General features: G+C 39.8%; 2 protein-coding genes and 2 pseudogenes across 7 annotated transcripts; 1 reads left to right on the forward strand and 3 right to left on the reverse strand.

Moving 5' to 3' along the window:
- Positions 1–26,226: 26,226 nt before the first annotated feature.
- Zfp712 (zinc finger protein 712) lies at positions 26,227–74,327 on the reverse strand. Of its 3 annotated transcripts, none has more exons than XM_039103565.1 (4): positions 74,204–74,327; positions 59,389–59,515; positions 33,150–33,245; positions 26,227–29,840 (listed from the first exon to the last, which is right to left on the reverse strand). In XM_039103565.1, the coding sequence occupies exons 2-4, from the start codon at positions 59,420–59,422 to the stop codon at positions 27,952–27,954; spliced, it is 2,019 nt and encodes a 672-aa protein (XP_038959493.1). In that variant the 5' UTR covers positions 59,423–59,515; positions 74,204–74,327; the 3' UTR covers positions 26,227–27,951. The 3 variants fall into 3 exon arrangements, with proteins under 3 accessions (XP_038959493.1, XP_038959494.1, XP_038959492.1); XM_039103566.1 differs by lacking the exon at positions 74,204–74,327 and adding an exon at positions 73,478–73,573; XM_039103564.2 differs by lacking the exon at positions 74,204–74,327 and adding an exon at positions 62,314–62,455.
- Zfp708 (zinc finger protein 708) lies at positions 68,593–120,217 on the reverse strand. 4 transcript variants are annotated; one of them, XM_063282852.1, is made up of 5 exons: positions 120,126–120,217; positions 118,608–119,216; positions 74,204–74,330; positions 73,478–73,573; positions 68,593–71,383 (listed from the first exon to the last, which is right to left on the reverse strand). In XM_063282852.1, exons 2-5 carry the CDS (start codon positions 118,647–118,649, stop codon positions 70,023–70,025), a joined length of 1,626 nt encoding a protein of 541 aa, XP_063138922.1. In that variant the 5' UTR covers positions 118,650–119,216; positions 120,126–120,217; the 3' UTR covers positions 68,593–70,022. The 4 variants fall into 4 exon arrangements, with proteins under 4 accessions (XP_063138922.1, XP_017446703.2, XP_038959496.1 ...); XM_017591214.3 differs by lacking the exons at positions 118,608–119,216; positions 120,126–120,217 and adding an exon at positions 94,963–95,055; XM_039103568.2 differs by lacking the exon at positions 73,478–73,573 and having other exon boundaries at positions 118,608–120,212.
- Phaf1l-ps1 (phagosome assembly factor 1 like, pseudogene 1) lies at positions 88,453–95,047 on the forward strand (annotated as a pseudogene).
- Positions 107,110–118,613, reverse strand: LOC134485872 (60 kDa heat shock protein, mitochondrial-like; annotated as a pseudogene).
- Positions 120,218–144,179: the final 23,962 nt, after the last annotated feature.

Consider the following 144,179-nt stretch of genomic DNA (forward strand, 5'->3'; position numbering starts at 1 on the left):
AGCATTGAGACTAATGTCAGAATAGTTGAAACTTATCCCTGAGAAAAGCAAACTCACCAAGAAGACAGGGTTTGTCTCATTCTTTTTGTGTTTATTCTTGCAGAATACATGCAAAACATTGTTTTCCAATGCCTTCCTACCCTTTCTCAGTGTAAAACTATACCATGAAACCATAACGCAGTTCACTCATTTCTCAAAATCCACACCACATGGCTCTTCCTAACGCCCTGGCTGACTTGTGTGTTTTATGTTGAGTTCCACACCTGGCATTTGACACTATCATTTGTAAGCTAGAACATCATGGGTCATTCACCACAGCTACATATGGAGAGGTTCTGGCAAGTAAAGAATTTGTCCACATCTCCCCTTCTCCCACTCAACTTCTGGAAAGCACTGGTCTGTCCCTTCTTCCTGCAGTTCAGCTTCTTCCACAAGGAAATGTGAGTTGATAGATGTGCTGCATTTAAAGGTGACTTTGATCTAGCAAATTGCATTTAAGAGACATAAGAACATCCATGAATAGTTCTCTTCCATTTCTTTCATGTGCTTAAAGTATCCACAAGTTCAGAAATTTAGGCAATTATTACAAAGCTACTCTAAAAATCCAGTATATTATGCTTACTTAATTCCATGGTTCTCCACCCTTTCATGCAGTTCCTCATGTAGTAACCCCACCACCACCACCACCGCCATAAAATGTTTTTTGTTGCTACTTCATAACTGTAATTTTGCTACTGTTGTGACTCAATGTCAATATCTGATATGCAGGCTATCTGATATTTGACCCATGTCAAAGGATCATTTGACCATGAGAGTGGTCACAACCTGTAGGTGGAGAAGCACTAACTTGAAATTCCAATGCACTTCGGTACACACTTTACATAGAATTGAGAATCAACTGTGATTTTCACACTTTACATAGAATACAGAGCAATGCATGTCTAACAGCAGAGAGCTGCCAAACCATACTTCAAATTAGTGATGGGAATTTCGTATTTACATTTCATAAATATGAGTTCTTAGTCCATATCATATCTACCAGTTACTTATTCTTTCTTTCTCTCTCTCTCATCATAATCATTCTGTATGGAATTTTATAAAATATATTCCATTACTTCAAAACAAAAAATTATTTTGATTAATATGTGATATTTCAATAGACTTGTAAAATTCAGCCTTTTGTTCTGATTCATGTATACATTAAGCAGTCACCAGCTCAGGGAATTCAGCATGTTCATTGCCTTAGAAAGGATTTTCAAATTCCTCTCTGGTTTGAAACATATAATGTATGTTATTAATCAGTATATTCACTGTAATGTACAGAAGATAACTAACTTCTCTTTTTATTTTGTTTTATCTATTATATACTTATTTATTTGGGAATTTTTCAAGCCAGGGTTTCTCCGTGTAATAGTGCTGCCTGTCCTGGACTTGCTTTGTAAACCATGCTGCCCTGGAACTTACAGAGATCCTCCTACCTCTGCCTCCTGCGTGCTGGGATAAAAGGCATGCCTACTGAAAATATTCTTGTCTTAATCAGTCACAGTTGATTCTCAATTGCCCTCCTAACCATCCATTATTCCACCCAGCTTCTGGAAATCACCATGCCTCTATCAACTTCTTTAAGAGCTACTGCTCCAATTCTAATTATGAGTGGAAAACATTGGTATTTGTGCTTCTGACTTATTTCCTTTACTACAATATTTTCTGGGGCCATCATATTGTCACAAGTGACAGAATTTCATACTATCTTTACCCAAATAACATTTTATTCTCTCTCTCTCTCTCTCTCTCTCTCTCTCTCTCTCTCTCTCTCTCTCTCTCTGTGTGTGTGTGTGTGTGTGTGTGTGTGTGTGTGTGTGTGTGTGTGTGTCTACAATTCTCTGGATAGCTCATCTTCTGCAGAACACAGGTCCAATCTTTTATTTTATATATCAGTCCAGTCACTTACTCCTGTATTTAGAGCTCTTTCCCATAATTTCGAGGGCTGTCCTGACGGTCTCGGTGTTTACCATTTTGCTGAAACTTAGCCGCACCCTCAACTCCTGGACTCACACTATTTCTAATTATCATGGAGTCATTACCTTTATCAGGGAGGACATTCCTCGGAAGGAAAGAGTTCTCCACTGCTAGTGGGTCCAGGCAACCTAAGAATGGGAGAAAGTGTCTACCAACTATACTTCCTAGAAGATGTCAACTTCCAGACCAAAGACTAATAATTCAGGAGCCTGGGAACAGATAAGCCAATAAAATTGAACAAATGCTCTAATAAAATAAAAAATTGGGTAGATGTTTTTCACAAGACAAAAGTTACCCAATAGCTATGTGAAAAATGTTCAGAATTATTAATCATTAGGAAAATGCAAGTGGAAGCCACTTTAAGATATTATTTTAACTCAGCGAAAATAGCTATCAAAGAGAAAACAATCAGTCACAGGCTAGATATAGAGACAGAGGAAGGTTTATGTGGAAAGTAAATTATCATAAACACAGAGAATTGTATAGATGTTTCTGAATAAAATCAGAACCATCACCATATTATCCAGATATTCTCCTGGATGGATACTTAATGAAATTAAAGAGATATTTGTGCCTACAGCTGATAATGGCACACTACTCATAATAGCCATGGATGTGGAGTCAAGCTAGATGTCCATCTACAGGTGAACAGATTAAAAAATGAGGTGCGTATACAGAATGAAATTTTATTCAGCAGCTAAAAATAATATTATGACTTTTGCATGAAAAGTCACTGTTAAGGAAATAATACAGACATAGAAATGATATATTTTCTCTCACATAGAATTTAGTTTTATATAAAAAATATTCATGGTGCAGAGAAGCCTTCATGGTCCTGGTGGGGACAGAGTGACATGGTTTCTACTCCTGGGACAAAGCACTGGTGTGAGCCTCTACGAGTGTCAATAGCTGCTGTGGGTGTAAGACATGTTTGTGTAATAATGCACACACACATACATATATATATGTAAATGCATGCATTAAAATAAAATATAAAAAGCATAAAAATATAGATTATAAGAATGAAGTGAACAGTTAAATATTGTCAGTGGAAGTATAAATTCAAATGGCATTGTAGAAAACCACTGAGAGTTTTCTAAAATGAAAATAACAAAGGACTATCATACAAGCCAGAAAAATCTACTCTTGACTTTACACCTGAAGAAATAAGATTATTGTCCTTCCCCCCCCAAAAAAGTCTACATTTCCATTTTTACTAAAACGAACAGAAATAGCCTGAATCTTCATCAGTAATTTAATGGAGAAACTAGTGTGTGTGTGTCTGTGTGTGTGTGTGTGTGTGTGTGTCTGCTGTCTGTCTGTGTGCATTCACATGTGCATGCAGAATAGAATATTACTCTGTCTTTAAAAGAAGAGAACACAGACATTGCATGTTTTTGTGTCACTCTTTTCTCTGAAGCACTCCTTTCTGGAGAGAGGATGGAGGGTCATCATTCTTGAGAAGTGAAGCTTGCATGACTCAGAAAGCTTGTAAAGTTATGAATTTTACAAGGTCCCTCTCCGTGGTAATAAAAGCACTGACAGAAATCTGTGTGGATGATGCTGTATGTAAACTGGGCAGATGGTCCCATAGTTTTGTGACGTGTGCTACGGTGGCTTTTGCAGTCATACAGCTAACTTCAAGTTAGCCATGCCTCTATAAGTAACCCCCAAAACTGCATGCATGACTTGGATAGAATATTTTCTTTAATCTTATATTAATGTCCTATATGTGGTAAATAGACATTTATTTGCCTTTCTTCAGGAAAAGACAAAACTCATTTATGAGCCTAGATAATAAAAATCATGACCTCTCCCTTCTTTTGTGTTTTAGACACACACAAAAAAGATAAAATACCACATCGTGTCATTTATATGTGGGCTTTAAAAGGGCTGAACTCACAGAAAAGGAGAGTAGACCAGAGACAGAGAAAAGGCTGGAGAGTGATAGCAAGATTTTGATCAAATGTTTTGTGGCTGAATCTTCAGCCCAGCTTACATGACATCCAACAGCAACTACCCAGGAGGCAAATGCTCAGCTCCTATCACACTCTGAAGTTGTGTTCCTCTAGATTCAATATTGTTTGCCCCATGTGCTCAGTCTGCTAATAGTTATGGAAAGGCATTAATTTACATTTTGTCTACATATTTTTCTACACACACACACACACACACACACACACACACACACGTGACTTCTATATTTTTTACTACAGGTGCCCTCAATGATCAAAGGTCTATATAGTAAAGGCCTGGTCTTTACCATAGCAATATTGCGAGGTTATTGAAAGCCAAACAGCTCATTGGGAGATCTTTGGGTTTCTCAGACTATATCCATAAAGCAGGTAAGGGAACTGAACCCTCTCCCCTCCGTGGCCATGTGGTGAGTCGTTTCAGTGATATCCATTCTCACTACAGGAGGGCACCTCTGCACAGGCTACAAAGCAATGGGAACAGGTGAGTATAAACTGGAAACTGCCAGTCACTCCCCCTTTATAGTTATGAACTGTCTCAGGAACTTCTTATAGTAACATTAATTCTCTTCCTACCTGCCCAAGTTGAAAACTGAAGTCTACAGTAAAATTTTAAATTATTACAATTATTATAAACATTCTTCATGAAAAAAAGAATGACTAAATAAACTTGGTTCCCTTCCTGAGCTAGGGAGTCTGTAAATGTGATCCCCTTTTCTGAGTACCTTGTAAAATAAGGATTGTGCTGCATGGCTAATTAACATTTATTAGAAGGCAGTAATACCTGACAATATAATGAATAGTGCATGCTGGGATGTGTCACGGGTTCTTGAAAGACATTTCCTGACCTAATATTGTTTACTTGGGAAGAATGGTTTTCTTTTTAATCACATATCTTATAAATAGGTTTTCTTCATGGTAGAGCTTTTACTAATCACCCCCCCAAAATGAGCAGATTATAAAAATTCACTAATATTCATCAAGACAAAAAACAAATAAAATTTTTGATTAAGATTATATACATGAAAATACTTACTTTAATCAAAATGCATCACCATCTGGGTTCTCTGGAAACATATTCTTTTCTTTGTTACATTTTTTGTTACTTTTTATTTTTTTTATTTGTGGAAACATATTCTTATCTTTCCAGTTATGGTCACAAAACTCATTACATGGGGATGGAGAAATAGATGGCTCAGTGGTTTGGAGCACTACCTGCTCTTTCAAAGGAAATTAAGCCCAAATCCCAACACCCATATGGCAGTTTACAAACACCTACAAGGCAAGAACCCCATACAAAGAAACATGAATCTTAAAGAAAATTTAAAAGTTAATTTAAAAAAAACAGAAACTAATATTGATGGACAAATGTTTTCCAAGTCACAAAACCAGAACCAGGGCAAGGAGATCTTAGTCAGGGTTTCACAAAACATCATGACCAAGAAGCAAGTTGGGGAGGAAAGGTTTTATGTAGCTTATATTTCCACATTGCAAGTCATGGCTGGAACTCAAGCAGGTCAGGAAGCAGGAGCTGATGCAGAAGCCATGGAGAGATGTTACTTACTGCCTTGCTACCCCTGGCTTGCTCAGCTTGCTGGACTACCAGCCCAGAAATGGCACCAGCCACAATGGATCCTCCCATACTTGATCACTAATTGAAAAAATGCCTTACAGCTGTATCTCATGGAAACATTTCTTCAAGGGAGGCTCATCTCTGTGATAACTACAGCTTGTGTCAAGTTGAAACACAAAACCAGCCAGTATAGGGGTTATGTTGAAGTAAGCAAGAGTATGAGTAAGACAAGTATCCTTGGAGTGACCATGTCAGCCACTCCATCATGAGCTGCAGCCTCACCCTTTTCTCTGCTCATATAATGACTAAATGAACCTTCCTCATCCCCTACCAAAAGAAACTTCCTTGTGATTTCTGTCTGCCTGAAATGAGAAAGGATCTTGCCTAGACTCAGGGGGATGGCTTACTTGTTCTTTGAAATAATTGTCTTTCTTCTCACAAACCTGAGAAGTCAGGGCTCCCAAAACAATTGGTTTTATGTCCCTGAATAGTTGAAAGTTAGAAGTATTCAGAAAGATGACCTCATGTTGTAACCAGAAAGTAATCTTTTTTTTTTTTTTTCGGAGCTGGGGACCGAACCCAGGGCCTTGCGCTTCCTAGATAAGCGCTCTACCACTGAGCTAAATCCCCAGCCCCGAAAGTAATCTTTTAAATAAATTTGTACCAAAACATTTTTCAACTCTCTGTGATATCAAGCTGCACCTTTATGAGGCGTCATTCCATAGTTTTGGTTTCTCTGTGGGTAACTCAAGTGTCCTGGAAGGAATTGAAGCCTAAGGAAGACATGAACGTCTTCCTTTTATTTCTTCCCCCCCTCCTTTTTTCTCCTCCTCCTCTCTTTTTGAGAAAAGGTCTCAATATGTACATCTTGTTGGTATTGAATTCATAGGGAATTGACTGCCTCTTCTATGGAAGAATCTATTACTGTTATTCCACCAATTGGAAATGTAGTTAAATAGTTTTCAAAATATTCATGTTTGTACTCACAGATTAATATAGGTCTCATTCTTGGTCAGAAAAACATTTTCCCCCTGCAATGTGTAATGGTTAAAACAGGGACTCATTAACTGACAAGAAAAATTCTGGGAAAAGTGACTGCCAAATATTAATCCCTAAACAGGACATCACACCTTCTAAGGTCCCTGGGACATCAAGAAAAGGGGAAAGAGGATTCTGGGAGTTAAAAAATTGGAGATTTAGAGTCAGACACTGAAATCTGGATATGACATGACCCACCAATCACCCATACTCATGACTGTAACTGCCTACAGGAATTCTACAAAAAAAGAGGGGGTGGAGCGAGGTGGTGCAGGCCTTTGATACCAGCACTTAGAAGGAAGAGGCAGTCAATTCCCTATGAATTCAACACCAACTAGATGTACATATTGAGACCTTTTCTCGAAAAAGGAGGAGGAGGAGAAAAAGGAGGGGGGAAGAAATGAAAGGAAGGAAGGAAAAGAGGAAGTCAAGGGTAGGGAAGGAACTTCTTATAACTTGATAAGAAGGGGGTCAGTACGGAGCGTGTGGGGACTGGAAAACAGTAGTGGCAGTTAGTGTTGTTACAGTGAATTGCATGCATGTATGATACTATCAACAACTTTTAAATTCAAGCTAAGTTCCATGCTCTGGAAAAAATGGGCAACCTAAATTGGACTCCATGGACTTAGTGACTTCTTATTTTGCTTTTTTTCTTTTTGAACAGAGAAAGAAAATGAAGTTGGGTGGGTAGAGAAGGAATAAGAAATTGGGAGAAGTTAGGAGATGAAAAAGAACATAATTTAAAAATATACATATGAAATTTCAAAGAAATTTTTAAGAGAAAAATTTTAAATTAATAAATAGGAAACCAAACATTTTTATAAGTGCCATGCATAAATATATTAGGAATTATAATATCCTGCCTATTTGAAACATTATTAACATTGAAGATACAAATAATACAGTGAACTAAGCACCAGAAGCTGACATTTAGGAAATCATATATAAGAAACTAGTCAGGGTTTCTCTTCAGCCCTGAAACAAAACAGGCTGCAGGGACTTAGATCAGACTTCCCGTACATTTGAAAGCTCGGTGAACCCTGTGTAAGGAGATAGCATTTAATTATGAGGGAAATATTGAGGAAAATTTAAACTGAAATGAAGATAGAAATGAAACTGAAAAGTAAGTGGGAAACTCTGCAGAACGTCTGACCAACAGAATGCACCATATGGAGAAGAGACTATTAGAGCCTGGAGACAAGGAAGAAGAATTAGATAATTTAGTCACAGAGAATAATAATCTTTACATGAAGACACCATGAGAAGACCAAATCTATAAATTACAGGTATTGAAGAAAGGGAGGAATATCCTCTCGAGACACAGAAAATATTTTTCTTATGAAAGGCACACAAGAAAGTTTTCAAAATCTAACAAAAGGCACATCCAGGTAGAAGAGGTCTATAGAACACCCAGTGGACAGGACCACATCATATTACAGTTGAGTCACCATCCGCGGAACAAAGAAAGTGCTGAAACTGGAGGAAAGAAGGATGGGATCACATAAAGGCAGTGGCGTTCCATGAACAGTTTCTATCTGCAATGGTAAGAGCCCGAGGGCGTGGGAAGATGTATCTCACGTTCTGAAAGTCTACAACCACCGGCAACCAGATTATGGGGTCCATAATCATCTGTCAAAATTTAAGGAAAAATAATAACATTTCATGATTTAAAAAAACATACTGAAGAAATTTATGACCACCAAGTGAGTTCTACAGATTAACAATGCAAAGGGATCCTGTACATTGAAGAGAAAAATGAACACAAGCATGGGCTACAGGGAAATTGTATGCATGAGAACTGCTGTGAAGCAGTCGATGACTTAGAACACGAAGCATTGCCGAAAGACTGACAAGAACTGAAGCACACAATAACACCTCTGAATATGAGTGGTCTCTGAAGCACACAGTAACACCTCTGGATGTGAATGGTCTCAGGTCCTCAATCAAACATCACAGCCTTGAAGGATGAATTAGAGAACAAGACTTCTATTTTGCTGCCTAGAGAAAACACACCTTATCATCAAAATATATATTATTGTAAAATGGAGGGGAAAAAATGAACAAAAGTATTCCAAGTTCATGAGTCAGGAAATAATAAAGAGGCACCACTATTCTAATGTCTCACAAAAACAGACATGAAAGTAAAATTTCTGAGAAGAAATAAAGAAGGCATTTAACACTAAGGAAAGATAAATGAGGAGGACATTATAATTCTAAACACACACATACTGAACACAGAGGCTCTCAACTTCATAAAACAAATACTACTGGATATAAAGTCACATACAAAGTAAAATTAGGTACTTCAATAGTCTACTCTTAATGGAGACAGTTCAGGCTGGAGAGATGGCTCAGCGGTTAAGAGCACTGACTGCTCTTCCAGAGGTCCTGAGTTCAATTCCCAGCAACCACATGGTGGCTCACAACCATTTGTAATGGGATTCGATGGCTTCTTCTGGTGTGTCTGAAGACAGTGACAGTGTACTCATACACATACAATAAATAAATAATTCTTTAAAAAGTGAAGACAGGCCATCTAGACAAAAAAAGAGAGATATCAGAGTCAAATTACATCATAGATCAAATGAATTTAACAGACATCTACAAAATATTCACTGAAATGCTACACAATACATACTAAAAAGCAGTCCATAAGACCATCTTAGTTACTTTTCCTGTTGCTGCTATAAATTATTCTAATAAAATCAGTTTAAAAGGAAAAAGACTTATTCTGGCTCACAATTTGAGAGTATGCCTCGGATGGATGGTAGAGATGTCATAGACGCAAGCAATTGAGGAGCTGCCCACAATACTGTTGCATAGTAACATTTCTGAGATAGAATTGTCCATCTTGAAGGATACTGATGTTCTACAGGGAAGTGAAACATTCCATCCTGCAGAGAAATTGATTAAGCTCAGGAAATAACAACTCAAAGGCTGCAAGAATTCCCTAAAACTGAGAGATAAAATAGTCTCTCCCTCCCCAAGGATATAAAAGCAACACCACCTGCCTAGAGCCACTCTCGGACAAGACAAGCTTCCTGGAAGAGCTCAGACTCCCACACATGGGCCTCCAACAAAAGAAACTTTCCCACCTACTGAGCTGCCCGCAGGTTGTTCAGTACACTCTAGGTTTCCATATTTCAAGAGCTGTTGTTATGTGAGTTGGACTGGGCTTTGATGATGCATCTGTGTTTGAGTTGTTTCTACTCCTCTTAGTAACCTCTCTCCCAGATTCCTGTTGATAACACCAAAGAAATTCAGTGATTCACAAAGTTGGACTCTGGGAGTACCCTTGCTTTGATCTGTCATGCATGATTTCTTTTATCTGGGATGAGTAGACCCGCGCTTGCATATCTCCAGAAATATTGTTACCCAATAGTCCAACAATAGAAAACAATGAATACCAGTGACCAGCTCATTTTCTCCACTTATATAATCCAATCTCATCTCAGGGACTGCTGGCATCCATGTGAAGGTTGGGTCTTCCCAAACAAATTAATGAAGAAAATTCATCACAGGCCTGACCACAGGGTAGCATAATTTACATTATCCCTTATAGAGGCTCTTTTTCCCAGGTGATTACAGATCCTATCAAGTTAAAAACTCAATACTAATCATCGCAGTAACTTACTCTAAAATGGCTCCCAAATGAAAGAAAAATTAAATTTCAACACATATAAGAAAATTGAAAAGCCTTCCTGCATTCTGACTTATCACAATGGAATAAGATTAGACATTAACACAAAATGAAACTACAGAAACTACAGGAACTCACCAAGACAAAGCAATATGCTACTGAGTGAAAAATAAGTCATCAGAAAAAAATCAAGAAGGAAATAAAAATCTTTGAAAACAGAATGAAAGTCAGAATGCAACATATCAAAAGCTATGGGATACAGTGAAGGCAGCCCTGAGAAGGAATCTCATAGGTTTATGTGTCCGTATTGCAAACTCAGTGAGATTACATAAATAAATAACTTAATGACACACCAATAAAGCAACACAGCAATAAAGCAAAAGAGCAAACCATATCCGAGTATGGTAGCTGAAAAGAAATAATCAAAATCTGGGCAGAATTCAACAAATAGAAACACACAATAATAGAAACTAACCAAAAGCAATGAAATAAAAGAGTTGGCTCCTCAAAAATACTGAAAAACCCTTAGCCAAATTAATCAAAGTAGATATAAAGTTCTAAATGATATGAATAAAAAAGTGAAGCATTGCAGTACTTATCAGAGGATCATAACAGCACATCTTTTATGAAACAACCTGCTGTCTCAGCTACTTTTCCTATTACTGAATAAAGTACACAACAAGAAAACTAAAGAGAGAAAACCTTTACTTTAGTGAGTGAAATCATAGCAGCAGGCACTAGTCCCCTTTGCATCTATAGGAAAGAAGGGAGTTACAAATGTTTATGCTCAGACCTCCTTCTCCTTTTGTATTCAGCTTTGCATCCTATCTGTCCCACCCACAGCTGTGGCCTATCCACAGATGTGTTCTCCTCACATCATGATCAAAATAATCCCTGGCACATTCTCCAAGGCTAGGCTCAGTCTAGATAGCTGCTCACAAGTATTTCTGGAGGCTTGTCACATTGTTGAATCCAGAGCCTGTAAATCAACGATTGATGTTATCACACCTACATTTCACCAGGACATCATTGTGTCCATAGGCAGAATGCAATGCCCAGATCATCTGCCTTTTTCAGTTTAGTGTTCTTTGCACCAAAGGTGAGTTTTCCCACTTCAAATACCATAACCTAGATAATGCTTCACAGGCACATCAAGAGGCTTTTCTGTGATATTCTAATCTAGACCCTATCAGTTTGACATTAACCACCATAGGCAAGTAATGCAGACCGAGATTCATCAAAGGCTTGTGGCATTATTTATATTTGTAGGATTTCTCCACAACAACAACAAAATGCTTTCTTCGCTTAAAGTATAAACAGAAAATATCCAGTGAAGCTTCCGTGTTATTCAAGTGTAAAGGGTTTCTCTCACATGAATGTTTGGGTGTTTCATAATTTTAAGACCTTTAGGAAATTGTCACATACTTGTCTTTGCAAGGTTTCTTTTCAGAGTGATCTTTTTGGTATAGGGTAATGCTTGAATAATCATTTAAGGTTTTGCCAAAATCCTTTCTTTCCAAGGCTTCTTTCAATAATTAATTCTTTGATGTCAAATAAGAATTGAACAACTGCCAAGGGCATTGCCACAGTCTTTACCTTTGTACAGTTTCACTCTAGCATCAAATTTTTATGTCTAATTAAGGCTGAATAATTAGTAAAGTTTTACAACATTCTTTATAATTGTAAAGTTCTATTCCAATATGAATTCTCAGATGTCATTTATAAAATCTAATGGCTTTGCTACGTTCCTAGTATGAGTAGGGTTCTCACAAGTATTATGTCTCTGTTGACATTTAAGGCATGTTGAACATCTGAAGGCCTGGACTCTTTTGCTATAGAGTTTTTTCTGGTGTGGATTCTTTGATGTTGAATGAACCATAAAGAATTATTAAAGGCTATACTATATTTTTCACACAGGTAAGATTTCTTTCTGATACAATTTTTATATTTAATGGGGTCTGAATAATTTGCAATGTCTTTACCACAGCTTTTTCAGTTAAAGGGTATTTTTCCAGTATGAATTCTCTGGTGTTCAATAAAGGCTGAAGAAATGCTGAAGATATTGCCACATCCTAACATTAACTTTCCAATACTTTGGGATAAGAGAGAGAGAGATGAAGAAAAGTTAAAGGCTTTACCTCAGACTGTATTGGAAGGGTTTCTAACCAATGTGAATTCTTCGGAGTGGGATAAGGCTTGAAGAATTGAGAAAAGTTTTGCCACTTTTGTGAAAGTGTATGACTTCTCTCTAATATGAAGTCTCAGAAGTAATTTATGAACAGTTAAATTCCTTGTCACCTTCTTCGCACTGGGAAGGCCTATCACAGGAATGAATTCTCTGATGATTATATAGGCCTGAGAAATAACTAAACACATAGCAAGATTCTTTCCATCTTCCACTGTAAATTATTTGGTGTAATTTAAGGCTCGAATAATGGTTTTTAAAAAAAACCTTTACCCCATTCTTCACAGTTATACAGTTGCTCCGAGTATGAATTCTCTTGTGTGTTGTTATTGTCGCTATTCTTAGACAGGATTTTTCTTTTTAATTTTTCTTTCTTTGGAAATAGTTTTCCCTATAATATATAAATTATTGTCTTGAGGGTATAAAACACACACATACCTTGTTCTCCTGTGTGACACACCTGGTATAGCTGTGGGGGGGGGGATGCACGTGTTGTATCAGTATGTGTACTTGAAGCCTGAAGAAGAGATTAAGAGCTTTCTTTTATTACTTTCTGTCTTAATTTTTTGAAAGAGGATACCTTGGTCAAGCTGGCCATCAGATTGCTGGCTAGGCTGGCTGACTAACATGCCCCATAAATCTGCATGTTTTGACTTCAGCCAGATTCATCTTCATGCCTCAGTGCTAGAGAGATCTGTACTCAAGTCATTATTCTGCAGCAAGTGTTCTTATCTTCTGAGACATCTTCCCACTTGTCCACATTTATAATCATGTGGAGAGTAACACTTTATTGGTTTATCAGATACTCACTCTCTTGTTTCTTCAGAACTCTCCAGGACTACCCCAGCCAGCAGAGTAAGAATTTATAGGAAGCAAGAAGGTAGTTCAGTTCAATATGACTCAGTAGCTGCTGTTGGTTCAAACTTCAGAAGTCTGCTTTCAAGCAGGTTTTTCTGTTTGGTTGGTTGATTGTTTGGTTGGGATTTTTGGGCACAACTTGGTAAAAATTAGCCCAATCTTGTGTGCACGATAAAACATAATGTTTCAATGTCTACATTGAAACTCATTGTAAAGTCCATGTGACACCTCCCATAAAAATGGATTCTATAGACAGACAATCTCACAATAAAAGTCTGGGAAAGGATCCAATATGATCTCAGCCACAAAGGTAGTATGCAAAGGTCTGTTAACTACAGCCACCCGCAGCCTTCTGAACAGAAAACAGGCTAAGCATTCCTCCCTTGGAAGGAACAATCTTGTGTGTTTAACATTCCTGGCTCCCCAGGTGCTTACCTGTGAACACAAGGACCTCCAGACTTCCAACATATGACTTCTTCATTCTGACAATAAAACACTATTTCACACCAGAAGTCTTAGTCTGCAAGTTTTCCAATCAAAATCTCACAATCATTTCACATGTGGCATTATCAAAAATAGCATATATGCAGTTTGTCTCTGCTCCCAAACCCCGTGGGAGAGAGACCTCACCGCCTGATCAGGTGGGCACTCCTGAGGCTGCAGAGTGGAGGAAACCACCAACACTGCCCACCCCTGCCCACATCCCTGGCCCAAGAGGCAACTGTATAAGGCCTCTGGGTTCCCGTAGGGGAGGGCCCGGGAGCGGCAGAATCCCTGCGCCTGAGACACCGCCGGAACCTGAAGGAAACAGACTGGATAAACAGTTCTCTGCACCCAAATCCCATGGGAGGGAGAGCTAAACCTTCAGAGAGGCAGACACGCCTGGGAAACCAGAAGAGACTGCACTCTGTGCACATCCAGACGCCAGAGGAAAACACCAAACGTCATCTGGAACCCTGGTGCATGGAGGCTCCCGGAAAGAGCGGCACAGATCTTCCCGGTTGCTGCCGCCGCAGAGAGGACTTAGGCAGTACCCCACGAGCAAACTTGAACCTTGGAACCACAGGTAGGACCAACTTTTCCCCTGCAAGAAACCTGCCTGGTGAACTCAAGACACAGGCCCACAGGAACAGCTGAAGACCTGTAGAGAGGAAAAACTACACGCCCGAAAGCAGAACACTCTGTCCCCATAACTGGCTGAAAGAAAACAGGAAAACAGGTCTATAGCACTCCTGACACACAGGCTTATAGGACAGTCTAGCCACGGTCAGAAATAGCAGAACAAAGTAACACTAGAGATAATCTGATGGCGAGAGGCAAGCGCAGGAACCCAAGCAACAGAAACCAAGACTACATGGCATCATCGGAGCCCAATTCTCCCACCAAAGCAAACACAGAATCTCCAAACACACCAGAAAAGCAAGATCTAGTTTCAAAATCATATTTGATCATGATGCTGGAGGACTTCAAGAAAGACATAAAGAACTGCCTTAGAGAACAAGTAGAAGCCTACAGAGAGGAATTGCAAAAATCCCTGAAAGAATTCCAGGAAAACACAATCAAACAGTTGAAGGAATTAAAAATGGAAATAGAAGCAATCAAGAAAGAACACATGGAAACAACCCTGGACATAGAAAATCAAAAGAAAGGACAAGGAGCTGTAGATACAAGCTTCACCAACAGAATACAAGAGATGGAAGAGAGAATCTCGGGAGCAGAAGATTCCATAGAAATCATTGACTCAACTGTCAAAGATAATGTAAAGCAGAAAAAGCTACTGGTCCAAAACATACAGGAAATCCAGGACTCAATGAGAAGATCAAACCTAAGGATAATAGGTATAGAAGAGAGTGAAGACTCCCAGCTCAAAGGACCAGTAAATATCTTCAACAAAATCATAGAAGAAAACTTCCCTAACCTAAAAAAAGAGATACCCATAGGCATACAAGAAGCCTACAGAACTCCAAATAGATTGGACCAGAAAAGAAACACCTCCCGTCACATAACTGTCAAAACACCAAACGCACAAAATAAAGAAAGAATATTAAAAGCAGTAAGGGAAAAAGGTCAAGTAACATATAAAGGCAGACCTATCAGAATCACACCAGACTTCTCGCCAGAAACTATGAAGGCCAGAAGATCCTGGACAGATGTCATACAGACCCTAAGAGAACACAAATGCCAGCCCAGGTTACTGTATCCTGCAAAACTCTCAATTAACATAGATGGAGAAACCAAGATATTCCATGTCAAAACCAAATTTACACAATATCTTTCTACAAATCCAGCACTACAAAGGATAATAAAGGGTAAAGCCCAACATAAGGAGGCAAGCTATACCCTAGAAGAAGCAAGAAACTAATCGTCTTGGCAACAAAACAAAGAGAATGAAAGCACACAAACATAACCTCACATCCAAATATGAATATAACAGGAAGCAATAATCACTATTCCTTAATATCTCTCAACATCAATGGCCTCAACTCCCCAATAAAAAGACATAGATTAACAAACTGGATACGCAACGAGGACCCTGCATTCTGCTGCCTACAGGAAACACACCTCAGAGACAAAGACAGACACTACCTCAGAGTGAAAGGCTGGAAAACAACTTTCCAAGCAAATGGTCAGAAGAAGCAAGCTGGAGTAGCCATTCTAATATCAAATAAAATCAATTTTCAATTAAAAGTCATCAAAAAAGATAAGGAAGGACACTTCATGTTCATCAAAGGAAAAATCCACCAAGTTGAACTCTCAATCCTCATCTTCGATTGGTTTATATACAAGTGTGCAATTTCTAGGCTTGAAAGTAAAATGATGCTATCTGGTGCTGGATAGAGGAGCCTTATTTTTTATTATGGCAGCTTGCTATTTTTGTAACATGGTGATTTGGTTGAACACAATAAAGTACAGTAGTAACTGATCTCCCCCTCTTCCTGGATGAGTGAGGAGATGATTAAATGTTGATGTCAGCATCCATGAGCATATTCAGATGAGCTTCTGCTTCTGTTGAAAAGGATGCTGTGTTTGATTGTGGTCCGAAGCTTTGAAGCACTACTTGGCATCTCCTTCCTTGGAGGTCTCACTGTTTAAACATAACAGATTTGATAGCTTGTTGGTAAGGTGAGGTCCAGCTTGTCTCCACTAGGTCATCTTCATGTGAATCCGGTGGTTATACGGTTTTGTTTTCGGGATATTTCATTTTTTTAATAACGGTTTTAGCTGACATTCATGGAGAGAATGAATCCTTAGAACTGTGCCACTAGTGAAAGGAAATCCTGTCTAGAGTATGTTTCTTTACAAAGCTGTGTCACACCATCCTTTGGGCCCTCTGCTGGAAAAGTAGAAACAAGTCTCAAATAATGCCTTTTAAATTGTATCCTCTAGTATTATAGATGTAGGACAGTACTGTATCATACCTCTGTGGATGTAAAATAGCTTGTACCTGCTTTATGATACGTAGTAGTGACCGTGCTTTATCAGAGCTGTTTTTAATGATGTTGCTCAGAATGTTTTCTTTCCAGATGATGATTGAGAAGCTAATTTTAAAAAAAAAAATGGTGCCAGGTACCACAAGAGTAACAGAACTGTGCTGTTTTCTCGGGTTTTGTTTTTTTACTTTTTTTTTTTAATGGAGTGTGCTGGATGTCTCTACAGTTTTGTTCAGATGACTGCAGAACCTAGAAAAGCTGTTGCTGCTGTTGATGCATAACACACTGCTATTATTAGTCTTTTTATATAAATATAAATATATATATATATACAGATATATAATTTGAATTTTTTGAAACTTTACCTGTGCTGTCAACTTTCGAAAAAAGTATCCCCGTTTACTGTGTTGAGTTGGCAATGTACAGAAATTAACAGCCATATTGGTCTAGAAATGTTGAACTTAAGTTTTTTCCATTTGTACAGGGGTAACACACTGTATTAAATATGTAAGGTCTTATATACGTGGGTTTGATTACAAAAACTAATAAAGTATTCTCTAAATTAAAAAAAATAGCATATATGAAGTTGTTGGAGAAAATAATTTGTTCAGTTACATTTTTCACTGTACCTGGAAATTAACTTTGCTTGAACTAACCTGCATGGCCAGAGACCCTAACTACAGCATGAAACACAGTCCTCATACTGAATTTTGAGGAAGACACAAGTGTGGAGGAATATGTACCAGGAAATAAAGCTGAAGCTCAGTTTCTAGAATCCATGTTTGTGATGTCATAGTGTGCCAGACTACATTTCCCATAATGCTGTGCTAGTTTCTAGAAGTCCTGGGGTGAGCAAAGTAAAGAAGGGGAGAAGGGGGAATGATAATTACCATAAAAAACTTTTGAAAAAGTCACATGGAAGCCTACTCCCATAAAAGCTTCCTAAAGTATGTCCACTCACTATGGAGTTTAAGTGAGGTGACGCTACCTCAATATTACAGGTAAAATGACAAAAGCTCAGGGCCAGGAATGTGCTTCTTTTGGAGTTCTCTTACTTATAGACACCCCCCCTCATTGCAAATTACTGTCAATACTCCTGGTTACTCTTCAAAACCTGATGGTAAGATCCTGATGCTGAAGACACCATATACACGGCGCTATCAAGCAGGTACTAACCTGAATACACCATCTCTTCTGGCTAGCTTCGTTGGACGATGCCATGCATACTAGAAGGAGAAAAGTCATCATGAGTCTTATTCAGCTGTGAGCTTAGCCTGCTACAATGGCTGACTTGGGAATTGCCCACCGGTGCAATAGTAGCATGAACATCACAAGAATAACCAGATACCTTCTTCAGCTTTTTAAATTCCAGGTTGATAGTACGAGTTGACATGTTTAATATGAATGGAGCCTTTGACAGTACTAGCCATTAAATTCATGCAGCAGATTCGGTTGTTCTTTGTAAGTTAAAGCTTCATATCTGGAGCTAGAGAGATGGTTCTGCAGTTAAGAGCATGCACTGCTCTACGAGAAAACCCAACTTCATTTCTCAGTACCCAGGCCAGATGGATTACAAATACCCGTAACTCCAGAGCCAAGGGATTCCACTCCCTCTCCTGACCTCTGTGAGTACCTTCGCTCATACACACTTAAGACATCCCTCTCCAACACACACACACACACACACACACACACACACACACACACATACACACACACGCCTCAAAAAAAGTTTTTAAACTCTATTTACTATAGAATCTTATTGTAGCATGGAAAATTCACATTGACTCAATGTAACTTAAAAGTACTTACACAAAAAAGCAAATTTGTCACTATTTAAGATGAATTTTGAAGCTAAGTTTCATGATGCCTGGCTGGTTTTCCCAGCTACTTAGTAACCTTAGGCGGGAAGACCGCCTTTGCCCATGGGACTATGTAAGAAAGCTTCAGAATAATTTGAAGTCCAGGTAGATAATTTAGAACTTTTCTCAAAATAAGTAGCACAAAAAGAAGTAAAGAGGCAGGATAGTTGCTGAGAATGTCCAGTCTTTCTGTTCCTACACATTCAGTGTTTGGATTGTACGTGAGTGCAACCATACAGGCTTATGATTTTCTTGTACTACTTACATTTCCTGTTACTCTGATGTTACAAAATAACCCGACAAGCCTCTTGCAGGTGAACAGTTTACTTTCGCTTACACTTTGAACACATAGATCACTATGGCCAAGAAGGCATGGCAACCTAGGCTTGAGACAGTGGTCAGTCTGTGTCTACACTCAGAGAACAGAGACAGATGAGTGCTAATCCTCAGCTGACACTTTCATTTTATGAAGTTTCTGTCCTTCATGAATATGTGTGTGTGTGTGTGTGTGTGTGTGTGTACATGTGTTCATGTATGTGAGTGCAGGCTTATGTGTGCTCTGGTACACAAATGGAGGTCATGAGGGACTATGTAGGTCAAAGAAAGGAGATAATGAATAGAAAGCAAAGAAACCAGTATATTTTACTACTCAGTAATGACCAGTCAGTAAATACATCCTGCTGCTATCTTGTTAGCGACAGTTTGGATATATAAATAAATATCCGATATAAGTATATATATGATAAATACACACAAATATAGCTGAGACTATATATATATATATATATATATATATATATATATATATATATATATAGTCTGATGTTGGGAGAGAGAGCTCCTCTAGAGAGATGGTGTTTTGTTTCATTACCAACTCTAATCCAAAACAATATGAAACACACAGAAAGTTGCTTTGTGACAAGAGTAGTAATATAAATAGTTTTATTTTACTTTGATATACTGCAAACCATGAGTATAGCAGAGTAAAGCTTCTCAATTATACTATTCTACAGTATGGCTAAAAATACCCTACAGTGAAAGGGAGCTTAAGATGTAACTTCCTTGAATTACAGGCAGATTTTAGATTTTACTTAATAAAAAAAAAGATCATGGTTTAAATGTACCAAATGAAATTTCTGTATTATTACAATATATTCAATAAATATTTAACAAAATTTTACTGTATTTGTGAATTGGACTTCCCCTAAGATTAAAATTTTATACTGAATACCAGTAATTATGTATTGTTGTGTTAATCAGCAATGACACAATTCTGATTGCTGATTACAACATGAAACCTTCAACGTGTGTGTGTGTGTGTGTGTGTGTGTGTGCGCGCGCGCGCACATGTGCACGTGCATGCATGTGCATGTGAGTGGGTGGTGGAATATACAATCCTGTATAAGTAGAATGGCTTTCTGGAGCTCTAGCAGTTTACTGTTCTCCAGTGGCAGCAAAGCCTCGGCCCCCAGATGTTCTTAATGTCTTCCATTTATTGTGTCTTCCTTCTTCTCCTTGGAACATGTCCTTATGATTAAATACCCAATACAAGTTCTTAGTTCCTGGAGAGTTGAAGAAAGTAATCAGAGTGAGAAAATCTTGGAGAATATAAATCTTGTTTTGTAGTCACTAAATTAAACCATTCTCTTTACAGTATAACTCCATCCTTGGCGTAATATTTTTTTAAAAAGATTCATTTATTTATTTCATATATGTGAGTACAATGTTGCTGTCTTCAGACACACCAGAAGAGGATATCAGATCCCCATTATGGATGGCTGTGAGCCACCATGTGGTTGCTGGGAATTGAACTCAAGACCTCTGGAAGAGCAGTCAAGTGCTCTTAACTGCTGAGCCATCTCTCCAACCCTTTATAATTTTTTAAAACTGATTTAATTAAACTGAAATGTGTCAGCCAATATTGAATATATTGACAAAAAATATATTTGAAGGAGAGTTAACAGAACATATGTAGTAAGGGAAAATGGAAGTCAGCTCCCAGAGATAGTAGCTTCTTGTTCCAGAAGACATTTCAAGGAAACATGATAGGAAGACATGACCCTAGGTACCTAAACAGGACCAACATGGGAACAGAAAAAACCCAAACTTACTATAAAGGGTCCAAACCAGTGACTGATTTTTGTGTTCCCCCCACCCCCATGACCAGAGACAACACTCACTTTTGATGTGTTTATGACTGGATCTTCTTTCTTTACCAAATGCTCAATTCTTGGTCCATTCCAAGCAATGAGTCTTGCAGTCCCCCAGGTAATCCTCAGCATCCTCATTCCATTCTGGTTTAATAGACCTCAAACTGTATGTAGCTATTTCTTTTAAAATAATTGGCACAACTTTGAATATAGTCACCTTTCATGAACATAGGCACAAACGTCTTTAATGAAACACTGCACTATTAGACCATATTCAAAAATATCTCAAACACATTACACAGCATGTCAGGAAGGGGACATTTCCCTGGCATAAAAGGTTAATTTATCTTAACTCAGTTATTTGTTATTAGTAGAATCAAGGCAAAAACCAAATGGCCCCACAGATAAGTGCGAGGAAAAGCACTGACAAAGTTGAACACAATTTCTTGAGCAATCCTATCAGAAAAAAATATGTACAGATGAAAATTTTCCAATATTTTGTGGCCACTCACATATTTAAAACCTGCAACTAAGATCGCAATTAGTAGTCAGAGACTCCGTCTTTTTGACAATAATTCCATATAAGATGGGAATGGCCACTCTGAAGAACTATATTACCTATTTCCAGATGAAATGACCCCAAAGACTCACCCACTCCTCCCCAATTTAACTCAATGAATGCTCAAGACATAGAATCAGCATTTAAACTGGTAAGATTCGGGGTCTGGTTAGCAAGCTCAGAGTTAGAGAACCAGTCATGATCATGCAGAAGAGCCAAGCGTGGTTTCCAGACTTCAGCGGCTCACATCACTTCCAACTCCAGCTCTACAGGAACCCCGTGTCTCTAGGCTGAGTACCTCCACTCACATGCACATGCCCACATACAGACACATACGCACAATTAAAAATAAAGAACTACTTAAACATGTGAAATTCAACTGCACTTCTTTACAGAAATTGTAATCTATCTCAATAAGAAATCATGGAAATAATCTAATTTATAACCGTATCAGGAAAAATAACAGGAATAAACTAAACCAAGAAAATGACTAGGGCTGGATGAAAATTTAAAATGTCAATAAAAGAAATCAAAGAGAAATTAAGGAATTGCAAGGTATTCTTTGTTCCTAAACTGAAATAAGATAGTGTTGAAATTCTCAGTTCAAAAAAGCAATCTACAGCCACAATGCAATATCTATCAAAATGCCAATGGCATCATCCATGAAGTAAGATTTGTTCAAAACGAGGCGAAAAATTGGCCCATTCTATTTGGAGATCATGGAAGATGTTGTCTACGGCATAGCTGGAACATGAACATGCAAGAGTTGGGTGAGGAAAGATCAACATGGTTTAGCAAATCCTTCTAGAAGGCTTGTCTGTGCTGCTAGGTTACATAGAGCAAAAGATACAGGGTTATCAAGGATGCATATAGATGTATGCATTACTGCCACAGGGACATGAAGTCCCAAATAGTTAGCTATTTATCAAATTTTGCAATATAATATAATATAATATATATATGATATACATGTATTCTATGTATCTCCATCCCAACTTCTGACCTAAAAACTGACTTAAATTTTAATAGCATTACAATGTCTGAAATATCATTACCATAAATTAAGCAAGCTTTAGAAATTAGGAGAACTTCAGAAGCATCATGTGTATGATGTACCTCTTGTAAACTTCATTTTGTCTGTCTAGCATCACATCTAACTCAAGCTTTGGAGAACAGCCTTTAAAAAAGAATCAAACAGTATGAAAGTCTAGTCCCTTTAAGACATCCAAAGTCTCTTTCAAAGTTCTAAGCATCTCTAAAATAAGCAGTCAGCCTTAAATTCTAAAGTCTCAAAAATTATTCAAAGTGTCTCAGCTGAGAGTTCCGGTAAAAGTAAAAAATAAATTTAGTATTTTCTGATATCTAGATGCGAAAGAATCAAGACATGGTCACAATCATATCTAAGCAAAGCCCAGATTCAGCAGTGCAAAATAACAATGTTTGATGTTCTAGACTGACAATCTTCGGAGCTCCAGTCTGGCCAGTTCTACTTTCCCTGACTCTACCATACATAGCAAACGTAGCCAAAAAGAATTGTCTCGTAATCTCTGAGTGACTCCTGTTCCCCAGTTGCTTACTGCTCATCTCTCGGTACAGGCATCCACAAAATGCATGAGTCTGTACAGCCCCTACTGAACGTTTACCAATATCCTCTCTTGACTCTCTTCACGGACAAAAGCACTACTACACAGTGCCAAGCCTCCACTTTTATGACCCCCTTCAAACCTGTGGTTTCTAGTACAACTGAGGCTGCAACTCCACAAATGACCTCGTCTATCTCCTCACAAGCCAAGGCTCAGCTCTTCTCCATGTGTCTTTCATTCCTTCAAAACCAGTACCACCTGGGAAACTCGCACACTAACAAAGTCAGTTACCAATATAAGGTACAACTTTAGCCACCTGTACTACAGAGCTTTTGTGTGTTCAATCTGCAGATTTTACTTCAGTGATGGTGCTCTCCTCTGAATCACTGCGGATTCTTGAGCCCCTAATTGAATAGTATTGATTATTGTAACAAAATGCAGGTTTAACTTTACTGGATCTTGCCTCTTATTAACTACAAGCAATTCTTCAACCTCAGCTAACCAGAAATACTGAATCTTAATTCAAACAAATCAAATGGTCCCAATAGTGTCTTTAAGTGACTCTCAAAACTTCCCTCTTAAATCTCACAAGCTAGACTTCCATTACCCACTCTGATCTCAACATTACTTTCTAAGTTCCAAAAATAGCTTATTAAGCTCTCAACAATGGATGATTTTTCTAGTTAGAAGCCCAGAAGTCCTTCCATAATCCTCCCAAATACATGGGCAAGTTTGTCAGATAAATACTCTACTCATGGTACCAATTTCTTAGTTAGGGCTTCTATTGTTGTGATAAAGCACCATGATCAAAATTAACCTGGGGAGGAAGAGGTTTATTTTGCTCACATCTCCATATCATAGTTCATCAAGGAACTCAAACATAGCAGGAATGTGGAGGCAGGAACTGAAGCACAGGCCATAGAAGAATACTGCTTACTGACTTGTTCCCATAGCTTGCTCAATGTGCCTATCTATATACCCATGGACCACCTGGCCATAGGTGGCACCACCCAAAGTGGGCTGAGTTCTTCCACATTAACTTTTTTTTTCCCCTTTTTTTTTTATTAACTTGAGTATTTCTTATATACACCACATTAACTTTAACCAAGAAAATACCCCCACAGACTTGCCTCCAAATCAATCTCATAGAGGCATAGTTGACAAAACAATAACAAAAACAAGCAGAACAGCCATGATTCTGACACAGAAACCAGTAAGGAGAAAGGCAAATGATAAGGATGAGAGGAAGAAAAGAAAGGATGAGGTAAAGAATAACTATAATGTACTATATACTTGTATGAAATTGGTAAGAACTAAAGGAAGTCCTCAAGTATTGCTTTAAGGGCAGTCTGGTTTAAGGTACCAGATGTGTTTGGATCTAGAGTGGAACTAAGGTTTCATATCCAGAGACCAAGAAATTTCTCTGCATGAGGCTACATGACTCAAGCACAAGTTGGTGTTTTGCAATTTTATTGTTTTTACTAGATATATTTCTTGATTTACATTTGAAATATTATTCCCTTTCCTGGTTTCCTGTCCATAAGCCCCCATCTCCTCCCCCTCCCCCATATGGATGTTTCCCCCCATCCACCCCCTTACCCTCTCCCCGACATTCCCCTGCACTAGGGGTTCAACCTTGGTGGGACCAAGGGCTTCCCCTTCCACTGGTGCCCTAACAAGGCTATTCTCTACTACATATGCAGTTGGAGCCCTGGGTCAGTCCATGTGTAGTCTTTTGGTAGTGGTTTAGTCCCTGGGAGCTCTGGTTGGTTGGCATTGTTGTTCTTATGGGGTTGCATGCCCCTTCAGCTATTTCAATCCTTCCTCCAATTCCCCCAAAGGGGGTCCTGTTCTCAGTTCAGTTCTTTACTGCTAGCATTCACCTCTGTATTTGACATGCTTTGGATGTATCTCTCAGGAGGGATCTATATCCGGTCCCTTTCAGCATGCACTTTTTAGCTTCATCAATCTTATCTAGTTTTGGTGGCTATATATATATGGGCCACATGTGGGGCAGGCTCTGAATGACTGTTCCTTCAGTCTCTGCTCTAAACTTTGCCTCCGTATGAAAGTATTTGCCCTCTCTGAAGCTCTAACTCAGGACCTTCAGATTATGAGACTGACACACTGCCTACTGCACTAAGAAGGCGGATATATTCTTTTTTAAAAAGATGGTTTAAATTTGGCACTCAGACTCTCAAAAAGAAATCGCTAGATAACCAATCCCATTTTCCTTTGAAGCAAAACTTCACCTTTTTAACCCAGCTGTGTCCTACACTTAGATGTCATTTTTCATACCTCAGAAAATAATGCAGAAATTCCTTACATTCAGTCACACGTGTTCAGCTACTAGCGAGATGTGCCTTACTGGGTCCTCTCACAATGATTCTCTCCTAAGATCCTAAGATCAGCTAGAAGAAGCAATCTTCTGTGCACACGAGTGTCCCTGGCCAGGCTTAAGCTTCATCACAGTTGACCGTGCCTCAGCTTCTCATGATATTCCCACTTTCCCTGGTGTGATCTCTCCACCCTTCCTGTCTTCAGTGTCCGTGGAGCTTTCTAAACCTGTCCACCCTTCCCTACTTTATACCTCTACTTCACGTCTTCCATACATGTTTCCCAGAAACCCATGACCTACGAAGCCTTCTGTTTTCACCTGTGTAAACTGATTCAGTAAACTTATTGAAAATAAGATGCACCTTATCAAACAGATGGGAACAACTAAAAAAAAAAAGACTTATATTGTGTTGAAAAGATATGATGCAAGACAATGTATATGCATATAGAAACCCTGAGATTAAACTTTCAAAGTAATTTCTGAAAACCATTAAATATCATTAAGATATTCTTAAAAGCACACAGCTGTCCAAATGACATTTTGTGGACTTTGACAACGTGAAATATTAGGTGATGCATGATTTCCCATGTAAGATAGGAGAATCAGCATCAAGAGACTTAAAGCCAGTATCCATGCCATTTTGCAGAAATTTCCATATAGTCATGTGTGTCTGTGTGTGTGTAATGTGTATGTGTGTGTGTGTGTTTGTATGTGTGTCTGTATCTGTGTGGTGTGGTGTGTATGAGTGTGTGTGTGTGTGTGTGTGCATGTCTGTGTCTGTGTGGTGTGTCTGTGTGGTGTGTCTGTGTGTATGTGTGTGTGTGTGTGTTTTGTATCTTTTTCAGGAAATGCTGTGGTTGTTTCCTATGGGGTGTCAACTATTTCAAAATTAACTTTTACTTCAACAATTACTCTTTCTTCTTACAACCTGTGCCTCAACTAGCCAGTTTTCACCACCCATCACTGATCAGCCAAGTAACAACCAAATTAAGAGTGAAAAGCAAAAATAAAAAAAAATTATTAAAAAACAGATTTATTCAATGTAACCACACTGGAAAAAGGGAAAAGGAGATACAATAACTTGCCAGTCCATCTTTAGAATCCTCAAACAATGTCAGGGCATTAGATAAATAAATAATATACTTACATGTAATATATATAATAAATATAAAAATAAATATAATACAATAAATAGAAGGTAAAAGAAAAACACAACTAAGCAGTCTAATCCAACCAAGCATGGTCTACTGCCCACCACAGTCACAGCCCCACATCTTTCCTTCAAGATTAGTCTTTCCAGTAAAGCTATTATATAAACTAAGTCTTTCTCCAAAAGGTACGGACCTCCTATGGATGCCCCAGGACTTTTGTTTCTCCCAGCAGGATCTCAGAGAAATTCTAATTTCTTGAGAATCACTGTAGCAATAGCTTGAAGGAAACAGAGGAGGACAGGGTTTCTGTGAAAATATATCAAATCCCGCCAGTCAGACCAGGTACAGGTACAAGCAAGAACATACACATGGTGCTCCAAATGTTCTCTTAATTCCTAATGTTTATTTGATTGTAAAAGTAGGAATATTTCAGTCAATGTAGTAAATATCAAAATTTGAGTGGGTTTTATATGTCAAAGGATGGCATGTATACTACATAATGTCTATATAGTCAGTAGCCATGCCACCATTCTCAAATATGTATATATGCATTTAGTAAAAACTGACTAATAGTAATACAATTCAAGATTCAGAAAGCTAAGGCATAATTACCCACTTAATTAACACAGTTACCACAAGAAGGGGATGAACAAATATGTAACATATTGAAATAATATCCTCCAAATACTTTGAAAGACACTGACTGGCATCTGGAATAGAATGATCACTTACACGAATAATTTTCAGCCGTATATATCTGAAACCTGTCACCTACCACCTTTAGTAAGGTGGAATATTTTAACCTCTCTTATAGAATAATGTTACCCAATAAAAACATATACACTACATTATGAACCATTCAAATTTGTTTATTTAAAGATGTAAGTTTCACGCACAACCTCTATTTTGTACCTATTCTATTGTCTCTGAGGAAAAAGAACTATACTAAAATCAATTAGGAACTAGTCTTGTTTTTTTGACTGTCTGAGAATTGTGCTAACTTCTCTTTTCAAACATGAATATGTAAATTTACATAGCAACTAAGGTTTTATTACTAAATTCATATCCTTACTGAGTTGTGATGTCTATGATTTATTCTACCACATTAAATAATGTCCCATGACTTATAAACAATATTTACTTCATTTTTACATCAGTCCATATATTTACAAGATTTGTCACTTACAGTAACTCTCATATCCATTAAGATCTGAGGTATGAGTTAATTTACTACATTCTATGTTTACATAATGTCTTCCAGAATAACTATTTTGCTTATACATCCTGGACAGAGTTCCTTCCAAAGTCAATAAATGAATAAGATTTCTATGAGTTCACTGATGAGGAGTGAACAATCAGTAAAAGCCTTGACACATTATTTACATGTGTAGGCTTCCTCAGTACAAATTCTCTGCTATCAATAAAACATGAAGAAGAGTTACAAGAGGTGCAACACTATTTGAACTTGTAGGCTTTCTTTCATGCATGATTTTTTTACATTGTATTTATATACAGAACACTTTGTAGTCACCTTTTTTCATTTCTAGTTTCTTACTAGTATGAGTTTTTGGAGCTAGGTGTTAAACTATTACTAAAGGCCTTGCCAAATTCCTTGAATTTCTAGGGTTTCAATTCCAATATGAATTCGTTGATGTCGAATAAGGCTCGAGCTATTATTAAAAGCTTTACTACATTCTTTGCATGCATAGGGTTTCTCTCCAGTATGAATTCTTTGATGTTTAATTAGAGCTGAATGATTATTAAATGCTTTATTACATTCCTTGCATTTATATGGTTTTTCTCCAGTATGAATTCTCTGGTGTTGAGCGAAGGTTGAATAAATGCTAAAAGCTTTGCCACATTCTTCACATGTGTACGGTTTCTCACCAGTATGGATTCTCTGATGCTTCCTCAGATATGAAGAACAGATAAATGCCTGGCCACACTCCGCACATTTGTAGGGTTTTTCTCCAGTATGAATTCTTTGGTGTAGAATAAGACACGAAGATTTAGCAAAGGCTTTCCCACATTCTTTGCATGTGTAGGGTTTCTCTCCAGTATGAAGTCTCTGATGATACTTAAAATATGATGAACACCTAAAGGCCTTGCCACATTCTTTGCATTTGTATGGTTTCTCTCCAGTGTGAATTCTTTGGTGTACAAGAAGGCTTGAAGAATTAACAAAGGCTTTGCCACATTCTTTGCACGTGTAAGGTTTCTCTCCAGTATGAAATCTCTGATGATTCCTAAGGTATGAAGATGACCTAAAGGTTTTGTCACATTCTTTGCACGTGTAGGATTTTCCTCCAGTATGAAATCTCTGGTGATACTTAAGGTATGAAGAGCAGCTGAAGGCTTTACCACAGTCTTTGCACTCATAGAGTTTCTCAATAGCATGAATCTTCTGATGCTTATGTAGGTATGAAGAACAGATGAACGTCTGGCCACACTCTTCACATTTATAAGGTTTCTCTCCACTGTGAATTCTTCCATGCTGGTTAAGGTGAGAAGAACAGTTAAAGGCCTTGCCACATTCTTTGCATTTGTAGGGTTTCTCTCCTGTATGAATTCTCTGGTGTTGAGAGAGTGATGACCGAAAAATAAAAGCTTTGCCACAATCTGCACATTTATATGGTTTTTCTCCGGTATGAATTTTCTGGTGCCGAGAAAGGGCTGAGCAATTATAAAAGGCTTTGCCACATTCTTCACATTTATAGGGTTTCTCTCCACTATGAATTCTTTGGTGTTGGGTAAGAGCTGAACAGTTATTAAAGGCTTTGCCACATTCCTCACATATGTAGCGTTTCTCCCCAGTGTGAATTCTACGGTGTTGGTTAAGACTCGAAGAACAGTTAAAAGCTTTGCTACATTCTTTACATTTGTAGGGTTTCTTTCCAGTATGAATAATTCGGTGCTGTTTAAGATGTGAAGAACAGTTAAAGGCCTTACCACATTCTTCACATTTGTAGGGTTTTTCTCCAGTATGAATTCTCTGGTGCTGAGAAAGTGATGTGGGAAAATTAAACGTCTTGCCACATTGTGCACACTTGTAGGGTCTTTCTCCAGTATGGATTCTTTGGTGTCGAGTACGTGCTGAGCAATTGTTAAACGCCTTGCCACATTCGTCACACTTGTATGGTCTCTCTCCAGTATGGATTCTTTGGTGCTGAGTAAGAGCTGAAGAATTATTAAAGGCTTTGCCACATTCACATTTATAGGGTTTCTCCCCAGTGTGAATTCTATGGTGTTGGTTAAGGCTTGAAGAACATGTAAAAGCTTTGCCACATTCTTTACATTTGTAGGGTTTCTCCCCAGTATGAGTTCTATGGTGTTTATACAGTGTTGATCGAACATTAAAGGACTTGCCACATTCATCACACGTGTAAAGTTTTGCTCCAGGATGAATTTTATGGTGTTGAATAAGAAGTGAGTTCCAAGGAAAGGTCTTACCACACTCTTTAAATATATAAGGTTTACTTCCTGTTGAGTAAAGATGGACATATCAGTAAAAGATTAATCACATAGCTATAATTATAGTGTATCTTTCATATGAATACTTATACCCCAAGATACAGTTCTGATACAGTTCTAAATGCAATTTACTCTCATATTAGTGGGAAAATAGACAAAAAAACAGATAATAACACAAACTTCCACTGACAACAGTGGAACATTACTCAAAAATTTAAAAGTACTTTAAAGCCAGGAAAATGGCTCTGAGGATAAAGGCATCTGATTCCAAAAGGCCCATATGGTAGAAGAAGCAAACTAATTCCTACAAGTTGTTTTCTGTACTTCATATATAAACTGGAAACCCTTAGTAGTCCCATATGCGAGTGCAAGCATGTGGACACACACATTTTAGATAAACAGTAATGGAATATTTATGAAAAGGACAATTCTGAAGGGCAATATGCTAAATGAAATAAACCCATTATAAAAGGCAAATATCTGATTAAAAATACATGAAAAATTCTAAAATAGAAAACTTTGTTGAACATAGATTTCAACTGCTACTAACTGAGATGGCCCCAAAATAATTAATTAATTTTCCTAAGAATATGTTTATTTTGAAGGCTGAACTGTTTCTGAAAGATTTGTGGCATATAATTTGAATGGGCAGAACAATGTCCAAATACTGAAGACAGTAAATTTCATGTTATATGTTTTTTATTGTTACTTAAAAAAAAAAAAAACTGGACGCTGTTGAATGGTTTTTAAAATTTCAAGTTTAATTTTAAATCACAGAAGTTTCAGTAGAGGCAACATATTTATCAATTGTTTATGAAATGATAATAACTTCAGAAATATTAGCAGTATAAAATAACTATTAACCAATGAGGAATACATACACCATGAAAACAGAACTAATATTCAATAAATAAAAGTGAGATCAATTTAATTGGAACTGGTCATTCCAATTAAAAACTGGACATTTTATTATCTTACACTGTCTTAAAGAGCCACAACTAAAGACTGTCATTCTAATCATAATGTAAAAGTTACATCTAACAATATTAGCAACAGACATGAGGGAGGTCTATACAAAAATAAAACACAGAAAATGGAATTGCAAATTAAGATAAATTCTCAACAAATATTGGTGGGCTACTAAAAATACTCTTGTATCTGTACATAAGTTTTTTCTATCACATATAAAACAATGTATCATAAGTCATTGGCAATCAGTGTGTGGCAGAAAAATTCACAGAAATACATTATAATTCATAAGAGGAGTCTGCTGAGACAACTTTAAATACTGAGCTTGTAAATGTAATTACAAAAACTTATTTATAGTGATACTGTTCTATGAAGCCTTGACAAATAGGTCATTATAACTGTGTACAAGTTTCTGAGAGATAGGGAACAATGGTAAGTCCATAATGATGTCTACTCTAACCTACTAAAGGACACTCTAGTCACTGTACATGCATTCAGACATCACTGGAGAGCAAGGAGAGATTTGAGGAAATAAAAGCATTATAAAAATTGATCAGAAAGTGACCTATAGTTTAAGAGATAATTGTTGAGGTTTGGTCTATTACTATGTATTACAATGCTAAATTTTATACCCAAAGTTCTAGACCATCCAAGGAGTCTCATATTTACAAGCTTTTGTTTTGCAAACCTGGTTCCTTGATTTAAAACTATTGGTTAAATGAAATTGGCTATAGTCAGTTACTGGAGGGATTTGAGACAGGTGGGTTTGCAGTGACCTGGTGAGAGGAGAGATTGGGGAGAGGGAGAAGGAGGAAGGAGAGATAAAGGAAGCCGCCATGATGGAAGATAGACCATGAGCATATGGACAGGAGAAATAGCAAGTATCTGGTAAGGTAGCCAGAGCAGCAGTTACATGAGTAGATTAAGGGGTACCCACCGGTAATTGAGGATAAGCTTAAACTGGTGGTGCAGTTTTGGTACGCATGGTAAATTAGATAAGAAAAAAGAGTGGGGGATTGTTGAGGTTCAGTCTATTGTTATGTATCACAATGGTAAATTATATACCTACCAGTGACTTCTCATGTTTACAAGCTTCGGTTGTGCAAATCTTGTTCCTTGATTTAAAACTACTGGTTAAATAAAATTGGCTACAGCCACTTATTGGAGGGATTAGAGGTAGGCAGGTTTGGAGTGACCTGTTTGGAGGAGAAACCTGGAAAACCTTGAGGAAAATAAGGTTGGAGAAGGGAGAGAAAGAAAGTCCCTCCTTTTCCTTATATACACAATGTGGCCCTATTGGCTGGCCAACTGGGTTGAGAGCAGCCAAAATAAAACACAGTAAGTAATAACTCAGGGTTATTAATAGGAAGGTAGATTCTAATATCCTGGAGTGTAGATAGATATCTACCAGCTTTTGTGCTGTTTAAGGCTTACTATAAATATAAAAGTTTTATGTGTCTTTTATCTGGGAACTGAATGATCAAGGCCAGGCAGAAATCCCTCATCAGGATTAAAATTTCTACAAAGATAATAAATGAAGCTTTTTTTTTTGTTTGTTTGTTTGCTTCAGTTTCTGTTTGACACTCAGGTGGGGACTATAGCAACAGGCCTGAAGAAACTGCAGAATACAAGGTGGAGAGTGGAGTGTCTGCAGTGACAGCAGTGGAGTGCACAAGGGGGGGCGGGGGTGGGGGAGGCCAAAGCCGTTGGGAAAGCACATCAGGGCCAGGGCCAAAAGTCATCCACACTGGAATCCTGGACCCCACGCCCTCAGCCCCTGCTCTTGCTGTCTCCTGGCTCCAGGCTAGGGCTGGGAATTCTGTGGACAACTTTCTACAGGCGCAAAGAGCACAAGAGATGCTGCTGCCCTTCTGTGATAAAGTTAGAGGTTCTCCAATCCTATATTCTTCCTTCACCCCTGGATCAGGTAGGGCCATGAAAGACAGCTGGGCTCTATTGCATGTTTCAGAGGCATTATTTTTCCCTGGTGTTCCAGCCCATCAGCTCCTCACTATGGCCCAGAGTGAGCACTACAAGAATTGCTGGCCTAATGGATAGGCTAGGGGAAGGGACAGGACAGGGGCTAGAAGAGGGGTTCCACTATACGCACAGTGTTGGTGAAGCCAGAGCCGGGGCACCACCTAGTCAGGCCAATGGCCACATCTCCCTTCTTGAAGAAGTCTTGGGCCTTGCCAACATCCATGGCCAAGTTTACATGAAGGTCAACATCCTCAGCCCAGCATCCTGTACAGCATCCATTTTCCCCTGACTCCCTAATCTATCCAGTCTTTCATGCCTGACTCTCTGGATCTCTCAGTTTTGTGCTCTGATTTACTCATTCCCACATACCTGGGTACACAGCTACTGTTGCTGGTTCCTTCACATTCCAGGGTTCTTTTCTCTGCTCGAGGCATGTGACCAAGTACGGCTTAGAGAAAGCAAGACCTGTTAGAAGGAAAGGCAAATATGATGGTTGTATATTGTTCTCTAGGACTGACATATATTATAACTATTGTGTTTATAAGGAAAAAGAAAATAGACGAAAAGGTGGCAGGATGTAACTTTTTAAAATGTTTCCTTATAGGTCTATCTCATACTTGGAGCTTTACCTCAAGAGAAAAAGAAATCAAAGCTGAAGGGTAAACTATTTTGCTTTAAGATGTATTCTCCACACTTGATGTCTCAATTTCTAAAATTCCAAACAGAAGGAAGAGTCATACTATCAAAACAATAAAGCTAAAAACACAGTGAGAACTGTGACTAATTCATCCACCCACCACAGCTATGACTCCCACTAAATTTTCCTTAAGAGCGGGAATCTGACTATGTGAAAGGAGTTGGGAGGATTTCCTTTTGTACTTTATGGAATAATTTAAGAAATATTACTCTTAGTTCCTCTTAAGTTTGCTAAAAATATTAAGTAATCCATCTGCACATGGGGTTTCTGAAACTGAAAAACTGATTTGTTCTCTTTTAATTACTACTTCAATTTTATTGTTTGTGGGAGATCTGCTTAAATTCTCTCTCTCACGTTGCCTTAGTTTTGTTAGCGTATATTATCTGAATATCAAAACCTGAGAAAGGCACACGCAAAAAATAAATAAATAAAAGGAAGAAAATAATAGCCCACTATCTCTGATGAACATAGATGAAAAATGTCTTAATACTTGTAAGAACACATCACAATGATCATCATCATCTGGATATCACCCCTCACATGTAGTCATAGGTAAATGAACATATATAATTTACTACATAAACAGAGTCAAGGGCAGAAAATATATAATTATCCCAATAAACACTGCTGTTCACAGAGAATTTTACTCTAAATATAAAAGGCCTTAAGGACTCTACCAGAAAACAAGTAAAGTTGAAAACCGCTTTCAGCAAAATGACAGGATATCAGTGTCTTTCTATGTACTAAAAACAAACACACTGAGAAAGAGAAATTGGATATCTACATGTGCAAGAATGAACCATAATCCAAATAGACTAAAGATATCATTGCAAGGCCAGAAACTCTGAAAGTGCCTGAGAAAAACGGGAGGGCTCTTCAGTACAGGAATAAATAAGGTCTCTCTGAACAGGGCTCTAGTCACTGTAGAAGGTCAACAACTACAGAATTAAATTTAAAAAAATCCTTCTGAACAGCAAAGAAAACGGAAATTATATTAAAAGGTAGGCTAAGGGATGACAAAAGATATCCAGATGCTATACATCTGGCATGAAATATCATGAGTAACATACATCAAAAAAGTAAACACCAAGAAAACAACATGAGCAAATAATGGTCTCTGAAACGGAGCAGATCTCAGAAGATAAATAAGTGCCTGGGTTTTTGGTTGTTTGGTTTTTGTTTTTTCAGGGTTTTGTTTTGTTTTGTTTGAGATTTGAAAACTCCTTGGCTCTTTTATTTCTTTATAATTAATTTTCCTGAGTTCTAATTTTTTTCTTTTATTGGATATTTAAATGTTATTCCCTTCTCCAGAAAGCGGCTATTCTATCCCAACCCCTGTTTCTATGAGGGTGCTCGCTCACCTACTCACCCACTCCCTCCTACCTCCCCCCCCCCCGTGACATTCCCTACACTGGGGCATAGAGCCTTGACAGGACCAAGGGCCTCTCTCTCCACTGATGCCTGACAAGGTCATCCTCTGTTACATATACGGATGGAGCCATAGGCCCATCCCTGTGTTCTCTTGGGATGGTGGTTTAGTCCCTGAGAGCTCTGGGAGGTCTGGCTGGTTGATATTGCTGTTCTTCTCATGGGGTTGCAAACCGTTTCAGTTACTTCAGGTCCCCATTCTCAGTTCAATGGTTGACTGAAAGCATCCACCTCTGTATTTGTAAGGTTTTGGCAGAGCCTCTCAGGAGACAGCAATATCAGGCTCCTGTCAGCCTGCACTTCTTGGCATCAACAATATTGTCTGGGTTTGGTGGCTGTATGTATATGGGATGGATCCCCAGGCAGGGCAGTCTCTGGATGGCCTTTCCTTCAGTCTCTGTTCCACATGTTGTCTCCATATTTCCTATGAGTATTTTTGTTTCCCCTTCTAAAAAGGATTGAAGCATCTACACTTTGGTCTTCCTTCTTCTTGAGCTTCATGTAGTTTGTGAATTGTATCATGTGTATTCTGAGCTTTGGCTAATATCCACTTATCAGTGAGTACATACCATGTGCGTTCTTTTGTGATGTTTTCAAGTTCCATCCATTTGCCTAAGAATTTCATGAAGTCATTATTTTTGATAGCTGAGTAGTACTCCACTGTGTAAATGTACCATATTTTCTGTATCCATTCCTCTGTTGAGGGACATCTGGGTTCTTTCCAGCTTCTGGGTATTATAAATAAGGCTGCTATGAACATGTGTCTTTGTTTTATGTTGGGGCATCTTTTGGGTATATGCCCAGGAGTGTTATAGCTGGGTCCTCAGGTAGTTCAATGTCCAATTTTCTGAGGAACCGCCAGACTGATTTCCAGAGTGGTTTTACCAGCTTGCAATCCAACCAACAATGGAGAAGTGTTCCTCTTTCTCCACATCCTTGCCAGCATCTGTTGTCACCTGAGTTTTTTATCTTAGCCATTCTGAGGTGGAATCTCAGGGTTGTTTTGATTTGCATTTCCCTGGCTGTTTTTTTAAAGTGTTTGTTATCATCAATTATCAGAAGAAACAGTAGATTAAAGCTACTGTGAGATGGCATCTCAGTCTAATTGAGAAGTCTATCAACAGGAGATCAAATGACAAATTTCGGCAGGTATGTACAGAAAGAACACACTGGATAATAAAATGGATAATAAAAACATGTTAAATATACACACACAATGGAATTTTATTCGGATAAAAAGAAAAATGAAATTGTGTAATTTTCAGGTAAATGGATGAGTAAGGTAAATGAAAGTGAGAAAGAAAAATGTCTAACATTCCTCTCATGTGTGGATCTTAGAGAGGACTGAAGGGTAGAGAGGGGCCATTGGAAAAGCAATACCTGACCAAAAGATACTGAATGGTACAATACAGATAATATTACAGCCAGGCAATACAGGGAGTTGAAAGACTTAAGTGAAGATGGATGGGAGCAAGACCTGGGAGACCAGATTAGCAAAAAATAAGGATAAAAAAGCTGTACAGAATCCTATTGCTTTGTAAACTAATTTAAATTAGAATTTGAAGGTTTAATGGAATATATCCTGCATGTGTAGATACTACTCTTCTCAAACGATATAGGGTATTTGTTTGTTTGTTTTTGTTTTTAAATTCCAGCACGATAGTAGAATATGGATTTTGCTCAGGGAATGCCAGAAACTACCAAAGCAATGTAAACTTTTTCCATTCCTTTTGGTAGCCCAAAAGACTATACCATAAAGACCCCATAGCTGAAGACATTGTCCTCCTCTAGGACAATGAGGCATCAAGTTTTAACAGAGCTGGAAGATTTCTTCTGGCTGGCCAGCTTTTACAGGCTGGGAGGTTATGTGGAAGCTGCTTGGTTAGAAAAGTCAGCATCTATGAGCCCTGGACACTCTAATACCAACCTACCAGGCAAGACATGTCCACTGTGCACCCTGGACACTCTAATACCAACCTACCAGGCAAGACACGCCCACTGTGCACCCTGGACACTCTAATACCAACCTACTAGGCAAGGCATGCCCACTGGCAGAAATGTGCCATGACCATTATGTGATAAGCAGTCACTCATGCATGGTACTGGAAAACTGCCTAAAAGTCTATGTTGGGGGTTCATAGGCCCTCCAGAAATTGCTGTACAATATGCACATGATGTCAAACTGACCTCTAAATATTTGTGTTTATACACATACATTTGTGTTGTTCTCAGTGTTAACTGGAGCAACTGTGGCTTATAGTTGGTAATAGCGAATATAGAGACATGATCATAACTGGTCAAAGTACTATGAATAGGTGACTACTGAGTGATCAACCCTCAATGAGCATCTGCAACAATCCTAAGGCTCAGTAAACATCATGGCGGAGGAACTGGTTAAAAAAAAAATCTAAGAGTTGGAAGATTGTACTATTGAAAACTCTCTTTTAGATAGTGCATGTTTATGGGACACATACATTCAAATCAACAAAGATCACTCACACAGGACTTTCACTATCAACATCCCATCATGAGTTGGGGAGAGGCTCAAAATTCTCTCTCCACTCCCCAAGGAGGTCAAGATTGTTAGTGTTTGTGAGGAGGAAGGAGACATATTTCTGTGTGGTTTAGTCAACTGGCAAATTGCCATGCTTAAGTAAGCAACCCCCTACACATTTTCAGGTGGCCAACCTTAAACAAATGCAGTGGACCAGAAAAAAATACACCAGAGGATAAGACTGATTATAGTCAATGTATATTACATAAATGTGTAAAATTGTGAATAATTATTATAACACAAGAATCTGAAATATAGTGTTAGAAAATGCTAACTTCCCAGAGTCCTTTCTAGTCTACAAATGGAGGAAGGTGCCATGTTTATAGTAAATTAAGAACTCACAATGGGACCAACCACCTCCTCTGAAAGCATACTCAATAGTATAAATTGTATACCAAACCCTGTGTTACATTTCCTGCTCCACAACTCTATTTGCTTTCCTGAAAGCCTGTAGTCATCAGGATCCCCAGGTAAGCCCATCCCTCCCCCAACTCCTCTGAAAGCACACCCAGCAGCAGCATTATCTGCACCCCATGCCCTGTACTGCACAACTCTGCTTTCATTCTTGGAGGCCAAGCAGGTATGACCCTTCCCCAAGCCCTTGCTAGTCTACCATATCCCCTTAAAACACACCAAACTGCCTTAAACTGTACCCCAAACCCCTGGACTCAATTTTCCAGGCCACAACTCTACCTTTATCCCAGACACTGAATACAGAAGGGACTCTAGGACACATTGGTGCTATGAACCTCAGAGGCAAGATTAGCACCCCAAACTGCAGAAGTCATGAGGTCACAAAATCCCCAGGAAAGACACTCTACTAGACCTGAAGACTTGCTAGTCAACCGAAACCCCAGGCCACTCAGGCCAGAAGACAGAGAGAAAACAGAAACCAAGGGAAAAACACATTAAAAAATCTACCCATCCAACAAAGGTTGAGCTCAGAAATTAATAGCTAACCTATAATAACCACGAAACCCAGAGGGCTAAAGGCCAGCATAAGGACAGAATCAACAACAGCCATGGCAATGTGGCAACACCAGAGCCCAGCTATCCACTTATATCATATATCCTGGATATTCTAATACTGCTGAACTACAAGAAAATGACCTTAAATCCAACTTGATAAAGATGATACAGGCATTTAAAGAGGAAATGAACAACTCCCTTAAAAAAATGAAACTTCAAAAATGTGAGGGAGCCCTCAATTGGCAGGTTCCCTGCGGTCCAGACACCACCCAGATCTGAAGGGACCCAATCAAAAGCTCCCTGCACCCAAATCCCCTGGGAGGGAAAGCTAAACCTACAGAGGGGCAGACACGCCTGGGAAGTCAGAAGAGACTACACTCTGCCCACATTTCTGACTCTGGAGGAAAACACCTAACACCATCTGGGACCCCGGTACATAGGGCCCCAGGAAAAGGCAGCACAGGCCCTCCTAGATGGCACAATCGCAGAGAGCTCAAAAGCAACCCACCACAAGCAACTTCAGCTGCGGGACCACAGTAAGACTAACATTTCTGCGCCTAGCGGACTCATGACACAGGCCCAAAGGAACAGCTGAAGTCCAGTAGACAGGAAAGACTACACGCCCGAAAGCAGAACACTATATTCCCATAACTGGCTGAAAAAAAAAACAGGAAAACAGGTCTACAGCACTCCTGACACACAGGTCTATAGGACGGTCTAGCCACTGTCAGAAATAGCAGAACAAGGTAAAACCAGAGACAACACGATGGCAAGAAGCAAGCGCAGGAACCCAAGCAACAGAAACCAAGAATACATGGCATCATCAGAGCACAATTCTCCCACCAAAGCAAACATTAAATATCCAAACACACTAGAAAATCAAGATCTAGATTTAAAATCAAATTTGATCATGATGCTGGAGAACTTCAAGAAAGACATGAAGAACTCCCTTAGAGAAATGGAGGAAAACATACATAAACAAGTAGAAGCCTATAGAGAGGAATCACAAAAAGCCCTAAAAGAATTCCAGGAAAAAACAATCAAACAGGTGAAGGAATTAAAAATGGAAATAGAAGCAATAAAGAAAGCACAAAAGGAGACAACCCTGGATATAGAAAACCAAAGGAAGAAACAAGGATCCGGAGATACAAGCATCACCAACAGAATACAAGAGATAGAAGAGAGAATCTCAGGAGCAGAAGATTCCATAGAAATCATTGACACAACGGTCAAAGATAATGTAAAATGGAAAAAGATACTGGTCCAAAACATACAAGAAATCTAGGACTCAATGAGAAGATCAAACCTAAGGATAATAGGTATAGAAGAGAGTGAAGACTCCCAGCTCAAAGGCCCAGTAAATATCTTCAACACATCATAGAAGAAAACTTCCCTAATCTAAAGAAAGAGATGCCCATAAACATACAAGAAGCCTAGAGAACTCCAAATAGATTGGACCAGAAAAGAAACTCCTCCCGTCACATACAGTCAAAACACCAAATGCACAAAACAAAAAAAGAATATTAAAAGCAGTAAGGGAAAAAGGTCAAGTAACATAAGAAGGCACACTTATCAGAATCACACCAGACTTCTCGCCAGAGACTATGAAGGCCAGAAGTTCCTGGACAGATGTCAAACAGACCCTAAGAGAACACAAATGCCAGCCCAGGCTACTGTATCCTGCAAAACTCTCAATTAACATAGATGGAGAAACCAAGATATTCCATGACAAAACCAAATTTACACAGTATCTTTCTACAAATCCAGCCCTACAAAGGATAATAAATTGTAAAGCCCAACATAAGGAGGCAAGCTAAACCCTAGAAAAAGCAAGAAACTAATTGTCTTGGCAACAAAACAAAAAGAAGAAAAACACACAAACATAATCTCACATCCAAATACAAATATAACAGGAAACATCAATCACTATTCCTTAATATCTCTCAACATCAATGGACTCAACTCCCCAATAAAAAGACATAAATTAACAAACTAGATATACAATGAGGACCCTGCATTCTGCTGCCTACAGGAAACACACCTCAGAGATAAAGACAGACACTACCTCAGAGTAAAAGGCTGGAAAACAACTTTCCAAGGAAATGGTCAGAAGAAGCAAGCTGGAGTAGCCATTCTAATATCGAATAAAATCGATTTTTAACTAAAAGTCATCAAAAAAGATAAGGAAGGACACTTCATATTCATCAAAGGAAAAATCCACCAAGATGAACTCTCAATCCTAAATATCTATGCTCCAAATACAAGGGCACCTACATACGTAAAAGAAACCTTACTAAAGCTCAAAACACACATTGCACCTCACACAATAATAGTAGGAGATTTCAACACCCCACTCTCATCAGTGGACAGATTATGGAAACAGAAATTAAACAGAGACATAGACAGACTAAGAGAAGTCATGAACCAAATGGACTGAACAGATATTTATAGAACATTCTATCCTAAAACAAAAGGATATACCTTCTTCTCACCACCTCATGGTACTTTCTCCAAAACTGACCATATAATTGGTCATAAAACAGGCCCCAATAGATACACAAAGATAGAAATAGTGCACGCGTGCTATTAGACCATCACGGGCTAAAACTGGTCTTCAACAAAAATAAGTGAAGAATGCCCACATATACATGAAAGTTGAACAATGCTCTACTCAATGATAACCTGGTCAAGGAAGAAATAAAGAAAGAAATTAAAGACTTCTTAGAATTTAATGAAAATGAAGGTTCAACATACCCAAACTTATGGGACACAATGAAAGCTGTGCTAAGAGGAAAATTCGCAGCGCTGAGTGCCTGCAGAAAGAAACAGGAGAGGGCATATATCAGCAACTTGACAGCACACCTAAAAGCTCTAGAATAAAAAGAAGCAAATACACCCTGGAGGAGTAGAAGGCAGGAAATAATCAAACTCAGAGGTAAAATCAAACAAGTAGAAACAAAAAGGACCGTACGAAGAATCAACAGAACCAAAAGTTGAGAAAATGAGAAGTTCTTTGAGAAAATCAACAAGATAGATACACCCTTAGCCAGACTAACGAGAGGACACAGAGAGTGTGTAAAAATTAACAAAATCAGAAATGAAAAGGGAGACATAACTACAGAATCAGAGGAAATTAAAAAAATCATCGGATCCTACTACAAAAGCCTATATTCAACAAAACTTGAAAATCTGCAGGAAATGGACAATTTCCTAGAGAGATACCAGGTACCAAAGTTGAATCAGGAACAGGTAAACCATTTAAACAACCCCATAACCCCTAAAGAAATAGAAGCAGTCATTAAAGGTCTCCCAACCAAAAAGAGCCCAGGTCCAGAATTCTATCAGACCTTCATAGAAGACCTCATACCAATACTATCCAAACTATTCCACAAAATTAAAACAGATGGAGAGCTACCGAATTCCTTCTATGAAGCCAGAGTTACTCTTATACCTAAACCACACAAAAATGCAACAAAGAAAGAGAACTTCAGACCAATTTCCCTTATGAATATCGACGCAAAAATACTCAATAAAATTCTGGCAAACCGAATCCAAGAGCACATCAAAACAGTGATCCACCATGATCAAGTAGGCTTCATCCCAGGCATGCAGGGATGGTTTAATATACGGAAAACCATCAACATAATGCATTATTATAAAGAAACTGAAAGATAAAAACCCCATGATCATTTCATTAGATGCTGAGAAAGCATTTGACACAATTCAACATCCCTTCATTATAAAAGTCCTGGAAAGAACAAGAATTCAAGGCCCATACCTAAACATAGTAAAAGCCATATACAGCAAACCAGTGGTTACCATTAAATTAAATGGAGAGAAACTTGAAGCAATCCCACTAAAATCAGGGACTAGACAACGCTGTCCACTCTCTCCCTACTTATTCAGTATAGTTCTTGAAGTTCTAGCCAGAGCAATCAGACAACAAAAGGAGATCAAATGGATACATATTGGAAAAGAAGAAGTCAAAATATCACTATTTGCAGATGATATAATAGTCCCAAATAATATAATATACCTCGGTGTGACTTTAACCAAGGAGGTAAAAGATTTGTATGATAAGAACTTCAAGCCTCTGAAGAAAGAAATCAAAGAAGATGTCAGAAGATAGAAAGATCTCCCATGCTCATGATTGGCAGGATTAATATAGTAAAAATGGCCATTTTACCAAAAGCGATCTACAGATTTAATGCATTCCCCATCAGAATACCAATTCAATTCTTCAAAGAGTTAGACAGAACAATTTGCAATTTTATCTGGAATAACAAAAAACTCAGGATAGATAAAACTATCCTCAACAATAAAATGACTTCTGGGGGAATCACTATCCCTGAACTTGAGCAGTATTACAGAGCAATAGTGATAAAAACTGCATGGTATTGGTACAGAGACAGACAGATAGACCAGTGGAATAGAAATGAAGACCCAGAAATGAACCCACACACCTATGGTCACTTGATTTTTGTCAAAGGAGCCAAAACCATCCAATGGAAAAAAGATAGCATTTTCAGCAAATGGTGCTGGTTCAACTGGAGGGCAACATGCAGAAGAATGCAGATCGATCCATGCTTATCACCCTGTACAAAGCTTAAGTCCAAGTGGATCAAGGACCTCCACATCAAACCAGACACACTCAAACTAATAGAAGAAAAACTAGGGAAGCATCTGGAACACATGGGCACTGGAAAAAATTTCCTGAACAAAACACCAATGGCTTATGCTCTAAGATCAAGAATCGACAAATGGGATCTCATAAAACTGCAAAGCTTCTGTAAGGCAAAGGACACCGTGGTTAGGACAAAACGGTAACCAACAGATTGGGAAAAGATCTTTACTATCTATCCTACAACTGATAGAGGGCTTATAACCAAAATATACGAAGAACTCAAGAAGTTACACTGACAGGAGACAAATAACCCTATTAAAAATGGGGTTCAGAGCTAAACAAACAATTCACAGCTGAGGAATGCCGAATGGCTGAGAAACACCTACAGAAATGGTCAACATCTTTAGTCATAAGGGAAATGCAAATCAAAACAGCCCTGAGATTTCACCTCACACCAGTGAGAATGGCTAAGATCAAAAACTCAGGTGACAGCAGATGCTGGCGAGGATGTGGAGAAAGAGGAACACTCCTCCATTGTTGGTGGGATTGCGGACTGGTACAAACATTCTGGAAATCAGTCTGGAGGTTCCTCAGAACATTGCACATTGAACTACCTGAGGACCCAGCTATACCTCTCATGGGCATATACCCAAAAATGCCCCAACATATAACAAAGACACATGCTCCACTATGTTGATAGCAGCCTTATTTATAATAGCCAGAAGCTAGAAAGAACCCAAATGCCCTTCAACAGAGGAATGGATACAGAAAATGTGGTACATCTACACAATGGAATATTACTCAGCTATCAAAAACAATGACTTTATGAAATTCATAGGAAATGGATGGAACTGGACAATATCATCCTGAGTGAGGTAACCCAATCACAGAAAAACACACATGGTATGCACTAATTGGTAAGTTTCTATTAGCCCAAATGCTTGAATTACCCTAGATGCACAGAACACATGAAACTCAAGAAGGATGACCAAAATGCGAATGCTTCACTCCTTCTTTAAAAGGGGAACAAGAATACACTTGGGAGGCAATAGGGAGGCAAAGTTTAGAACAGAGGCAGAAGGAACCTCCATTAAGAACCTGCCCCACATGTGGCCCATACATATACAGCCACCCAATTAGATAAGATAGATGAAGCAAAAAAGTGCAGGCCGACAGGAACCAGATGTAGATCTCTCCTGAGAGACACAGCCAGAATACAGCAAATACATAGGCAAATGCCATCATTAAACCACTGAACTGGGAACGGGACCCCTGTTGAAGAAATCAGAGAAAGGAGTGGAAGAGCTTGAAGGGGCTTGAAACCCTATATGAACAACAATGCCAACCAACCAGAGCTTCCAGGGACTAAGCCACTGCCCAAAGACTATACATGGACTGAATACATGGTAGCAATGAATAGCCTAGTAAGAGCACCATTGGAAGAGGAAGAAGCCCTTGGTCCTGCCAAGACTGAACCCCCAGCAAACGTGATTCTTGGGGAGAGGGTGGTAATGGGGGGAGGATGGGGAGGGGAACACCCATACAGAATTGGAGTGGGAGGGGCTAGGGGGATGTTGGCCGGGAAACTGGGAAGTGGAATAACAATCGAAATATAAATAAGAAATACTCAAGTTAATAAAGGTGGGGAAAAAAAAGATGTACTCAAGTTAACAAAGATCAAAAGAAATGTGAAGGAAATGAATAAAACTGTTCAAAACCTGAAAATGGAATTGAACCAATAAAGAAAACACAAAGGGAATCCTGGAAATGGAAAACCTAGGTAAGAGAACAGTAACGACAGATGCTATCTTACCAACAGAATATAGGAGATGGTAGAGAGAATCTCAGGAGTAGAAAATATGATAGATGAAATCAAAACATCTTGTCAAAGAAAATGTTAAACCTAAAAAGTTCCTGACACAAAACATCCAGGGAACCTGGGAAACCGTGGAAAGACCAAACCTAAGAACAATAGGAGTAGGAAAATATTCCCAGCTCAGAGGTCAAGAAAAATATTTTCAAAAATATCATAGAAGAAAATTTCCCTAACGTAAAGAAAGAGATGCCTATAAACAAACAAGCAGGTTACAGAACACCAACAAAGGACCAGAAAAAGAAAATCTTCCCACCACATAATAATCAAAACACTAAATGTACAGACCAAAGAAAGAATATTAAAAGCTGTAAGGGAAGGGAGCAAGTAGCATACAAACGCAGACCTACCTGAATTACACTTGACTTGTCAACAGAGACTCCAAGAGCCAGAAGGGTGTGGGCAGATATGTTTCAATCTCTTTAGAAACCAAACATGCCAGTCCAGACAGGAAAACTTTCAATGTCCACAGAGGTAGAAAACAAGACTTTCCATGACAAAACCAAATTTCAAATATATCCATCCATAAAACCAGCCCTACAGAAAATACTAGAAGGAAAACTCCAACAGAAGCAGGTTAACTACAGCCAAGAAAACACAATAAACAAATAATTCCACACCAACAAAATAAAAGAAGGGAAGAACACACTCACACAGACACACACACACACACACACACACACACACACACACACACACACACACATCCCTACTATTAGTACCACAAATACTACTACTACTACTACCACTACTACTACCACCACCACCTCTACAAACACCAAAATAACAGAAAACAAGAATCACTGGACATTAATATCTGTCAACATAAATGGACCCAATTCCCCAATAAAAAGATACAAGTTCACAGATGCAAAAACAGGACCCATCATTTTGCTGCATACAAGAAACACACCTCAGCATTCAAGATAGACACTACCTTAAAGGGCTTAAAAAAATTTTTCAGGCAAGCTGGAGCAAGTCATTCTAATATCTAATAAAACAATCTTTCAACCAAAACTAAAGAGATAGGGAAGGAGACTTCATACTTAGCCAAAGAAAGTCCACCAAGATGACAACTCAATTCTGAATTTATAAATACCTATGCCTCAAATGGAAGGGCAATCACATTTGTAAAAGCAACATTACTAAAGCTTAAATCAACACCAAACCTTACACATTAATAGTGGGAGACTTCAATACCTGAAATCTCACTAATTGACAGGTCATCCAGACAGAAAGTAAACAAAGAAATAATATAATTAAAAAATGCTATAACTCAAATGGACCTGACAGAAAGTAAACAAAGAAATAATGAAATGAAAAGATGTTATGAATCAAATGGACCTACCAGATATCTACAGAATATTTCACCCAAACAAAAATTCCTTCTTCTCAGTACCTCATTGAACCCTCTCCAAAATTGACCATACAAAGCAAATCTCGACAAAACAAGAAAATTAAAATAAACCCTGTATCTTATCTGAACACAATGGATTAAAGTTGGACTTCAACACCAACAAAAACAGAAGGCCTACAAACTCTTAGAAACTGAACAACTCCCTAATCAATGACCACTGGGTCAAGAAATAAATAAAGCAAGAAATTAATGACTTTGCAGAATTCTATGAAAATGAAGGCACAACATACCCAAAACTTATGAGGTACTATGAAAACAATGCTAAGAGGAAAGTTCATAGCACTAAGAGCCTTTATAAAGAAATTGGTAACATACTAGCAACTTAACAGCACAAGTGAAAGCTCTAGAACAAAAAGAAGCAAACACATCCAACACACATAGATAGCAGGAAATAAATGAAATAAACACAAAGATAAAAATACAAAATATACAAAGAACTCAAGAAGTTAGACTGCAGGGAAACAAATAACCCTATTAAAAAATGGGGTTCAGAGCTAAACAAAGAATTCACAGCTGAGGAATGCCGAATGGCTGAGAAACACCTAAAGAAATGTTCAACATCTTTAGTCATAAGGGAAATGCAAATCAAAACAACCCTGAGATTTCACCTCACACCAGTGAGAATGGCTAAGATCAAAAACTCAGGTGACAGCAGATGCTGGCGAGGATGTGGAGAAAGAGGAACACTCCTCCATTGTTGGTGGGATTGCAGACTGGTAAAACCATTCTGGAAATCAGTCTGGAGGTTCCTCAGAAAATTGGACATTGAACTGCCTGAGGATCCAGCTATACCTCTCTTGGGCATATACCCAAAAGATGCCTCAACATATAAAAGAGACACGTGCTCCACTATGTTCATCGCAGCCTTATTTATAATAGCCAGAAAATGGAAAGAACCCAGATGCCCTTCAACAGAGGAATGGATACAGAAAATGTGGTACATCTACACAATGGAATATTACTCAGCTATCAAAAACAACGAGTTTATGAAATTCATAGGCAAATGGTTGGAACTGGAAAATATCATCCTGAGTGAGCTAACCCAATCACAGAAAGACGTACATGGTATGCACTCATTGATAAGTGGCTATTAGCCCAAATGCTTGAATTACCCTAGATCCCTAGAACAAACGAAACTCAAGACGGATGATCAAAATGTGAATGCTTCACTCCTTCTTTAAATGAGGAAAAAGAATACCCTTGGCAGGGAAGGGAGAGGCAAAGATTAAAACAGAGACTGAAGGAACACCCATTCAGAGCCTGCCCCACATGTGGCCCATACATATACAGCCACCCAATTAGACAAGATGGATGAAGCAAAGAAGTGCAGACCGACAGGAGCCGGATGTAGATCGCTCCTGAGAGACACAGCCAGAATACAGCAAATACAGAGGCGAATGCCAGCAGCAAACCACTGAACTGAGAATAGGTCCCCTATTGAAGGAATCAGAGAAAGAACTGGAAGAGCTTGAAGGGGCTCGAGACCCCAAAAGTACAACAATGTCAAGCAACCAGAGCTTCCAGAGACTAAGCCACTACCTAAAGACTATACATGGACTGACCCTGGACTCTGACCCCATAGGTAGCAATGAATATCCTAGTAAGAGCACCAGTGGAAGGGGAAGCCCTGGGTCCTGCTAAGACTGAACCCCCAGTGAACTAGTCTATGGGGGGAGGGCGGCAATGGGGGGAGGGTTGGGAGGGGAACACCCATAAGGAAGGGGAGGGGGGAGGGGGATGTTTGCCCGGAAACCGGGAAAGGGAATAACACTCGAAATGTATATAAGAAATACTCAAGTTAATAAAAAAAAAGAAAAGAAAAAAAAAGGAAAAAAAATACAAAATATATCAACAAGAAAATCATCAAGATAGACAAATCCTAGGCAAACTAACTAAATGGCAGAGAAAGAGAGAAAGAGAGAGAGAGAGAGAGAGAGAGAGAGAGAGAGAGAGAGAATACCACATTAACAAAATTAGAAATGAAAAGGGAAACCTAACAACACCAAGAAAATCCAAAGAATCAGTAGGTCTTACTTACTTCAAAAGTCTATACTCAACAAAATTGGAAAATCTAAGCAAAATCCATTTTCTTGATAGATACCACTTATCAAAGTTAAATTAAGATCAGGTAAACAATTTAAGTAAACCTATATCCCCTATGGATATAAAAGCAGTCATTAAGTCTCTCAACAAAAAAAGCACAAAGTCATATATATGGTTTTAGCTCAGAATTTTTTTTAAGCACAGAATTCTATGAGACTTTCAAAGAAGTACTAAAACCAATACACCTCAAACTATTCCACAAAACAGAACGAGGAGGAACATTGCCAAACTCATTCTTTGAGGCCACAGTTACCCTGATACCTAAACCACACCAAGATTCAACCAAGAAGAAAAATCTCAGACCAATTCAAACCACTGATGCAAAAATACTCAATAAAATACTAGCAAATTGAATCCAAGAACATATCATAAACAACATCTACCAAGATCAAATAGGCTTTATCCCAGAGATTCAAGGACCATTCCATATATGAAGACTCATCCTCCATAAAAACAAATTGAAAGAAAAATCCACATGACCATCTCATTATATGCTAAAACTGACTTTGACAAAATCCAGCTCCCCTTCATGATAAAAGTCTGGAGAGATCAGGGATAGATGGCACATACCTAAACACAATATAGACAACATACAGCAAGTCAATAGCCAACACCAAATAAAATGGATAAAAAGGTAAAGCAATTCCAATAAAATCAGGGAAAAGACAAAGCTGTCCACTTTCTCCATACCTATTCAACATAGTACTTGAAGATTTAACTGGAGTAATAAAGCAACTAATGGAAATCAAGAGAACAGAAATTGGAAAGGAAGACATCAAAGTATCTCTAGATGCAAATGATATGATAGTATACATACATGACCCCAAAAATTCTACCAGAAAACTCCTACAGCTAATAAACACTTTTAGCAAAGAGGCTGATTACAAAATTAACTTTAAAAAAATCAGTAGCCCTCCTATATAAAAATAATAAATGTGTTGAGAAAGAAATTAGGGAAACATCACCCTTCACAATAGCAACAAACAATATAAAATATCTTGGTATAACTCTAACCAAGCAAATGAAAGACCTGTATGACAATGACTTCAAGCCTTTGGTGAAAGATACTGAAGGTATCACAGGATGGAAAAATCTCCCATGTTCACAGATAGGTAGGATTAACACAGTAAAAATGGCCATCTTACAAAAAGCAATCTACAGATGCAACGCAATCCTCATCAAAATTTCAACACAATTCTTTACAGAATTGTTTTCGAGAACAATTCTGAACTTCATATGGAAAAACAAGAAGCCCAGGATAGCTAAAACAACCTTATATAAGAAAAGAACTTCTAGAGGTATTACCATCTGTGATTTCAAGATGTACTACAGAACAATAGTAATAAAAAAAACCACCTGGTATTGGAATAAAAGCACACAGCTTGATCAACAGTTGATCAATGACATTGAATTGAAGACCTAGAAATAAACCCATACACCTGTGGACATTTGAGTTTGACAAAGAAGCCAAAACTATACAATGGAAAGAAGAAAGCATCTTTAACAAATGGTACTGATCTAACTAGTTTTCTCCATGTAAAGCAATGCAGAAGATCAATATCTACCACCCTACACAAAACTCAAGTCCAACAGGATCAAGGATCCACTAAATCTGATAGAAGAGAGAGTGGAGAATAGAATTGAATGCACTGGTACAAGAGACAACTTCCTGAATAGAACACCAACAACTCAGGCACTAATAACAATAACTGAGACCTCATGAAACTGAAAGCTTCTGTAAGGAAAAAGACACTGTCAAAAGGACAAAATGGTACCCTATAAAATGGAAAAAGGTCTTTCTTTATCAACCCTACCTCCAGGAAAGAGATTATATCCAAAATATATAAAGAACTCCAGAAACTAGACATCAACAAACCCAATTAAAAGAACCCAATTAACATCAATAACCCAATTAAAAGAAATGGGGTACAGATCTAAACAGAATTCTCAACAGAGGAATCTTTAATGGCTGAGAAACACTTAAAGAAATATTCAATACCCGTAGTCATCAGGGAAATGCAATTCAAAATGACTCTCTGACTCACCTGTCAGAATAGCTAAGATCAAAAACTCAAGTGACAGCACATGCTGGGGAGGATGTAGAGTAAGTGGAACACTCCTCCAATGCTGGTGAAGTACACACACTTTGGAAATCATTTTGTGCTTTCTCAGAAAATTGGGAATACTTCTACCTCTAAACACAGGTATGCCACTCCTGGCTGTACACTTAAAAGATGCTCCACCCACTGTACTAGTTGAGGACCCAGCTATACCTCTCATGGGCATATACCCAAAAGACACTCCGATATACAACAAAGACACGTGCTCCACTATGTTCACAGCAGCCTTATTTATAATAGCCAGAAGCTGGAAAGAACCCAGATGCCCTTCAACAGAGGAATAGATACAGAAAATGTGGTACATTTACACAATGGAGTACTACTCAGCTATCAAAAACAATGACTTCATGAAATTCATAGGCGAATGGATGGAACTGGAAAATAATCATACTGAGTGAGGTAACCCAATCACAGAAAAACACACATGGTATGCACTCATTGATAAGTGGATATTAGCTCAAATGCTCGAATTACCCTAGATGCACAGAACACATGAAACTCAAGAAGAATGACCAAAATGCGGGTGCTTCACTCCCTTCTTTAAAAGGGGAACAAGAATACACTTGGGAGGCAATCGGGAGGCAAAGTTTAGAACAGAGACTGAAGGAACCTCCATTCAGAGCCTGCCCCACATGTGGCCCATACTTATACAGCCTCCAAACTAGATAAGATGGATGAAGCTAAGAAGCTCAGACTGACAGGAACCAGATGTAGATCTCTCCTGAGAGACACAGCCAGAATATGGCAAATACATAGGCGAATGCCAGCAGCAAGTAAACCACTGAACTGAGAACGGGACCCCCGTTGAAGGAATCAGAGAAAGGACTGGAAGAGCTTGAAGGGGCTCGAGACCCCATATGTACAACAATGCCAATCAACCAGAGCTTCCAGAGATTAAACCACTACCCAAAGACTATACATGGACTGACCCTGTCCTCTAACTGTATATGTATCAGTGAATAGCCTTATTAGGGCACCAGTGGAAGGGGAAGCCCTTGGTCCTGCCAAGGTTGAACCCCCAGTGTAGGGGATTGTTGGGGGGGCAATAATGGGGGGAGGATGGGGAGGGAAACACCCATATGAAAGAGGAGGGGGAAGGGTTAGGGGGCTGATGGACAGGAAACCAGGAAGGGAATAACTTTTGAAATGTAAATAAGAAATACCCAATTTCCCGCGGATCCCGGCCCGCAGCAGCTCTCTGCTCCCAGACCCGGTGAGAGAGAGACCCAATCACCTGGTCAGGTGGGCACTCCGGAGGCTGCAGAGCGGAAGAGACCACCAACACTGCTCACCCCTGCCCACATCCCTGGCCCAAGAGGAAACTGTATAAGGCCTCTGGGCTCCCGTGGGGGAGGGCCCAGGAGCGGCAGGACCCCTGCGCCTGAGACACCGCCGGAACCTGAAAGAAACAGACCGGATAAACAGTTCTCTGCACCCAAATCCCGTGGGAGGGAGAGCTAAACCTTCAGAGAGGCAGACAAGCCTGGGAAACCAGAAGAGACTGCTCCCTGCACACACATCTCGGACGCCAGAGGAAAAAGCCAAAGACCATCTGGAACCCTGGTGCACTGAAGCTCCCGGAAGGGGCGGCACAGGTCTTCCTGATTGCTGCCGCTGCAGAGAGCCCGTGGGCAGCACCCCATGAGCGAACTTGAGCCTCAGGACCACAGGTAAGACCAAATTTTCTGCTGCAAGAAAGCTGCCTGGTGAACTCAAGACACAGGCCCACAGGAACAGCTGAAGACCTGTAGAGAGGAAAAACTACACGCCAGGAAGCAGAACACTCTGTCCCCATAACTGACTGAAAGAGAGGAAAACAGGTCTACAGCACTCCTGACACACAGGCTTATAGGACAGTCTAGCCACTGTCAGAAATAGCAGAACAAAGTAACACTAGAGATAATCTGATGGCGAGAGGCAAGCGCAGGAACCCAAGCAACAGAAACCAAGACTACATGGCATCATCGGAGCCCAATTCTCCCACCAAAGCAAACACGGAATATCCAAACACACCAGAAAAGCAAGATCTAGTTTCAAAATCATATTTGATCATGATGCTGGAGGACTTCAAGAAAGACATGAACACACTTAGGGAAGCACAGGAAAACATTAATAAACAAGTAAAAGCCTACAGAGAGGAATCGCAAAAATCCCTGAAAGAATTCCAGGAAAACACAAACAAACAGTTGAAGGAATTAAAAATGGAAATAGAAGCAATCAAGAAAGAACACATGGAAACAACCCTGGATATAGAAAACCAAAAGAAGAGACAAGGAGCTGTAGATACAAGCTTCACCAACAGAATACAAGAGATGGAAGAGAGAATCTCAGGAGCAGAAGATTCCATAGAAATCATTGACTCAACTGTCAAAGATAATGTAAAGCGGAAAGAGCTACTGGTCCAAAACATACAGGAAATCCAGGACTCAATGAGAAGATCAAACCTAAGGATAATAGGTATAGAAGAGAGTGAAGACTCCCAGCTCAAAGGACCAGTAAATATCTTCAACAAAATCATAGAAGAAAACTTCCCTAACCTAAAAAAAGAGATACCCATAGGCATACAAGAAGCCTACAGAACTCCAAATAGATTGGACCAGAAAAGAAACACCTCCCGTCACATAATTGTCAAAACACCAAACGCACAAAATAAAGAAAGAATATTAAAAGCAGTAAGGGAAAAAGGTCAAGTAACATATAAAGGGAGACCTATCAGAATCACACCACACTTCTCGCCAGAAACTATGAAGGCCAGAAGATCCTGGACTGATGTTATACAGACCCTAAGAGAACACAAATGCCAGCCCAGGTTACTATATCCAGCAAAACTCTCAATTAACATTGATGGAGAAACCAAGATATTCCATGACAAAACCAAATTTACACAATATCTTTCTACAAATCCAGCACTACAAAGGATAATAAATGGTAAAGCCCAACATAAGGAGGCAAGCTATACCCTAGAAGAAGCAAGAAACTAATCATCTTGGCAACAAAAGAAAGAGAATGAAAGCACACAAACATAACCTCACATCCAAATATGAATATAAAGGGAAACAATAATCACTATTCCTTAATATCTCTCAATATCAATGGCCTCAACTCCCCAATAAAAAGACATAGATTAACAAACTGGATACGCAACGAGGACCCTGCATTCTGCTGCCTACAGGAAACACACCTCAGAGACAAAGACAGACACTACCTCAGAGTGAAAGGCTGGAAAACAACTTTCCAAGCAAATGGTCAGAAGAAGCAAGCTGGAGTAGCCATTCTAATATCAAATAAAATCAATTTCCAACTAAAAGTCATCAAAAAAGATAAGGAAGGACACTTCATATTCATCAAAGGAAAAATCCACCAAGATGAACTCTCAATCCTCAATATCTATGCCCCAAATACAAGGGCACCTACATACGTAAAAGAAACCTTACTAAAGCTCAAAACACACATTGCACCTCACACAATAATAGTGGGAGATTTCAACACCCCACTCTCATCAATGGACAGATCATGGAAACAGAAATTAAACAGTGATGTCGACAGACTAAGAGAAGTCATGAGCCAAATGGACTTAACGGATATTTATAGAACATTCTATCCTAAAGCAAAAGGATATACCTTCTTCTCAGCTCCTCATGGTACTTTCTCCAAAATTGACCATATAATTGGTCAAAAAACGGGCCTCAACAGGTACAGAAAGATAGAAATAATCCCATGCGTGCTATCGGACCACCACGGCCTAAAACTGGTCTTCAATAACAATAAGGGAAGAATGCCCACATATACGTGGAAATTGAACAATGCTCTACTCAATGATAACCTGGTCAAGGAAGAAATAAAGAAAGAAATTAAAAACTTTTTAGAATTTAATGAAAATGAAGATACAACATACTCAAACTTATGGGACACAATGAAAGCTGTGCTAAGAGGAAAACTCATAGCGCTGAGTGCCTGCAGAAAGAAACAGGAAAGAGCATATGTCAGCAGCTTGACAGCACACCTAAAAGCTCTAGAACAAAAAGAAGCAAATACACCCAGGAGGAGTAGAAGGCAGGAAATAATCAAACTCAGAGCTGAAATCAACCAAGTAGAAACAAAAAGGACCATAGAAAGAATCAACAGAACCAAAAGTTGGTTCTTGGAGAAAATCAACAAGATAGATAAACCCTTAGCCAGACTGAGAGGACACAGAGAGTGCGTCCAAATTAACAAAATCAGAAATGAAAAGGGAGACATAACTACAGATTCAGAGGAAATTCAAAAAATCATCAGATCTTACTATAAAAACCTATATTCAACAAAATTTGAAAATCTTCAGGAAATGGACAATTTCCTAGACAGATACCAGGTATCGAAGTTAAATCAGGAACAGATAAACCAGTTAAACAACCCCATAACTCCTAAGGAAATAGAAGCAGTCATTAAAGGTCTCCCAACCAAAAAGAGCCCAGGTCCAGACGGGTTTAGTGCAGAATTCTATCAAACCTTCATAGAAGACCTCATACCAATATTATCCAAACTGTTCCACAAAATTGAAACAGATGGAGCCCTACCGAATTCCTTCTACGAAGCCACAATTACTCTTATACCTAAACCACACAAAGACACAACAAAGAAAGAGAACTTCAGACCAATTTCCCTTATGAATATCGACGCAAAAATACTCAATAAAATTCTGGCAAACCGAATTCAAGAGCACATCAAAACAATCATCCACCATGATCAAGTAGGCTTCATCCCAGGCATGCAGGGATGGTTTAATATACGGAAAACCATCAACGTGATCCATTATATAAACAAACTGAAAGAACAGAACCACATGATCATTTCATTAGATGCTGAGAAAGCATTTGACAAAATTCAACACCCCTTCATGATAAAAGTCCTGGAAAGAATAGGAATTCAAGGCCCATACCTAAACATAGTAAAAGCCATATACAGCAAACCAGTTGCTAACATTAAACTAAATGGAGAGAAACTTGAAGCAATCCCACTAAAATCAGGGACTAGACAAGGCTGCCCACTCTCTCCCTACTTATTCAATATAGTTCTTGAAGTTCTAGCCAGAGCAATCAGACAACAAAAGGAGATCAAGGGGATACAGATCGGAAAAGAAGAGGTCAAAATATCACTATTTGCAGATGACATGATAGTATATTTAAGTGATCCCAAAAGTTCCACCAGAGAACTACTAAAGCTGATAAACAACTTCAGCAAAGTGGCTGGGTATAAAATTAACTCAAATAAATCAGTTGCCTTCCTCTATACAAAAGAGATACAAGCCGAGAGAGAAATTAGGGAAACGACACCCTTCATAATAGACCCAAATAATATAAAGTACCTCGGTGTGACTTTAACCAAGCAAGTAAAAGATCTGTACAATAAGAACTTCAAGACACTGAGGAAAGAAATTGAAGAAGACCTCAGAAGATGGAAAGATCTCCCATGCTCATGGATTGGCAGGATTAATATAGTAAAAATGGCCATTTTACCAAAAGCAATCTACACATTCAATGCAATCCCCATCAAAATACCAATCCAATTCTTCAAAGAGTTAGACAGAACAATTTGCAAATTCATCTGGAATAACAAAAAACCCAGGATAGCTAAAGCTATCCTCAACAATAAAAGGACTTCAGGGGGAATCACTATCCCTGAACTCAATCAGTATTACAGAGCAATAGTGATAAAAACTGCATGGTATTGGTACAGAGACAGACAGATAGACCAATGGAATAGAATTGAAGACCCAGAAATGAACCCACACACCTATGGTCACTTGATTTTTGACAAAGGAGCCAAAACCATCCAATGGAAAAAAGATAGCATTTTCAGCAAATGGTGCTGGTTCAACTGGAGGGCAACATGTAGAAGAATGCAGATCGATCCATGCTTATCACCCTGTACAAAGCTTAAGTCCAAGTGGATCAAGGACCTCCACATCAAACCAGACACACTCAAACTAATAGAAGAAAAACTAGGGAAGCATCTGGAACACATGGGCACTGGGAAAAATTTCCTGAACAAAACACCAATGGCTTATGCTCTAAGATCAAGAATCGACAAATGGGATCTCATAAAACTGCAAAGCTTCTGTAAGGCAAAGGACACTGTGGTTAGGACAAAACGGCAACCAACAGATTGGGAAAAGATCTTTACCAATCCTACAACAGATAGAGGCCTTATATCCAAAATATACAAAGAACTCAAGAAGTTAGACCGCAGGGAAACAAATAACCCTATTAAAAAATGGGGTTCAGAGCTAAACAAAGAATTCACAGCTGAGGAATGCCGAATGGCTGAGAAACACCTAAAGAAATGTTCAACATCTTTAGTCATAAGGGAAATGCAAATCAAAACAACCCTGAGATTTCACCTCACACCAGTGAGAATGGCTAAGATCAAAAACTCAGGTGACAGCAGATGCTGGCGAGGATGTGGAGAAAGAGGAACACTCCTCCATTGTTGGTGGGATTGCAGACTGGTACAACCATTCTGGAAATCAGTCTGGAGGTTCCTCAGAACATTGGACATTGAACTGCCTGAGGATCCAGCTATACCTCTCTTGGGCATATACCCAAAAGATGCCTCAACATATAAAAGAGACACGTGCTCCACTATGTTCATCGCAGCCTTATTTATAATAGCCAGAAACTGGAAAGAACCCAGATGCCCTTCAACAGAGGAATGGATACAGAAAATGTGGTACATCTACACAATGGAATATTACTCAGCTATCAAAAACAACGAGTTTATGAAATTCGTAGGCAAATGGTTGGAACTGGAAAATATCATCCTGAGTAAGCTAACCCAATCACAGAAAGACATACATGGTATGCACTCATTGATAAGTGGCTATTAGCCCAAATGCTTGAATTACCCTAGATCCCTAGAACAAACGAAACTCAAGAAGGATGATCAAAATGTGAATGCTTCACTCCTTCTTTAAATGAGGAAAAAGAATACCCTTGGCAGGGAAGGGAGAGGCAAAGATTAAAACAGAGACTGAAGGAACACCCATTCAGAGCCTGCCCCACATGTGGCCCATACATATACAGCCACCCAATTAGACAAGATGGATGAAGCAAAGAAGTGCAGACCGACAGGAGCCGGATGTAGATCTCTCCTGAGAGACACAGCCAGAATACAGCAAATACAGAGGTGAATGCCAGCAGCAAACCACTGAACTGAGAATAGGTCCCCTATTGAAGGAATCAGAGAAAGAACTGGAAGAGCTTGAAGGGGCTCGAGACCCCAAAAGTACAACAATACCAAGCAATCAGAGCTTCCAGGGACTAAGCCACTACCTAAAGACTATACATGGACTGACCCTGGACTCTGACCCCATAGGTAGCAATGAATATCCTAGTAAGAGCACCAGTGGAAGGGGAAGCCCTGGGTCCTGCTAAGACTGAACCCCCAGTGAACTAGTCTATGGGGGGAGGGCGGCAATGGGGGGAGGGTTGGGAGGGGAACACCCATAAGGAAGGGGAGGGGGGAGGGGGATGTCTGCCCGGAAACCGGGAAAGGGAATAACACTCGAAATGTATATAAGAAATACTCAAGTTAATAAAAAAAAAAAAAAAAAAAAAAGAAATACCCAATTTAATAAACATGGAAGGAAAAATTAATTAATTAATTAATTAATAATTTAAAAAAAAGATGCCCTACCATACTACAAGGAAACTTGTTCAACTATGCCCATAGCAACTTTGTTTGTAAAAGCCAGAAGCTGGAAACAATCAAGATGCCCCTCAACCAGAGAATAGATAAAGAAAATGTGGTACATTTACATAATGGAATATAACCCAGCTTTTAAAAGTAATGACATCATGATATTTGCAGGTAAATACATAGAACTAGAAACTATTATCCTGAGTAAGGTAGCACAAATCTAGAAAGACAAACAGAGTATGTACTTACTTGTGGATATTAGCTATCAAGTACAGAATAACCATGCTATAATTCATAGACCCAAAGAAGCTATGTAAAAAGAAGGGCCCTAGAGGGGATGAATCTCATTGAGTAGGGGTAATAGAATACTCAGCAAGGGTAAATGGAGGGAGGGAACTGGATGGTGGAAGGTTGGGAAGGGAGCAAGATGGAAGGAGAGAGAACTAGAATGGGTGTGGGGCATCTCTGAAAAGAGCTAGAAACCTAGAACAATGGAAACTCCCAGTAATCTATGAAGGTGACCCTAGTTAAGACTCCTAGCAATGGCGGTTATAGAACGTGAAACAGTCATCTTAAGTAACCAGAAAAGACAACAACACAATCACAAAATCTTAGGCACACAATTTCTCCTACCTGCAAGAAGTGTAGGGGTAAAGATGGAGTATAAGTTGAAGGAAAGGTTTAAATCAATGACTGATCCAGTTTGGAGACACGTGCCCTGAGAGAAAGCCCACCCTAGACACAGTTAATGATAGTCTGTTAAACCTGCTAATAGGAACCTAGCAAAACTGTCATAAGAGAGACTTCACCCAGCAGCTGATAGAAACAGCAGGGACTGTATCTGACTACACTGCCTGCCTTTTGATCCCTTTCCCCTAACTGGACCACCTTGTCTAGCCTCAACAGGAGATGTGTCTAATCCTACTAGAAGCTGATAAGCCAAGGTGGGTTGATGTACGTGGAAGGCCTCTCCATTTGTAAGAAATGGGTAAGGGGGCCTGGAGCATTGGGAGTAGGGGAAGTGAGAGGAAGGGACTGGGAAGAGATAAGAGAGGGGAAGCTATGATCAGGATGTAAAGTAAAAAACAGTAAGTAAATTTTTAAAAAAAAAAGAAAGAAACAATTTGCAATGGAAGTGCTCCTCACCCAGGAACACAAGGTTGCTATAATTCTCCAACATCACGTCCCTGTACAGACTCCACTGAGCAAGGTCTAGGCATTCACACTCCTCTGCAGAGAAATCAATGGCCACATCCCTGAAGGAGAGCAGTCCCTGAAATAAAAATAAACAATACATGTTAATCGAGAGCTTACTATCAACACGAAACTAAATATGTGGCGGACAACATTTTTCCATTTTACACAAGAGGAAAGAATAGTACAGTGAATGAGATTCTCTTACACAATAGCATATACATTAGCCACCTTCAAGGAAAGAAAATGGCATATGCCCTAATGAACGCATATGGATATGATGTTTCATAATACACAAAACAGAATAACAATGTACCATGGACTGTGCTGTTATTGTATAAATCTCTCACAAGAGTTACACTGAGGCCGAGTGACACTTCTCAACTGTTACACATGAAATGAGAATATAAGTTCTGATGCAGTAGATCCTGAGTCCAGGAATACATACCCTCTTTAGTACTGAGGTAAATAACAGTGCATCAAGAGACTTGTTTGAGTATCCAAGGGGGCAACAATAAGGGAGGAATTTATAGATAAAAAGGAACTGGAAGATTTTTATACATTTGAAAAATATAAGTACAATGCTTTTTAAATATTTAAAATACATTAGATATCATTTTAAAGTTTTCTTTTGTCGTTCTTCTTCCCCTCCTCACCCTGCCGCATTTAGAGAAGTATTCATGTAACATATATTCTATAACATAAGGAAAGGCTCGAGATCTCTGTACAGAAGTCTAGGTTCTTCCTGTCTAGTAAGTCACCTATCTACCACTATAAAGTGAACCCATGCTTAAACTGAAGCATCATTAGACCCAGATGCATAGAATCTGGAGCTGAGAGGAGAACCTGATCCCATGGTTGTCCTCAATTAACACTGAGATCTCACCAGCTCAGAGTATCCACTATATCATTCATAACATTGAGATCTCACCATAGTATTCACTATGATCCATAACTCTAAGCATCTCAACTGTAAAAACAGAATGTTTAAGTGAGGTACACAAGGTCAAGTGTATACCTTTATGGAACTCACTTCATTCATCTCTTTGGAAATATTTCTGCTTCATGATGTGCTAAAGAATACATTGTACAGTTAATGTACACAGAGCTAGGAATTACTGAACAGATGTGTTCAACATGACAAACGTAAAGGTTTGAATGAGAATGGCCCTTAAAAGTTCTTATGTCTGAATACCTGGTCCCCAGTTGGTTCTCACTCTCTCTTCTCTTCCTCTCTGTCTGTCTGTCTGTCTGCCTGCCTGCCTGCCTGCCTGCCTGCCTGCCTGCCTGCCTGCCTGCCTGCCTAATAGTTGTGTCTTCAAGATGTTAGCTCTCAGTTAATGTTCCAGGACCATGTTGTCATGCTCCCTACTATGATGGACATGGACTCTAACCTTCTGAAAATTTATGCTCCAAATAAGCCCTTTCATCCCTAGTATATAATGCCTTTCTCCTCAATATAAATTCACTGGTTATGAGGAAACTTAAGAAATCCAACAGCTAATCCACAAATAACACCCACACATATTATAAATGTAACATGACAACATGTCTTGATCAAGGATACTGAACTAAGCACTTCTCACTGATAATTACTTATAAATTAAAAACACACAAATATATGAGCATCTTCAAATTTCTTTCCTACATCTCAAATGTTTCCATATCCAGTGGAATTCTGCACTTCCTAAACAAACTAGTAATTAGGTCCTGTCTTAACCAATAAGTTATAGTATAATAGTCATCTGAACAAATAGAGAAAGTTTACGGGGCAAATCACAAAGGACGAGAACAGAGTAGCAGAAAGCCATCTTCATAGGGCACACAGGAGTAAAGATATAGAACAGAAAAGTGAGCAAGGTTCCCCATACCTGTAATGCTAACACGGGAGGAAGAGTCAGGAGGAACAGAAGTTAAAGTCACTGTCAGCTACCTAGCATGTTTCAGGGCAGCATGGACTATACAAGAACCTACCTCAAAACCCCAAAACAAACACAAAAGAATGGGAATATGAAGGGGAAACACACAAGATCAAGTCTTGTAGTCAAAACTTCAACAGAGGAAGGGGAGGCGTTCACAAGGCCCCCCACCCTTAGCTAAGGAGCTGCTGGAGTTGATGACCATGGAAAAAGATTCATTTTTGCTTGCAGGTATGGCCAATGAGAATCCATATTCTAGGGGATGTCCTGCAGCCCCCACCGCTCCCATACACACAGGTATGCACACTACTGCAACACTAAGTGGGCTCCGTGGGTTATACAACAAACAAAAACAAAACCACCAGGCCAGGAAATTGGGAGAGGAACATTTTGGGAGATTCCTGGTACTGTTGTGATGGGGATAGTAAGTGGATTTGATCAAACTACATATATACATATACATATATACATATATACGAATATACATATATACATATATACGAATATACATATATACATATATACGAATATACATATATACATATATACATATACATATATATATATATAAAATTTCGGATAACAGAAGCCATCGAGATAGTGTCAGCTAGTAAGGACACACCTTCTACACCTCAGGAACAGGCTGACAGCAGAAGCACCCTGCCAGGCACAATGCTACATCTTCCACCCTTCTCCATTCCTAGGTTACCAAGCCAGCTCTCCTGCTCCAGAAGTGCAGGACAAGAACAGCAGTACCATAACAGAGCGGCCACTCCCAGCTCCATCCACATCACCCTCTCTCCAGCGCTAGCAAGCACCGGAATGGCCCAGCCTAAGTCACCACAGCACCTCCCATTCAGCTTCTTCCCGCCTCCCAACAACCCCAGGTCCGCTCCCTCCAAGGCGGACACGCCCACCCTCCAACGTCCCTCTGGCTGAGCTACATCCTGGGACCAACCTCCATGTCAAGAGATGCTACCAGAGCGCCCACAGGACCAGGCACTGGCCCAACTTTGGAAAAGAGGGCCAGAGAGCAAGAGACACACAGGCGCAGAAGAAACGCGGAAGCGCCTTTCCCAGAGTCCCTGTCTGTGACGTTGCCGCGGGCGAGACTACATTTCCTACAATTCTCTGCGAACGCGTTTCTGGAAGCTGTGGAAGGTAATTTGAAACCTTCCTGAGTTGCTAGCAGGACGTTTGCAGAAAAGGAAAGAAACAAACCGCTTCTGCTCGGTGGATAGCCACAGGGAGTCAGTCCGCCAGGTTTAAAATCTCGGGTTTTCAAAATGAGACAATTGAATATGAGTTGAACCTTTGACAGCAATGTTTATTAGGTGTATTGGATACTTTGGGTCCACATGTTGTGATTTTAAAACTCAACCTGCTTACTACAACGTGTTTTAAATATTAGAGCTCTTCCCAGGTTCTGTATACAGATATTCAGAGGCTATTTCAAAAGGGCCCATCTTTTATTAATGGTCTTTAGCAGTGGGGAAGCTAGAATATCCAGCAGCATATCCAGCAATCTAGCAGCAACCCACAGAATAATGAGTGGGTTTTTAAGTATAGATCAGGGGAAACCTACAGTTTATCAGATTAACGGAGGCTCTGGGCCTGATTTAGGGTTGTAATTTGGAAGGTTGATTCTATCGGACTACCCTACCTAGGTGGTATTATACCTAGAAATTTAACAATTGAAAGACATAAAATAAAAGGCTGATAGCAGTTCAGGGAGTCTGCTATCTGTTTCGAAGTGTTGAGATCAGTCTATGCCCTAATTGGTAGTTATTCCATCTTGTGTAAAGGCGGGATTGTTAGGCTATGCCATGCCCTCAGAGGTTTCAGGGTGGAGAAGGACTGAACCAAAGTGGACCTGTCTCATCTATCTGGCTGAATTTCACTCCATTAGATTTGATCTATCATGGTCAGTTCCCAGTATGTTCCCTGATCCTGCTGTGGGGTCTCTTCAGATCCAACACAATTCAAACACCAGGTCAATGCAGATGAAAAAATTTGTTGTAATCAAGTCGCTTCTGATTGATCAAGGCCACAGAACAGACTGGGGAGCAGAACTACAAGCCCCACCCCAACCCAACCCTCACTCCCCACCCCCAGCCAGAATGTTATCAATCTTTTAAGTTTAAACACAACAGACATCTGTGCCAAGTTACAGTTACATTTTTATCATCAATTAGGATTTAGGGATAGGAGACTTCTTCGGAATATGTCATTGTGGCACACTAATCCTGTTTCTACTGGTTGGGTAATTCAACTGTAGTGAGGCGACTTGAGTAAAGTTCACATCTCAACCAAGCAAGATGTCAGTTACCTAGAGAAGTCTTGAGAATTGAAACTTTATTTTACCCCTATTCAATATGGAAGTTTTATTCAAAATGGCTTCATTTTGGTTCCTTCTTACAATCCTGAAACTGATCCTCTGTAATAGTATTATGAAAAGCAAGGGTATCCTTGAACTTCTCTTGCCACCCCCTATTCAGGATGTGGGAACAATTATACCCTGAATACAAAGTCTTCAGAATTATGTTCTTGAGACTATAAAATGGACTAGATGATGATCCAGGACCTTCTCGACTTAGGGAAGAGGGAGGGGATTAGGCAGGCTGTCATGGCCATTTGGGAAGGACTCTCCCATTTCTACCATGGTCTTGACAACAGATGTTAAATCTTGTACCCAGGACCCCCAACACAACAGCAATCACAAGACCCATCAAGAACATAGACGGGTTCTGAGAGATCTTACTAGAGGAATCAAGGAGTCAGTCACCAGACACCAAACCATGAATAAGGTCACTAATCCACAGAGGAAGGAGGAAGATTGACTAATTTCCTGGAAAAGCTAAAAGGTTAAATGACAAAGATCAAATGACAACATTGAACATGGAAGACTCGCTAAGTTAAATGTGAAAATATTTTATGACTAATCATTCTTTAGATATGTCTAAAAAGCTACAAAGAAAACTAGATACAGGAATGGAGAAATTACTTGAGAAGTTCAGGAAATAATTCTGAGACTAAATGGGGAAAAAAATCCAGTGACAGTGACCACCAAGATTGAAAAAGAATCAACTTAAAAATTCACAGGGACGCACACAGTCTCTGAATAGCTAAAGCAACCTCCAGTAGTAGGAGCACTGTTGAAAGTAATACAATGCCCAACCCCAACTTATATTACAGAGCCACAATAACAAAAACTGCCAAGACATTTCACAGAAACAGACTTTGTAAACCGACGGAATAAAATACAAGACCTCAAAACAAATCGAATGGTGACAGTCTCAGTTTTTGGCAAAGCTATTAAAAACATGACGCTTAGAAACCTGGATTCCACAGAGAGAATGCAAGTAGATCCACATCTCTAAGCCTGCTGCGAAAAGTCCAAGATCCAAGATTTTAAACTTAAATTCCAGGTAGCCAGATCTCACTAGCATAAAAGACGATCTCTCAAGCTGATAAATGGATCACACAAAATTAAAAACTTATTTGCAGCAAACCACATCAGCACAAAATAACAGATGAAAGAATAATGAATATTCTTGATCAACTATATAAGATAGTTTAATATGCAGGGTATATGGAGAACTACAAAAATTTCACATCATAAGGCAAACATGGATTCAAAAAATGAGCTAATGTTCTGAAAAGACAATTCTTAAAATGAGAAATAAAAACAATGAACATGTGAAAAAGTGTTGGTCCAAGTAATTGGAAATTCAAACTAAAGGTACTTTCATAGAAGAAAGTGTGGTTTTACATGTTGAAAATCCCAGATTTTGGGTACTAGAGACAGGAACAAGAGTCCAAGGTCACCTTTAGACATATAGCAAGTCTGAAACACATTTGTTATATATAACACCCCACTCAAAAACAAAACAGATGCAGAAAATGAGAACACAGAATGTATATGCTTAGAGTAAAATTCCTTACTAAAGTGTTGTGTGTAGTGTTTGCTACTCCACGGAAGCTCTGGGAACAGGCAGCGCTACCAGCCCCCGCTAGAGAATATTGGATCTGTGGATAAAAACCACACACACACACACACACACACACACACACAAACACACACAAACACACACACACACACACACACACACACACACACACACACACACACACACACACACACCAGTTAATCTTAAAATGTCTTTGCTAACTCAATGACTAGGCATTGCTAAATCTCAAGCTCAAACTGTTCTAGAATTCAATGATTAATTTTTTTGTAATTAAAAAAAGAATCATTCAATGGTTAACTAAATTGATAGCATTGTCAAACATAACTAAACAACATAATGAAAATGACTGAAATAATGCAGGTCAAAATTCAGCAATATATGAGGAAAATGAGCCATATTAATATCTAACATATATGAAAAGCATTCAATATCACTAAAGGATATTGATAGCTACAATAATATGCAATCTGTAATGCGGTAGCCTGAAGGACCCTAAATGTTCTTACCATTAAAAAAAAAATCACAAATGTTTGTGGAGCCAGATCTGCTAATTGTATTGATTATATAACTGACAACTATATTGGAAGCATATCCTACAGCATATATAACTACAGTTACAATGGGTCAACTAGGAATAAGCATTTAAAGTGAAGAATGATACGAATACCTAAATAAAACTACCACTATATTAGGGAATTCATAAACTCGGTACTTTCTCTGGAATGACAGCACAGTTGTCCTCCTACTACATGCAGAGCACATGCTATTTCCTCATCACATCTTACCATTCTCAAAAAAAGCAAGAACCTCATTCTGAGTTTTTCTTCTTGCTATCAAGGATTATTTTGTTTCTGTTCTTTCTAACAGTAATATATCTGAAGCTTCCCAAGTGTTCACTTCTACATAGTATCTCATAAACATCAATTATTATGACATGTTATCAAATGAAAAGGAATCTTTTGATGAGGCATAATAATAAATAAATGTGTATCTTAGTATGTCCACTCTGATACCAAAATTTAAAAACAATTCTACAAACCATTAAATAATACTAAACACTATTAGAAGTATATAATTGGTAAAATAAGTCTTACTTAATGTATTCTTTTAACAATGTATTAGATAATAATATTAGAATTAGCATTAAAAGATTGAAAAGCAGTCATTTATAAAAGAAATGGACTCTGTGAAGATCAGATGTGTGTGTGTGTGTGTGTGTGTGTATGTGTGTGTGTGTGTGTGTGTGTGTTTTAAGATGTGTTTGACAGATAAGGAGATGTCAACTATTTCAAAAATTAACTTATATTTCAGTAGTTCTCTTTTATTCTCAAGCTTCTTCTGAAAACGTTTCAGGAGTTATCTCAGAGCTCACTAACATTCATCATGTTATAATTTAGTATTTCAGCCAATGTGAATGACTACTAGAAGTGTACTGTAAAGCTAAAGAGGTTCTACTGTAAGTTTTTGTTAGAATTTGACATAAAATACTAGCCCCCAAGACCTGGCTGCCTGAAGACAGTGAATGCTCATATACACTAGATTTTGTTGTGCAAATCTTGTTCCCCAAGTTAATTGATCAAAAAAGGCTAAAGGATGTGATTGGGCAATACAGAGAAAAAGACAGGACTTGAGGATCAAGTGAGGGGTCTGAAGAGAGATCAGGAGAAGAGAAAGGGGATAGTCACTGCTTTTAACAGCTGAGCCATCTCTCCAGCCCGCCTAGGTGATTCTTAAAAATGCCGTATTAAGTCCAAGTTCTTTAAAAAAACTTCAATTACAATATGTTTAGGATATTTTAGAAATACAATAGTCAGATAGTCAAACTCATGGTCATGTTCGACACCAAACTAATTCATCAAACATACATACATACATACATACATACATACATACACACATATATACATATATATGTGTATATATATACATATATATACACATACATATATATTTATGTGTGTGTGTGTGTGTGTGTACTTTCTAGGTTGATCATATAGTTAATAGGTAAACACAAGTTTGACTATTTAAAAACCTCAGTGATTATCACATTTATTACAGACTATGGTATTTAGGATATTATAATTTAAGGCCTTTGTTTCACTGAGCCATGCCAGCTCCAGAGAGCACCTCATTAGACTTGGAAGAAGACGATGACCATTAAAGGACCTCCATCTGAGGATGGCTTCAATTACAGCAAGCTAGCCACTGGACAAAGAAAATGTCCTAACTTCAATGGCTGACAGAATGATATTTGGAAAGGACAATACTTGGGAGGCAGTTAAAGTCAACTGTCAAACCCCAAGACAGGATAATCAAGTCCTTCATAATTCTTGCTTCACAAATATGTCTGTCAGATAAACTTGTCCAAAAGGGTAAAGATAGATGCTCCAGTGTTTTTTGGGGACTGTCCAGTCAGTCTGCTGCCTGAGAATTCTATAGTTTGGAAATTGCTACCTGTACTTCGTACGTACTCAAGTGTCTGATGAAGCTTAAGACTATTCATCATCTCACAGTTAAACTTACCTTATAAAGGATCTAAGAAAATGTTTTAGGGTCTAAAGAGATGTTTTAAAGTTGGTAATTGCAAGTTATGAAAGTTAGAATACTTAAATGCTTACAAGGGTAATGAAAAAAATGATTTAAGCACAGAACTCTGAACTCACAAAGATAGGATAGATAATAGAATACTGTCTGCAAAGTGCCCAAATACAAATGGACTGAACACTGTGAATGTAATTAAATTATTACACTATAGATTTCAGAAATTGTTTCATATTGTTCTAATTGTATGTCGTTTGTTATTTTAAGAGACAGAGCCTTCTTACTTAGACAAAGGGGGTGGGATGTTCTGGTTGGTCTGGTGCTATCATGTATTCAAATGATAAATATACTAGCTCCCAAGATCTTGTTGCACCAAGATGAGCAAATTCTCATAAACATCACTTTTGCTGTGCAAACCTTACTACCCAAGTTAATTGATCAATAAAAGGCTAAAGCCTGTAATTGGGCAATAGAAAGGCAGGACTTGAAGATAGACTGAGTGGTCTCAGTAGAGACTAGAAGAAAGGGGATCAGGAGAGGAGGAGATGGACCATAAGCACATGGTCAGGAGAAAGAGCAAGTAACAAGAAGCATATGGCTGGGATATAAGTTAGAATAGCTCAAAACCTGTCAAATCTAGGCTTACAACTTGTAAATACAATACTAGACTGTGTGTCTTTTATCTAGGTTAGCTAGAACAAATAAATAATTCCTTTGACAAAATAGAAGAGTCAAAAAGGGGCATAACTTTATTTGTATAAAACACATGAAATAAAAGTAATTATCAGTAGATAATGATATAACATAAAAAAATAATATGCTACAAATTACTCAAAGCACATTAAGAACGGAATAAATATCTCACAAATTCCCAGTAATAAGTAGTTAAAATGTTACCTAGGTCCTTATGTTCTGATTTGTTTCTTTGCTTTGATAAACCCCACGACCCAAAACCTACCTGGGGAAGAAAGTGTCTATTTCATTTTACACATTACAGTCCATCATTGCAGGAGTCCAAGGCAGGTACTTAAGGCAGAAACCTGAGCAAAGATCCTGGAGGAATGCTACTTGCTGATTCACTCCTGGTCTCATTTTCAGGTACCTTTCTTATACAGCCCAGGTCCACAGCTTAGGGATTGTGTTGCCCACAGTTGACTAGATCCTTCTACATCATCTGCACTCAAGAATATGTAACAGTCACACACACAGGCCAATCTGATAGATGATACTGCAGCTGAGTCCCCCTTCCTAGGTGTGTCAGGTGGACAGCCAATATTAGCCTTAGTTTAAAAAAAAAAAAGTATGTAAAACTTTGTAAGAAAAAAACATAGTAAAATAGGAATGCAATACTAAACACAATGCTGACAATACATTAAGAGCAGCTTACTTTTATTTACAAAAGTTATTAAAATTAATATTCCAAAAATGTATTTGTAGTCTTCGGGGGGAAGGGAGACTCTGAAACCTCAGGACTCAGTTTTGTTCTTCTGATAAAAATCACTAGTTGCTGTGATCTTTTCACTTTTCAAAATTGAGCTTATGTTATAATCTCAATTTATAACATACTGATGTCCTCACAAACTTATCTGCATGATTCCAAAGTCTATAAAGAGCTTTTCTGTCACACCAAACATTTCTTGGTGAGTTCAGAGTTCTGCATTAATTATGTAGGAATTAAAAGCAGCATTTGGCAGTTTGCTAATGCTATACAGTTCCTGGAATTTGTCTCTTATGATAGAATTCCCTTATGTCTCTTAAGATCTACATGATGGGCAAAGTGTTGCAACACTGTTTACACAGTGCTTTTTACTGTATCAGTTTGGTTTTTGATCAGTGTTCCTTCCCAAGTCAATTTGCACGTATAACGTTTGGTTATAATTCACTCATGGTTAACGAGAAGTTCCTGCATTACCTGTATTTCTAGAGTTTCTCTAAAACATTTTGATACTCCCTAAGTATAGAATGTTCAACATGGCCACCTTCTTCACCATTACAAGATCTCTCTAGTATGCAGTGGTGGAAGTTGAATATGGGTTGAACTATTAGTAAAGGTCTTCCCTTATTCCTTTCATTTTTAAGGTTTTTCTTTTATATAAATTCTTTAGCACTGAATTGTGAATGAACAATTACAAAAGGCTTTGCGAAAGTGTTTGCATTAATCTGGATTTTCTCTAGCATGAATTTTGTAGTGTCGAGTAACATTTGAACTATTTTTAAAGGCTTTACCACATTGTTCACATTTATAAGGCTTCTCGCCAGTATGAAGTCTCCAATGATATTTAAGATTTGAAGAAGAAGTAAAGGCCTTGCCACATACTTCACATTTGTAGGGTCTCTCTCCAGTGTGAATTCTTTCATGTTGCACAAGGGGTGAAGGATATTTGAAGGTCTTGTCACAGTGTTTGCATTTGTAGGGTTTCTCTCTAGTATGCATTATCTGATGTTTAGAGAATGCTGAGTGAACATTAAACCTCTTTCCACATTCATCACATTTATAAGGTTGCTCTCTAGTATGAATTCTCTGATGTTTAGAGAGCGATGTATGAACACTAAAGGCCTTGCCACATTCTTCGCATTTGTAGGGTTTCTCTCCAGTATGAACTCTTCGGTGAACAATAAGCCCCGAATAATTAGTAAAAGCTCGGCCACATTCTTCACATCTGTAGCGTTTCTCTCCAGTGTGGATTCGTTGATGCTTATGCAGATATGTAGAAAAGCTAAAAGCTTTGCCACATACTTCACATTTGTAGGGTTTCTCTCCAGTATGGATTCTTTGATGCTTAACCAGATAATCAGAACAGTTAAAAGCTTTGCCACACACTTCACATTTATATGGTTTCTCTCCAGTATGGATTCTTTTGTGTTGTTTAAGGTGGGAAGAATAGTTAAAAGATTTACCACATTCTTCACATGCATAGGGTTTCTCTCCAGTATGAATTCTTTGGTGTTGAATTAGATTATAACAATTAGTGAAGGCTTTCCCACAGTCTTTGCACTCATAGGGTTTTTCTCCACTATGTGTTCGCTGGTGATTCATGAACGTTGAGTAAATGGTAAAGGCTTTCCCACATTCACCACATTTATATGGCTTCTCTCCAGTATGAATTCTCTGGTGGTAAATAAGGTTTGCAGAACAGTTAAAGGCCTTGCCACATTCCTTGCATTTGTAGGGTTTCATGCCAGTATGGATTCGCTGATGCCTATGCAGATATGAAGAACAGCTAAAGGCCTTCCCACACTCACCGCATTTATAGAGTTTCTCTTCCCTGTGAATTTGTTGGTGTTGGTGAAGGTTAGAAGAACAGCTGAAAGCTTTGCCACATTCTTTACATTTATAGGGTTTCTCTCCAGTATGGATTCGCTGGTGCTTAGAAAGAATGCAGCGAACAGTAAAGGCCATGCCACATTCTTCACATTTGTAGGGTCTCTCTCCAGTATGGATTCTTTGATGTTGGATAAGGACTGAGTTCCTATCAAAGGCTTTCCCACATTCTTTACATTTGTGGGCTTTTGATCCTGTTTAAAAATTGTTAAAGTATCAGTAAAAGTATACCACCATACGTTATATTTATACTATTCATCTTAAATATGAATACTTTAAAATTGTGACTATATTTTGACATAAAATTAAGCATCATATAAATGGGAAACTATAGACATTTGCACACCTATATTCCCAGTAGCCTCATTCAGATACTACAGGTTTAAACAACATAATCCACCAATGAACTTAGAATATGAAGACAATGTGAAACAAGCAAATAATAGGAAATTATGAAAGTTAAAAGCCAAACTTGATATAACACCTAAGTAAAAAACACCTAAGGTGCATTTTATTACATGAAAGAAACCCTTATTTAAAGATGTATTGCTGGTCTTGCATGAAAATTCAAAGTTTGAAAACATATCAAACAGGAAAGCAATGTTGATTGTAGTAAATTGGTTGCAGGTAGAAATATAAAAGATTTTTGAGTATACATTTTCAGTTTTCAAAGCTCTAAAATTGTGTAAAGATGTGCTGCATAACACTTTTAAATCAATACATGAAATCTTTAAGGCAGTGATATGTTTCACTAAAAATAAATACCTTAAAAATTAAATTGTGAAAAATTTCTAGTTTACCTACAAGGGGTATAATAAGTTCAGCTAAGGAAACTATGTGTCAATAAACACAAAAGTTACATAATTTCTAGGAATACTCATTTAGAAGGCTACAACAACTATTAAGTAACCAATGAAGGGAGAAAATACATGTGTCTTGAAATTAAGAATAATACTTTCATAGAAAATGGTAACATCACTTTTAACAGACCCATGGCATAGCTCTCTTTAATGTCTTATATTGTCTTTATTGGACACGGTAATTAATATGGAATGGCTAAGCATGTTACATAATGTAAAAGAGTCTAGATTTAAAAATCAACAGAAAATAGAATTGTAAAATAACAAAAAGATTAAATTTTGGAGCCATAAATTTTTGAGACACTATTAAAGATCTACTAAAAAAAAAAAAAAACTTATCTAAATGTGTAGTTTTCAGCTAGACTACATACTTATAAAAGCAAAGCATTATAATATACTGCCACTGAGTGGCAAAAAAAATAAATAAATAAAAATAAACCCAACCCTCATAAGATATACAATAAGATTGCTCGGAAGATAAGGAACATTGATCTCCATCCCCACAACCCACAGGTTGGAAGTAGAAAATCAACCCTTGCATTTTGTCACCTAACATTAAAATGAGCAGTGTCATGTGCACACATGTGTACACACACAAACACACACATGAAAACTCTTATGAAGCCAGTTTAGCTAATGAGCATGTAAATGAAGTTAGGGATGCTCATCTATGGTGTTACTGTTACTAAGTATACTAAATGTGTACCCTTTTTCTGAGTCATTGAAAGTAAAGTATGTTGTGATTTAGATGCTTCCAGGCAAAATAAAAGGACTGGGACCATGGAGATGGCTCAGCAGTCAACATGCCTAGCACACAAGTGAAGACTGGAGTCTCAGAAGTAAAAGTACCTGCCATACAAGTGTGAAGACTGGAGTCTCAGCAGTCAACATGCCTGCCACACAAGTGTGAAGACTGGAGTTTGGAGACCCAGAACTTTTGTAAATAGAGAGTGGGCACTGTGGCCAGCTTGTCATTCTAGGGTTGGAAGGTGAAGACATGGAAATCCCTAGAACAAATTGGCTACCTCGGAGGCTAGCTCTGAGTTCAACTGAGAGACCCTGCCTCACAGAATAAGGTAGAAGAGCCATCAAAGAGGATTCTCAACATCAACTTTGGTCCTCCATAGGCACATATTTACATGTGAATGTGTGTGCACACTTGCACCCATGCACAGGCAAACATATACATGCAAATATGTTTGCAGACAGAAACATGACACACACAGATACGAGAAAACAAGTTAAATAAAGGACGTTGGCAGACTGTGTAAACACATACAAAGCTTCTTGGAGAGAAAGAAAGAGGATTATCATGGGTAACATCATGAAGGAAAAGCCACTTGATAATACGATTTACACCCAAAATGTAACTTCTCAATTACAAATTGACTTGTCACCCATGAGAGCTGCTCACTCATTCCTACAGACCTAGATGGATGGCCGCTGATGCTTTTCTCCTCACTCTCCATGGATCTGAACTTTGTTCCAGAAAGGTGACCAGGTATGGCTTAGAGAAAGCAAGACCTGTTTGGAAAAGGAACACGAGGCTTGGCTATATTTTTCTGGAAATTAACATTTGCACCCAGTTCTGTTGCTTAGAAGAAAGAGAAGATAAAAGCTTTTGTAAAATTCTATCTTTAAACATGTCCTGAAAGACAGGATGCCTAGGAGTAACTTACAACCGGCAACTCTGAACTTCATTAAAAAGGAAAAGTATTAATGCTAATGGTGAGACCCGCTAACACACGTGCTGTGTGCCTCAGGCCACTGAGCTTCGAACATTGCCACTGCAGATGAATACTTTGAAAACACAAGGAAGAAAAAAGAGTTTCTTGACTATATAGCAATTCCCTAATTTTTCCTTTTAAAATGGGCACATGAAACCAATCAATAAGCTAGAGGTTGGTGGTGCACACGTTTAATCCCAGCACTTAGGAGGCAGAGGGCAGGCAGATTTCTGAGTGTGACACTAGTCTGGTCTACAGAGCAAGTTCCATTATAGCCACAGTTACACAGAGAAACCCTGTTTTAAAAACCCAAAAGAAGAAAAGAAGCAAATCAAAAGCACAAGCTCCCAGGAGATATTCTTCAAAGGCAGGGAGGCAGTCACATGTTGACAGTGACATAAGAGTTCACTATGGAAGTGATCCTCACCCAGGAACAGAAGGTTGCTGTAATTCTCCAACATCACTTCCTTATACAAATTCCACTGAGCAGGCTCCAGACATTCACACTCCTCTGGAGAGAAATCAATGGCCACATCTGTAAATGACAGAAGGTCCTGAAATAAAAACAAATGAATAGAATAAGTTAAATAAATAGGACAATTAATGATGTAAATACCAAAGTCAGCAAGCTGGCAGTCAACTTTTGTCCACGGTGAGGGAGAGCTAGAAATGCTTCTGAAATTGCTACGTAATGTTAATTACATTCTTCAAAATCATCTCTACTCAGAAACCTCACCCTGAGAGGGAAGTGCAGTGAAGATGCAGACCTGATGCAGCAGCTCTGGTCGAGGTTTCTGAGTGTGCACTTGGCCACTGGTGAAGCAAGGACAAGTCCCCTACTAAGTGACAGGAGTTTGAGCAGCCAAGAGGAGAACTCAGGGATGAAATTTAAGTGCAAGAGTTTTACACATTTGCACATTTCAAACAGCAAAAACAGCACTTGGGATATATTTACATTAAATGTAAATGTAACTTTAAATATGCTAAATCTAATTGCAATAGTGTGTTCTCTTTCTCCCTCTCTGTCAGGTATTCATGCTTCTGCTGTTCCTAAGGCAGAATTTGAACTCTTGACCCCACTGTATTGCTCTTCAAAGGTCTAGTGTTATGAATATATGACACTACCCTTTATTTTTTCTATTTTAAACTTTCTACGTTTCAGCTCACCTGTTTGCTTATAAAATTCCTCAATGATCTGAGGATACTAATATTTTTATTGTTTATAAGCTTATGAAAATTTACATACTAATGATAGATTATAAGACTATATATGTATGTATATATATATATATATATACACATACAGACACACTTTGTAGGATAATGCTCAATATATATACTTAGTATTGTAGGATAATACTCGATAGATAGATAGATAGATAGATAGATAGATAGATAGAGAGAGAGAGAGAGAGAGAGAGATAGATAGATAGATAGACAGACACACACACACACATATTCACACTTAGTATGATTTTAAGTAGGTTTTACTTTTATATTGAAAATGCTCAAAAGCCTGTCTTCCAGGCTTCTGTAATACACACTACAGCACTGTTACATAGAGTCACAATTCTGTGCAATAGTATCCTAAATGTCAAGCTCCTACCTAACTTACTTGTGCAAACAACTGGTCAATACTTTCTGTGTCTCTCTTCCCCAGCTCACTGGCCCATTGGAAACGCCCGTATCATCTTCAACTCTGATGAGATCTAATTCTTTGAAATATGTCTATGGCTGAGATCATATGCTACTTGTCTTTCCAGGTCTGAAACAGGAAGCCCATCTATACTCTCATGCTCCAAAGCTAAACAGGGCTGAACTGCACATATGTGTTAAGACGCATGCAGGAGGAACAATGAGTGGCTTTAGAAATGTGTCTCAGAGAGGTATGGCCCCAAGAACTACACACCTGGAGGACTTCGTGCTGTTGTGGAGTTTTACTCTGCTTGTTGCTTTCATAGGCCTCTTAATCTTATTGGGGTCTGGGATTCATCATACAAACCACTCTGACACCAATCTCAGTCAAACAGGGCTGGCTTATTTAATGTACATGCCAAGAGTGATTGATCAGGGATACAGTGTAGACTCGTGAGCTGAATTGAGACCTCCAACTAGACTCCTAGAGCTTTTAAGCCTGAAATCCACAAACATCTGTGCCAACTTATTCCACTAATCAGGATTTAGGGATGAGGAACTTCAGCTCTGTGTCCTGAAAAAATACTCACAGAAGACAGTGTTGCTGGTCTCTTTTAAATCCAAGCTGATTTCTCAGTCCCAGCTAACAAACACTAACTGTCCCAGTAAAACAATGGGTTTGTGTCAGTAGTGCTGGTCTCTTGCTAATCACAGCTCTGTAGCTGTCTTCAGACACACCAGAAGAGGGCATCACATCCTATTACAGATGGTTGTGAGCCACCATGTGGTTGCTGGGAACTGAACTCAGAACCTCTGGAAGAGCAGTCAGTGCTCTTAACCACAGCCATCTGTCCGGTTGAAACCTCAAGCTTGCCTCTAATGACATACCTCCAACCAGCTCACAACTCTTAATCCCTCCCAAACAGTTCATCAGTGGAGACCAAGTATTCGAGTATATGAGCCTATGGGCCTGTTTTTACTCACACCACCAAAGGTTTTCCTGTTCTACACTGTGTTGAAACAAAACTCAAAGTATACTATGATACATTAATTATTATGGTTTGAAACCTTTACAACCATTAATGAATAACAGCTGAAAATACAACAAAGTAGAAAACAGTGAAAGTACTAAGCAGAACAGTCTCTAGACGTTTTCTTCTCAGAATGTGACAAAATAAATGTTTGTGAGAAATTCACCAACTATTGCTGGGTTACAGCACTCAAGATGACAAAACAAAGACCAGTTCATAAAATAGAAAAGGACTGGGCTAGGATACAGCTCATTGGACAGACACTCATTGCACAGATGTGTAAGGCCTGGGTTCAATTCCTAGCAAAAAGCAGGCGACAATAGGGAAAGGAGGTTTTGCTTACTTTCACCCTGCTCACATGTAGACCACCAAGGAAAGAATAGCCTACAAATTTCTGTCGCCTTCCTCAGGATGTCAAGAGCAGATTATGTATACAGTTTTGATCCTTCTTCAAACTTGACCAGGATGGTGAATTCTGACTTCTGTTCCTCAGAGAGCCAATGGGAAGAGCATTATAACTTGAATGCTAGGTTCAAAGCCAATAAAAATACAGGCCACAGGTCATTAAACATGTTCTTAGAATAGGTTTCAGAAATTCCACCCCAGCAAAGGTCACTGTTGCACCTAAAGCTCACACATCAATGAGAGTGGTGACACGGTGTTGCACATTTAATCTCAGTATCCAGGAAGGAGAGTTAGGTAGGTCTCTGTAAAGTCAAGGATACCTTGGTCAACATAGAGTTAAGGTCAGCTAAAGCTGCACATTGAGACCTTATCCAAAAAGAACTAAGGCATAAATCAAAGAAGCAAAAACGTGTTAGAAAAAAAGAGAACACCCTGCTCAAAAATTTCCTGAAGAATCTATTATGTTATCTGAAGGCCAGTTCAGATGGACACATCAAGAATATGCCTGAGCCCACATGTGGCCTATATATATATATATATATATATATATATATATATATATATAGCCACCAAAACTAGATAAGGTTGATGAAGCTAAAAAGTGCACTCGGAAAGGGACCAGATATAGATCACTCCTGAGAGACACATCCAGAGCATGTCCAATACAGAGGTCAATGCTAGCAGCAAACCACCGAACTTGAGATCAGGACCCACTTGTGTGTGTGTGGGGGGGGGGGGGGGGAGGATCAGAGGAAGTATTAAAAGAGGTGAAGGAGCTTACAACCCCATAAAAACAACAATGCCAACCAACCAGAGCTTCCAGGGACTAAACCACTACCGAAAGACTATACGAGAACTGACCCAGGGCTCCAACTGCATATGTAGCAGAGAATAGGCATGTCGAGACACCAGTGGAAGGGGATGCCCTTGGTCCTGCTAAGGTTGGACCCCTAGTGCAGGGGAACATGGAGGGGCAATAAGGGGTATGTATAGGGGGAATACCCGTATGGGGGAGGGGGAGGGGAGGGAATGAGGGCTTATGGACAGGAAACTGGGAAGGGGAATAACATTTGAAATGTAAGTAAAGAAATATATCTAATAAAAATTTTAAAAATGTAAAGGCACTAAAATTTAAGAGTAAAATTATGATTGTTCTTTGAAAAGAAGCCAAACTATCTTTCCTCACCAGCTGTCTCTGGAATGTGATTACTTACAAATATGCTTGATAGTTTGTTTCTTCTTTTAATAATCAAAACGCTCCCCATCTAAGTACCCAATAAACCCACCGTTCTGCAGTGAAAAAATTCCTTTTTAAGTGAAAAGCACCATGTTGGAAGCCTATGTCAATCATCACTAAAATATTTTGTATTTCAGTTTAACAATATATGTTACACAAAAATATCTTATAATATGTTTTAATGAAGAGCTTAAATTATTTTATTTTCGAAATCATCATTATGAGAACCTACTCTAATTTTACATTACCAAATCACAAAGCAACATTTAGTCACAATGTATATTCATTTAAAAATTACTGGCTTCAACTTTCCAATTAAAAAAATGAAAAAGTGATCCCAAAAGTTCCACCAGAGAACTACTAAAGCTGATAAACAACTTCAGCAAAGTGGCTGGGTATAAAATTAACTCAAATAAATCAGTTGCCTTCCTCTATACAAAAGAGAAACAAGCCGAGAAAGAAATTAGGGAAACGACACCCTTCATAATAGACCCAAATAATATAAAGTACCTCGGTGTGACTTTAACCAAGCAAGTAAAAGATCTGTACAATAAGAACTTCAAGACACTGAGGAAAGAAATTGAAGAAGACCTCAGAAGATGGAAAGATCTCCCATGCTCATGGATTGGCAGGATTAATATAGTAAAAATGGCCATTTTACCAAAAGCAATCTACAGATTCAATGCAATCCCCATCAAAATACCAATCCAATTCTTCAAAGAGTTAGACAGAACAATTTGCAAATTCATCTGGAATAACAAAAAACCCAGGATAGCTAAAGCTATCCTCAACAATAAGAGGACTTCAGGGGGAATCACTATCCCTAAACTCAAGCAGTATTACAGAGCAATAGTGATAAAAACTGCATGGTATTGGTACAGAGACAGACAGATAGACCAATGGAATAGAATTGAAGACCCAGAAATGAACCCACACACCTATGGTCACTTGATTTTTGACAAAGGAGCCAAAACCATCCAATGGAAAAAAGATAGCATTTTCAGCAAATGGTGCTGGTTCAACTGGAGGGCAACATGCAGAAGAATGCAGATCGATCCATGCTTATCACCCTGTACAAAGCTTAAGTCCAAGTGGATCAAGGACCTCCACATCAAACCAGACACACTCAAACTAATAGAAGAAAAACTAGGGAAGCATCTGGAACACATGGGCACTGGAAAAAATTTCCTGAACAAAACACCAATGGCTTATGCTCTAAGATCAAGAATCGACAAATGGGATCTCATAAAACTGCAAAGCTTCTGTAAGGCAAAGGACACTGTGGTTAGGACAAAACGACAACCAACAGATTGGGAAAAGATCTTTACCAATCCTATAACAGATAGAGGCCTTATATCCAAAATATACAAAGAACTCAAGAAGTTAGACCGCAGGGAAACAAATAACCCTATTAAAAAATGGGGTTCAGAGCTGAACAAAGAATTCACAGCTGAGGAATGCCGAATGGCTGAGAAACATCTAAAGAAATGTTCAACATCTTTAGTCATAAGGGAAATGCAAATCAAAACAACCCTGAGATTTCACCTCACACCAGTGAGAATGGCTAAGATCAAAAACTCAGGTGATAGCAGATGCTGGCGAGGATGTGGAGAAAGAGGAACACTCCTCCATTGTTGGTGGGATTGCAGACTGGTAAAACCATTCTGGAAATCAGTCTGGAGGTTCCTCAGAAAATTGGACATTGAACTGCCTGAGGATCCAGCCATACCTCTCTTGGGCATATACCCAAAAGATGCCTCAACATATAAAAGAGACACGTGCTCCACTATGTTCATCGCAGCCTTATTTATAATAGCCAGAAAATGGAAAGAACCCAGATGCCCTTCAACAGAGGAATGGATACAGAAAATGTGGTACATCTACACAATGGAATATTACTCAGCTATCAAAAACAACGAGTTTATGAAATTCGTAGGCAAATGGTTGGAACTGGAAAATATCATCCTGAGTGAGCTAACCCAATCACAGAAAGACATACATGGTATGCACTCATTGATAAGTGGCTATTAGCCCAAATGCTTGAATTACCCTAGATCCCTAGAACAAACGAAACTCAAGACGGATGATCAAAATGTGAATGCTTCACTCCTTCTTTAAATGAGGAAAAAGAATACCCTTGGCTGGGAAGGGAGAGGCAAAGATTAAAACAGAGACTGAAGGAACACCCATTCAGAGCCTGCCCCACAGGTGGCCCATACATATACAGCCACCCAATTAGACAAGATGGATGAAGCAAAGAAGTGCAGACCGACAGGAGCCGGATGTAGATCGCTCCTGAGAGACACAGCCAGAATACAGCAAATACAGAGGCGAATGCCAGCAGCAAACCACTGAACTGAGAATAGGACCCCCGTTGAAGGAATCAGAGAAAGAACTGGAAGAGCTTGAAGGGGCTCGAGACCCCAAAAGTACAACAATGCCAAGCAACCAGAGCTTCCAGGGACTAAGCCACTACCTAAAGACTATACATGGACTGACCCTGGACTCTGTCCCCATAGGTAGCAATGAATATCCTAGTAAGAGCACCAGTGGAAGGGGAAGCCCTGGGTCCTGCTAAGACTGAACCCCCAGTGAACTAGACTATGTGGGGAGGGTGGCAATGGGGGGAGGTTTGGGAGGGGAACACCCACAAGGAAGGGGAGGGGGGAGGGTGATGTCTGTCCGGAAACCGGGAAAGGGAATAACACTTGAAATGTATATAAGAAATACTCAAGATAATAAAAAAAAAATAAATAAAATTAAAAAAAAAATGAAAAATATTCTATTCCTTCTCCCTAGAAAAACAGCCAATTACCAACACAATACTTTTTTTAATAAAATACATAAATTTTATTTGTATTACAAATCATTAAAAAGTCAGGTATAGGAGTATGTGGGCAGTACAACTTGAAGTCAATGCACAGTTAAAAATAAGACATGTGGGCTGAAGAAAAGGCTCGGAGGTAAAGCAGTATGCTCAGTTCCCTGAGTTCAATTCCCAGCAACCACCCGGTGGCTCATAACCATCTATAAGATCTGATGCCCTCTTCTGGCCTGCAGGCATATACACAGGCAGAACATTGTACACATAGTAAGTAAATAAATCTTTTTTAAAAAATGAGAAATGATGAACAGGGTACGTTCAGAAGAGGTGAATCTGGGAGAAGTTAGAAGGAGTAGTAAGATTACATGTTCAAAATACATTGTATAAAATTCTAAAAGATTAATTATATTAAAAGATCAATAACAATTTCTTAACATACATACTATATTGAATTATAATTTCTAAACAAAAGTATTACAGTAAAAGACTTAGAAGAGTCAGGTGTAAGTGGGCAAGCTTTAATCCTAGCACTCAGGAGGCAGGGGCAGGCTGATTGCTGTGAGCTCAAGGCCAGCCTGGTCAATATGGTGGGACCCTGTCTCAAAAATGAACAAATACAAAGGACTAATGAAGGGAAAGGGGACTTGAGAAAAGCTTAAAACTGCATTTTAAAGATCCTACATTCAAATAATTTATTACTTATACAGGAATCTGTTGTTGTAAAAATATAAAAAATAAAAAAAGTATGATTGTCTTTTACCCAGCTAGGTCCTGCACTGTGGTGCCCCAAGATATCTGCTACATCCCAACTCCGCCGCGGCAGCCCAGTGTCTCCAGCCACCGCACACTTTCCTACACTCAAACCCTCACATAAAAGAACACATAACACAATAATCTTAGATCCAATTGATAAGATACAATTGCCCACTTAAACATACAAAGCCTGGTACCATCCAACTTAAAAACATTGATAACAACCTGTAAATACACAGAGCGAGATCTTTATGTCAGCTTCCATTGTCCAGCCTCTCCTCCTCCTCTCTTCCTCTCTCTTGTTCCAGTCTCCTCCTCTTCCTTCAAACTTTTCTCCCACCCATCCTTCCTTCTCATCCAATGACAGGCCTCCTTCTATCTTGTATCTGCCTCACCTGTGACATCATCCCACAGGAATCAAGCCAAAACAGGAATAAACTTATTATATAGAGCTGGACATTATAAAACTAAGGGTCTACTAATGTACTATACACAATTTAAATGGGAAATATTCCTAGCAAATAAAATTCACGAAATCACAAAACCCCTGCAAATAAAAGGTATTAAGCATTTCCAATATATTCCTACAGTACAAATAAAAATCCACAAGGCAAACTTATTTTTCTACAAAAGGAATACTATACCTGTAATTTACTTTAAAATGTCTTTTGTGGTAAAGCTTTAAACAACTGGTATCAGGAAAAAAATACATCTTTTTCTTTAAATTAAAAAAAAATATGCCTGCTAAATAAGTAAGGATACCAATAAATCAACACTGAAGTGCACTAGGAAAAGAAAAGCAATGGGGCTTTACATGACATACTGAACAGCCAGATAGAGTACTGGAGGCCAACGGAAGACACAGCATTCGGAAGGAAGCCTGAGCAAACATGGCAGCTTTCCTCAGTCAAGAGAACTGTGAAGGCAGACCGAAAACAGAACACTCAAGTAAGTATAAAATGGGAAAAAGAAAGAGGAAGCCAATCTAGGGAGGACACAACATGTTCTTGATTAATAGAGCATAAGAGCGCAGTCAGAGCAAGCATGGGGAACAGGCAGTAAGAAGTGGGCATCTTGTATGGGCTCCCAATACCAGCCTTCAGTTCCTCCCTGCTTTCCCTGCACGATGAAAGTGAAATTAGCCTGTTCTTCCCAGGTTGCTTTTGGTCATGGTGTGTAACACAGCAGATGAAACTCAAACTTATAAACTGGTACCAGGATTTCAGCACTGCTGCTACAGCAGATCTGACCTTGTTGCTAGAAAGAGAAATGCGAAAGGAGTTTGGAACTTTGGCCTGGAAAGTTCGTTGGGTGCTTAGAGCTTGAGAGGCTGTTCTGTGGAATTTGGAAGAAAAGGATGCTAAGAATAATGCAGATGAAGGAAGCTTGGCTTGACAAGTCTTTATCAAAACCCTTCATGTTAAATTTTGAGTTAAGAACCTGGGATTTATCTGTTCAGCTAGCACTGAAGAAACAACTATGATTAACAAGAGACCAGCACTACCGACGGGAACCTGTTAATTTACTGGAACAAGTGGTGTGTGTTACCTGGGACTGAGAAATCAGCTATGATTACAGAGACCAGCATCACTGAGGTACTGTCCTCTGTGAGTATTTCCTTAGGACCAGCACACGGAAACTATGGTGGAAAGAATCAAGACTGTATGAGTCTCCCACATGGTACTGACTTTGAAGGCATAAAGAGGATGAAAAGCAGCTGGAACTTAGCACTGTGAAAGGCTAGGTGAGGCCATTGGTGGAAAGCGCAGCCTCAGAGGCAGTGGAGACCCCATGAGTGACAGAATCGTGGAGACCAAATACAAGCAAATGCCTCATAAAGTCATATATCATGATCAGGTTGCTTTTATCCTGGAAATGTAGGGTTGCTTAAATCTGATATTTGACAGAGGCAAAAAAAAAAAAAAAACATACACTGGAAAAAAGATAACAATAAATAAACCTTCAATAAATGATGCTTGGAAAACTTGCATGACCACATGCAGAAGAATGAAACTAGACCTGCATCTACTGTCCTGCACCAAGTTAGATCCAAGTGGATCAAAACCCTCAATTTGAAACCTGAAACACTAAACTGCTAGAAGAAAATATAAGCAGTACCTGACAAGAAATAGGTGCAGGAAAGGACTTTTTAGACAGGACTCCATTTGACAGAAATTAAGACCAACAACTTACAGGTGAGATTTCATAGAACTAAAAACTTAGGTACAGCTAAGGAAACAACCAACTGAGCACAAAGAAGCCCACGGGATAGGAGAGACACGTTGCTGTCTACACATCTGTCCAGGTTTAATACCCAAAATATACTAAGAACTCAAAAGAAAAAAAATTCAAGGAAATAAATGATACAATTAAAAACTGAGCTAGGCTATACAAAGAACTCAAGAAGTTAGACCGCAGGGAGACAAATAACCCTATTTAAAAATGGAGTTCAAAGCTAAACAAAGAATTCACAGCTGAGGAATGCCGAATGACTGAGAAACACCTAAAGAAATGTTCAACATCTTTAGTCATAAGGGAAATGCAAATCAAAACAACCCTGAGATTTCACCTCACACCAGTGAGAATGGCTAAGATCAAAAACTCAGGTGACAGCAAATGCTGGCGAGGATGTGGAGAAAGAGGAACACTCCTCCATTGTTGGTGGGATTGCAGACTGGTACAACCATTCTGGAAATCAGTCTGGAGGTTCCTCAGAAAATTGGACATTGAACTACCTGAGGACTCAGCTATACCTCTCTTGGCATATACCCAAAAGATGCCCCAACATATAACAAAGACACATGCTCCACTATGTTCACAGCAGCCTTATTTATAATAAGCAGAAGCTGGAAAGAACCTAGATGCCCTTCAACAGAGGAATGGATACAGAAAATGTGGTACATCTACACAATGGAATATTACTCAGCTATCAAAAACAATGACTTTATGAAATTCATAGGCAAATGGAGGGAATTGGAAAATATCATCCCGAGTGAGGTAGCCCAATCACAGAAAAACACAAATGGTATGCACTCATTGATAAGTGGATATTAGCCCAAAGGTTTGAATTACCCTAGATGCACAGAACACATGAAACTCAAGAAGGATGACCAAAATGCAAATGCTTCACTCCTTCTTTAAAAGGGGAACAAGAATATCCTTGGGAGGGAATAGGGAGGCAAAGTTTAGAACAGAGGCAGAAGAAACACCCATTCAGAACCTGCCCCACATGTGGCCCATCCACCAAACTAGATGGACGAAGCAAAGAACTGCAGGCCGACAGGAGCTGGATGTAGATCTCTCCTGAGAGACACAGCCACACTACAGCAAATACATAGGCGAATGCCAGCAGCAAACCACTGAACTGAGAACGGGACCCCCGTTGAAGGAATCAGAGAAAGGACTGGAAGAGCTTGAAGGGGCTCCAGACCCCATATTAACAACAATGCCAAGCAACCAGAGCTTCCAGGGACTAAGCCACTACCCAAAGACTATACATGGACTGACCCTGGGCTCCAACCTCATAGGTAGCAATGAATATCCTAGTAAGATCACCAGTGGAAGGGGAAGCCCTTGGTCCTGCCAAGACTGAACACCTAGTGAATGTGATTGTTGGGGGGAGGGTGGTAGTGGGGGGAGGATGGGGAGGGGAAGTCCATATAGAAGGGGAGGGGGAGGAAGTCCCACACCCGCGGATCCCGGCCCGCAGCAGCTCTCTGCTCCCAAACCCCGTGGGAGAGAGACCTCACCGCCTGATCAGGTGGACACTCCTGAGGCTGCAGAGCGGGGGAGACCACCAACACTGCCCACCCCTGCCCACATCCCTGGCCCAAGAGGCAACTGTATAAGGCCTCTGGGTTCGCGTAGGGGAGGGCCCAGGAGCGGCAGGACCCCTGTGCCTGAGACACCGCCGGAACCTGAAGGAAACAGACCGGATAAACAGTTCTCTGCACCCAAATCCTGTGGGAGGGAGAGCTGAACCTTCAGAGAGGCAGACAAGCCTGGGAAACCAGAAGAGACTGCACTCTGTGCACATCCAGACGCCAGAGGAAAACACCAAACGTCATCTGGAACCCTGGTGCACGGAGGCTCCCGGAAAGAGCGGCACAGATCTTCCCGGTTGCTGCCACCGCGGAGAGGACTTAGGCAGTACCCCACGAGCAAACTTGAGCCTTGGAACCACAGGTAGGACAAACTTTTCCCCTGCAAGAAACCTGCCTGGTGAACTCAAGACACAGGCCCACAGGAACAGCTGAAGACCTGTAGAGAGGAAAAACTACACGCCCGAAAGCAGAACACTCTGTCCCCATAACTGGCTGAAAGAAAACAGGAAAACAGGTCTACAGCATTCCTGACACACAGGCTTATAGGACAGTCTAGCCACGGTCAGAAATAGCAGAACAAAGTAACACTAGAGATAATCTGATGGCGAGAGGCAGGAACCCAAGCAACAGAAGCCAAGACTACATGGCATCATCGGAGCCCAATTCTCCCACCAAAATAAACATGGAATATCCAAACACACCAGAAAAGCAAGATCTAGTTTCAAAATCGTATTTGATCATGATGCTGGAGGACATCAAGAAAGACGTGGAGAACTCCCTTAGAGAACAAGTAGAAGCCTACAGAGAGGAATCGCAAAAATCCCTGAAAGAATTCCAGGAAAACATAAATAAACAAGTAGAAACCCATAGAGAGGAGACACAAAAATCCCTGAAAGAATTCCAGGAAAACACAATCAAACAGTTGAAGGAATTAAAAATGGAAATAGAAGCTATCAAGAAAGAACACATGAAAACAACCCTGGACATAGAAAATCAAAAGAAAAGACAAGGAGCTGTGGATACAAGCTTCACCAACAGAATACAAGAGATGGAAGAGAGAATCTCAGGAGCAGAAGATTCCATAGAAATCATTGACTCAACTGTCAAAAATAATGTAAAGCAGAAAAAGCTACTGGTCCAAAACATACAGGAAATCCAGGACTCAATGAGAAGATCAAACCTAAGGATAATAGGTATAGAAGAGAGTGAAGACTCCAAGCTCAAAGGACCAGTAAATATCTTCAACAAAATCATAGAAGAAAACTTCCCTAACCTAAAAAAAGAGATACCCATAGGCATACAAGAAGCCTACAGAACTCCAAATAGATTGGACCAGAAAAGAAACACCTCCCGTCACATAATAGTCAAAACACCAAACGCACCAAATAAAGAAAGAGTATTAAAAGCAGTAAGGGAAAAAGGTCAAGTAACATATAAAGGCAGACCCTCAGAATCACACCAGACTTTTCGCCAGAAACTATGAAGGCCAGAAGATCCTGGACAGATGTCATACAGACCCTAAGAGAACACAAATGCCAGCCCAGGTTACTGTATCCTGCAAAACTCTCAATTAACATAGATGGAGAAACCAAGATATTCCATGACAAAACCAAATTTACACAATATCTTTCTACAAATCCAGCACTACAAAGGATAATAAATGGTAAAGCCCAACATAAGGAGGCAAGCTATACCCTAGAAGAAGCAAGAAACTAATCATCTTGGCAACAAAACAAAGAGAATGAAAGCACACAAACATAACCTCACATCCAAATATGAATATAACAGGAAGCAGTAATCACTATTCCTTAATATCTCCCAACATCAATGGCCTCAACTCCCCAATAAAAAGACATAGATTAACAAACTGGATACGCAACGAGGACCCTGCATTCTGCTGCCTACAGGAAACACACCTCAGAGACAAAGACAGACACTACCTCAGAGTGAAAGGCTGGAAAACAACTTTCCAAGCAAATGGTCAGAAGAAGCAAGCTGGAGTAGCCATTGTAATATCAAATAAAATCAATTTTCAATTAAAAGTCATCAAAAAAGATAAGGAAGGACACTTCATATTCATCAAAGGAAAAATCCACCAAGATGAACTCTCAATCCTCATCTTCGGTTGGTTTATATACAAGTGTGCAATTTCTAGGCTTGAAAGTAAAATGATGCTATCTGGTGCTGGATAGAGGAGCCTTATTTTTTATTATGGCAGCTTGCTATTTTTGTAACATGGTGATTTGGTTGAACACAATAAAGTACAGTAGTAACTGATCTCCCCTTCTTCCTGGATGAGTGAGGAGATGATTAAATGTTGATGTCAGCATCCTTGAGCATATTCAGATGAGCTTCTGCTTCTGTTGAAAAGGATGCTGTGTTTGATTGTGGTCCGAAGCTTTGAAGCACTACTTGGCATCTCCTTCCTTGGAGGTCTCACTGTTTAAACATAACAGATTTGATAGCTTGTTGGTAAGGTGAGGTCCAGCTTGTCTCCACTAGGTCATCTTCATGTGAATCCGGTGGTTATACGGTTTTGTTCTAGGGATATTTCATTTTTTTAATAACGGTTTTAGCTGACATTCATGGAGAGAATGAATCCTTAGAACTGTGCCACTAGTGAAAGGAAATCCTGTCTAGAGTATGTTTCTTTACAAAGCTGTGTCATACCATCCTTTGGGCCCTCTGCTGGAAAAGTAGAATCAAGTCTCAAATAATGCCTTTTAAATTGTATCCTCTAGTATTATAGATGTAGGACAGTACTGTATCATACCTCTGTGGATGTAAAATAGCTTGTACCTGCTTTATGATACGTAGTAGTGACTGTGCTTTATCAGAGCTGGTTTTTTTTTTTTTTTTTTTTTTTTTGGTTCTTTTTTTCGGAGCTGGGGACCGAACCCAGGGCCTTGTGCTTCTTAGGCAAGCGCTCTACCACTGAGCTAAATCCCCAACCCCATCAGAGCTGTTTTTAATGATGTTGCTCAGAATGTTTTCTTTCCAGATGATGATTGAGAAGCTAATTTAAAAAAAAAAAAATGGTGCCAGGTACCACAAGAGTAACAGAACTGTGCTGTTTTCTCAGGTTTTGTTTTTTTACTTTTTTTTTTTTTTTTAATGGAGTGTGCTGGATGTCTCTACAGTTTTGTTCAGATGACTGCAGAACCTGGAAAAGCTGTTGCTGCTGTTGATGCATAACACACTGCTATTATTGGTCTTTTTATATAAATATAAATATATATATACAGATATATAATTTGAATTTTTTGAAACTTTACCTGTGCTGTCAACTTTCGAAAAAAGTATCCCTGTTTACTGTGTTGAGTTGGCACTGTACAGAAATTAACAGCCATATTGGTCTAGAAATGTTGAACTTAAGTTTTTTCCATTTGTACAGGGGTAACACACTGTATTAAATATGTAAGGTCTTATCTACGTGGGTTTGATTACAAAAACTAATAAAGTATTCTCTTAATTTAAAAAAAAAAAGACATGTCCTCCACTATGTTCATAGCAGCCTTATTTATAATAGCCAGAAGCTGGAAAGAACCCAGATACCCTTCAACAGAGGAATGGATACAGAAAATGTGGTACATCTACACAATGGAATATTACTCAGCTATCAAAAACAACGACTTTATGAAATTCGTAGGCAAATGGTTGGAACTGGAAAATATCATCCTGTGTGAGGTAACCCAATAACAGAAAAACACACATGGTATGCACTCATTGATAAGTGGCTATTAGCCCAAAGGTTTGAATTACCCTAGATGCACAGAACACATGAAACTCAAGAAGGATGACCAAAATGCGAATGCTTCACTCCTTCTTTAAAAGGGGAACAAGAATACCCTTGGTAGGTAGTAGAGAGGCAAAGATTAAAACAGACACAGAAGGAATACCCATTCAGAGCCTGCCCCACATGTGGTCCATATATATACAGCCACCCAATTAGACAAGATGGATGAAGCAAAGAAGTGCAGGCCGACAGGAGCTGGATGTAGATCGCTCCTGAGAGACACAGCCAGAATACAGCAAATACAGAGGCGAATGCCAGCAGCAAACCACTGAACTGAGAATAGGACCCCCGTTGAAGGAATCAGAGAAAGAACTCGAAAGGCTTGAAGGAGCTCGAGACCCCTTATGAACAACAATGCCAAGCAACCAGAGCTTCCAGAGACTAAGCCACTACCTAAGGACTATACATAGACTGACCCTGGACTCTGACTTCATAGGTAGCAATGAATATTCTAGTAAGATCACCAGTGGAAGGGGAAGCCCTTGGTCCTGTTAAGACTGAACCCCCAGTGAACGTGATTGTTGGGGGGAGGGTGGAAATGGGAGAGGATGGGGAGGGGAACACCCATAAAAAAGGGGAGGGGGAGGGATTAGGGGGATGTTTGCCCTGAAACCGGGAAAGGGAATAACACTGGAAATGTAAATAATAAACACTCAAGTTAATTAAAAAATATATATAGATATTAAAAAAAAGGGGGGAGGGGGAGGGATTAGGGGGATGTTGGCCTGGAAACCGGGAAGGGGAATAACAATTGAAATGTAAATAAGAAATACTCAAGTTAATAAAGATGAAAAAAAAAACTGAGCTAGGGATTTAAACAAAGTTCTCAATAGAAGAAACAAAAATAGCTAAAGATATGCATTAAAAAGTGCTGCTCGAGTGCTGCCGTCGCCGCCTGGGACGGAGCTGAGAGCCGGACGTCCGCAGGCTGACGAGAGCCGCCAGTCAGCAGCTGCGTGCTCTCCTCAGGCCGGGTCCTGTCTGCGCTGCCGCAGGGAAGCCGCCCGGCCCAGCGTACCGAACCAATGCTGGACCTGGAGGTGGTGCCTGAAAGCTCTCTGGGGAAGGAGCAATGGGAATTCACACTGGGAATGCCTCTGGCTCAGGCAGTAGCCATTCTTCAGAAGCACTGTCGCATCATCAAAAATGTCCAGGTTCTCTACAGTGAGCAGTCTCCTCTAACCCATGACCTCATCCTTAACCTGACTCAAGATGGGATCAAGCTTCTATTTGATGCTTTCAATCAGAGACCTAAGGTGATTGAAGTTTATGACTTAACAAAAGTAAAGTTAAAGTATTGTGGAGTGCATTTTAACTCTCAGGCCATGGCTCCTACCATTGAGCAAATTGACCAGTCTTTTGGTGCAACCCATCCAGGAGTGTACAACTCTGCTGAGCAGCTCTTCCACCTCAACTTCAGAGGACTGTCTTTCCCTTTTCAGTTAGACTCATGGACGGAGACTCCCAAGTATGAGCCCAATTTTGCCCATGGTCTAGCTTCTCTTCAGATACCCCATGGAGCAACTGTAAAATGAATGTACATCTATAGTGGAAACAGCCTCCAGGATACCAAGTTGTGGATCCGGAGTATTGGCAGATGCCAAAATGAGAGTATTTGAGCGTGCGGTGTATTTTGGTGATTCTTGCCAAAATGTTCTTAGCATGCTTGGCTCTCCACACAAAGTCTTCCATAAATCTGAAGACAAGATGAAAATTCACTCTCCTTCCCCTCATAAACAAGTTCCATCCAAGTGCAAGGACTACTTTTTTAACTATTTCACTCTTGGAATGGACATCCTGTTTGATGCAAATACACACAAAGTGAAGAAGTTTGTCCTGCATACCAATTACCCTGGGCATTATAATTTTAACATTTACCACCGCTGTGAGTTCAAGATCCCACTAGCCATAAAGAAAGAAAATGCAGGTGGTCAAAATGAAATATGCACAACCTATAGCAAGTGGGACAGCATCCAAGAGCTTCTGGGCCATCCTGTGGAAAAGCCGGTTGTCTTGCACAGATTCTCATCTCCAAATAATACCAACCCATTTGGCTCTACATTCTGCTTTGGTCTTCAGCAGATGATCTTTGAGGTCATGCAGAACAACCACATTGCCTCAGTGACCCTGTATGGCCCCCCTAGGCCTGGTGCCCACCTGAGAACAGCAGAGCTGCCCTAAGGACTTCACTGTTCCCCTCTGTCCATGGAACTGTGCATCACATCCAATTCAGTGGGTCTCTGTGCCACCACCCTGTGTGTTTTCTTGGGCACCTTGGCAGTGTTGAAGGGCTGTGGGACTTGGGTTTGGAAGTAGAATTTGGGCTGAGTTTTCTGCCTTGGGACAGAGGACCCAGCTGTCCAAAGCCTGCTGTTGCCATGAGAGAACAGTCTGCAAAGAGAAGCACAAACTTTGAGCCTGGATGAGGGCTCTCTTATTAACATGTAATAAAGGACACGCCAGCCCTGTCCTGCACATGGGGAAGACGGGGCTCTTTATCTAAGGACCTGTACCTAGTAGAGAACAGGGTCCTGCTTTTGACCCGACATTGCCATGTGCTCACCTTAAGGTGAGCAGAGCAGATGTATAGCATGTCAGTAGTACTTGGTTGCAATATTTGCACTACATCCACTTTAGTTACTTGATGAGCTGGCTGTGGCTGGTGTGGCCCAATGCCCTTACCTGTTTCTTCTGTGTGAATGCTCCTTGCCATGCCCAGGTGGCATACCCAAGTGGTTGAAATACAGTTTTCTCCCAGGTATGTACCAGGCCTGGTTCCCACTGCTGCTCTGGGAGCCAGCCTTTAAGGTCACCTGTGTCTCTTGGTCCAACCTGGCTGACAGGGCTGCATGTCTCCATCTTGTTTGCCTCTTTTATTTAATGCCAAAGTGTTAGCCAAAGACACCTTCCTCCTTTTGTTACATTACAGCATTCTGTTACGCACTGTGGGCCAGCTCCTTGCCCTAGTTTTGGGCACTGGCCTGGCTACTTGGTTTAAAGCCTAGGGGTTCAAGGAACACTAGGCTGCTTGGTTTCTTACATGGGTCTTGCTAATGGGAAATAGCATATATGTGCTTTAAAATAGTAGTCCTTTTGAAAAGAATTGAGAAGAGAAACATATAATTTTATCCCATTTTTAATATTTTGGTCTAGCAACTTGTGATACATAGATGACAATTTTGTGAGTTTTTCAAATGTGTGTACAGATTTTTGTAAATAATGACTTTTGTAATTAACTCATGTACAGCCTCATCTTGTATAGTTCATGATGAATGTGCAGGGGACCTGCCCCAGCTGTCTGTTGGTTCCTGTACCTACAGCCAGGCCTGTGTGGCACTCCCATGACTGATTGACAGGTGTCTTCCCATTTGGACCTTCATCTGGCCAGAGACCCTGCATATCTCACTGTCAGGGTAGCCAGGACTGTCCCCATCCTCTTGAACAGAGGAGACTTCCTCATCCCGATCCAATAAATTAGCACCTCACTGACAGTTTGCCATATGCTGCCATGTGCTGGGGTGTTTGTACTTAAAAAAAAAAAAAAGTGCTCCTAATCCTTAGCTATTAGGGAAATCAAAACAACTTTGAGATTTCTCCTTACCACAGTCAGGAAGGCTAAGATCAACAAAACAACTGACAAAAAAAATCCCGGGAAGGAGTGGAGAAAAGGAACCCCCAGTCACTGTTGTACTGCAACCAGGTATAGCAACTCTGGAAAGCAGTATGGAGGACCCACAAAAAGCTAAAAAATAAGTCAACATAAGACTCAGCCTATGCCCAAAGGACTGTACATCCTACTTGGCAAAAACTAGATCAACCATGTCGGTTGCTTCTTTATTCATAATAGCCAGGAAACGGAAGTAACCTAATATTCTTTTAACTGAAAAATGAATAATGACACACACACACACACACACACACACACACACACACACACACACACCGTGGAGCACTATTAAGCTGTAAGTAAAAACAAACCATATACTTGACATGTACCATGTTGATGCAGAATACCACAAGTTCTCTCTCATCAGTAGTTTCTAGCTCCAAATTTTTAGGAGTTACACAACGTGAAGTAACCATGGAAACCAGGAATGTATAAAGGGAGCATGTGGGGAGGGACGTGAGAGAGGAGTAGCAGACACAGGTGCTCCTAAGTGGGAAATGGAAAACCAGGGTAGGCGTAGGTGGGGACTTCATCTGGGAAGAGAGAGGGAGGGCAACACAGATGGAGAAAGGGGATGAGATAAGGACAAATAACACCAAACTTCATGAAATCATACTAATTTATACTTACCAAAAATTATACACTATACAATGTATACATCATTGACAAAAAGCACAAGAAATCTCAACCCCAGAGTTAACTCTCTAGGCCTTGTGATGCTTAATTATCTGAAGTTATTTGTTTTTATACTTTGTGCATAAGTTGTTGGCAGCTTGAGTGTTGGTGTATAACCTGGCTCCCTGGAACTGCGGTTAGACAATTGCACACCACCATGTATGTGCTGGGAACTGAATGGTGTTCCTCTGCTAGAGAAACAAGTGCTCCTATTTTTTGAGGGAAAAAAAAAAAGTTGTTTTGTCTCTGATAAGTCTCTTGTAGCACACCTGGCCTTGATGCAGGGAGTCACCCTGAACAACTGATTTCCTGCTTCCAACTCCCAAATGCAGATGTAACAGGATACACTGGAGTTTTCTTTTTAATCGTAGATCTGTTTGATAAATGTGGCAAAAACAGCACAAACGGCAGGGTGAGCAGCCGGCTGTATACAATCACAGAACTCTTGAGTGATCCACAGCTCTTCAACTTCATCTCTCAATCTTTCCACACACACTAAATTTCTAACATCGCAGTCTCTGGTGCAATTGTTTGTGGTAATATTTTCTAATATTTTCATTCTGCAGTGTTGTAGGATTGGTGATTGCTGGGATGGTGCAAAGCTTGGAGTACCCCCTTTCCCCCTTTATGAGGTCTTTGGTTGGTTGGTTGGGTTTTTTTGTTTGTTTATTTGTTTGCCTCATAAGGGTGTGTGAGTGTGTGAGCATTCTAGTCACAGTGGGTAAATGAGGAATTCCTATCCAAAGTGAGCCGCCCTGAAAACTAACAATTTATTCCAAAGAAAGTGGGCGAACATCCTATACACCAAACTCCCCCACAGAACTCCCTGTCCTGGAAACTATGTGCTTGGTATATGAACTCAAAACCAGAATGCTGGGCCAGTCATAGAACACAAGAGGGCCCAGAAAAAACCCATTTGCTCTAAATGTCCTGAGAAATCTGATAACGCAATATGAAAGCTAGTAACAGCAAGCTTCCCCAGTCAAGGTGGCATGTGAGCTCTCCAGTACAACCTGCCTCTCGCACGGTGAGCCAAGCCACCCTGCTCTAGCAATCCTGGATTTTCCAAGGTTTCCATTCTTGCACTAGCAGGCCATCTCTCAGGTCACTGAAACACAAGATTGACTCTGGCAGCCGCTCGGTCCTAACAGAGCATTCATTCCTTGCACCATGCGTGCGCCCCCTCCCTGGCACTCTGGCTAATCCCAGGTCGGCAATGAGCATCCAGTGGGCTTCTCTCCGCCTCCCGCCCAGCCCTTCCCCCACTCCCTGCACGCCGGACCTGCCCACCCCGTAGAGTTCCTGAGGTCTTGAGAGCTAGGCTACACCCTGGACTAACCTCCATGTCCAGCACGGAGCGCAAGCCACACAGCCCCAACTTTGAGAACGCCGGAGAGTTTGGAGAAACACAAAAGCAAAATGAACCGGAAACACAGAGACCAGAATCCGGTCTAGCGGGGGGGGGGGGGGGGGGGGGGCATGCTGAAAGACACTACATTTCCCACAAGTCTATGTGAAGGACTACCGTGAACCAAAGAAAACAAGGAGTACAGTTTATTTCCCACGGACTGTAACTGTAATTCAGCTGTTTTTAAAGTCCCAAATTTACAAAGGGCTTGTGGGAATATGAGTCCAGCCTTTGACGGCAATGTGTAATGAGTTTACTTCTTATTCTGATCAATACTGTGACTTAAAAAGCTCAGGTGTTGCTTTATGATACGTAGTAGTGACTGTGCTTTATCAGAGCTGTTTTTAATGATGTTGCTCAGAATGTTTTCTTTCCAGATGATGATTGAGAAGCTAATTTAAAAAAAAAAATGGTGCCAGGTACCACAAGAGTAACAGAACTGTGCTGTTTTCTCGGGTTTTGTTTTTTTACTTTTTTTTTTTTTAATGGTGTGCTGGATGTCTCTACAGTTTTGTTCAGATGACTGCAGAACCTGGAAAAGCTGTTGCTGCTGTTGATGCATAACACACTGCTATTATTGGTCTTTTTATATAAATATAAATATATATATACAGATATATAATTTGAATTTTTTTGAAACTTTAGCTGTGCTGTCAACTTTGGAAAAAAGTATCCCCGTTTACTGTGTTGAGTTGGCACTGTACAGAAATTAACAGCCATATTGGTCTAGAAATGTTGAACTTAAGTTTTTTCCATTTGTACAGGGGTAACACACTGTATTAAATATATAAGGTCTTAACAAAAAAAAAAAAGAAAAACGAAAGAGCAATTTTCTATTAAATCAGTTGTACCCCCCCCAAAAAAAGAAATACCCAATTTAATAAAGATGGAGAATAAAAAAAAAAAAAAAAAAAAAAAAAAAAAAAAAAAGCTCAGGTGTACGTAGATTCTTATAGCAGGAGGAAAAATTCACATTGACTCAATTTTACTTTAAAATAATGAAGCAAGAAGCTACATTGGGACCCACCACAAACTCTTTAGTTTGGTTTTTGAAACCAAGTTTCCTGGAAATATTCTGAAATCTCAGCTACTCTGGGGCTTGAGACAGAAGAATCACAAGTCTATGTCCCAAATTCAAAGTACCAAAAGAGAGAGGGGGCTACTTACTGGTGAAGCACTTGCCTAGAGTGAAGGAGGCCCTGGTTTAACACCCATTATGACACTAAATCAATGAGAGAAAAAAACAAACAGTTTTTGTGTGTACACTGGAATGCAGTGTGGGCAGTGGGGCAGGGGACACAAATGTCTCTTACTTATCAATAAGCCCCAGAAACCCTTTGAGATTATCACCTGTCCTTGCCCATGTCTTCCTCCATTAATCCATGTAAGCAATTTAATATTTGAGAGAGCTGTACCAGAACTTCACCAGATTCTCTTTCACAAACGCAGACAACTATTCACCACCAGGTTTGTTCTCATGCCATGAACACTGAGATTACTTCTCAGATGAGACAGTGGAAAGATCAGATTGTTCTCTTTTGTTTCATCACCAAAAGAAACTCATTGTGCTGGGTTTTATTTCTTTTTTTTTTTTTTATTAACTTGAGTATTTCTTATATACATTTCAAGTGTTATTCCCTTTCCCGGTTTCCGGGCAAAATCCCCCTCCCACCTCCCCTTCCTTATGGGTGTTCCCCTCCCAACCCTCCCCCCATTGCCGCCCTCCCCCCATAGTCTAGTTCACTGGGGGTTCAGTCTTAGCAGGACCCAGGGCTTCCCCTTCCACTGGTGCTCTTACTAGGATATTCATTGCTACCTATGGGGTCAGAGTCCAGGGTCAGTCCATATATAGTCTTTAGGTAGTGGCTTAGTCCCTGGAAGCTCTGGTTGCTTGACATTGTTGTACTTTTGGGGTCTCGAGCCCCTTCAAGCTCTTCCAGTTCTTTCTCTGATTCCTTCAATAGGGGACCTATTCTCAGTTCAGTGGTTTGCTGCTGGCATTCGCCTCTGTATTTGCTGTATTCTGGCTGTGTCTCTCAGGAGCGATCTACATCCGGCTCCTGTCGGTCTGCACTTCTTTGCTTCATCCATCTTGTCCAATTGGGTGGCTGTATATGTATGGGCCACCTGTGGGGCAGGCTCTGAATGGGTGTTCCTTCAGTCTCTGTTTTAATCTTTGCCTCTCCCTTCCCAGCCAAGGGTATTCTTTTTCCTCATTTAAAGAAGGAGTGAAGCATTCACATTTTGATCATCCGTCTTGAGTTTCGTTTGTTCTAGGGATCTAGGGTAATTCAAGCATTTGGGCTAATAGCCACTTATCAATGAGTGCATACCATGTATGTCTTTCTGTGATTGGGTTAGCTCACTCAGGATGATATTTTCCAGTTCCAACCATTTGCCTACGAATTTCATAGACTCGTTGTTTTTGATAGCTGAGTAATATTCCATTGTGTAGATGTACCACATTTTCTGTATCCATTCCTCTGTTGAAGGGCATCTGGGTTCTTTCCAGTTTCTGGCTATTATAAATAAGGCTGCGATGAACATAGTGGAGCACGTGTCTCTTTTATATGTTGAGGCATCTTTTGGGTATATGCCCAAGAGAGGTATAGCTGGATCCTCAGGCAGTTCAATGTCCAATTTTCTGAGGAACCTCCAGACTGATTTCCAGAATGGTTTTACCAGTCTGCAATCCCACCAACAATGGAGGAGTGTTCCTCTTTCTGCACATCCTCGCCAGCATCTGCTGTCACCTGAGTTTTTGATCTTAGCCATTCTCACTGGTGTGAGGTGAAATCTCAGGGTTGTTTTGATTTGCATTTCCCTTATGACTAAAGATGTTGAACATTTCTTTAGGTGTTTCTCGGCCATTCGCCATTCCTCAGCTGTGAATTCTTTGTTTAGCTCTGAACCCCATTTTTTAATAGGGTTATTTGTTTCCCTGCGGTCTAACTTCTTGAGTTCTTTGTATATTTTGGATATAAGGCCTCTATCTGTTGTAGGATTGGTAAAGATCTTTTCCCAATCTGTTGGTTGCCGTTTTGTCCTAACCACCGTGTCCTTTGCCTTACAGAAGCTTTGGAGTTTTATGAGATCCCATTTGTCAATTCTTGATCTTAGAGCATAAGCCATTGGTGTTTTGTTCAGGAAATTTTTTCCAGTGCCCATGTGTTCCAGATGCTTCCCTAGTTTTTCTTCTATTAGTTTGAGTGTGTCTGGTTTGATGTGGAGGTCCTTGATCCACTTGGACTTAAGCTTTGTACAGGGTGATAAGCATGGATCGATCTGCATTCTTCTACATGTTGCCCTCCAGTTGAACCAGCACCATTTGCTGAAAATGCTATCTTTTTTCCATTGGATGGTTTTGGCTCCTTTGTCAAAAATCAAGTGACCATAGGTGTGTGGGTTCATTTCTGGGTCTTCAATTCTATTCCATTGGTCTATCTGTCTGTCTCTGTACCAATACCATGCAGTTTTTATCACTATTGCTCTGTAATACTGCTTGAGTTCAGGGATAGTGATTCCCCCTGAAGTCCTTTTATTGTTGAGGATAGCTTTAGCTATCCTGGGTTTTTTGTTATACCAGATGAATTTGCAAATTGTTCTGTCTAACTCTTTGAAGAATTGGATTGGTATTTTGATGGGGATTGCATTGAATCTGTAGATTGCTTTTGGTAAAATGGCCATTTTTACTATATTAATCCTGCCAATCCATGAGCATGGGAGATCTTTCCATCTTCTGAGGTCTTCTTCAATTTCTTTCCTCAGTGTCTTGAAGTTCTTATTGTACAGATCTTTTACTTGCTTGGTTAAAGTCACACCGAGGTACTTTATATTATTTGGGTCTATTATGAAGGGTGTCGTTTCCCTAATTTCTTTCTCCGCTTGTTTCTCTTTTGTATAGAGGAAGGCAACTGATTTATTTGAGTTAATTTTATACCCAGCCACTTTGCTGAAGTTGTTTATCAGCTTTAGTAGTTCTCTGGTGGAACTTTTGGGATCACTTAAATATACTATCATGTCATCTGCAAATAGTGATATTTTGACTTCTTCTTTTCCGATCTGTATCCCCTTGATCTCCTTTTGTTGTCTGATTGCTCTGGCTAGAACTTCAAGAACTATATTGAATAAGTAGGGAGAGAGTGGGCAGCCTTGTCTAGTCCCTGATTTTAGTGGGATTGCTTCAAGTTTCTCTCCATTTAGTTTAATGTTAGCAACTGGTTTGCTGTATATGGCTTTTACTATGTTTAGGTATGGGCCTTGAATTCCTATTCTTTCCAGGACTTTTATCATGAAGGGGTGTTGAATTTTGTCAAATGCTTTCTCAGCATCTAATGAAATGATCATGTGGTTTTGTTCTTTCAGTTTGTTTATATGATGGATCACGTTGATGGTTTTCCGTATATTAAACCATCCCTGCATGCCTGGGATGAAGCCTACTTGATCATGGTGGATGATTGTTTTGATGTGCTCTTGAATTCGGTTTGCCAGAATTTTATTGAGTATTTTTGCGTCGATATTCATAAGGGAAATTGGTCTGAAGTTCTCTTTCTTTGTTGTGTCTTTGTGTGGTTTAGGTATAAGAGTAATTGTGGCTTCGTAGAAGGAATTCGGTAGTGCTCCATCTGTTTCAATTTTGTGGAATAGTTTGGATAATATTGGTATGAGGTCTTCTATGAAGGTTTGATAGAATTCTGCACTAAACCCGTCTGGACCTGGGCTCTTTTTGGTTGGAAGACCTTTAATGACTGCTTCTATTTCCTTAGCAGTTATGGGGTTGTTTAACTGGTTTATCTGTTCCTGATTTTACTTCGATACCTGGTATCTGTCTAGGAAATTGTCCATTTCCTGAAGATTTTCAAATTTTGTTGAATATAGGTTTTTATAGTAAGATCTGATGATTTTTTGAATTTCCTCTGAATCTGTAGTTATGTCTCCCTTTTCATTTCTAATTTTGTTAATTTGGACGCACTCTCTGTGTCCTCTCGTTAGTCTGGCTAAGGGTTTATCTATCTTGTTGATTTTCTCAAAGAACCAACTTTTGGTTCTGTTGATTCTTTCTATGGTCCTTTTTGTTTCTACTTGGTTGATTTCAGCTCTGAGTTGGATTATTTCCTGCCTTCTACTCCTCCTGGGTGTATTTGCTTCTTTTTGTTCTAGAGCTTTTAGGTGTGCTGTCAAGCTGCTGACATATGCTCTTTCCTGTTTCTTTCTGCAGGCACTCAGCGCTATGAGTTTTCCTCTTAGCACAGCTTTCATTGTGTCCCATAAGTTTGCGTATGTTGTATCTTCATTTTCATTAAATTCTAAAAAGTTTTTAATTTCTTTCTTTATTTCTTCCTTGACCAGGTTATCATTGAGTAGAGCATTGTTCAATATCCAAGTATATGTGGGCATTCTTCCCTTATTGTTATTGAAGACCAGTTTTAGGCCGTGGTGGTCCGATAGCACGCATGGGATTATCTCTATCTTTCTGTACCTGTTGAGGCCCGTTTTTTGACCAATTATATGGTCAATTTTGGAGAAAGTACCATGAGGAGCTGAGAAGAAGGTATATCCTTTTGCTTTAGGATAGAATGTTCTATAAATATCCGTTAAGTCCATTTGGCCCATGACTTCTCTTAGTCTGTCGACATCACTGTTTAATTTCTGTTTCCATGATCTGTCCATTGATGAGAGTGGGGTGTTGAAGTCTCCCACTATTATTGTGTGAGGTGCAATGTGTGTTTTGAGCTTTAGTAAGGTTTCTTTTACGTATGTAGGTGCCCTTGTATTTGGGGCATAGATATTTAGGATTGAGAGTTCATCTTGGTGGATTTTTCCTTTGATGAATATGAAGTGTCCTTCCTTATCTTTTTTGATGACTTTTAGTTGGAAATTGATTTTATTTGATATTAGAATGGCTACTCCAGCTTGCTTCTTCTGACCATTTGCTTGGAAAGTTGTTTTCCAGCCTTTCACTCTGAGGTAGTGTCTGTCTTTGTCTCTGAGGTGTGTTTCCTGTAGGCAGCAGAATGCAGGATCCTCATTGCGTATCCAGTTTGTTAATCTATGTCTTTTTATTGGGGAGTTGAGGCCATTGATATTGAGAGATATTAAGGAATAGTGATTATTGCTTCCCTTTATATTCATATTTGGATGTGGGGTTATGTTTGTGTGCTTTCATTTTCTGTGTTTTGTTGCCAAGACGATTAGTTTCTTGCTTCTTCTAGGGTATAGTTTGCCTCCTTATGTTGGGCTTTACCATTTATTATCCTTTGTAGTGCTGGATTTGTAGAAAGATATTGTGTAAATTTGGTTTTGTCATGGAATATCTTGGTTTCTCCATCAATGTTAATTGAGAGTTTTGCTGGATACAGTAACCTGGGCTGGCATTTGTGTTCTCTTAGGGTCTGTATGACCTCAGTCCAGGATCTTCTGGCCTTCATAGTTTCTGGCGAGAAGTCTGGTGTGATTCTGATAGGTCTCCCTTTATATGTTACTTGACCTTTTTCCCTTACTGCTTTTAATATTCTTTCTTTATTTTGTGCGTTTGGTGTTTTGACTATTATGTGACGGGAGGTGTTTCTTTTCTGGTCCAATCTATTTGGAGTTCTGTAGGCTTCTTGTATGTCTATGGGTATCTCTTTTTTTAGGTTAGGGAAGTTTTCTTCTATGATTTTGTTGAAGATATTTACTGGTCCTTTGAGCTGGGAGTCTTCACTCTCTTCTATACCTATTATCCTTAGGTTTGATCTTCTCATTGAGTCCTGGATTTCCTGTATGTTTTGGACCAGTAGCTTTTTCCGCTTTACATTATCTTTGACAGTTGAGTCAATGATTTCTATGGAATCTTCTGCTCCTGAGATTCTCTCTTCCATCTCTTGAATTCTGTTGGTGAGGCTTGTATCTACAGCTCCTTGTCTCTTCTTTTGGTTTTCTATATCCAGGGTTGTTTCCATGTGTTCTTTCTTGATTGCTTCTATTTCCATTTGTAATTCCTTCAACTGTTTGAATGTGTTTTCCTGGAATTCTTTCAGGGATTTTTGCGATTCCTCTCTGTATGCTTTTACTTGTTTATTAATGTTTTCCTGTGCTTCCCTAAGTGTGTTCATGTCTTTCTTGAAGTCCTCCAGCATCATGATCAAATATGATTTTGAAACTAGATCTTGCTTCTCTGGTGTGTTTGGATATTCCATGTTTGTTTTGGTGGGAGAATTGGGCTCCGATGATGGCATGTAGTCTTGGTTTCTGTTGCTTGGGTTCCTGCGCTTGCCTCTCGCCATCAGATTATCTCTAGTGTTACTTTGTTCTGCTATTTCTGACAGTGGCTAGACTGTCCTATAAGCCTGTGTGACAGGAGTGCTGTAGACCTGTTTTCCTCTCTTTCAGTCAGTTATGGGGACAGAGTGTTCTGCTTCCTGGCGTGTAGTTTTTCCTCTCTACAGGTCTTCAGCTGTTCCTGTGGGCCTGTGTCTTGAGTTCACCAGGCAGCTTTCTTGCAGCAGAAAATTTGGTCTTACCTGTGGTCCCGAGGCTCAGGTTCGCTCGTGGGGTGCTGCCCACGGGCTCTCTGCAGCGGCAGCAACCAGGAAGACCTGTGCCGCCCCTTCCGGGAGCTTCAGTGCACCAGGGTTCCAGATGGTCTTTGGCTTTTTCCTCTGGCGTCAGAGATGTGTGTGCAGGGAGCAGTCACTTCTGGTTTCCCAGGCTTGTCTGCCTCTCTGAAGGTTTAGCTCTCCCTCCCACGGGATTTGGGTGCAGAGAACTGTTTATCCGGTCTGTTTCTTTTAGGTTCCGGCGGTGTCTCAGGCACAGGGGTCCTGCCGCTCCTGGGCCCTTCCCCACGGGAGCCCAGAGGCCTTATACAGTTTCCTCTTGGGCCAGGGATGTGGGCAGGGGTGAGCAGAGTTGGTGGTCTCTTCCGCTCTGCAGCCTCAGGAGTGCCCACCTGACCAGGCGGTTGGGTCTCTCTCTCACCGGGTCTGGGAGCAGAGAGCTGCTGCGGGCCGGGATCCGCGGGTGTGGGACTTCCGGTAAACACAGAACGTGCCCGGTCCTAGAGAAATTCTGCTTTCCTGTGTCCCAAGCTCACCAGGCAGCTTTCTTGCAGCAGAAAATTTGGTCTTACCTGTGGTCCCGAGGCTCAGGTTCGCTCGTGGGGTGCTCCCCACGGGCTCTCTGCAGCGGCAGCAACCTGGAAGACCTGTGCCGCCCCTTCCGGGAGCTTCAGTGCACCAGGGTTCCAGATGGTCTTTGGCTTTTTCCTCTGGCGTCCGAGATGTGTGTGCAGGGAGCAGTCACTTCTGGTTTCCCAGGCTTGTCTGCCTCTCTGAAGGTTTAGCTCTCCCTCCCACGGGATTTGGGTGCAGAGAACTGTTTATCCGGTCTGTTTCTTTCAGGTTCCGGCGGTGTCTCAGGCACAGGGGTCCTGCCGCTCCTGGGCCCTTCCCCACGGGAGCCCAGAGGCCTTATACAGTTTCCTCTTGGGCCAGGGATGTGGGCAGGGGTGAGCAGAGTTGGTGGTCTCCTCCGCTCTGCAGCCTCCGGAGTGCCCACCTGACCAGGCGGTTGGGTCTCTCTCTCACCGGGTCTGGGACTGGGTTTTATTTCAATTGACACAAGATAAAGTCATCAGAGTGAACCTCGATGAGAAAATGCTGCTATAATATCGGGCTGTAGGCAAACCTGTAGGACATTTCATTTTCTCAATTAGTGATTGATGTGGCAGGGCAATTGTGGTTTGGTAGTTCTGAGTTCTGTAAAAATTCAGCCTGAGCAAGCCATGAGGAGCAAGCCAGTAAGGAGCACCCTCCATGGCCTCTGTATCAGCTCCTGCCTCCAGGTTCTTGCCCTGTGTGAGTTCTAGCCTTGGCTTCTTCCAATGGACAGCCATTCAGGTAATATAAGCCAAATAAACCCTTCTGTCCTGTGATTGCTATTCTTGGTACTTGACTACAAGTGGAATTAACTGGAATCCAGAAATAGAAGGCACACCTATGAGGGATTTTTTATTTGTTTGAAGTGGGTAGGTCCCCTTCTAGTCAAGACTTTGAGGTAGATGTTGTGGGTTGCCCTTATGCTGTTTGTATTCTGATGTTAATTCAGCTTCCTTAAGAGGAGCTGCCCCCGGTAGGAGTGGATCACATACTCAGGTGATTTCATGTGAACCTTCTCCCCACTTTGTAACTGGTCAAATAAAGTCTAGAGCCTGTGATTAGGCTGTGGAAGGGAAAGGTAGGCCTGGAGATTTTAGAGAGTGGAGGAAGAGTAGGGATCAAGGGAGGAAGAAGACAGTGGAAGAGGAGTTGGAAGATGGAGCAGAACCACATGGCTGCAAGTACAAGGGATTTCATAGCTGGGGGATAGAGTAGTGTAGTGGAAAGTCTGCTCAATCTACCCACGAACCTTATAAGTAGTGCAAATGAGTTGTGTGTTTTACTGAGGTTGGAGATTTACTGCGAACAGGTAGAAATACATACTTTTGATTCAAATCTTGAGGTGGGAAGATACAATTTTAATCTGAACCACACCTTCTGCTGGAAGCCTACATAACAGCAGTTTTCAGCATGTAGGTTATGACCCCTTGAGGGTCAAACAACTCTGCATCAGCTACTGACTCCAGGCTTTTGCCTGTTTTCCTGTCCAGGCTTCAGTGAAGGACTACTGTAGGAAGAAAGGCACATAAACCCTTTCCTTCAAAACTTGCTTTATGGTCATGGTATTTTTAGCTACTACACCTACCATATGACGTTAGCTATACCAATTCTTAGGAAATGCCCAAAGGAGCCTTCATTTTACTTCACCGATTCTTGCTCAGCCACAAACATTTCTGATCTCTACAGAATAGGTAGGAAATGTTAACAACCTAAATGTTTTTCAACAGATAAATGGGTAATGAAAATATGGTACATATATCTGATGAAATGCTATTCAGCTGAAAAGAAAAAAAGGATAATGAAATTTGCAGGTAAACAGAACTAGAAAAGATTGTATTGAGCAAGGTAACTCAAATCCGGAAGGACAAACAATATATATTCTCTCTGTAGTTCCTAGCTCCAAAGACACTAGCTGCAGAAATCAGGAAAGTAAAAAGGGACCATTCCTAGGGTTGAGGAGAGGCAGGAGGCAACAGACAGGAGAATAGCGGAATATAAGTAGTCTGATGGGAAGTGGACTCTAATTGGGGAGAGAGGTCGATAAATACATGAGGGAGGCAGGTAGGATACCAGTAAGAAAGTCTGAAAACATCATAAAGCATTACACTACTAACTGTCTACCTTAAAATTCCTATAATACATGCAAGTTGATGTATAAATCACATTTATAGTTTAAAGGAATTTTTCCCATCTTAGCTAGTGCTTCCTCTAAAAGCCAAAGATCAACTAACAAAAGCCCCAGAACTCCTTTTTTGACTTATTGGCCAGGGTTGTCCAAGAGCCTCCCAAAACACTACAGGTTATTATGATTGTTCTTGGTAAGGTAAGTCCCTATTGCAGAAGAGACCAGGCACTGAAATACACATGCCAAGAGGCCTCAACAGAACTAACCTGAGTGCCTCCTCCCTTTGGACTAGCTTCCATGGTAACAGAAGGTACCATGAAAGCTTCTAAAGAGGGGAAGCAACCAGCAGTCATCTACAGGTATGATGTCTATGAACCACAACAATGAACAGCATGGCAAAATTACCCACAGTAGTAGTAGTGACACACACAACTTGGTGGTATACAACAAATCTCTAATTAGACTTAAGACTTCAACAGGACAAAAGCTTGCCTAATACTGAAACCCAGTCAACTATCCAGTGAAAACATGAATCTTGGAGAATACAACCAGAACTTTCAGGAACCTCTGAAATCACCATTGAAGTCCAGCATAACCCCTAAGTACATTCCAAATATTCATTCTTATACACATAGGAAAGTGTAGTCCTCATTCCTCATCAAGGAGACTGCTCTTTGCAATAGACAGAAAACAACAAAACAATCAAAATGTAGAGTTGTGGAGCTCAGTCCCAATGGTTAGAGCTACAAAACAACTCTTAATGCTTTTATTATGGAGGAGGTGGCAGAAAGAGTGCAAGGGGAACAGGGAGTTTGCTGTGATGTCCTGTCTTCTAGGAATGTCATATGCTACAGCATAAAGTCCCAACAGCATGACTGCCTAAACATGACCTGAACAAGGACCCATTAGACATGCTAACATGGATCAGAAAAATCTCAATCCTATAGAAAGAACCATAAGCAACCATGAATGCTGAGGAAAGAATAGTCTTCCTCAGGGATGAGTGCACTAACTAGTTTTCCAATACCAAATGGTCATCCTTGAAAACATGTAAGTAAAAATACCATGGGGCTGGAGAGATGGCTCAGTGGTTAAGAGCGCTGACTGCTCTTCCAGAGGTCCTGAGTTCAATTCCGAGCAATCATATGGTGACTCACAACCATCTGTAATGGAATCTGATGACCTCTTCTGGTGTGTCTGAAGACAGCAACAGTGTACTCACACACATAAAAGAAATAAAAATCTTAAAAAAAAAAATACAGACTTAGAAGGTAGTATTATGTATTTAGGGACATATATATGAAAGAGTGGCCATCGGTTCAAAAGGGATATATGGGAAGGTTTGAAGGAAGAAATGGGAGGTGAGAAATGATGTTATTATATTATAATCTCAAAGATAAATATTAATGTATAAAAGCAGCAAAGAGAAAATATCATGTTATGGTAAAGAGATGGGAGAACAAATATCAGGAGTCAAGGCTCCCCTGGCCTACACATTTCAGAGGTTAAAGAGAAGAACCACTGACCGAGAGTACTGACTGCTCTTAGAGAAGCCCACAGGTTCTATTCTCAGCATCAGCAAGATTGCCAAAAATCATCTGTAACTTCAGCTTCTGAGGATCCAAAGCCCCCTTGTGGCTTCTGTAGGCAATGCATGTACATAACAGACAAAAATGCAAGCAAATTAGCCATATATATATATATATATATATATATATATATTATATATATATAATATATATATATTATATATATATACACACATATTAAAAAGTATAAACACATCTCATACATTTATCTCTCTGTGTACAACTGCCTTAGCTAATCACCATTGTAGTCCTATGTGCACACAGCACACAAACTCCTGGGTTTACATATAAAGATTCTATCCATCAGGGCTGTCCCATTCTGTGGAGCTTCAAACTAGGAATGCTGCAATATAATATTCAATGCTAAGTAACTCAGTCCATGTGCTGTTAACCGTTAAGAATTACAATCTACTTTCTGGACTGAGGCTGAGCCTCATACTGAACAAGTGGACCTCATGATCCCTGTGTAGTTGAAGATGCCCTTGACTCCAGCCCTCCATCTTCTATGTCCTAAGTGCTGGGACTATAAGCCTCTACCACCATACCTTGCTACCAGGACATTCTGCTGTTTGTGACGTTTCTTGTTGTTGTGATATCTGGCAAGTCACATACTGAAGAAGTTTGCTTTGTCTCACACATTGAGGGTCCAGTCCACCATGACAGAAGATGAATGGAAGGATAGGGATGAAGCAGCACTGTGACTGGGTGAAATAAGCAAGCAGAGAAACAGGAACTGCTGGTGCTTGCTCATACTGCTCTCTTGTTTTTCAGACACTCTAGCGTCTAGTGCAACTTTGTAGGATGATGTCGTTATGGAGGGGAAGACAGGTACAAGATAGAATGTGGCCTGTCATTGGATGAGGAAGAAGGATGGGCAGGATAAAAGTTTTAGAGAGGAGGAGGAGACTGGAACCAGAGAGAGGAAAACAGCCAAGAGAACATAGAGGCGGATATTAAGATTCCTCTCTGCACATTTATAGGCTGTTATGAATATTCTTAAGGGATGGATGTGTACAGGGCTTTGTATGTCTAGGTGGGCAATTATATATTATCAATTGGTTCAGAGGTTATTGTATTGTATGTTCTTTCATGTGGTGATTTAATTGAATTCAAGAGAGTATGTGGTGGCTGGAAACAATGGCCTGCCACAGAATTGGGATGTGTTTGTCTGGCATGGTGGCAACCTGCCTTGGGATCCAGATGGGTAGAGAGATTGTTGCCAGGCTCAGAGAGAAGCCATCAGCAGTGTGATATGGGACAGAGCAAAGTGGGTTAGATGCTTTGCTAACTGAGATGAAGATATCTCGGGGCACTACAGTGCTGGATCTAGTGTGGGATCAAATACAGCATTTTAAATAATTTTACAGCAACACAACTTAGCTTTAACCTTCACTTCTTCACACAGAGATAATGTTAGAAGCACTGAACATGTCAAACATGGCCTAGACAGATCAACTTGTCTCTAATAGCAGTGTAATGCTGCATATATCTTTCTCATGGCTGTATCTTCAATGTGTGAAGCACATTAAATATATGAATGTGGACGATGCTGCCCATGCTGCCAAGCTCAATCAATGTTTCTTGAAAGCACATGGATGGAAAGGTCACATGCGTAGGGTACAGGAGAGAGAAGTCTCTGCTTTGAACTCAGATCTTTCTGATGAAATCTGGGTAGGTGAGAGCAGAACACTATTGTATACATTCCAAAATAATTTACCCAAGACCCATAATGATGGTAAATCATGCAAAGGTCTGTCAATAAAGGGGTATTTGTGAGCTAAGATAGCCCAAGAAACTTGGCTCCCAAGTTGTAATACCTTTTCATAATGGGGGTGTGCTTTGAACATTTAACACAGGTATAGGCGTTATTCCTTCTGGGAACTTCGCTTCATGATTGTTGTGAACGTATCCAGAACTCACTCAGTTTTCCTTTTCCAGTGCCTCATGAAAATGCCAGCATTGAACACAAACAAATAAAACTATCCCCAGTAAGGAACGGGAAAGAAAATGAAGTCCCATATCAGAGTTATGGTTTCTATTGATGCAGTGAAACACTGTGACCAAAAGCAAGTTGGGGAGGAAAGGGATTATTGGGCTTACATTGCCGTAGTGCAGTCCATCACTTAAAGATGGAGCCTCAACTACAGCAGGAACCTGGAAGTAGAAGTTGATGCATGGCCATGGAGTGGTGCTGCTTAACTGGTCTGCTCCACATGGCTTGTTCAGACCACTTTCTTATAGAAGAACCCAGCACCACCAGCCCAGGGACAGCACTATCCATAAGAGGCTGGGGCCTCCCACATCAACCAATTAAGTAAATACATACAGCCCTGCCTTATGGAGATATTTTCTCAATTGGGACTCCTTCATCTGATTATTTTAGCTTGTGTTCTGAAACTAGCCAGTACGGTATCTAATGAGCAATTAATTTCCTATTAATCAAAGCCAAATTATCAAATAAACAAGATATATGTCAGCATTGGAACAATTTTTATTAACCTCTTTATTAACCTTATTTTTCTCCAGCAAAATCCAAAACTACCAATATATAAGGAAAGGAACTTGCAAGAAGCCAGGGTAAAAAAAAAATCATACACAAAAGCCAACCCTTCTCAGTTATAACTCTGAATGCAAGTGGTTTCACAGACTGATTAAATGACAGATTAATACACTGAATTCAAAAGAACAGTCTCTTGTCAAAAACAAAACAGCTAGAAAATACCTACAGAGTTAAACACTGAAAAATCCAACTATCCAGAAGTGGACTGATCAACTCAGGCTTTCCCTGAGGCCCTGATGTATGGAAAGGACCCTGGCCTTCTCAAAACCAGGAACATGCTTGAGAGCCAGTAAAAGCATGGAACCAGGGCCTAGGGAGCTTTTCTCTGAGAACTTGGTGTACAGAGAAGGAACACAGCTCCTTCTCTAAGCCAGAGATATGTTTGGAAAAGCTTGGGGCCGTAGGCTTGGAGAAGCTGTGGCTTCAGATCCTAAGAACCCAACACTTCTCACTGGAATATGGTAATCAGTTCCAGGCTGCTATGTGCTAGGTCTATTGTGTTCTTGAGTACCTTTCTTCCTTTTGTGCAACATAGTTTGATTAGCTTCTTGTAGCAGAAAAAAATAAAACAATAAAAAAGAAATACCATCTCACGTTAGCACCAGCATCAGCGGGCCACATGGCACCAGGGGGGTGTTCTCATCTCTGCAGACTTTCTGGCCAGACTTCTGAAATGTCTATACTCGCTTTATTTCCATGGTGAGCCGATGTCATGACAGCCCTGTGAAATAACTGTGCATCTCACAGTTAACTGTCGCAAACCCCTTTACCTGGTAAAATCAAAACTCTTGAGGCATGCAATTTATCAATCAGATTTATATTACTAAATTCTCACCCCACAAAATGTCCATATAATAAACTCAGAGCCAATTGATATTAATATAAACTTTCCACATAGATAAGACAAATTGTCCTATAATTATCCATCCCTTATAAGATATCCATAGCTACCTGTGGCTATTTAAAGCCACATGGGTCTGGGTCATCCTTCTCTTCCTCCATCTTCCTTGTCCTTCCTTCCCAGTACTCTTTGTCTCAGTACTCTGTCTAGTGTCTCAAATTTTCAGCCTGCCTTTCTTTTTCACTGCCCAATCATAGGCCTTGCCTTATCTTGTGCCTGCCCAAACCTGCATATAGACATCCACGGATTCTTGTTGACTTTGTACCATTGTATGATAGTTCCTGCTGACTCTGTCCATTGTGTGATACTTTCTGCTGACTCTGTCCTATTTAGCCCCACAGACAGAATTCACTGTACTTCTTAATAAGCTTGCTTGGCATAAGGCATAGGTTGTGCAAGACCTCCTGACCCCAGATTTTCTTATATTTTTATGGGGTTTGTAACCCCTGGGAAAAGAGAATAGACTTGATCTGGATTATATAATTAGTTAAATGTATTAAAGCTGCTAGCACGACAATACTCGCTGAGTCAAACTTGAGATTCTCATCTAAAAGGGGTGAAGAAAGAATTTTTAAATGTAGAAGCCACAAGACTTTGCGTATCTGCGCAAGCAGCCCAAGAGCTGTTCTACTCTGCCAAGATTAAGTAGTCAAAACAACGTCAAAAGAGTCCGTAATGGTGTATAAGCAGGTTACAAAAGCCAAAAAGCAGTCAGTCCATCATAGGGAGCAGATAGTCACTGGTCAGAGTTTCTGGGTACTTATCTTCTAGGGACTGGAATAAGAGACAAACATCTAGTGGGTACCAAGATGGATGCCTTGCATAAAATGGGAGTTCCTTAAGCCATCACAATCTTCACTATCATCATTCCTCTGTATCTTATGAACTTTGTCCAGGCCCTTTCTCTCTCAAGACCTCATCAGTGAAGAACGACCTGCTGGACCACGTCATCAAACTGTAAAGCAGATGAAGCTATGAACACATACATGAGTAATCCTACCTGATAGATTACTTTAAACAAAAACTAATCAGAAGTAAAGAAGAGCACCACTTCATGTAAGTAAACACAGACAAAACTAATGTAAATATTCCCACACAAAACCAACAGGTTTTCAGTTCCCCCTAGATAACATTAAAAGGCATGGAAATCAAACAGTTCAGAGAAAATAAAAACAGGACATCTCCATATTGCATTCTCACACCTACATAGGTCCTTCAAACAAACCAATCATGTGCAAAGGATCTTCCAAGATAAACATGCAAAACATCAACAAGATTTAAAAGATAGCTACAGAACACTATGCACAACAACAGAATGAATATGCTCTGCTCAGTGGCACATCTTCTCTAAAATAGACCACATTATAGGCCACAAGCCAAACCGTTAGAAAGAATGAAATTAAGGAAGGAAGGAAGGAAGGAAGGAAGGAAGAAAGAAAGAAAGAAAGAAAGAAAGAAAGAAAGAAAGAAAGAAATTAAAAAAGAAAGAAAGGAAGAGAAAGAAAGAGAGAGAAAGGAAGGAAGAAACAAGGAAGGAAGGAAGGAAGGAAGGAAGGAAGGAAGGAAGGAAGGAAGGAAAGAAAAGAAACGAATCTTGTATATCCTATCAGAACTCAATGTACTGAAACAATCTTCATTATATGGAGAAAAATGAAAACGCTGGAATAAGACAAATGCCCCTTATGTAACTCTGTCTTTCTTCTCATTCACTTCAACATCACCTCTCCCTCCAACCTGCAGCACAGCTACTCCATCTGAAAGTTCAGCTTTTCCTTTTCATATTCATTAGTGATGTCTGGCTGTTCAGTGATTTCTTGAGTACATTTTTCAATGTGAGCTTTGTCACCTTTTCCTTTCAAAAGCAGGGCATCATCATGGTGACAATGACCTCTCCAACTTTTCCTAAGTCATGAGCTTGAACATCTTCAAGATTTAGATTCAACCCCTCTTCTCCAAACACAGCAGCACCAGTAGTGATAGCCATATCTTTAAGCTGGTTCTTCCTATTGTCCATAGACCCTGGACCTTTGACTGCTACAACCTGAAGAACAACTTTTAGCCTGTTCAAAACCAGAGTGCTTGGAGCTTCTCCGTCAACATCTTCAGTGAGTATGACCAAGGGCTTCCAATGAGCATTGGCAATTTCAAGAGAAGGTACAATGGACTGAACACTAAAAATTTTCTTTTCACTCAACAAAACATAGGCATTTTGGAATTCATATTTTTTACTTTTGATGTATTAATAATATATGGGAAATATATTCTCTATCAAACTTCATGCCTTCAGTAATTTCTAGGTCATCATTCAGGGCTTTTTCATCCTTCACTGTGATGCCCCCCTTTCTTCCAACCTACTTCATTGCATCAGAAATTATGTTCTCAATGTTTTTGTCTCCATTTGCAGAAATTGTAGCAAACTGAGCAATTTATTCAAAAGTTGTCATGGGTTTAGATTGTTTCTTAAGTTCAGCAATTACAACATCAAAAGCCAACATCACACCTCTCCATAATCCCAATGGATTAGCCCCTTAGCTGATCTTCTCAAAGCCCTCCTTGGCAATAGACCATGCCAGAACAGTGGCAGTGGTGCCTTCCCTAACCTTTTCTTTGTGTTATTGGCAACATCCTGAACAAGTTTAGCTCTGATTATTTTTTATTTATGCTTCAAATCAATTGACTTTGTGACAGTGACCCTATCTTTTGTCATCTTGGGACTTCCCCAACTCTGTTCAATAATCACTGTTCTTCCTTTATGCCCCATTGTAACAGCTACAGCATCAGCTAAAAGGTCTACACCTTGAGGCATGAAGAGGTGGGTCCTTTGATGGCCTAGTGTGGGAACCTTGAAACAAAGAAAGAGGGCTCTGAGGTCCCCTGCTATGAAAAGTGCAGGCTGCTCTGAGCCACAGTGCTAGACACTGGAAGCTGCCTGCTTCCTTAGCAGATGTTGGTTGGAGTATGATTCAATTCAAAGGCTGGTTTATTTGCTTTTAGGAGATTTATATACAGATTTTGTCCAAATCACTTGGGGAATTTCACCCACGGTTTGGAACTAGGATAGGGAAAATTACTGACTCCAAGTAAAGAGCAGTGATAATTGCCTGCTATGAATAGGTATGGATGCCTGTGGCTCCAGGTAGAGAGCCTAACAGATACACAGTGTAATACAGTCTTCTGGAAATTCATATTTTTTGAATGTGGGTGCCACAGGAATTTTGGGTTAATTTCCTGGCATGGCAGAATAGAAAAAGCCTAAGAATAAGCTCATACAGTATTTTAATTTACTTCTTTTGTTTTGGATTGTTTTAATTTTCAAAATATGTGTGATTTTGAGTTTTGTGCTTACATTATTCCTCTAGGAGATAGGTCTGCTAAAGGTTTTTCTGGTTACTGGCTGCATTGGCTGATTTTGTGTGTCAACTTGACACAAGCTGATCACATAGAAAGGAGCCTCCATTGAGGAAATACCTCCATGAGATCCAGCTGTAAGGCATTCTCTCAACTAGTGATCCAGGGGAGAGGACCCAAACCGTTGTGGGTGGTGCCCTCCCTAGGTTCTACAAGAAAGCAAGCTGAGCAAGCCAGGGGAATGGAGCAGTAAGCAGCACCCCTCCGTGGCCTCTGCATCATCTCCTGCCTCCAAGTTCCTGCCCTGTGTGAGTTCCAGTTCTGACTTCCTTTGGTGATGAACAGCAATGTAGAAGTGTAAGCTGGATGAACCCTTTCCTCCCCAACTTGCTTCTTGGCCATGATGTTAGTGCAGGAATAGAAACCCTGACTAAGCCCCTGGTTCAAGGATATGCTGATTTGGGAGAAAAGTTTTGTCTTTACAGTTTTAGAAAAGGTGATTAGTGTCTATACACCTTCCAGAGTTATATGGGTCAGATATGACAGAGGAAGACTACCTGAAAATAGATTCAGGTGGATCAAACAAAAAAAAAGTTCTTTGTGCTATCCTTCACATGGCACAAATGATTTATTAGAGCACAGTTTCATCTTAACCAGTCTGTACACCCTACACAGACTGAAACAATCCACACAGATATCTTGATGATACTTAAATTTTGTTTTGAGATTTGTATATTGCAGAATGTACAGCTTTGTTGAGATCAATCATCAGACATGCTGAACTGACCTGCCTGAACTCCTGACCTCAGGGACTTTCAGCTGGATCCAGTCAGGACAGTCATCAGAGACTACGACAATGGTTGGTGTGGCCTTCTTAAGGCCAAACAACTCCCCCATTTTTCCTACTCCCCAACCCTTCAAAGATATCTCACTGTCCATATACAGCTAGTTATGAAGACTCATCACCCCAGTTCCCTGGACTTCTAAGGTTGTCTTTCGGGGGGAATTTAGAAATGGTCATAATTTAACAGGGGGGAATTATCTAGAATAGATTGTATAGCCATAATCTCATTTGATAGTAATCTTTACAATAGTTATTAAATTGAAGTCATAATTTCTTATTGTGGTATAGAATTTATTTTGATACAAATTTAAGGTTTTCATTGGTATGGATTTCCTATTGGTGTAAAATTGAGATTAACATTCTTACTCTCATATAGGCATTGTGCCTATACAATGCATTTAAGAATACAACAAGGCTTGGACCCAGTCTTTCTATAAATGTCATTACAAACTGATGTGAGATGATTAACCACATGAGTTAAGGGCTATAGAACAAATTCATGGCTCTGAGTTTACTGTTAGGGTGTTTTCAAGATATTTTTATTAGACATAGCTAAGGGTAGTTAATGGACAATAGTCCAGATTACTTTACATAGTTTTCAAAAACGTCAGAAATCCACAGAATGTGACAATTAATGTCATTTATTCATTTGTTGAGACATAGCTACTCCCCATTTATAGATTCAAAGAAGCAGCTGAACATCTCTACCTCCAGGTGAGATATATTGTGGCTAGGTAGCCACTGGGAAAAAATTGTCTATTTCTCCTACAGACATGTACTGTTCTTGAGAGGACACAAGTTACAAGTTAGGACAGCTTAGTTTTGCCAAGACAGAATTAGCTAGTCCTTAATTCCTGTTTCACTAAGGTCTGTCAGATTCCTGGGCCAGAAGGCTGAAGATTGATGCTCCAACTTCCCGACATACTGGGGCAGCTGTCTCTACAAATTGTTTCAGGTCTAGAAGCTGTGTTAGGCTTCTTATATTTTCCGATATTAGTCACTCTTGGGTTTCTGATGGGGTTGAAATACTAGTTATAGTGTCACAGCCAACCCCAGCTATTTATTTGAGAAGATAGTTTTCAGATAGTATACAAGCTAAATCAGGACATAACAGATATAAAATTATAAGCCTTTTTAAGTTAGGATAGATGGCAGAGTGCTTTATTTGACAAAATGGTGGACTGGGTATTAGGTGTATCTTATATGTTATAAATTACAAAATAGTAATAGTTATGCTAAATTTATATCTGAGAGAAAAGGGCCTTTTAATTGGGCAAAAAAGGGGGAATGTAGATTGCTGTCTGTAAGCGGGTGAGGGCAGGGGAAAGACAAGCCTAGAGCCTGTGATTGGACAGGAAGGTAGGCTGAGTGTTCTTGGAAGATGGAAGAGAAAGGAGGGAGAGAAAGGAAGGAAGCTGGTGGAAGAGAAAGATGATACAGATTCTGCATGGCTTTAAATAGCCACAGGTAGCTATGGATATCCTATAAGAGGTGGATAATTACAGGACAATTTGTCTTATCTAAGTGGGCAGTCTATATCAATATCAATTGGCTCTGAGTTTATTATGTGGACATTTTGTGGAGTGAGAATTTAGTGATATAAATCTGATTGATATAGTGCAAGCCTCTAAAGTTTTGATTTTACAGGGTTATGGGGATTTGTCACTGCTACCCACAGAGAGCAGAAAGCTGGGAATGTGAACAGAATCCACACAAAAGAACTACGAGATTGGCGGTGGCTACATGGGGCTAACCATGGAAGTGGCTGACTACTGGGGCCAGAGAGTAGCTGGTGTTAGGATGGGATGGTGATGGTGCATTTTTTAGTATTTCCCACCACATCCTAATATCTCTACTTTTCCAATATTGTTCTCAAATTCTTTAAGAAAGAAAGAAGAAAATATAGATAGGCAAAGGGAAAAATTAGAAAGGAAAAAAAAATCATGACATGAATGTATACTAAAAGACCTTGCTGTATACACTACCAAAACTTTAAGTATGATCATGTTGGCTCATGTTATGCCATCTTGACACAAGCCAGAGTCATTTTGGAAGAGAAGCTCAACAGAGAAAAAGTCCCTACCAGACTGGCCTATGGTCAAGTCTGTGGGGCATTGTGTTGACTAATGTAAATGTTGGAGGGCCCAGCTCACCATGGGCAGTGCCACAACTGGTCTTGAGGTCCTGGGTACTGTAAGAAAGCAGGCTGAGGAGCTGGAGGGATGACTCAGCAGTTAAGAGCACTAGCTGGTCTTCCAGAGGACCCAGAGGTTCAATTCCCAGCACCCACGTGGCAGATCCCATGTATTAATCCAGTTCCTGGGATTCTGACATCCTCACACAGACATATGTGCAGGTAAAACACAAAAACACATTTAAAAAGATTTTTTAATTAAAAAATGAATATTTATTAAAAGAAAAGGAACAAAAGAAAGGAAAGAAGGAAGGAAGGAAGGAAGAAAGGGAAGAAAGAAAGAAAGAAAGAAAGAAAGAAAGAAAGAAAGAAAGAAAGAGCGAACGAGTGAGCTGAACAAGCCATGGGAAGGGAGGCAGTAAACAGCATTACTCCAAGCCCTCTCTACTGTTCCTGCCTCCAAATTCCTGCCCTACCTCATTTCCTACCCTGACTTCACAAAGTGATGGATTGTTACCTGGAAGTGTATTTAAGAAAGAAAGAAAGAAAGAAAGAAAGAAAGAAAGAAAGAAAGAAAGAAAGAAAGAAAGAAAGAAAGCGAGCCCTTTCCTCTCCAATTTGCTTTTGTTGACAAAATTTTCTACTTCGTTAGAATCCCTAATTAATACAAAGATAAACACTATCAGTAAAATAGCTGTTCACAAAAATCAACACCAATATTTGCCTCTGTAAAAGAAGATGCTCGCAGAGGAAGTAATTAGGACAGATAGCACCTAGTTTAGAAAGCTTTTTCAAGGTGACATCCAGAAATAACCCTAACAAAAGAAGTGAAGGGCTTTTTTATAAGCAAAATTTGAAAATACCAAAAAGCATCACTTATAGGAAGGCAGAAAGACATGTTCTGAGATTTGCAGAGCTCACTTTGTAAAAACACCTAGAGTAATAAACGCATTCAATACATTCAGTATAATTTATTGCAAAATTCCAATGACAAAGAACTAGAAAAACACCTAAGTCATTGCCACAACTCTAAGCAAAGCAACTTATGAAGAAAGAACCATCAAATGTTTATTACTTGACCTGAAACAATACTACATAACCATAGTGATAAGGACTACATGGTTGTCATATAAAACAATTATGTAAATAATGCTGCAGATTAGAATTGTTCAATAGTTTTCCAATACCTTTTTGGTTTTCCTTGTGAATGCTCTGGTGTCCAGTGAAGTTTGAACAAACCTAAAGGCTGTGTGACACTATCTCGTGTATAGAGTCTGGTGACAACTCAAGTATAAGGAGGAGTGAAAATCTTTCACACATTTATTGCTGTCTTATTCTGCTTTCTCTTCCCATTGCAAATGTCATGACCCCAAACAACTTAGAGGAAGACACATTTCAGCTTGAAGCTTAAAGGCTCATCATCCTGGGAAGCCAGAGCAGGAACTAAAGCAGAAATCATAGAGCAGTTGTTCTCAACCTGTGGGTTGTGACTCCTTTGGTAGATCATCTGTCTACGAGATATTTACATTATGATTCATAACAACATCAAAATTACAGTTTAGAAGTAGCAATGAAAATAATTTTATGGTTGGGGGTCACCACAAGATGAAAAACTGCATTGGGGTCACAGCGTTAGGAAAGATGAGAGGCACTGCTGTAGAGGAAATATGCCTGCTTGCTCCATATTTGGATCTGCTCCTTCACCCAGATTTCTGTGTAACCCAGGGACACTTGCTATGGAATGGCACTCCTGACCCTTGGGTAGACTAACGCACACCACGTAGCAATCAAGAAAATGCTCCCCAAAATATGCCTACAGGCTAATCTGACTGAGTCAAATACCTAATTGAGAGTCCCCCAGGAAATGCTAGGCTGTATCATCATATGCATGGCTGTCTACAGCTAACAAGGACATTTGCATCTATGGGTGTTCTCACCTGTGTCAATTCTTTGGCGATGATGAAGACTTGAATTATCATTCAAGGCTTAGGCATAGTGTTTGTACATGGAGAGTGTCTCGACAATATGAAGTCTTTGGGATACTTAGGGTGTGAAGAACAGGTAAAGGACTTGTCGCACACATTGCTTTTGAAGGCTTCCTCATCAGAATGAATTCTCCAATGTTCATACAGACATGAGGAACAAATGAACCCTCGGCCTTTTCTGCACATGTGTAGGGTTTCTCTCAGGTGTGAATTGCTTGTGGTTGAGCAACAGCTGAATGATACATAAAACATCTGCCATGTCCTTCCCATGTGAAGGATAGCTGTCTGAACACTCTTGCATGCTTTACATTAAGAACCTTTGAAAGGTCTTTCGACATCTCTCACATTCAGACGGATTTCCCTCAAGACGAATTTTACGGAGGTCAGAAAATGTTGTCTGAATAGTAACGCACTCGCCACATTCGTCACAGGTATATTGCTTCATTCTCTTATGGGTTCTTGCATGTTGAGTAACGTCTGAAGGACTGGGAAAGGCTTTGCCACATTCCTCACACTCATAGGGCCTCTCCTCAGAGTGAATTCTTTGATGTCTTTTAAGGTCTGAAGAACAGTAAAACATTTTGCTGAGAAACCTGACTACAGCTAGATGGGAGTGAGTCAGCTAGTACCAGTTTAATAAACTTTACTGTAAACATCTTAGTTGCGAGCAGATTTTCCACAGCCAAGCTGGAAAGAGAGCTCCCTGAGAGAGCAGGCTTCAGGGGGCAGGCAGCCGCCGACCAGTCATGCCAAGGAGATTCTTGGATGGACTGAAGCAGCAGCAGACTGATGGCTGCTCCCAGAACCGTCGCTGTCGCCCTCTCCCCAGTGCTGATTTAAATCCTGACTCAGTAGCCCAGCTTGGTTAGAACAGCCCCTCCAAAGAGAGGTTCTCCTGAAGAGTTAAAATAAAAACTTCATAAAAACTGCAAAAGAACAGCAGATAAGGGGACAGGACAGAGCTGGCCTGAGATGTGCCCGGCCAAGCCTAAAAACAAGGTCAAGGGATTGTTCCAGGAAGGGGGCCATCCGGACGGATGGACTCCCTGCTCTACAGATAAAGATAAGACGTTCTACTATATTGAGAACACCCCAGCCCGCACGTACTGCTTGCAGATGAGACCTTGTACCCATTTCCCTTGCTGATAAGCACGTGAAACCCCCTGGCTTCTCCTATATAAACCCATGCCTGAAGAGGCTCGGGGCCGATTCCTCTGTCTCCTGTGTGAGATACATGTCGGTCCGGGATCTCGTTAATAAACGCTACCTCTTGCTGTTACATCAAGACTGGCTACTCCCGTTTCTTGGGGGCACCTCAACCCGTGACTGGAGCGAGAGTCTCCCCAAGTTTGGGGGTCTTTCACTCCCTACTTCCTAGATGCCCCATGACAACTCCTTCAAAGATGGAACTACCTGCCCACCCTGCACAATCCCTCAGGCCTGGTGGGCTGCACGGCAACCTGGACCAACCTTCACCTCAAAGATCCAACCCCAGCAGGGTAGTAAGAAACTTGAGTCCAAATTGGAGGACTGGCTGTGAAGGGCTAAACATGAGCAGAGAGAACTCAAAGGAAGCCTAGGCTTCCCTTGCTTGTTACGTCACATTGAGGGAGACTACATTTCCCATAAGTCTGTCACATTGAGGGAGACTACATTTCCCATAAGTCTGTCACATTGAGGGAGACTACATTTCCCATAAGTCTGTGTAATAGCGATCCAAGAATCGCTGAATCCTGTGTGGTGCTGGAAAAGGATAGAAACACTCAGTCTCTGCCGCTAGAGGGAGGCAGTCAGTCAAAATCCGCCTGCTTTTAAAATCCTCTGCTCGCAACTAAGATGTTTACAGTAAAGTTTATTAAATTTACTAGCTTTTTTGGGTCACTTTACTGTGGTTTCACACTCAGCTCTGCTAATTATAAGAACTTCATTTTGACTCAATTTTTACTTTGAGACAACTACAAAACACTACCTTGAGAAGTCATAGCTAAGCCTTTCAAATGAGTTTTCAAGACAGGCTCCGATGGCAGCCACTTAGTGGCAACTACTCATGTATTGAAATGAAAAGAAGGAATTGAGCTGGGTGATGGACAGGTTCCATGAAGTCAGGAGGCCTTGATTTTAGTGTGTGACGCTGAAGACAGCCAACACGGGAGAACCAAACACAGTCTTGTGGTGTCAGGGACACAAAGATATTATCCCCTGAATCTCATGGTCTCAGAAATACTTTCCTGGGAAAACAAAATGAGCTAGGAACTCACCTTGCAGCATGGATATATGTGCCCTCCTGTCTTTTCTTGGGACTTATTACTCCTGTATCTGTCATTGCTGAGGACAAATCATTTGCAAACCCTATACATCTTAGTACTTGGATGAGAGACACTGATTCTCAAGAAAGCGATTTCTGAACAGAGACACTGGGAAATTCATATTTCATTTTCTCTCACCATAAGCCACTCACATTTTTCTCTGTGTTTTTTTTCTTGTGATTACTTCCTTGAAATGATTGATCATGAGTTGAGTCATAGTAGGTGACAGGTATATAATATATTTACATTATAATGTATGAGGGAAATGAATACCTCGCATTCTGTGGTAAAGAAAGAGGCAGTAATGACAAGAGAATCCTACACGGTTAACAGAAGTATGTCTTCAGAGACAGTACAAAAACGATACTGCCAGTATGTCTATGGGTTTCCTGAGGAGAGGTGTGCTAATGAAGGGGCCTACAATGTATCTGTGGTAGTGGTATTAGCTCAGTATGTGTGGGCACAGGGGCCCTTGAAAACTGCATGAGCAAACAGTCTACTTTACTGGATTTTTCAGAATCATATTTTTAGCATGACTTTTAGCATGTATTTAATCATGTATTTTGTATGTATAATTTTAAAGGGAGGAAATATTACCTTCAAATATCAATTCCTTTTCTAAAGTATAAACTTATCATTTAATTTTCTTTTCTTGGTTTAGTCCAGACAGGTTTTCTCTGTGTAGTCCTATCAGTTCTGGACCTGAATCTGTAGACCAGGTCGGCCTCTAACTCAGAGATCTACCACCTACTACCTCCTGAGTGATGGGATTAAAGTTGAGCACCACAATGCCCAATGGAAAATTTCTAATTATATATTTTTCTTTAAATTTTATAAGAGCAATTCTGTGTGTGTGTCACACACACACACACACACACACACACACACACACACACACACTTTTTTTTTGTGCATGAGCCTGAGCATGTCAGAATAAGGGCTCTGATCCTCTAGAACTACTACTACTTGTGCTTGAGAGCCACCATGTGCTTGTTGGAAACCAAACCCAGATCCTCAGCCGGAAAATTAAGTACTCACAGCTACTTTAGGCTATAAGCATAGATTTTGAAGTCATTTGGCAAACATTACTTCCTAATGGAGAGTGTTTCAAAGGGGAAATTAAATGAACAAGATATACAAACTATCTTATTAGAGGTAATAGATAAATTTGTCAGCAGAGTCTAAACAAACATATTTGGCCTAAGAACTCAGCTTCTGGTAGACTTTTCCACAACTATGCCTGGGTTACTATTATCCTGCTGAATGAGACTCTCTCTTGGAACCTGCATGTACAGTTTGTACCTGTACCGTGGTAGCACCTCATCCTCCTGAATTAAATAGTCCTACAAGGAGGAAATGGAGACTGCAGAACAGCAGCTGTGAATGAATGCTGCATCCTTAAGGATTGGCAGCTGACAGATGAGTCAGTACCCTCTCAGGTAGGTTTCCATGTAACAGACACAAGCATACATGTATACACATATACACATGTTGGGGTTTGGTCTGGTGATGTTTGTATTCATATGTTATGTACCCCAAGACCTGGTTGCCCCAAGAAGAGAAAATTCCCATCTATAGCAGCCTTTGTTGTACAAACTTTACTCCCCATCTGAAACAATTAGTTAAATAAAAATGGCTACAAACAATTACTGGGAAGAATAAAGAAAGGTGGAATATAAGTTATGGACCTTGGGGTTGAAAGGGGTCACAAGGGAGAAGAAAGAAGAGAAGGAGCCAGTAGGAGGAGAAGACCAAGAGTATGAGAAATCTGAATCATGATTGACCAGAGCACATGTCTGACTGAAATGCTTCTCCTTCAGATCTGAGAGACAGTGCACAGTGGGTGGTGGGGCAAGAAGGGAGCTGACTTGGGCTGTTTGGGAGACAGGGGAAGCTGCTGACCTGGAGATGCTGTGCTGACCTAGGTTGGACCACTGCCCCTGGTTGCAGGTCTGATCAGACAGATCAAATTTTTCATAGTATCCTGTTGTTAATGACAGCATGTGTTGTTGATTAGAAACTTGTTGGCATTGCTTTGTGGGGAACAATTCTTCTCTTTGCCACTCTGGACTGGTTTTTCCCATATTTGTTCATTTTGTTTGCGATTCCTCTCTGTTGTTTTCTGTTATGACCTTGTGGTGGTTTTTTTTTCTGACTTTACCTGAATTCTTCCAAGCTGAGCTTCGTGCCCTCTGAGATCTGACACTTCTTTCATCCACCTGCTTCCAACTCTGCAGTCCTTCCCTGATGCATGCTCCCTGTGGTTTCCATTCCCCTGTATTCCTCTAGAACATCACCACATACCCACATATCAACAACAGTAATCCGTGTACTTAAAATTTACATTTATGTTTGGATATATAACATTGAAACTTATAAACTATCACATACATATCCATTTTAGTACCCAGATTTCCCTATGGTATGCAGTGTCTTTTTCAATGTTCCAATCATAAGCTGTGAGTCAAACTATTACCAAATGTGTTGCTGTGTGTCAAAATATTACCAAATTTGTTAACTTAAGAATTAAAGATTGCTGCATGTCCTATTTTTTGTGGGTCAAGATCCTGGACAGAGACCTGTGAACTGGCACCTTCATGATGTTTCTATTATGTTTTGTAATTGATAGATACACTTGGTCTGAAAAGGAAAGTCTTTAGTTGTTGGAGGCCAGTCAAGAATCCAGCACCGTCTGCTCTTCCTCTCTCTCTCTCTCTCTCTCTCTCTCTCTCTCTCTCTCTCTCTCTCTCTCTCTCTTCCTCTCTTCCTCTCCTGGCTTGACATGAAAAAAAGAAAAAAAGAATCCAGCACCGTTTTGTTATCTTTGACATCTCACCCTCTCTCTCTGAAATCAGATTTGTATGGATTCACTACCCCCAAAAAATTTTCCTTGAGCCTGAAAAAAGAAACACAGAGTGTGTAGCCAGTGGGCTGTGAGGTGTCACACAGTAGTATATTTACAAGAGACCTGGTTTTTGAGACTGTTCAATTTATCCACAAAAGCATTCCTTCAATGCCATGCTGTCAATAAAGATTACAACAATCAGATATCTCTCTCATCAAATGTGGTACAAGGACAAGAAAGTCTTCCCCTGGAGAATCTCTCCCAGGTAGAGTGCTTCAGGACCTCTGCGGGCTTCACACACATCACCAGGAAGTTCTTCATTTCTGGCAGAAAAGGCGCATGGCACTAGTGGAGGTTCATAAGTTCTTTGAGGGCATCACCTAGCTCTGACAAACTGACCCGTGTCATCTGAGCAACAGTACAGAAAGCCAGAGCCACCCAGAGGCCAGTATCAAAGTCACCTTGATGATATTAGAGGTCTGAGACTCTGGGTCTCAGGAGTACAGCAGAAGTAAGGCCTACTGTTTAGTTTCAGTTCTTAAACTCTTTGGGTTTATCGGCATGAGACTTAACAGGTTCACCCTGCATGTAGAAATGCATGCCATGCCATGCATGGGCAGATGAATTTGAGAATAGTTTCTCTCATAGCACTCTTGAGTCTTCTAGATCCACTTCAGGTCATCAGACTGGGTTTCAAGTACCTTCTCTGCTAGCATCCCACAGGCTTTAGAAAGTTCCTAAGTGTCTTCATATGGTTGTTGTTAGCATTCTGCCTAAGCTCCACCCCCTCAGTTACCTGGCAACAGCCAGGTAAGCTCCACCCCTAAGTTGCCTGGCAACAGCCAGATGTGCCTGACACTACAGAAAGGGCTGCTTGTCCCCCACCCCCTCACTCTCTTGCTCTTGCTCCTTCTTCCTCTTGTTCTCTCTTGCCCCTTTGTCCCTTCTCTCCCCATTCCCCTCCCCCCTTTTCTTCATGTGCTCAAGGCTGACCTCTACCTCCTTCTCTCCTCCTCTCCTCTTCTATTTCTCTACTTCTCTCTTTCTCTACCATCTTAACTCCCATCTCCAGGCCCTGAATAAACTTTATTCTATACAATACCGCCACAACTGTGTAGCTGGTCCCTCAGTGGGAAGGGATGTCTCAGCATGGACCCTCTGAGGAACCCCCTTTCCTCAGACCTCCATAGAATATATTCCCTGTCTCTGAAAGAATAAAAAATGCAGCTAAGAAGTCAGAAGTTTAAAAAAGCCCCAAATACCTCAAATTTCAGACCCTGCCCTCTACCTGTACTAGCTGACCATAAAGTTAGATTAAAATCTTAGAGAATAATCTTGAGAAACAGGAAGCTCCTCCCAGGAACTGATGGACCATAAAATTTAACAATCTTGAGGAACAGGAAGCTCCTCCTTGTGATTTTTCATTAGTATTCTCGACGCTTTCCAATGACACCATCCATGCCCCCTCAGGTTGTGGTTTCTCCCTTTAAATACCCTTTCTCCCAGCCTTTCGGGGTCGAACTCCACTGCCCCTGCATGGGATATGAGTCTCGACCCCAGTGCACTGGTTCCTATCAATAAACCTCATGTTTATTACAGCAAGGACGGTCTCACGTGAGTTCTTGGGGGGTCGCATCATCCCGAGACTTGAGTGAGGGTCTCCCCGCTCTGGGGGTCTTTCAATCTCCTTATTCTTTTATTACACAATAGTTATAACCTGGCAGCCATTTTGATTGTGAAAGCTTCCTTTTGTCTCATGTGATATTGGATCTTGCAGTACAGCATTTTAAGCCACATCCAGTGCTATTCATACTTTATTATGTGTTTGATTTCTATGGTTCTTGCATATATTTGCAGTTATTATTCTGACATTTTATTTACTTATCTGAATTCTCATTCAGACCCTTAACGTAGGTCTTACATTTGAAGCATGTTTGTGGTTCTGTTGTTTTCCTTTTTTTCTTTTTAAATTTCCTATCCATGTTTTTTATTCATAGGCCTTACAATGCTTATTGATACTAGGCGTTAAGAATCACGGCAACCTCTCCAGCTAGAATTTCAATGACTTTTATAACATGTTACAGGAATCTATCCCTTAGACTGTAGCCTATTCTTATTGGCTGGATCTCACCATTCAAGATGTCAGCCCTTCCCATTGGTTGTCTAAGGGAGGCAAGTGAGAAGTCAGTTTTTAGTCACACTAAAATGAGACAGAAATCAATTGCTCTATTTTTAACATCCTTAGGAAGGAGCCTGAAAATTGGAGACTATCCAGCAAATCCTGACTTGCTAGTCCATACTTGGATGGGGCACGAGCAAGCACAGTGCTGTGACTTTTCCTTCTGTCCACCTCTTCTTGCTGGAAAATGAACCCAGTCTGCATACATCTGAGCATCTCTCTACCCCTCCCCCTTTCTTTAATAGACTCTTCTTTAGGTTGCCATCTTCTGCTGTGCTGAACTGATCAACAATCTATGAGTTCCTAACAGTGGTTTATTTTTACCATATCTCATCTTTGGGGGAGGTATAAATACCATGCATTTCCATGGGCTGTAATTTGGTCTTTACAATATCTTAGTATGTGATAGTGTTATCTTTCTATTCCTTTGGGTGGATCAATAAACTTTGTGAGCATGCATGAGTAAAGCACATTGGGAAGGAAATGCATTCATCTCCAAGTTTCTGGCACAATAGTATGGAAATGGAGAATATTTAGAAGAGTGTGCTTCTCTACAAGATCCCTCTTCTCTACAATACTGAAGAAAGAAGAAAAACTCCATGAAACGCCCCAGAAAGAGCTGGAGAAATGGCTCAGTGGTTTAGAGCACTGACTGCTCTTCCAGAGGTCCTGAATTCAATTCCCAGCAACCACGTGGTAGCTCACAGCCATCTGTAATAGGATCAGATGCCCTCTTCTGGTGTGTCTGGAGACAGCAACAGTGTACTCACATACATAAATAAATCATTTTAAAAAGTTTCAGAAAAAGAAGTAGATGCCTTAAAAAAATCAAAAACTCTAAGGAACTACCTACCATTAGCAAGGTAAGGAAAGTGTAAGGTGGAGAACCATGGCTGTGAGTGGATCATGCTGGCAGTGCCACAAGAAACACCAAAACACCATTGTGGCTTCAAGAAAGCCAGCAAAGGTACTCAGCTCCTGAGTAAGGACTGCATGAGAACTATAAGAAATTCAGGGATGGCTGTTGCATTATGTTAAAAAAGGAGGTTTCTTTTAATCTGCACTAAAGCCGGGGGCACCATAGTGCCACAAGACATCTGTTAGATATTTTCATCTCAGCCAGCAAAGCGTCTGACCCACTTAGATCCATCCCATATTACACTGCTGATGGCTATTCTCTAAACCTGGCAACAATTTAGTTCCCAATGCAGGTTGCCACCATGCCAGACATACACATCCCAATTCCATGGCAGCCCAGTGTGTCCAGCCACCACACACTCTCTTGAACTCAATTAAATCTCCACGTGAAAGAACACACTACACAATAACCTCTGATCCAATTGATAAGATATAATTGGCTCATCTAGACATACAAAATCCCTTAAGACTATTCATAACAACTTGTAAATGTGCAGAGAAGAATCTTAACATCCGCCTCCATGTTCTCTCAGCTGCTTCCCTCTAGTCTCCTCCTCCTCTTTAAACCTTTTCTCCCACTCATCCTTCCTTCTCGCCCAATGGTAGGCCTCATTCTATCTTGTACCTTCCTTTACCTGCATAATGATGTCATCCTACAGATGGCTTCTAGAACATTCTTAGGCTATGAAGTAGCAAACAGTGGTCACTGATTGATATACTCCACTCTGTGCATGTTCTTACATTCCTCTCTGTTGTTTTGGAAACAGGTGTTTTAATCTGTTCTGAGAACAGTGATTTGATTTCACATTCTTTGTTTGTGTGAGCTTGTCCTTAGTAAGAACTGCTAAGACTTCTCAATAGACTTTTACATATCTAGGATCCAAGTGTCAAGGCAGCTATGATGACTATGGTATAATGAATGAGAATGCCTTCATAGGTTTATATAGGTGAACACTTAAAGAGTAGACAATTTTATGTGTATGGTTGTTTTAATAGTGTGCATGTCTAAGAAATTGTCTGAGCCTCTGGAACCAGGGTTACAGACATTTGTGAGCAGCCACATGTGTGCTTGGAATTAACTCCAGATCTTTTGTAAGGTAACCAGTCCTCTTAACTGCTAAGACATCTGTCTAGCCCTAAATTCTGTTTTGTGGATGAATGTGTTCCCCATTTTGTGGCTCTTAAAAGTACATCATGCACAGAAGTTTCTAGGACCTTCTGCAATCCAATTTCCTTAGAGATGAGTCCTATTGTTACCCCCAGCACCACATCAGGAGTACTTTAGGGCTATTACTTACCTACATCAGAAGTGCTTTCAGCTGTCCTCTCTCTGGGTCACCTTTGATTTCTATGCAGAAGCATATGATGCCCATTGCTATATATGCTATTATTAATAGTTATAATCAACATAATGTGTGCTATTCCTTCATATTTTTACTTCAGGATATGCTGTCATTCTGGGATGTGGCCATTATTTCTCTGCAGAAGAGTGGGACTGCCTGGTCCCTGCTCAGTGGAATTTGTACAAGGATGTGATGTTGCAGAATTTCAGCAACCTTGTGTTTCTGGGTGAGGAATATTTCCCTGGCGAAAATTTAATTTATCATCACTATAAAACTTGCCTCCTTTGCACAATATCTCATGGGAGTTTGTGCTTCCAACAATGAGGTTCATAGGGCTACTTTTAAGGAAAATTAAGAACATTATTGTTATACCTTAGAACTATTTCGTTTCCTCTTGTGCTTGGAGTCTTCTTTGTTTTTGTTGTTCATTTTGTTTTGGTACAAGTATCATCCACATCAGTGGTTATGTTGGGAATTAAGTGATTGGATCGAGGGACATATATGCTGTAGAAAATGTCACACTTTTTGGTTTTAATATTTTTCCTCATAAATGAGTAGGGCGAAGCTCAGGTCCTGAAGATCCTAAATTCTTGCTAAGCATTCTAATTTTCCTCTTAACAAGTAAAGAACTGATCTCCTTCAATTCTTCATTGTATCTTGTAATTCTTTCCACACACGATGTGGACATGTTATTTCCCAAGAGAACACACTAACAATGGTGTTCCTCTTTTCTGCAAGCAGGTTTTGCTTCCAGTAAGCCATACCTGGTCACATTTCTGGAGCAAATACAAGAGCCTTGAGATACAAAGGGACAAGCAACTGTTGCCACACAGCCAGGTGTGTTGGAATGAGTTGGTTAGAGCACAGAGTGGGAGGTCAGGGAGCCAACAGAGGGCTAGCTTTTGCCGTGTGTATGGAGAGGTGAAATTATGGTACAAATTATTTTGAAGGATCTCTGTTTCTGTATTTTGCTGTCAAATGAGGACATCTCTCAGATGATTCTGATGCTTTGAGTCTCCTAAGCTTTGTTCCTCTCCTCTCCTGACGTCAACTAGTGTTTACAGTGACTCTAAAGTGCTATTATTTCTAAGTGAACTTGATTTACTATTCATAAACTGTCTCAGGTATTTATTTTCATCACAAAATATACATAAATCTTCCTGTCTTAAGTCCTTGAAATAAATTATTTAATATTATTTTTAAAATATATATTTATTATATATAAGTACACTGTAGCTGTCTTCAGACACACCAGAAGAGGGCATCAGATCTCATTACAGATGGTTGTGAACCACCTTGTGGTGCTCGGAATTGAACTCAGGACCTGTGGAAGAGCAGTCAGTGCTCTTAACCTCTAAGCCATCTCTCCAGCACTATTTAATAATCTTATAGATAGTCTTCTTGTTATGTGGTCTAACATTCATACTTTCCAAAGCTATTAAGTCTGTACTTAGGATACACGTACACACATACACACACACACACACACACACACACACAGTGTATACATGTGCTTTCTAAGTTTGGATATTCTATTTCCTGTTCATGTAGTCATAAAATTCCTATATTTTTCAGTGGACCTATCTTCATTAGCATAATGCTTCTAAGGGTATTCTCAATTGTTGCTATTATGCCTTCCTACATGTTTGACTTTGATTAATAGTCCTTTGTTTCTGTGTTCTATATGGTCATGCTCTTCTTTCAGAGGAAGGTTCCATGATTTCTACCTGTTGTTTTGAGTTAGGCTTATTTGAATACAAGTGTAAGAAAGTTGGATGTAGATTATCATTTATATTGAAAATTTTAAGTATGAGTAAATGCCTCAATTTTAATAATGAACATTATAAGCATAAAGAATGTTTCTCTGTTTTTATTCATATTTCAAATTTTATTTACCAGGATCAAAATGTTATCCATGTAAAGAAAACAAAGCCTTTGATTGGAACTCACACCTTATTGAATACCAGAGAATTCATTTAAAATTGAAGCCCTACAGGTATAAAGAACGTGGTAAGACCTTCAGTGCTCCATCATTACTTTCCGTGCACCAGAGAATTCATCCAGAAGAGAAAACCTATAAATGTGAAGAATGTGACAAAACATTTTATTATTCATCAAAGCTTAAGGAACATCAAAAAAGTCACTCTCAAGAGAAACCCTACAAATGTGAAGTGTATGGCAAGGCCTTCAGATCGTCCTCACATCTTTCTACTCACTCAGGAATCCATCCTGGAGAGAAACCCTACAAGTGTGAAGTATGTAGCAAGGTCTTTATAACTTCATGGCAACTTTCTGATCATGTGAGAGTTCATTCTGGAGAGAAACCCTACAACTGTGAACAATGTGGAAAAGCCTTCTCTACTCATTCATATCCTTCTCAGAACAAATTGGTTCATTCTGGGGTGAAACCTTACAAATGTGAAGCATGTGGCAAATTGTTCTACTGTACTAAAAACCTTAAGAAGCATCAAAGAATTCATTCTGGAGAGAAACCCTACAGGGTGTGAAGAATGTGGCAAAGACTTCAGAACTTACACAGCACATTCAAAACACCAAAGAATTCATACCAGAGAGAAACGTTACAAGTGTGGAGAATATGGCAAAACTTTTCACCAATCTTCTGGTCTTAAGCAACATCAAAGAATTCGTCTGTGAGAGAAACCACACAAGTGTGAAGAATGTGCCAAGGTCTTTTGGACATCCTAAGAACTTCTGAAACACCTCATAATTCTTACTAGACTGAAATGCCACATGTGGAAAATGTTGCAAACCCTTTAATAAGCGTTCTTAGATTTCTCAACACAAGGTAGTTCAAACTGCAGTAAAATAATACAAATGTTAAAATGTTCATAAAAAGTCTACACTTCTTCAAACCCTAAAGGTATCAAAACTTTCATTCTGAATAGAAGCCCTATATGTGTGGAGAATGTGGTAATGGCTATTGGAATCATTCAGACCTTACACAGCATAAAAGATTCAATAGTGGAGAGCAGTCATGCACACATGAAGAATGTGGTGAGCAGCTTTACCATTTAATCAACATTTGCGACCTTCATAGAATCTACTCTAGAGAGAAATGCCACAACTGTGAAGGGTGTGACAGTGCTTTTGAAGGCCCTTGTACCTTAAAAGAAATACACTCATACTGAGCATCAATGTACAAACGTGAAGAGTGAGAACGTTTTATATATTTTATATATTAATCAGCCCTTATTGAACATCAAGGAAGCTACACACGAAAGAGTTTCTGCACATGCACAAAATATGGCCATGCATTCAACTGTTTTTTTTTTTCCTATAAGGATCATAGTGCTCATGTTGGTAAAAAGCACGACAAATGTTAACAAAGATCTTGGCAAGCCCTTTACCTGATTTTTCATACCTGAAGTGTCCACAGAGGCTTTATTCTAGTGGGAAATTCTTTAGACTTCAACAGCATGGAAAAAAACTTCAGAATTATTCACATCATCATCGCCAAAGGATCTGCATGGACGAGAAGCTCTGCAAATGCTGAAGTCCTATTTTGCTTCTGTTCTTGGCTTCACACAGTCAAGCGATTATGAGGTGTGCCGTAGCTGGCCAGGTGATCCTAATTATAGAAGAATGCTTGCTGAGCCGAAGTCAGAAGGCAAAGGCCAGAGAGCAGCATTCCTCTCTGGTTCCTACTTCACTTGTGCCTTAGATTTCTGCTGTGTTCTCCTGCTATGACTTGCATTGATGATGAAGTGCAGCCAGTGAACTGAAATAACCCTTTCTCCCTTAAGTGGTTTTTGATTATGGCATTTATCACGGCAATAGGAATCCAACCAATACAGTAAGGAATGTGGGACAGCTTTTCATTCTTTATACCCTAGCTATTTATCATCAGATCCTCCATACTGGAAAAGAATGTTCTAATACGTGATTTGTGAATTCATATGAAATAGAGACATTGTATATATGACTCAGGCAGAGACTTAGTCTAATATATAACCCATAATAGAGCATATTATAGCAGAAAGCACTGTGCAAAGGCAAATTGTGTAGCAAAGTCTGTCATCTCCTAGTAGTGAATATAAGGGAATTAATGTAGGAGATCAAGAATGTTAAAGCAGGGTGGGGTAAAGGTGGAGAGATGGCTCAGTGGTTAAGAATCCTGAGTACAAATCCCAGCAACGATATGGTGGCTCACAGTCATTGGTAATGAGATCTGATGCCCTCTTCTGGTGTGTAGACAGCTACAGTGTATTCATATATAGTAAATAAATAAACCTCTTTAAAAAAAAAGAATGTTAAGGCAGAATGTTCAGAAACATGAGTTATTGCTTGAAATTTAGGTTGTCATCCATGTTTGATGAAATGGAAAGAAACAAGTCAGATATTAGAATCATTCAGATCACTCAAGTCAGAGGATATCAAATATTTTTTTTATAAAACCAAATCATTATGCAGCCCAGGATACTGATGATTCCAAGAGCACAAAGAAGGAAAGTACAGGATCTATGATGGAAAGCCACAAGCAGTGAATAGAGCATACCTAGGAGAGAGGGTATATGTCTGCAGGTGAGGCTGGAAGGGTTGTACCACCTGTTTTTTGGAGCCAACGCCAGGGCATCAGAAGTCCCAAATGTCAAGAAGTGTAGTTAGCAGGCTGAGTGTTTGCCTCCTGCATTTCTGTCTGATCTTTCCTTGCTATGTTCTGATTATTCTGTTTTAGAATGGCAATGTTTGTCCTTGAAACTGTTTGGCGGAAGTATGTAATTTGCTCTGAAGTTGCAGAAGCTCAGTTAAGTCATTGCCTTGAGTCTCTGGTGAAATGTGGACTAAGGTATTTTAAACTCTTGAAATTGTTAAATGCTTTATGGACCTTTCAAGCTGGGTCTGATTTTACTTATGAGATGAATGTAAGATTTGGGAAAGGGGAAGGAATGTCATGACTTAAAGCTATGAAGCTGGAGCCAACACAATGGCTTTGGAAGCAAGCTTGATTGATAAAAAGAGCCACAATTGTTTTTGTATTCAAGTGCATACAAAACAAGAAGAGGGAATTACTTCTGAAGATTGCCCTCTGACCTCCATGCTTCAGAGAACACACAGACATACATGTTCATATGTGCACACATAACACAAAATAAACTTAAAGTATATCTCTTTAACTGTGTTTGTGCTTCATGTAGACAAGGGTTGGAGAAGTCATGCTTACATCTTAATTGTTAACACAAGATGTTGCATCAAGTGAGAGACAAGCCATTCCTTTGCAGAGGTTATCTTGATTAGTTTAATTGGGGTCAGAGGAGCTGTCTTCTGTGGATAGAACCATCTGATGTGGTATGGTATAAGTAGGATGCTGGATAGTATAAGGAGAGAATGCCCCTATAGAAGAGAACAACTATAGAAGTATCTCCTTCTGCTATTTGACTATGGAAGTAACGTGGTCAGCTGCTTCAAGCTTCTGCTGTCTTAACTTTTTCACAGTGGTAGGCAATGGCTTTGAACTGTGGTCCAATTGAAACCTTTTCTCCTTTAAATTTCATTTGTATGCACATTCTATCACTGCAGAAGGAACAGTTACTAATATTGCATACTAAGTGAAGATCTCAACTTGACATTTAATACACATGCATCATAGTATTCTTTATTTCCATTAATGTACTCCATTTTGCCCCCTTCTCAGTAGGCCATTCTCTTCCAAAAATGTCCCCTCTCCTCTTCCCCTATGTACCCACACACAGATCTACATGAAGAGTGTAGTATCACCATAAACTCTGGTATCAGCAGAACCATATGGATTATGGCTGATATCAATTTGGATTTTTTGTTTTCCTTTTTCTTTTTGATTTTAAAAAATGTAGATACTGCATATGTGCTTTCTATGTTTGTGTGTACATGTGTATGTGGTATTAGTTAACATGTCACTGTATTTTTTTTTTTTGCATTTTCGATGTCAAATAAAGTCTGTCCATTCCAAATTGTTTCCCCCACTTCAGGGTGAACAGCATTTCACTTCTCCACAATTGTATATCCAGATTTTCCAGCACTATTTGTTGATAAGGCTGTGTATTTCAGAATACGTTTTTTTCTGTCTTTGGCAAAAATTCCACGCTTATTGACTTAATGACTTATCTCTAGTTGTTAACCTTATGGCCCAGTGGTCTCCATGTTTGTTTATATGTGAGTGTTAATGTAGCCATTTTTACAATGTGAGCTCTGCAAATCCAGAAACATGTAGTATCTGAAATGTCGTCTTTGGTTAATTTATTTTTGTCATTCTTAAATTTTTTTCATATAGAAGTTGTTCCCCTCCTCTGTTAGGCTTGTTCCTGCAGTCTTCGCTTTAATGGGGCGATCATAGTTTCACTGATGATCTTTTATCCTTTCAGTTCATGCTGTATATAAAGACTAATGTTTTTGTAAGCTGATTGTTTTGGACTGCTATTTTACTGAAAGTGCCTATGAGATTCATGAATTTTTTGCAGGACAATGTGAGACCTTTTACTTATAGGGTCATGTCATTTTCAAACAGGGTAGCCTAATTCTTCGCTCTCCCATTTTTACCCCTTTGCTATTTTCTATTCTCTTCTCTAGTGAAGTATTTGAGCCAGTTCCTGCATAACAATATAGATAGGGAACCCTTACCTCATGTCAAATTTTAGAGGGCATGTTTTCAGTTTTTCCTCCACTTACTGAGCATTGGCAATGGGTTTGTCTTTATTATGGTGAAAGATTCTCCATGGAGTTCTGCTATTTTGTGGATTTATTATAAAGGTATTTTGAAGTCTGACAACTGCCTTTCCCCCTATTAAGACAGCTGTGCGCTCTCCTCTTCAAGATGGAATAAATGCTTTGCTGCAGAAGGATCCTGGTGTCCGCATGTCGTTCTTGCTGGAGAGACGTTGGGCGCGCGATATTTGGTGCCGAAACCCGGAACAAATGCCACACCATCGCCGGTGCCGAGGAGAGCCTTCGCTCGCGGAGAGGGTCCAGAACTGCAGGTCGAGAGGTAAGCTCTGAGAGGCATGTTTGGTCTTGATACAGCATGTCAGAAACAGAGTGGGATGAAAGATTAAAGAGCTCAAAGAGAAAAGGTGCACATAAGAAAAAAGGCCCTTCCAAGGACTTTAGATCCGAGGAAGCGAGAGATAGGGGAAAGGACGCCCCGGGAGAGAAACAGGGAAAGGAGGAGAAAGCCCCGAAAAGGAAAAGCCTTTATCCGGTAAAGGAGTTAGAGGCTTTGGGGCTTGATACTTCAGAAACAGACGAGCTTAGCCCCTCTGAGGAAGAGGATTTAGAAGATGAGGCAGCTCGCTATGAAGAAGAAAGATATGGGCCTAGGTGGAGAGCCACTGTGAAGAAACCGAAAGTTATGGATCCTTTGTGGACAAGGCTGGTAATTTTGTTTAATTTTTTCTTTGTGTGGGAAGCCGTTACAGCCATTAGGACAGGTCAGAGGGTCCTTGCAGAGCAACAAGAAAGTATGTCGGAGGGAGAAAAGGTCTCTAAAGAAAAAACGAAAAGAAAAGGAGATAAAAGGAACACAGTATTTTGGGAGAAAAATTTTGTCTTTGTGCTGGTAAAAGGTGTGATCAGGCTTTATAAGCTTTGCAGAGTCATACTGATTAGACTTCATAGAGGCAGACCGCCTGAAAATTTATTCAGGAGAATCAAACAAAAGGACATCTCAGTGCCCGTGTACAGCCTGATAGAGTTAATATAATTGGGTTGTGAGTAAATATATTCAGGGCTGTGTTTCACTTCCATACCATTGGCAAATGTCAGTCATTCTGCTCAGATAATATATCTCAGTATCTTACAGGAATTGGGTTTCAACCGTTGATGGACTAGTCCAGGAATTGAGACAATCCATCGTCCATATCAACTCCACTTGAGTGGATAGTCACCGTGAACACCATCTGGTTTTTTCCCTCTTTGTCTATTGTCTGTCCCTGGTGCACCAGGATGTCCCCATGTCTGTCAGTTTATGTCTGTCGTTCTTGTTTCTCGTTGTTTAAATGTTTTATGTTTCATGTTCAAAAGAAAAAATGGTAAAAACTTTATCTGCTGGTCGTTCACACCTTGACTTGGTTTTAACTCGTTTCAAGAAGGGAACAATGAATAAAAAGCAGTTTCAATTGGCTTTTGGAACCTACATCTGTAGCTAGAAGCCTAAGTCCGCTGGGCAAGCTCCCCAACGGGGCTGGCTAAATGTTTATACTAGCCGATCCTAAGACACCAGGAGCTTCACAGCTTCTATGGTACTGAAACTGAGAGCTGTTTCTCTTAGAGAAATCCCTGACTTATTATTTGACTCAACAGGTGACAAGGTGCTTCTCTTAAAATCATAGCTAAAAAGGTAAAAATGGTGTTTGGTCTAAATATTAAAGATATGTGTAGCCACTTCAATTTCTTTCTGATTGGTTTTAAATGTGTAAATATGCTCTACTTGCCTTGGTTATGGACTATTGGCTTTCAAGTTGTTGGATATGGTTAAAAAGGTATAATATTGGTAACAGAAAGTTGACATAAAGCTGGTAATTTGGATGGAGTCATTTCTAGACAACATGTGGCATGAGCCAACCTAGGGAAACAGATCTAAATTGAGATAATATTTTTATGGAATTCTTATCCTAGAAACCAGGCTTCTAAAAGAATTTAGGACAATGTCTCCTTGTTGAGGTACTGGAGACTACACCATCGTGCGTTCATATGTAGGAATTGATAGTCAAACTTAGTAGCATAAAGGATAGACTTGGTGTCTTATTAGAGATTTTAGAAGCTAGTTTGTTAGAAGTTGAGTTCTGCTTTCCAAAGTTGTGGTTTGCCCTGAAGCTATCTGTATTTTAATGCTAATCCCACTGCCCCAAGGACAGCTGCCTAATCACCTACTCAGAACTCAGGTGACCTTGTGGTTGTGCTCTAGTGTTACAAAGAGAACTTAAAGATTGTGATTAAGGATTGCCAGTGTTACATTGACAAACTCAAACTTATTTTTAATTAAGAAAAAAATCAAACAGGTAGAGATTGTTACAAGATTTACGAAGGATTGATGAGGTTTTGGAACTTGTGAGAACATTACAGCCAGTTTACTTACTCCAACTGCCATTTCAAGATAGATTTAGAGGATTGATTTTGAGTTTTTATTTCGTGAGCATGCTTATAATTTTAGAGAGCCCATACAGTGATATCATTAAGAATGGCTAATAGCCTTATATTGTGTAATTTTGTTGCTTCTTCGATGTAAGAAGTTAGAACCTTAAATCTTTCAATGTATATGGAAATTTTTACTACAAACCTTTGCTCTCAAAATGAGCTTTAATATTTGGGGAGTAGCTGTTGCACTACTCCAGAAAAGAATGTTTGAAGCTAATTTTAAGCTTCTAAGGATATGTTAATTGGCTAAGTACCTCACCCTACTAGAGGACTTAGGTCTTTGTTATACACATTGGAGATAAAGCTTCAGCTGTGATAGTACAGAGTTGTGGACTGGAGTCATGGAAGTATTTTGAATAGAAACCTGGTAAAACATATCTTATTCCAAACAACAGTTAATTGGTTACGACTAAATACTGATACTTGGCCTATTACATATACAAATTTTTCAGACAAAATTGATAATTTTACTCTTTACATGCTTTTGTACTTCCTACATATTTGTGCGTACTACCCATAGGAAATGCGCTTAGTGTATTTATAGGTGGTTCATCTAATGAAAAGGCTACAGGTACGATTGGATCACTTGTTTATTCTCTTGAGTTTCTATTGCTTCAACACAGATTATTAAATTCCGTAGTTTAGCCACTGTTTTTAAATCAAACTTTCAATTCACATACTGATAGCCAATGTGTGGCTTGTGGTTTACAATTGATTTCAATTACTTAATGTTTTATTAGAGACAGGTTTTCTACTTAAAATCAGTGAGTGATTTCAGTATAAATTGTCTGACAACTCACTGTCCTTTCAGTGCTCTGGCTCAGACAACTAAACAAAACCATAGACCCAGCTCTTTAAAAATGGTAATGGAGTTGATAACACACCCTCACGAAAAGAGGAAGACTCCAGTTTCTTACTTTCAACGCCCAGCCTCACCCTGCCAGCTCAGGGATTTCTAGTACGACTGAATCTGGACAATATTTACAAGATTTGACATTTCTAATTAATGCTTATGTTTAGGTAAATAAAGTTTGTGAGGTGCTAGAGAAATGGCTTAGTGGTTAAGAGCACTAAATACTGTTCCTTTATAGGACATTTAAGAACTCAAACTGGATTGCCTGGGCTCTTTAGCAAGGGAGGACAAGATACCAGACAGATTATAGTCCTTACATAAGAACAATTAGTGAAAAAATCTCATTCTTTATATATCCAATACAATTATGCTAGAGACAATAATTCGGTATACAAGTCAATTTATAAATACAAGTGCTCAGTGTCCTCAACTTAATCCTCGAGGACTTACCTTAATAAATAATATCTTTACTATATCTTAAATAAAAAGGGGGAGTTATCCCTGTATGCTAAATAATGCTCCTTTTATTTCAATTTTAAAATTTTGGATGCCAAAGTTTATGGCACCCTACAACTAGGCATACTTCTGCCTAGGTTAAATAGAGAGATCCACTTATTGACATGTTCCTGTCCAGATATTTTATATGGGGAAGAGGGAATGTTTGTGTTTTTTCTACAGGATGCTACAAGAGTGTGCCAGCTGCCGGAGTGGTTGCTGAGACTTGCTGATCCTGGTTACATGAAGATTCAGTTCTCGTGGTTTGGGTCCCTGGAGTCATCCCTCTGCCCTGAGAGAAAAATGAAAGATTCCCCTTCATCCTTTGTCATCACAGAGATTTTGCCATTGCTGCAGTCAGTGTTACCGCTGCGTGTGTCCCATCCCACTATGGCCTGCTCTCTGACCCTCTGTACACTGCTGCTTGCTGGAGAAGACTGGACTCCAGCCGTTGCTGCCCCCTCATTTTCCTGGTGACTCTTGCTGCCTTAACTGGTCATTTTACAGACTGTAGCTTTACAGGAATGCTACCTGCGTAAAGATGCTGTGGCCTGGGGAACTCTGCCCTGGTTGTACAGATCTCAGAAATGGTTCCATTGTCTGCTGGTTGTTCCAGAGAAAAATGACTGATCCTGAACTGTCCTGGAAAAGACCTTGACACTTTCGCTGCTATTGTAACAGCCATTACTGCTGCAGACATTGTGTCTGCAGTGTCTGGAGTTATCCTCCCCCAATCTATTGTTAGACAAGTACAGTGGGTGAACTTTCTGGAGTAGTTACTAACAATTGGGAATTCTAAATTTTATTATAGGAGCGGCTTGACTACGGCCCTTGATGGTAACAGCTGAGGTGAACCAGATGAGGTGCCCACTACTTATTGGGAGTGGCTCTGTTTGGTGCAGCCCTATGCTGTGGATTAGTGTTCATGCTATGGCTGGATTGCAAACTCAGATCTCAACAGAAACGTGACAAGGCCGTTATCACTCAAGCACTTGTGGCCATTGTACAAGGGGCCTCCCCTGGAATTTGGTTATCTATGCTCAGGAATTAGTCGGTATCTGAGTTCCCTGCTCCTGCACCCCATGGATCTGTGGATCCATTGCACTGGGAGGAGAGGGACTCTGTCTGTATCTGAGTTCTCTGCTCCTGCACCCCATGGATCTGTGGATCCATTGCACTGGGATGAGAGAGACTCAGTGATCCTTTGATCAGCCCTTGCACATCGCTGAGGTTTCCTCATTGCACGCGATAGGGTGATCATGATTTGTTATAAAATAATTGATTTGTTATAAAATAAATAAATAGGGGGAGATGTAGAGGGCCGCAATAACATTCGCAACCGCTAGATGGCGCTGGCTTCCACTGCGCCCCACGTGGAAGGCCAGGATAGCCTCCGCCATTACAAGATGGCGCCAGCCTTCGCTGCGCCAGCCGACTCCCTTTCAGGAAGTTAACTGTGCGCATGTGCAAGAGTGCCTTCGTGCCAGGTCTTTGCCCACTCCGGGGCGTGCTTGATGAGATCATGGGTAAGCAACCAATCAGGTGTGGACACGCCACATTAGGGTGTATATAAGCAGCGCCATTCTGGGGCTCGCTCTCTCCTCTTCAAGATGTAATAAACGCTTTGCTGCAGAAGGAAAAAAAAAAGACAGCTGTGCAATTTCTCTCCATTTCTTTATCAATATAATGTATTATACACAGTGATTTGCATGAGTTGAGCCAATTTTGTGCCACCAGGATCAAAACAGCTAAGTTATAAATTGTGACCTAAGTGGGAATTAATTTCTGGATTTTTAAAAATTTTATGTTCATTAAAGATATTTTTCTGGAGTACGTTTTTATAAAGTTTTCATTTGCGATTGTTGTCATTATTGATTTCGACAGTTTTTATGTAGCTCTTGCTGGCCTAGAAGTCTCTGTATTAAACAGGATGGCTTTGAGCTCAGAAAGACCTACTAGCTCCATGTTTGAGTGCTGGTAAGAAAGGTTTGTACCACTATACCTGGATACCAGTTATGGTAGTAGAAATGTATTGGCTCTATAAAGTGAACTTGAGAGTGACCTTTCTATTCTATGAAAGAGTTGAGAAGTATTAACTTTAGTGTTACTATTAGGTCTCCATTAAAAGTTTGGTAGAACTTAGCAGTGAACCCATCTGCCCTGGACTTTACTTTGTGGTGAGGCTTTTAGTTACTTCTTCAGTGGTATTGTTGTTATGAGCTGCCCTGGTGGTTTTAACATATAGCTGTAGTTTTAGTCATCCGTACGTATTTACAAATTCACCATTTACTATATGTTATAACGTGTTGGGATATAATATTTCAAAGTTTATCTGGATGATCTTCTGGATTTCAATGGAGTCTGATTTAACTACTCTCTTTTGTACTGAGCTTTATTAATTTGGGTTCTCTTTCTCAATTTTCCTATTTCTTTTTCTCTTCCATTTGTTGAAGGACCTTGTTCAACTTTAAAAGAACCAACTGTTTGAATAATTTTTATATTGATATTAAAATCTTTACTTTGAGAATTCTCATTAACTCTGCATTTAAGTTAGGCTCACCCCTTTTTTTCTCTACCTTTGTGTTGGATCATTAGATTACTTACTGGAGAACTTAATATTTAAATTAAGAACTTTTCAGTATAACAATTCCACTTAGGACTGCTTTGTCTGAGATAGTCAATGAGCCACCATTCATTCAAAGGTACAGTAATTAGTCACCAATTATTTCTGCATTTTCTAAGGTTTCTCTTTTCATTTCTATTTTAGCCTGGCGTTTTCTAATTAGATGCACAAAGACATTTATTTTTTTATTTATAAATGCTTTGTATGTGGCATGCAATATGCACTTTAAAGAAAGTTTCCTGTGCCTCTGAGAAGAACGTATATTCACTACTTCTCAGGTATAATATTCTGTGGTTGTCATTTAACTTATTTGTGATACTTAATTCTAGGGAATATATTAGTTTTTCCTTGACTACTAAAAAATAGCCGATCCAGCTGTCCTTAAGATGTGTGTATAAGGAAAGGAGGTGGATTGAAGAAGGCTATTGCTTATAATTGCTCTGTTGTACTCATGGCAAAGCCTAGAAAGATTCAGCGTGAATCTGCCCCTATTTCATCTCATCTCCAGGCCAGGTTTATGAGACAACTCAGTCTACCAAGTGTGAGCAGCAGCATCTACTGCAGTATTTTTCCATCCAATCAGAACATGGTTGGTACTCCCTGCCATGATAGGACTAGTGGAACATTTGCTTAGCTAGTTACTATTCTATACACATTGGGTAAACAGCTGGGTAAAGCTGTTTATTACTCTTCTCTCATGCATATTTCACCCTTTAATTCTTCAGGCCTATGCATGTAAGGTGTATTCCATTCCATTCCTGTCTTGTTTGATTCCTTCATAAATATTTTATAATTTTCCTTTTTCCAATTTCTCCTTTTCTTGGAATTCTCCTTTAATTTATGTGAGTGGATTCTTCTTGTTGTTCGCGTGTTTGGGGTTATCTCCTTGATTTCTTTCTGAGACATGCCATTGTTCTGAAAATTAATGTAATCATTATTTTTAAATGTCAATTTTTTATATCCTGAAGTTTCTAAGTTCATTAATTATTTGTAAATGGTGTTCACTGCATATATAAAATGTCATGTGGAAAATTAAATATTACTTTTCTACTGGTGATGTAGATACATTTTATTTCTATTTATTTGATGGAAGTTCTAGATTATATATCAGTTCTTTTTAGAAAAGTCACAGTGAGACTTGGCACTCTTGTGTTGGATCGGTGAGGAAAAGATTGTAACTTTTTTTGCTCGTGGTCATGGCAGGTAAGGTTTCTATTTTACTTGTTTAGCTTTTAAAAATTGTCTTCATTGTAATGTTTATAACTAGCCAGTATTTTACTGTTCCATTTCCATTCTTCACTTTTCTTGTATGCTTTCATCAAGGCATGGCATTGAGCAGCTTTTTCTGCGTCTGGTGGGTTATTCTTTTTTTTTACATCTTTGCTTACATTTAATGTACCACAGTGATTCACTTTTATGCTCAGTTCACTTTGTAGCTGAGGGACACATCCCTTTTTGTCCCATTACAAAACTTTCTCCATACGGTCTTTAATCTTATTTACTACTACCCTACTTCATATAATATGTGTGAGTTGATGTTCATGACTCATTATGTCATACATGAATCAGATGTGTTCTTGCATTAAAAAAAACAACTGGTTAGGTGAAGTAGATACATATTTGTTGTTGTGACAAAAGCCCTGCAGAAGGAACCTCTAGGAAGGAAGTAGTCATTTAGGTAATAAATACTGTGAGAATAAGGTCCCTCCTGGAGAAGAATCCATGCTGGCAAGAACTTGAGACACCTCAGCACAGTGAATCAATGTTACCTAGCACATTTCAACTTGCCAACTTGATAACATGCATCCGAAATCATGTCAGCAAGGTTGGTAGGTGGAGAAACTAATGAAGCATCAGCAGAAGCTTTATGACTTTGTTCAGTCAAGATGCAGTTCTGCCAAAGGTTTATTCCCCACACAAGCAAATCTTCCCTTCTCCAGCATATAAAATCTCCCTAGGTGAAATTTACAATTAACAGCATGGGTTGACAAAATGACAGTACACTGGTAAGCATTTGTGGACTTAACAGAAGCTATGGTGTGGGACAGTGAAAGACATCCTGGTTCCTGGTTGAGCTAAGCTTCGAACCCCTGGATACCCTGAAAGGAAGGTAGGCATGTCCCTAAACTCCCAGGAAACCAGGCTGGTCACTGGCCCAAAGCCCTCCATAGATTTGTGACCATCAGTCATGTAAGGGCAACTCCTCAAGCCCCTCCACAGTTGGAGGAGGTGACCACAGGTCTTGTAGGCTCAAGACAGATCTCCATTATAAATGAGGTACATAAAGGCCTGGAGGGTTAGCCAATGAAGCTTCCCTTCCCAGACACTTCTCCTTGCAAAAGATATTTAATCTCAGGCCCACTCGGAGAAGTGGGTATGGTTTTACTCATCCACTTTCTGCCATGACAATAAATGCCTGGAAAATCATGGGATCTGCTGTGGAGAACTACAGAGAAGCCCTTCGTCTACAGAACCACCATTTAATCTCAGACCAGCGCTTCCCCACCCGCTGAGAGGTGTCCTGCAGCTTCTCACAGCCCCACACCCACCCAGCAGGCATGGGGTAAGCCCTATCAAATTTCCTATGTCCAGACCCCCAGCAGTCTGAGCCCTATGGTAGAGCAGACACAGGATCCCACAATAACCCTGCAATGGGCACCAGTCTTAACCTAAACTATGGTAATCTAGATGAAGGGAGACTTGGCAAAGGAATTACCTTTTATCAAACTAGCCTGTAAGTGAGACTGTGAAGCAATGCCTTGGTTAATGATTGCTTTGGGAGGATTCAGCTCTTTGTGGGCCGTTCCATCAGTGGGAAACTCTTCCTTGGAAACCA

The sequence above is a fragment of the Rattus norvegicus genome, chromosome 2 (assembly GCF_036323735.1).
Source record: "Rattus norvegicus strain BN/NHsdMcwi chromosome 2, GRCr8, whole genome shotgun sequence".
Classification (NCBI taxonomy): Eukaryota; Metazoa; Chordata; class Mammalia; order Rodentia; family Muridae; genus Rattus; species Rattus norvegicus.

Coding starts and splice junctions, on each gene's coding strand:
- Zfp712 (XM_039103564.2), bottom strand. Junction 33,246..59,388: donor TAGCAACCTTGTGTTCCTGG/GTGAGGAGCACT, acceptor TCCTTCTAACAG/GTCTTGCTTTCTCTAAGCCG. Junction 29,841..33,149: donor AACAGTAGCTGTGTACCCAG/GTATGTGGGAAT, acceptor TTTACTCAACAG/GAAGTAAACCTTATATATTT.
- Zfp708 (XM_063282852.1), bottom strand. CDS start 118,649: ATGATAATTCAAGTCTTCATCATCGCCAAAGAATTGACACAG. Junction 73,574..74,203: donor CAGCAACCTTCTGTTCCTGG/GTGAGGATCACT, acceptor TTTTCCAAACAG/GTCTTGCTTTCTCTAAGCCA. Junction 71,384..73,477: donor ATCAGCGGCCATCCATCTAG/GTCTGTAGGAAT, acceptor ATTTTTAAACAG/GATCAAAAGCCCACAAATGT.